This window comes from Aphelocoma coerulescens, chromosome 4 (genome assembly GCF_041296385.1).
Source record: "Aphelocoma coerulescens isolate FSJ_1873_10779 chromosome 4, UR_Acoe_1.0, whole genome shotgun sequence".
NCBI classification, from domain to species: Eukaryota; Metazoa; Chordata; class Aves; order Passeriformes; family Corvidae; genus Aphelocoma; species Aphelocoma coerulescens.
Window position 1 is genome coordinate 1,260,654 of NC_091017.1, and position 132,539 is coordinate 1,393,192.

The following is a 132,539-nucleotide window of genomic DNA, read 5'->3' on the forward strand; positions in this document are numbered from 1 at the left end:
ATATTTAACTTTGGTTACTGCAGGACGTGGCCTGCCCCCAATGGAGGCAACAGTATTAATATCCCACATACACTTTGGGGATGAAAATCTGGGTAGGAGGCCTGAGGGCTGAATCAGGGCACGATGACACATTTAAACGGTTTCATTAAAGAAATATGGTCGAATTGACATAGGCATCTTAATGTTTGTAATTTTTAGTGATATCGTAAGAAAATTTTTGTTTGGACGTTTAGAAAATTGGGGTTTGGAGGTTACCTTTGAATGCAGAGCTCCTGGTGAGAATGAACTATGTGGAAGAACACAGAACCCCAGAAACACTTGGGCTGGAAAAGACCTCCAAGACCACCGACTTCAACCTTTGACTGATCACCACCTTGTCAACTTGACCACAGCACTGACTACCACGTCCAGTCGTTCCTTGGACATCACTTTTAACTGGAATTCTGCGCCCTGCGGTTTCACTGACCACGACTTTTAGTGATACTCTAACAATTTTTTTTTTTTTACCCTTTCAGCGAAGCCCTACCAATTTCTATTATAAGAGAGGTTTGGAGGTTGCTTTTTAATGCATATTGTCCGCACTGTGAGAGGCCATCACTTCTAAGTGGAATTCTGCGGGTTGTGGGGTTTCAACACGGGCCGTTCCCTCACGGGGGTTTCCCGCCCTCGGCGTGCTCCCTCACGCTCTGAGGGCAGCGCTGCCCTCCCTCTCAGACCGCGGGGGCTCGCCGGGCCCTTACGGGGTAACTTGGCACCTCTGTGCCCACGGGAGGCTCTGGCGGAAGGTTCCTGAGGGAGGCTAGGCCGGGGTACCCGGTGCCCTTACCGAGGCGGAGCGGGCTGAAGGCTGAGGGTGATGACGCGCGCGGCGGTTCCGGCGCCGGGGCGGTGACCGAGGCGGCGGCGCGGGCGGAAGGAAGGGAAGGAAGCGGAGGGGAGGGGGTGTTTCACCGCCGCCGCCGCCGCCGCGGTCCCATTGCGGGGAACGGGGCAGGGACGCGAGGGGAGCGGGAGCGGGCGGCGTGAGGGGAGAGCGAGAGCGCGCGGCGCGAGGGGAGCGAGAGCGGCGCGAGCGGCGGCCACAGGAAGTATCGCGAGAGTTGGCGCGGCGGCGGCGCCGGCGCTAGAGGTGACCGAGGCAGCGGCGGCCGCGGGCGCCTCCTCCTCTTTTTCCTCCTCCTCCTTCTTCTTCTCCTCCTCCTCCTTTTCCTTCCTCTCCGGCCATGGAGAAGGCGGTCGGCGCGGCGGTAGCGGTGACGGCGGAGGAGGGAGGCGGTGAAGGCGGCGGCGGCGAGGCCGGCAGCGCCACAGCAGGGCCCGGTCCCCCGGAGGGGCCGAGCGGCCCCGCCGCGCCCCCATCGCCGTGTGGGCCCGGGGCCGCGGGGCTGGTGCGGGTGTGCGACCTCCTGCTGAAGAAGAAGGCGGTGCCAGGCAAGGCGAAGCGCGGCGGGCGGGCGGCCCGGCCGGCCAGCAGCAGCGAGAGCGGCGGCGGCGGCAGCGAGAGCAGCAACAACGGCAGCGACGACGAGGAGGAGGAGGAGGAGGAGGAAGACGAGGAGGAGGAGGAGGAGGAAGAGGAGGTCTCCGAGGTACGGCGCGGGGGAGGCCCCCGGGGTTTCCCTGCTGATCCGGTTTCATAATTCCAGCCCGCTCCCGGCTCCCCCCGCCCTCGGCCCTGCGGCAGAGCCGGGAAGGGGCAGCACCTCGTGGCGGGGGCACGGCCGATCCCGGCCTCCGGTCACCCCCCACCTCGGTGAGCAGCCGCGGGTCCCCCCTGCTCGCCGGGTTACAGGGCCAGTGTCCCCCGGTTTTCCCCACGTGTCGGAGGTTTCCTGGGAGCCGCAGCCAGCGGCCGCCTTCATTCCTGATGTGGTTTTATTCCGAAGGGAAAGGGCGAGGAGCTGCTGCAGGTGCTCTCTGCCGCCGTGCTGTGTGCCATGTGCTGTATCGCGATGGATATGGGAGCCGGGAGAGGGAGAGGCGAGCGGTGGGAATGCTGCTGGCAAGGCCGGGATGAGGCTCCGGAGATAGGCCGGAGTGCTGGCTGCGTGGCTGGAAAGGTGTTGGCGCGCCCAGTGGTGGGAATAGGTCGTCTTGGAGAGGGCGTGCAGCTAAAGCAGGTGAAGGTGCAGCTAAAGCAGGTGAAGGTGCACCCAGGCGAAGGCTGCCGGAGTGCCCAGGGTGTTGAACTGCTGTATGATGCTTTCTCCGAACCTGACAGCCGCCCTGATTCCGTGCAATGCAGAAACAAGCCCAGGGAAGCTTGTTTAACTCGATTTTGTCTAGTGTTAGGTTTTTCAGTTAGGTGTCATTGGAAAAGGCTGGTAAGGCTGGGAGCACCTTATTTGCATATGAAGTCGCACAGGGTTGCTTTGCTGAATGGTTTTAATTCTGTAACCTCCCCAGCTGAACATTCACTTCCGCTTTTTTTTTCTGAGTAGTGTCCACAAAAAAAGCCCACTTGAAGTTTTTTAGATTTTCTTTGAACTTGCTTTCCAAGTGGTTTGGCTTTCAAGTGATATATCTACAGTTCTGTTAGAAATTGGGCAGGAAGGAAGGGTCTGATAGGTTCAAGGAAGGGCTGGGCTAGGACGGTGATAGGTTTTACCCTCGGTTAAACAGCACCCTGCATTTTATTCCTGTTGAAGTTGATACAAGAAGCATTTTATCCAGCTGTTTGAGATAAATTGCACGCAGTGTGCATGTCTCAACAAGTAATTATGCTGGTTATTTTGTTTCTGGGGTGTTGATTTTTAGGAAAGTCAGTATCATTGTGTAGGTAGAAGTTTTTGTGGTGTAAGACTTGTAGGATAACTGGTTTGCTGCCGAACTGTGTTGTCCAGCAGTCCTGCAGATGCTTGGAGAACTCTGCTGAGCACAGGCCTTTGAGTTTTGCTGCAGCGATGTGTGGTGAAGGGATGGAGGCCCTTGAGTGACTTCGATGTATCAGTTGACAAGCCCTGAGATCAGTTGCGTGTGATGGAAACATTCAACAGAATTTGTGTCAAGCGAGACCTACTGGCGAAGTCACAGGCAGGTTTTATTTATTCATCCACAGCCATTCTTCCCGATGGCTTGTTGTACTGGGAGCTTTCAGGTGGAATCGTGTGTGCAGCAGGACAAGAAGGGCAGAGACAGCTGAGGAGTTACAGGTGGCTGTTGAGGAAATCCCTGGTTGAGGTGAGGCTTTTCCCACATGCTGTGCCTTACAGAGCCATAGGCACCTGTTTCACGTGCTTTGAGACCTGCAGAGAGGAAAAAATGCCAATGATCATTAAAAACCATGAGGCAGCAGAATACTTCACTTTTTTTTCTTTTTTGTTTTTTTTGACAGAGTGACATGTGCTGTAGATACTGATACAGGCAGCTTGTGAAGGCATTTTGGGCATCTGGAAGCTTCCCTGATGGTTTCATCTTATACTAAGTGAAGGCTTTCCCAGGCTGGGTGGTTTGGGATTAAATATTAAGCAGGGCTAAGTAAGCAAGTGAATAATACTGAGATGATGAAGTTCAGGATTCACAACCAAGTATACGCCGCATGCTTCATTTATAGCTGTTCTTGATCATGCCGGTTGCTTGCAAAAATCTGTTCTAGTCTGTCTCCGAGTGACTTCAGGATAAAATGATGCAGCTTGTAGAATATGCACGGCTGAAATCACAGTTTTTAGGAACATGAACATGGGGATGGCCTGATTAATGGAGCAGGGCATCCAACTTGAAAGTCATTCCCAGCAACTTCTGGGGAGGAAATGTGTTTTGAGTGTTTTTAGTGAAAGGGAGGTTTCCTTGTCTGAAAGGAACCTGGTGGTTAGTTTTGGCTTTTAGAAGCTTTAAAAAAATGCCACTGTAGAAACAAAAGCTTTTTTAGTTGTGTGGGGGTTACATTTTTTTTTTATTTCAGATTTTCTTGAGTTGTGCCCAGCTCTGCAGTTGGATTGTGGTCTTCTGACCACGGGCAGTCTGGAAAGCACATAAAATGAAAAACACAAAGAAATGTAAGTTGCTGCTTTTGCTGTAAATTGAAACTACTGTGGGAACGCTGCAGAAGCTGGTGTTCCCTCCTAACCATTCCCTTCATTATCTCTGTAAACTTAAGACAGTTTGTCTTAGGCTATTTTTTGCCCTTCCTATGCTTAATACATTAAGACTTCTCTAATCTCTGAAGCAAAGTGCTTCTACATTTGACTGCTAATGAGACAGCTTTTAAAAATCAGGAGTACAGTAGCAACAAGTCAAAGGAGTTCTAAAGGGAAACCTGGTGCATCCTGAGTCACAGAAACCCCAGGAGTAGAAAGACGTTGTTTGGCTTAGTTGTTGCTGGCCTGATGGAATGGAATAGAGAGTTGTAATCAGCTGTTTTCATGTCCATGTCTAAACTCCATCAGATCTCAGTGTGGAAATACAGGCACTGTGGAGAGCTTTGGGAGACGTTTAATGGAAATTTCATACCAACAACTTAATGAGCTCCTAGGACGCTGTTCATGGCAACCTCCAAGGTTGATGTTTTAAATTGCAGCAAATTACTGCAAAACCCCAAGATTTTAGGTAGTTGGGTCCAGTGTTGTCTGTAAATGGTAAATTGCCTTTTCCCTAAGAAACAGTTGTTAAAAAATGGCAACTTTTCTCGGTATAGGGGAAGGGGAATCTTAAGGTATGAGAAATATGACCGTGGGAGTTAGATAGCAGGGGAGGTCAGCTTTCAAGTTCCTTGAAAGTGTTCTTGTACATACAAATTTTGTTTAACACTTCAGTTCACAGTGAAATAGTGTAAAAAATGAGCAGGTCCTCATAGCAAGTTGCTGCTTAGAAACTTGATGTCCACAGTGCATTAGGGCTTCTCTTATTTAACACTGAAGGGTTCAGCTGTGTAATAAAAATTTTTTACAAGCTTATTTCAAGTCTTTGAACTTGGAGGATGTTTGCTGCTGGCAGTGAAATTTATAATTGTCCTTTATATTTATCTTAAGAGTTTGTAAGTTACATTTTGTCCATGAATCTTGGGATGATCTGAGGTGTAGATCCATGCTGGATTTGTGTGTATTTATTACCTTTTCTGTGACTGGATTCTTATGTGCTGTGCAAATTAGCCTTCCAGAATACAATCCTCGGTTAACTATGCCTGAAAGTGCTGCCCTATGCAAAGGATGCTTTTTGGATGTTTTGGCTGTTTTTTAACCATCCTTGCTTTCACTTGGGCCTCCTGTAAGTAAAAGTTCATTTTTGTTTTTTCAGCTGCAGTTGAATTAGTAATTGAACTGAGCTAGTAAGATGAAGTAAGTAGAACAACAAAATACCACCACCAGTCCTCTAAAATTTCCTCATGCAGAAGAAGCTACTCTGAATCCCTTGGATTCAGATTAAGGTGTTAATCAGAAAACTTGGGCGTCCTGGTGGGGTTTCAAGAGCATCGCAGGCACACAGCTGTAACATTTAAATTGGAAAAGACTTAAAGAGCTTAAGTGTTCAAATGAGCTGATTTGAAACACAGGATTTGTTTTATAAATATTTTTCTTTTTTTTTAGCCCTAACAGTCTTCATTAGAATCCCGGAATAAGGCCTTTGGATTCTGCAGGGCCAGTATCTCTGGCTTTACCACTGTGTGATGTGTTCACTGCCATTACTTTCATGTCCTTGGGCCCTGTCCTCCTGAGTGTGTGACATCCCAGGGTGCAGTTCAGTCTCAGATTCTGCTGCATTGTTTATCTTCCAATTATTTTTTTTTCTATTTCAGCTGTGTTTTGCCTGTACCACTTTGTTTCTTCGATTCAAAAGAAGAAATAAGAGATAAATACCTTAGGATGGTTCTCAAAAATCCCTGAAATCTCAGGGCTGATCCCAGGGCTGTTGGTCGGGGAATCCCACAGCAAGGTTTCACATTAGTGAAATCTAATGTAGTTGACCCCAGGAAGCATTAGTCAAAACTATTCCTTCCTTACTGTCCCTAGACTAGGTTCCAGCAAAATCAGTTTGATTAGACCTAATGCATTTTTAAAAACATTCTTAATTATTACTATATTTTGTGTGGGCTTTATTTAATTCAAGTAATAAGTGAATATCTGGGTTGAAAAAGAAACCCCTCAGCATAAAGTGACCACTACAGAAGGTGGAATTCAATATTGGCGGTACCATGTGAATTTGTTTACTTCCTTAGATATTTCTTCAGGAAATGTCCTTATAAACATAATTCCCATGTGCAGGCTGGAGCCAAACACCCCATGTTTTAAGCCAGTAATTCAGTTCTGTAAAGAGAATAGTTTCTCTGGAAGAGATTTAGCTCATCTGTCAAGGTTGAAGGCAAATGGGATTATGTGTGTTTGTTTTTTTCCCTCTATCAGTGTTTTAAAACCAAAACTGTTGGTGCTTATTTAGGATATAGCTGATTTGCAATTGGATTTAGGAATTGAAGAATCAATGCTGCAGATCCAAGATAAGTAAGAAGCCTTTGTTTGGGGGGTTAAGGGAACAAGCCCTTTTAACTTGGTGTTAAATTAAAATTGCCCAAATTTGCTATTAGTGTCTTCAGGCCATCAGAGCGAATCCATGGCTGCCTTGGTAGACATGGTGTGTTTTTTTAGGAAATGCTGTGCTTCTGGTTTCTTGATGGTGTGGCTTTGTAGGTGACTCAACTGAAATGACATCCTGAAGATGTGTTGTGTCTGTAGAGCTTCTGCATCTGCATGAGACTTCTTTTGTCATGTCCATAACTTTTGATCTGTTGAGAAAGAGAAAACCATTGGTGAGGAAGGACTAATGCTGGCAAATGGTTTGGGTAAGGTCATTTAGCTAATGTGTACTTAGGGAAAAAGTCTTCCTTAACGTGAAGTTACCTTTACCAGTGAGTATCAGTTTGTCTTGGTGTTAGTGTGGGAATTCTGGTGACCTCCATCCAGTCATTGTGCAGTGTCCACAGGAATTCTGGAAAAAAAAAAATCCATTGTTGACCAATGAAGGGCAGCATTTCCTCTCTGTTTCCACTAAGCAGTGATTTGTGTTAATCGGTACTGGGAGAGGTTATCTCGGTATTCCAGATGTTTTTCAGCCAGGTTATCCCCCATACACCATCCTAAACTCTTGACTCTGCGAAGAGCTAAAGCCACGTGGAGGTGTTACTTAACTCCTGTGTCACCTTTTTTCACATGAGGCAATAGTCATACACCAGGCTAAAAATCAGCCCCAAAGCCAAGCATGTCTTCAATACCTCCTTGTTTGTGCTTGCAGTATTTTCTTTTCAGCTGGATGTTGTCAGTAGGATGGTTTTGTTGGCGTTACTCAAAGCAGTTTTTGACAAATTCAAATTGCTGGTGTTTGATGTACACGAGTTATTCCTCTTCTGTATTTTACCTGCATCCTCAAATTCCAGGAGTATAATGGTATGTTTTAGGAAATGAGCTGAAGTAAACCTTGATTTTATGTTTTTCCCTGCCCCACCCCAGTAGTTTATGTGGTATTTAATCATCAAGAGTGGATAACGTGTCCAAATAGGCAGCTGCTCAGAGCTAGAAAGATGTTGGAACATTAAGAAATATAATGAAATATTGCTATTTAGAATATCAGTTTGGGGTTTTGGTTTCCATTCTCCTCAAGTTCAACTTGAAACAACCAAAAAATGTCTAGATTATTTATTTTTCAGGTTAAAATTGAAAGCATCTTGAACACAGTAATACAAGTTCAAACTGCTGCTGAGGGGGCTGCCTTGTATTTGGTCTCAGGTTTGCTTCCCCTTGCCCTAATGAACAAGGAATGGTTATTTCTAAGTCTGTGTACATCTGTCCAGCTGTGCAGGAACAGTTTCGGGGATTACAACCCCAGCAGAAGGGGAGTGTCTGAAAGCCCCCTCTCGGGCACAGAGTGATTCAGAGATAAGAGGAGGAAGGTCGCTCTTAGCCTCCCGGCTGTACCTCCCAGTTCTTCCCACACACAAGAAAAAAACTAAACACTTGAAGGAGAAGCTGGGGCACCCTTGTGCATCTGTGTCTGGCAGGTGATTCACGTGTTTTCCTGTCCTGGAGCTTTCCCATTTCCACACTTCAGGTATTCTTGCCTTTTGTTCAGTCTTGTCCTGAAATGCTTTGCCAGTGGAATTTTCCTCTTGATGCTGTTCTGCAGGTGTGAACTGTTCTCCTCCACAGAATGGGGAACAATGCTTTAATGAAGTTGAAATTTTCAAGTCATGATGTGACTTAGTTTTTTTCTTTAAGTTCTTAGTGCTGTTCAGCCCCTGCGTCAGCGTGGGTACTAAACCCACTGAAGCTGGGGGAGTTGGGCTTGGAGGAAGGGAAAAAAAAAAAAGACATTCAGTGCTCCTCCCAGCCACTTGGGAAATGATCTCGTTGAAAAAAAAAGCTCAGCAAGAGAAAAAACACGTTTCCAGTTGATCAGTTCCTGGATCCAGTTTGTCAGGCACAAGAGCTTGTGCTGACACAGCGAAGAGCAGGAACTCAGGCAGGGAGGAGGATGAGCACTGCCTCTTTTGGTGAGATAATTCGTTTAAATGCCTGCCATAGAAAACACTTGCATTGCTTCTGAGGACTCCAATTGGTAGGAATGGTACAGATCAGCGAGAATTTTTGTCTTTAAGGACAGACTAGTCCTCTTGACACTTCCTCTGGATCTTCTGTTTGGAAGTGGCTGGAACAGATAAATCACACAGAATTCTTTTTTTCTTTTTTTTTTTTGCGTGTAGCTTAAAAACTTACAGCTTCTTCAGATAAAATCAGGACTGACTTTTGTCTCTGGTATTTGTTCAAGTTCTTGAAAGCAGTGTATTAAGGATAGGGAGAAAGAGAGGAATTAAGCAGGATTTTATTGAAGTACTGCAGTGTTTTGGTTTATCACCATCACTTTTGTGTCATTTAGTGCAGTGCAGCAAAGCAGTCACTTTGGAGACTGACAAAAAAAGTCACAAAGCACAATTGTGATTGTAATCATAACACAAAAAACCAAGCTGGCTTAAAGAAAAAACGCACTTTGAACGTAGCAGTCTGCTCCGTGGATGAACATATGCCTTCTGTCCATCTCCATCACTAACAGAAGTGAAAGTTGGCATAACAGCATGCTGGTATTTTTGTGGAGAATCAGCTTGATCAAGGAACTCCTCAGGGATAAATATAGTGGCCAACTTTCTGTACTAAACATCAGAAAAGGGCTTTTCTGGCACTTGTATCATGGGGAAATGTCTACAGTTCTGTGTAAAATCACTCTCTAAATGCACTTGTGTCTTCAAGTTGAGAAAATTTACTAGTGTCTTTAAGTTGAGGTGGGTTTTAGAAACATGCTAGTACCTGCACCACAGCTGGGTTCTGCAAAAATATTTAGGATAGAGAATGGCACAGTGTGATGGGCTGACTTAACAGCTTACTTCTGCCCAGAGGGGGGAATCTCTCCCTCTGTGCCCTCTGTAGCTGAGCACTGGTGGAACAGCCGTGCCAAGGGCCGTGTTTGTTATGAAAGTTGATACGGATGCTAATTCCTCCTGTGCTTTGGAACAGCTGTGGACTGTTGTGTCCCAGCACCGTTCAGTTACGTCAGAGTATGGCCAAAACGTTGGTTAGGCCTTGAAAAATCTTACAATAGTGATAATTTACTGGTTTTGAAGAAATGTGTGAAGTAGTGACACCCAGTAAGCACTTCCTTGAGTGAATTAGACTTGAAGTAAGTTTATTACTAGTAGAACTCTCAATGAAATTTATTTTAAAAAAAACCTTTACATTAAAACAATTGCCAAAATGTTTTCAAGAAAGGCAGATGTCTTTGATGGTGGCTTTCGTTGTAATCCAGAATTGGCTGTTACAGAGTACACAGCCATTCCAAAAACCACTGGAATACTTGCTAATAGAAGTAACTCAAGCAATTGATTTCGTAACAAAAGTATTGTGCACCCAGTCAAGAAGATACTTAATTTTTTAAAAAAACTTTTTGTCAACTTGCAAAGCATTTATTAAACATAGTAAATAATTAACATAGTAAAATAATTCCTTTGGGCTCTGTGTGTATGATGTAATTTAAATATGGTGGAGGGGAAGAAGTTCTGCTGCTGGAGGGGTGTGCCTGTGTTAGGTTGACAGGGGACCTCAGCTTGCCTGCTAGGGCAGTGAGGGGTTTAGCCATGCTGTTGAGGAGGGTTTAAGATTTTTTTGGTTTGGACTCTTGAATGCCTTTAGGGTTAGTTTTGGGCTAAACCTAAGTTTACTCTTAAAGAGTAAGCTCTTACTGCAAGCACATCTTGAATTGAGGGCAAACGTTTGCGAGTTAAATGTTGTATCTTCTGGTAATCTGAGATAAACTCAATCTGTGATTTTATTTCTGAAGGCCCAACAAAGAAGAGATGGGGAACAGGAGGTACTGAACTCCAGTGTTCAGCTGGAAGTGTTTCCATCTGGCAGCTGGTCCAACTACACTGGTAGTAAATGCTGGGAGTTGTGCTGTGTGGTCCCTAGTCTGTCTTGCTCTTCCAGGTAACCTCAGATGAAAAAGGAAATGAACAACCATATAAAATGAAAACAGAGATCACATTAGTATTTCATTTTTTATTCCATTTATGTATTTTTCCTTCTTCAGCCTTATCCAACAGCTTGCTCTGTTAAATTCCAGGCTTGATAGTGCTGTCAATGAATGAGTAGGTTTTCCAGCCATTTTAGTCTGTAAATTTGAAGATGCCAGCTGGGTAACTCTGATTATTGAGAGTTTTGTAAAAGAAAGAAACATCAAGTACATTATTACAGCTCCTGCTTTTGGAATAGGTTTCAAAATCTGGTATTAACCAAGTCCAAATTCATTACGAACAGCCTGAATATAGAGCTGTTGAAACAACCATCTGGTTCACAGCCAGGAAAAGGAAGACAGGGACATCCCGATCCAGCAGGTCCTGGATTAGAATTTGACGTGAAAATACTTAATATAATATTCACTCAATTAGAATTTACGCATGCAAGTAAGTGCTGGATGAGGCCAATTGAAAAGGAGGAGGAGATTTTGTCCTAAAAAATGGCTTTTCCTGCTCTAAGGTTTCCTAATTCTTGGCAGGGAACATGTCTGCACTTAAAAACTTTTTAAGAACTTGCACTCAAATTTTCATCTTCTAGTATGGAGATATCTTGGATTAGTACCTGCTTTAGGATTTGAGAGGTGTTAGTATGAATGATGTTGGGCTGTACATGCTGCTTCATTACACACAGCTTTTCTGTCACCAGTATTTCACATGTGGAATGAGAAAGGAATATAAGTTCATTCATTGGAAGAAGGATCTTCCATGTCCCAAGTTGTGTTTTCTGAACATGTCCCTCATTTCACTTGTGTTTGTCCCAAAACCAGGGATCTTTCGTGTGTTCCAAGTCCTTGGCCTAAGGACTTGAAGCATTGTATTACCCAGTGAAAACTTACTGGGTTTACTGTATGGATTACTTAAAGGAAGACCTCTTGTAGAAAGCTCCTCTTAGACAAGAATGTGTGCCAGTAATTTTACACTTCTGCAGAAAAACCCTTTTAAAATATTAATGTAATTTTGTCTCCCTTTTTCACCTTTTGTCAGGTGCATTTGGATTTGCATTGGGCAGTTCCTCCATAGCAAAATCATAGGGGCTATCTTCACATGGTTGCTTTTTAGTGATGTTCTAGTTCAGTTCATCTTATGGGCAGTGCTGTGGATGAGTAAAGGTAGTTTCTTTCCTCCTTTTTCCATGCTTAGGTTTGCCTTAGGGAGTTGAAATCCAAAAGAATAGTGATGTAAGCACTGACCAGGGCGGAAGGCTCCTGGCTGATGGGCAGGGTTTGTCTCTCTCTGTGCCAGGATGCTGCTTGCTTGCTGGGCTATAAAACTCTGCTCAGGTGTCAGATGCATTTAGGCAGAGATAAAGACTTAATTCAGAAATGTTGTTTATATTGTGCATCTAGCTTCTGTCTCGAGATGGATGGTGTGAGAATAAGAGGCTCCTGATAAAGTGAAGATCGTTAGCTCACGACTCTTGACCAGAGTGTTGCAGTCTCCTTCCAGAATGAGCTTGCTTTTGATGTTCTCTGTCTTCAGGTTCCAGGGAAAAGTGCTACAAAGTGAGTGCTTTTGGGCTGAGCTTGTATGATCTGTTGGTGAATCCTTGTATTTCTCTTAACTTCCTGGCATGATGGTGCTAACTTGTAATTCATTTGTGGAATTAATTGCCTTTTTGTATTGACCCTTGAATGAGAAATTGCCTATGAAATGGTAATGCAGCTGGAATGCTGAAATTCTTAATTCCCCAGCTATTACTGGGAGGAGGTCTCCACCTCTTTAAGAAGGCTTCCTCGGGCATGGAGTCCTTATATTCCCCAATCCCACCACATCCTGACACTTCATGCAAGCTGCCAAGTCAGCTTCTGTAGCATAGTGCTTTTGTTTAGGGAGAACAGACCAGAGGAGGGCTTTATAAAGGGAAGTGGGGAAGTTACTCCATCAGATAGGTCATAACTATCTGAGTCTGTCAACACTTAGCCTTGAAACCTTTTTAGTGTTATGCAGTCTTTTAAATTGACATAAAAAACCTCTGTATGTGTTAATTGTGGTGCTTTCAAAGGTACTTAAGTCAGACACCTTTTCAAGATTCTAGTTTCCCTGGAGCTGTGGAAAACCTAGATCTCAAGGATACCGGAAGGAATAGTATTTCATCCTTTCCAGCTTTGTCTCTTTACCAAAATGAGTAACACTAACTGAACAGAAAACACTGAATATGTCAGAAAGGTCTAGAATGTCTTGCTGCTGCCCTAGACCAAGGGAAGAATAGGCTGGAGAGAAATGAAAGATCCATCTTGGCAGAAAAATTAGTTTTTGAGTGGGAAATCATCTTGAATGGTCAAAAAAAGTTGTTACATGGTTGTTAGAGAAGAAAAATATGTGGCTTTGTTATCGAAGTTTCCTTGTCTGTGGGAGGTAACGGAGCTGAATCAAGGGGGGTGTGATAATGAGAATGGGCAGCAAGGATCATCTTGTGACTGTAAAACTCAAGTGAAAGCTCCACTTCAGCTTTTGGCAGGAAAGTCTGAAATGCTCAGAGAGAGACACTGAATTATATGGCTAAGGGAATAAAAAAATCAGAATAAAGGTATGTCTTCAGTATTTATCAGGTTAAAGCCCATCATCCCTGCACATCCCACCCCAATAGTGAAAATGAAAGGAAGGAAGTAGGTCTCTTTTATTTGAAATTCACTAAAGCATCTGCCTGAAGGATGTTGGAAATTTAGTCAGGCTGATAACTGCAGAGCTGTGATTGCTGCAAGAAGTGAAGGAAAAGAAACCAATACACAATGTGAAATTAGAAAAAATGGATGGAGGTCGTGACTTCAGGTGATGCCTGAGGTTTGGGTTTGGACTGACTTGTTTTTATGTAACCACCAAGAATCTAGAAGAAGGAGTTGGATGAATCTCTCTGGAGGGAGAACCTGAAGCAGTAGGTTTAAAGCTCTTTTTTTTTTGTATTGACACAGCACTAAGGGACCTTAAAAATTGCACCAAGTGGTGACTGATGCATTCTGCCACAAAGAGATTATGCTTTTGGGGTATAACAAGACTTTAGTATTTTGAAAAGAGGCTGCAAGAAATAGCAGAGAAGAAAGTTTTTAGTGTCTTGGTGGTTATACAGGTATGATGGAGAGCTGCAAGTTATAGGCACAGCTGGGACTGCAGTTCCTAATGAAGGTTGGTGAATCCTAGTGCATTTATCTGGAGCAGTGAGTACCCTCAGGGGTGTCTGTTTGGGGAAACGTTCAGTTCTGCCTTATTTGGGGTCTACAAAACTGTTTTTATTCTAAGAGCAGATATGAGGAACTGCGCTCAGTTCAAATGAACATAGGTGGGAGTATCATCACTCTAAAAAAGGAAGAATTGGGCCCAACACAAGTATGAAGCAGCCTTTGAAAAATCTGTGTGGATATTTCTTCCACCGAATATTTTTCTTGGATATCATCATGGGGTTTTTTTCACGTTAGAAGAGCAAATGTGGTCATTTGAATGTTTTAATGATGGAATTTTTCCCTTGGTGAATTAACTGAGTTTTCTGATTTTAAGGGTATTTCTAATTAATGTGAAATGCTCATCTTGTGTTTGTAAGTGTATCTTGTTTGGATTTTTCATTGTGATGGGTGAAACCTCAGTTGTCCATGTGACAGTGGTGGGGCTTTTGCCTCTTGACACTCTAGCAGATAATCAGAATGTCACAAAATTTGGGCTGGAAAACCACTCTATTTTTTGGTCTTAACTGTCTCAGGAACTTTTGGATTCTGTCTGACTGTTTACCTGCTTCTGGAAAGGGAAATACTTGGGAAAGCATGCTAAAGGGGATAACTGAGTGATAATTTGTTCTTTATTGAGCACCTGTTTTCAACTCTCCTTTTTTTCTTCTCAGAATAATTTGGGCTTTTTAGTAATTAATGCACCTTATGATTTTGCTGAATAAAGTGTTAGTAGCTGCATGGGACAGGGTTTAAACAACCCAACCTTGACACTCTGCTCTGTGGCTCTGAAAACACACAAAAAAGTGTGTTTATATGCTTTGGGACAGTTGGTGACCAGTACTGCTTGATCAGCTGTAAATAGATAACAATGTGCTTTTGTGATATAAGAGTGGGAATTGTCTGATCAATTGTTCAATGCTCACATTTCTGGGTGCCAGAATCTGTCTCGGATCAATGGTTGAAATGCTTGTGCTTCACGGTGACGTGATGCCAGTTCAAAATTTGTGGTGGCTTGCGTGGTACTGGAAGGTGGGAATGAAAGATCCTCCTAAAAGCTGTCTGCGAGCTCTTGAGTGTGTACAGCTCTGCTCTGCATGAACAACTGTGCTCTTTTGGAGGTTTTTATTCTCCCTTTGGTCATTTCCACATAGTTACCAGTGCTGTGTGGGGAACACAGTGCAGAGTAAACCAGCCTTGATTTGTACCCATTCCTAGCTTTGCTTTTCCCACAGCACTCTCAGAATTCCCCTTGGTTTAGCACGCTTCGTGTGGCTTGAAACAGGATGTTGTTCCCCATTTTTAAGGCTGTCTCATCAAGCTGCACTTCAGATGTTCTCTCTCCCACCTTCTGCGTGGAGAACAGAAGGGTTTTGTGTGTTTCAGGCTCACAGAGTGTAAGGGACATGATGGACGCAGCTCAGACAGCTGCGTGGTTTCAGGGTACCTCTTGATCAGGAGGAAAGGCTGATGGTAATAAATGAGGGCACTGAGTGGATCGTGCCCTTCAGCATAACGCTGAATAAAGACTGTTAGCTTTCAAGTAGCTAACTTGAGAGCTGAGATATTTTGAAGAGATAATGTGTCTTATCTTTTCTAATCAAACAGTTCAAGTAATTCCTGGAGCTGGACTTGAAAGCGAGGAAGAAACGGGTTTGTGTTTACCTGTGCAGAATTAAAGATGTATTTCCTGACCTGTGTGTAAAAACCAAAATCACGCAGTAGAAATACAAGAGAAATTAATCACAAGGGTCTAAATCTTGTTTTGGTTTTCCCCTAGAAAGTTCTTTTTTATTTCTCTCTTTATTTGTGAGGAACAGAATGGAAGCATGCATTAAAGCCTTTACTTTACACCACTATGAGATCTTCAGTAAAACATAAGGAGTTAGGGATGGGCTTTTTGGAATTTGGTATTCCATACTGTAAATATTTTTGAAGTACAAAAAAAGTGTGAGATCTCATTTGGCAAAGAAATGCTTCTTTCTAAGCCAGCACCAGAGAACTGCAGATTAAGGTGGGCCAGGGGAGAGGAGGAGGGGTTGGGTATTGAGGTTCTGAGTGTGAAATTCGGAATGTTTTGTTTGTTGCCCTCAAACAAATGTTGAGGGTGACTTGCTTTCTGTGCTAGGACGGTTCTCCACTTGCCCTCATGGCTCACATGTAGAACCCGAGTCCTCGCCTCGCTCATGGTGTAAGGGAAGCTCTGAATTACTCTTTGGCTTAGGGTTTTGTACATGAAGTGACGCTGTTGCAGGCAGGACTCCGTAGTTTCCCAAGCGGAACAGGAAATGGTTCAGCTCTGAAGGTAATTGTGTTCCTTCTTCTCCTGAAAATCTTGGGCTTGTTTTGTAGAGCTGGAGGAGGTGATGCTGTTCAGTTTGCCCTGTGTGGAGCAGACAGCTGCTTTTGTTCCTGTGTAATGCTGTCTTTCCATTTGAAAATGTTTCCAGTGGTGTCATGTGAAGTATCTCTAGCTCAGTGCTAAGTTGTGTGTTTTAAGCTTTTTTTTTTCGTTTTTTTGGTGTGATATAAGGTATCTTAATTCTTTCTGAGGCTCAGAAGACTGAATAACTTGTCTTTTGAGACATGAGTGTTATGTGGGAGGTGGTGGCTGGTTTTTCTTTTTTCTTTTTATATATATACACAAAGAAATCCTTCAAGCTGTCAGGGACAGCTTTGTACTCGGCTACTGTTTGTGCATTATTGCTGGATTTCATGTACATGGGAACAGTTGCAAGGGGCTGCTGGGGATGTTAGAAATGCCATCCTAAAAGCATGACTCTAGAGGAACCATGGAATATTGTTCTGTGGTTCTTCCTTGAATTAATTCTTGTAAAACAGTTGTAAAATCTGGGGTGTTCCCTAAAGTGGAAAAATAGTATGGGCAGCCTGGGCAGGTGTTGAGTTTGTGTAAAATGTAATAGGTGAGTAGGACATAATTCCCATTTGTGGTGGTTAAATAACATTTTTAAATGGAAGAATGTAGCTATGCCGAAAATTTATACTGATCGACTGGAATTTCTTTTTGTGATGTTACTTGCCAGTCTGGCCAATTTTCTAAATCCAGGTAAGACTATTCTTGCGCTCTTAAGTGCGTGTTTTTAACCATTAGAGTATTTTTTGGGAAAAGATAGGATTGATTAAAGTAAGTGATTACTCTGAGTGTTTCTTCAAGTAAAAATGTGGATTTAATTCCTTTGGCCATTGGACTCCTTTGTGCTCTGCTAAAATGACATCATGAGAGAGGAGATTTTTGTGGGGTTGACAAGGTTTATTATGCTGCATATTTTGAACTAGAAAATGAGTTATTTTGAGAGCTGCAGATATGATTGCTCGGTGATTTTGACCTGCTGCGTGCAGAATTGGTATCCTTGTTACCTAGGGTTATGGAATATGTAAGATATCATCTTTTGGTCCATTTGATGTTTTGGGTTAAGCAGAGAAGTGTGTTGGTAAGAAGTGAATTCTCACCTAGGTGGGTAGATAATGATGTTTCTCAAAGCTACGTTGTGGAGACCTTACTGCATGAGGTCAGTACCTTTTTCTATTGGTGTCATATAGCCTGTTTCTGGAATTCCTGCCACCCTGGAGCTGGGTGGAGGAGGAAGGGATGAGGGCAGTTGGAAACACGACAGTTGATGGAGCAACACTTGAAAGAGGTTCAGGAGGTTTTGGTGTAATGGGAAGACAGGTCATAGCACAGAAACAAATGTGGCATGGCACGGATCTGCCTAATCTGAGGGCTGGGGTTTCTGCGAGTTCACGGCAGGGAAGGAGGTGAAATGATCTATGGGACACATAAAAATGAGCTGGTTCTGCTCTGGTTTTTTACGTTTTTTCTTCTGTTTTTCCAGCCGTGAGATACTGGCGGAGGGGCGCAGGATGGGCGTTGGGGAGCGGCGCGGCGCGGTGCGCCGCCCCCCCCCGCACGCGGGTGGTAGGCGCCGGGCGCGCACGGGGTGGAACGGTCCATTTCCTGTTCCCGTGCCGGCGGCGGGGGGGGCCCGGCCGTGAGGGAGGGGGCGGCGGGGCATGGCGGCGGCGCGGTGAGGCGGGGCGCGGGCGGCTGCGATGGAGGCGTACGTGCTGGAGGACATCCTGGAGGTACGGCCGGGGCACAAACAAAGGGGGCCGGGGGATCGCGGGGGGCCTTGGGGCCGCCCCCCGGCCCCGGCCGTTGGGGCTGCGGCGCTCAGTGGGGCCCGGGCGAACGGGGCCGGGCACCGGCGTTCCCCCCCCGCCGGGAGGGGTCCGGAACACGCACCCCCGGCGGTGACATTGCGGTCACATTATCGGAGATTTCAGCCACTGCCTGCCATAACTCTCTCTTAATCTTTATTTGTGCCAGTGTTTCCGTTTCATAGAATCGTGGAATCACAGAATGGCTTGGGTTGGAAGGGACCCTGAAGATGATCTTATTCCAGCCCTGTGTCATGGGCAGGGACACCTTCCACTGTCCCAGGTTGCTGTAAGCCCCATCCAACCTGGCCTTGGACACTTCCAGGGATCCAGGGGCAGCCACAGCTTCTCTGGGCAACCTGTGCCAGGGCCTCCCCACCCTCACAGGGAAGGATTTCTTCCTAATATCTAAACGTACTCTCAATCAATTTGAATCCATTCCCACTCATCCTGTCACTACACACTCTTGTAAGTAGTCTCTCCTTGTTTTTCCTGCAAGTTCCCTTCACTTGCTGGAAGGCTGCAAATGGGTCACCCTGAAGCCTTTTTTTTCCCAAGCTGAACAATCCCAATTCTCTCAGCCTTTCTTCATAGCAAAGAGACTCTATCCCTCTGATCACCTCCTCTGGACTTGCTCCAACAGCTCCATGTCTTTCATGTACTGGGGACTCCAGAGCTGGAGGCAAGACTCGAGGCGGGGTCTCAGCAGAGCAGAGAGGCACTTTTTTTTTCAGTATGTAATTTCTCTTACTGCATTTCCAGTTGTCTAAATGTAGCCTGTTCTTGCTTCCTCTACAGTAGATCTACCTCTGCAGCAGTAATTTCTTAGGAAATAAATTATATCCCTTCCTGTGAGGGTAAGCTGGAAGTGCCCTTTCAGCCAAATGGAGATGCCAGCCTAGAAATCATAGAGTGAAACAGGTCTCTATTACAGCTTATATTTGCTATAGTAGTTCAAGGAAATGTTCCCTGGCACAGGTTGCCCAGAGAAGCTGTGGGCGTCCCTGGATCCCTGAAACTGTCCAAGGCCAGGCTGGATGGGGTTTGCAGCAACCTGGGACAGTGGAAGGTGTCCCTGCCCATCGCAGGGGAGTGGAACAAGATGAGCTTCCAAACCATTCTATGATTCTATGAAATACCTTTTTCTTGTTCCTGTGGTTTTTCAGGTTTTGCAAGCAAAAACATGATTTCACTGCCAGATGACTTGTCAAAATATTTGCATGCATTCTTTATTGTAACAAGAAGCTGCATCCTTATTAGCTGCTGTCAGAATTCCGACAAAATAGTACTTCCACTGATGCTTGTTCTGTAGGCTTTCCCACAGCAGCCACATGTAGGTTGCCCTAAAATTTTTGATCGATAGGAATCCCTGGTATTAACTTCTTTGTGGACTTCAGAACTGTTTAACATAATTACATCCAGAATATTAACTCAGCTGTTCACTTTGTGCTGAATAAACTGGCACAAATGTATGAGCAAGACATTCTCACCAGTATCTGTGTGTGTGGCTGAGTTTGTGTGGGGAGGTAGGAAGAGCAATAGTGAACTGGGCTTTGTGCCATCAAACAAATATTTCAGTACTTCACTTGCCTCATTGCATACTGAAAGCTTTTTCTTTTTTTTTGCTCTTTATTTTAACCACAGTTGCCATATGCAGCTGCATAATATGTCAAATTAATAACGTATGTGGTGCTTATCAATAGTCCAGTTTGGAAGGGCAGTTGGGAAGTTAATTTTATCAGTATAACAGAATTTTGGAGTTGTTGCATGAACTGAGCAATTACATCTTGCTTCTCGGTGGGATGTGGTGGTTTTTCTTTTGATAATTTTGTCACACATTCACTTCCTGTTCTCAACACCAGCTGGATCCAGGTAAAAGACATCCTCAGGAATCAGGCATGGCTTGTCTGGCTTTAGATATGTGTGAACTATGGCTGAGTCTGTTCATGAATGCCTCAGGTACTCTGGTAGCAGCGCAATCTGTTCATCCTTTCTTAGCACATCACCAGAAGCCACGTAATTCTCTTGCGTTCCAGGACGTGTCCAGAAGTACAGTTTATAGTTCCCTCCAAACTTGTTTCTGTTGTAACTTTGGGCAGTCTGTTTACTGTGTGTGTGTTATTTTCCCATTTCAGGGCTCTTTTTCTCCCATGGAGCAGTTTCTGATACTCATTCAAAGACAGCAGTGTGAAGATGGAGAGAACTGTTCTTGCTTGGGCAAGGATCTGTCATCTCTGTTGTTTTGAACTTACTTGGTACTGCTTAGTATTTAACCTTGCCTCTTCATAAAATCTTCAAGAATTTTTCCCTCTAAGTTGGTTATAATTTAAAGCAAGAAAAATAGGTGTTTTCTGTAGTGTGCTAGTTATGTTGAGTTACCGAAGAGACCGAGGTTCAGATGGTGTTAAGAGGTCCTCACTGCAAGGGGTGCTTCTGGGGCCAAAATCACTTCTGAATGATAAAACAAAAATAAGTCTTCAGCAAATTTAATGCAGCTGGAGGCAGACATGGCTGTCAGCCCAGAGGATTTCACACAGCATCTTGGCTGCCCTGTGCTTAGGCCACCTTCAAAGAAGGTGCACTTGATGGAGAACTGTAGCTGGCTTTGCTACTTTCAGCTGAAGATGAGCATTGTCTTGGCTCTGTCACTTGAATCTGGGATTGAAAGCTTTGGGTGGGAATACAGGTGAATAAAATTTCAGCACTGTGGGATTAACCTGCAGTTAACTTCTGTTCATTTGATTCTTTTGCTCCTGTATCTTGACCATACTTATTTGTTGATGTGTGACTTCACTGACGCGAGGCTTTTTTTGTTGGTTTAAGCTTTCAGGTTTTGGCTTGTGTGTACCGGTGAAGGAGTTATTATGTTACAGGAGACCTTAGTATGGTGTTCAAAGTAGGTGTAAACCTGTAGTTGTGTTTTTGATGCTTGAGTTAGCCAAGATAATCACTCTGTTGGGTCAGAGAATAGGAGGTAAGTTCTGTCCTGACAGATGAGGATGTGGTCTGTGTTGTGCGCTGAACTCATAGCTCAGAAATCCACTTAGGAAGCTTATCACAGTGGAGGGGTAAATTTATATTCCCTGTGTTGATTTGAGGTTTTTCAAGAGCAGCAGCCGCGTGCTCTGACCTTCAGGTTCTTTGAAAGCTCGTTTGTGCTTGGCTTTAGGGAGACAGACTGGAGTCTAGCGCCAGGCCCACGTGTGGCGCTTGCTTTATGTCCTTACCAAGTGCTTTTACGTCCTTCGGCTTTGTAGCTTAAAGTGGATATCTTCCACCTACCTTGAAATGAAACTCAAAATCACTGTGAGAAAAACTTGGTTTGTTACTGTGATAGTGGGAGTATTTCCTGACTGCAGAAGGGATTTTTTAATTTGATTTTGTACTGGAGCAATGGGGATAATTTGATAATGTCCAAGATCCTACCTTGGTTGCTTTGTAGCTGCTAGTGGTGTAGGTAAGAGGTGAGGTAATATGAAAGGATCGGGTGTTATGCCTTAAATTGTCTAGCTGAGCCACAGTGAGGGCAGGAGAGCATAGTTGAGGTGGTGACCACAAGACTTCCAGAGAGCAGACACTGCCCTGCTTGAGCACACAGGTGCTCCATGAAACACTGGTGGAAGGGAGAGCAAACATTGAATAGTGGCGTTGTATCTACAGTGCACGTTCAGAGATCAGGGAGGCCTCTGCAATGCAATTTTTCTTTTCTTTAACAGGCCAAGTGCTTTTAATATTTATAAACATTGTAGTCTCTCGGTCTGAAGATTAAAATCAGCATTATATTGCAGTGTTTGGGCATTAGTAGCTTTCCCACATTCCAGCTCTCAAACAGACTAATCCTTTCCCTGTTTTCCTTCTTACAGTTTCTCTTAGTAATCTTGTCTGGTTTACTTTTTACCTGTTCTCCTGGTTTTAAAGAGTTTGCCCGTGTGAAGTTGGTGTTGGCTACTAATGTGCTCCAGTATTTCCTAGTGATTTCAGTCATAGAATATCCTGAGTTGGAAGGGACCCACAGGGTCCCGTTGAAGTCTCACTCCCCACTGAAGTCCAGCTCAAAACCCATCTGAGTTGTTGCAGTTGTTCGTAGGTTTCAGGACAGCCTCTCTCTGCATTATTTTCAGGTAAGTTGGAGCCCTGCTGTAGTATCCCTTTTGTTGAGGCCCCATTACTAAGTCTAGGCCACATCTAGTCCCAGCCCCAGGAGATGAGTATTGGAAGCTGATGTTCCTGCGTCCAGGGCTGTAGTATGAGGAGGAGAAGCAGCAATGCCTCCGCAAACAACACAGCACCGAGACACCCACACGGGACCAGGAGAAAACTTCCTTGCAGTCAAGTTTTGGTGGTTCCCAAGGGCCCCTTCCTTGTGTAGTGCTTTCAAACCAACCATGGGAAGGTGATTCCACTTCCCTTGGAACTGCTCTCTGCCTCCTACTGCCTCCGCTGTCTATTTTTCCTGTGACATGAGGCAAAGAGCTTGGAACAAGCGTGTGTTGAATCTTCCTAGGAAAGCAAATCCTATCTTGGATTTCTGTTACTTTCCTCCTTCCAGGTGATTCGGTAAAACTGTTGCGTGGAGTAGGGAGCTGGTTCTGGGTTCCTTTGTGTGGCAAACGGGACGGAAAATCTGGTAGATGGAATTTCTCTGAGTCTTAAGCTGTTTCTTCTTGACTTGCAGGAAGAGGTTACAGACTTAATGGTATAATTTGAAACCATTCGTGTTATTTATGCTTTATTGCTTTATCTTTTTCAGTAACAGTAATATGAAAATGCAATTATTGTGTGAGAAACCTCTTAAGTAACTAACTGCATACTGGGTAACTGTGTTTAAAAGGTCAGTATCATTCAGCAGTTGTGTCTGCCAGTGAGGGTCTTACTAACTGGGAAGTCTAAGCCAAGGACTTGACTAGCAGGTGGGATCATTTCATCAACAAAGGTCTCTTTGGACCCAGGCTCTTCATCTTTTAAACTCTTGGCTCAAATTGAGTACTTAATCAAAACCAGTGAGGGAATTGAGAGAGACATTTCAGACAGGTGGATTTATTTAGATTTTTTTTTCTACCCCTTCATACATCCTGTCTTTAAATGTTCATAGAAATGTATAAAGAGGTTGTTTCCATGGCCAAGGTGCTTGTTAGTTTTTTTCTGCGTGTGCTTGAAATCTCTTCACATCTTTGCCTTGCTGGAATTTGGTGGCTGTGTTGACTGATAGGAAGTCACATGCTCTCAGGCTGAAACCCACACTCCACACAACCTGTTGCACTGCCTTGGCATCAGAATCCTGCAAGAAGGAAATCTGGGGAACTGGCTGTTATAAATAGTGGTTCTCTGTCACTTTATGACCATGTAAATATGGAATAAATAAGATTGAATATCTTCATGGAACAGATGTGATCAGAAGCATTTAAGGGGAGAGTAGAAATGTAAATTGTGGTGGTGATTGGAAGGAAATTGGCACATGATGTTTATATCTAACATGGGAAGCAAACACTGAAAAGGAAGGACTACACTTAAACTTGCTGTCTTTGCCCTTAAACACTGATTTACTTTTTTAAAATAGAACCTCTTTTTGATAAGATGGGGAAAAATAGATATATTTGGATTTAGTCATACTTGTGCCTTGCTTTAACTACCTTTACAAGTCTGTTCACTTACCATATGTTAAAATCTGTTCAAATCCTTTCAATATGCTGCAGCTTTCAGTTGGGTGTGCCAAATAGAGCAAAAAAAATTGTAACTCATTTATTAGGTATGCCTAACAGTAGTTTGTATTGAAAGAGGAATTCAGGGACTGTCAAGCTTGTCAGAATTTTAACCAAATGAGTTGAAATTATTAGAAATAATTCCTTCTGTGCTCGGTTCCCTAGGCAGTAACAATAGGAATTCTAATCAGATACTGAATCCAACTGTCTCCTGCTTTAACTTTATCCTTTCACTTCTCATCGTAAGAGAAGATTGGTGAACTAGGCCATACTGGTTCCTTCACTGAAAAAATACTTCCCTTGTAAATGCCAAAAAAGGAGAGGAAATCTGTGTTACGATTTGGCTGGTTCATTTCACTCCTTTGTTGGGCTCCGTTTTTGTGTGCGTAAGTGTGGTTGGTGGTTTGGGACAGTGGCACAACTGTTTCTTCATTTAACTTTATATGACAGGAATAAATACCAATGAATTAAATAATGGAATAACTCGAAGTTATTTCAAAGCTCTGGACCTAACTAGTCGTATCCTCCCAAACTATTTTTGGTTAACATTATTAAATGTCTCTACATAATACTTGGACTTGGTTATGCTTCATGATGACAGATATCAGCAATTTTTAATATCAATAATTATTTCAGCAAGATAATTACATGAAGAAATGTAGATGTCCTCTAAGAAGCTCTGGTTTCTACTATCCCCTCCCTGATCCTGATAGGTTAAATTGGTTGGGCTGCAGAACTTCTGGAGGCAGGATAAAAGCAAGTTCTGATGAAAGTCATCTGCACAGGAAGAAAAAAGGGATTTCTGTAGTTTGCCGTAAATTGACTCTTACATAGGGTTTGATTTTTTGGGATGAAACCTTTTCCCTGATACTCACTTAAAACACTTTGCTTAAGGAGCCATTCTTGAGTGTCCAGGTTCTGCTGTGATGGTGAATTTCAGGCAGTAGCAGCTTTGCTTGTGTCTTTGCTGTTTCCTGGCTTGGGAAGTAAAGGTGAGGGAAATGGTACCTAAACCTTAATATACTAAAAGGTTTGACAATTTCACCTAGACTTTGGGGAGGCTGGAGTCAAAATACATGGCTGCAACGTCTTTTTTGCTTATTAGAGAAATGTTTGAAAACTCTGTCCTTCCAGTAACAATAATTTCTGCCATGTTGTATTGTATTTCTTGTTTCTAATGTGCATTAGCGTCGACATCTTCTGTCCATCAGTCACTCAGTGTAGCATGGCTTGAATAAAGGAGCTACCTCGTGATGTCAAGAAAGATGAGTTGTGGGGCAAAGAAAGCCCACTTCTTTGGCTTTTTCAGGCCTTGGAATTGTGTTTTGCCTGAAGACCGTGCAGAGAGGGATGGAATCCTCTCTTAGAGTGTCCTTTCAGTGAACTCGTGCTCTTAATTGCTTTGATGATGGGAAGGGAAAGCTCTGACTAAGCCAAGCTACACGTGGCATTGCTTGATGAAAAAATTTGTTCTCGCATTCCTGCTTTTTTTTTTTTTTTTTTTTAAATGTATCTGCTCACCAGTAGATGCTGTATTGCTGTGAAGAAGCCCATGCACACGTCAGTGTTTCATTCATGCCAAAGGGAATTCTGAGCTGGACTGGAACAGAGTAGCTGTTTGTGTGTTCATCCTGTCCCTCCTCCACATGTCCTCCTTCCCTTCTGCTGCCTCATCCTTCAGTGCAGAGCACTTACTTGCTGTTGTGAAGAGCAGCCGACCAAAACCACTCACAGAAGGGAAAGATTGCCTGCCAAATTTGTGTAAGAAAACATGTGGGCAGCTTAAAACTATTTCTGTTTGAAACCCAACTAGTGCTGTGCAGTTTAGGCCACTTGCTCACTGCATTTTATGCTCAGTGGCCACAGTGAATGATTGAATAAATTTGTGTGTCCTACAGGTGACTGTGGACCTGCTGCCTGAAATGCACATGGCAGAGTGTGTGCAAGAGTGATCAGAAGTCAGAATCTAAGAGGATTTCCTTTTCACAGGAACAAGGAGGAAGAAATATGCTGCTTAGGTGTGCTTTCAGTATTTTTTTTTGAAGGCTTTTAATCCCCAGCATTGTCTTCTTGGAGAGGAACACAAGAGAGGTCTTGTGGGTTATACATAGTGGGCAAAACAGGCAGACTGGGATGGGAGGAGAAGAGCTTTTCTTCCTTGCAGTGCTGGAAGAGATGGATGTCTGCCATTGACATGTCTTTTCGTCCTAAGTCAATCTTCATTTTTCTGAGCACAGGCCAGGAGACAGTCTGCTGCTGTGGAGGGGACAGACAGGGCTCAGGAGTGTGTTGTGTGACAGCATTTTTTGCCACAGTTCGTTTCCCGCGCTTCATCAACCCACTGTGCTCCTACTACAGAATGCCATTCTGTTGCCCTGGGGTTGGTATATCATCCTTTCAGTGGCTAAAAAAAAGTGTGTGTCTTTGCTTCGTGCTTGATGTTAACCTGATGTTGTACAGGGGTTGTTAAAGCTTTGAGGCACCACAGTGTTGGGTGACAGCCTCAGCTGTTGTAAAGGAAGCTCTCCAGGTGGTTTTTGGGCATGAGAAAATGTTCAAAGTGCTACTACAGAAGTAAAATTTGCTTGTCCATGAAGCAGGGAAATTGTTTTTTCTTAGTTTTGCTGGTAACTTGACAGCTTTGTGGTTGGGAAGGGGAATTCTCCAAAGCATCAGGTCTGTGTGCACCCCAGATCCAATTTGAGTAGTAAATTGGTGTGATGCAGAGTCTTTTAAGTGTGTGTTGGATTCAGAAAGGTTGATCATGCTTTCACAGAACCGTGGTGGTGTGGGCTCTTTTTCCCCACAACAGGAGGGCCTGGTATTCTTCATTGTTGCAGGGCCAAGGACAGCTGGTCCTGTTGGGTGGGTGCTGGTGGTGGGTTTCTGCAAATGCTGTCAGGAGGGCCTCCTCCTAGGAGAAAACAGACCTATTACCTTGGAAGGTTTGGGGAGGGCAGGGAGTTTCTTTAGAGATGGGAAGACACAGTGTTTGAGTCCAGAAGAGAGGGCATTAGGAATCAGAATAACTTTGTCATACAAGATACTGAATCCTTTATTTCTGCTCCTGTTGTTTCTCTTGTCCTGTGATCTGACCAATTTGTATATCTAAGTATCTGCATGTGGGGGCAAAAATGTGTGGACAAACATGGATTACTTACTTGACTTCTGATATTGTTGAAGCGAAATACTGTTGACTTGATAGCTTATCTGCATGTCAAATTTCCATGGAATGGAGGTCTGTCTTCTGTTTGGAAGCTTTGTGGTGTAACAGCATGTGAGCTGCCCTCTGTTTTGAGGATGAGTTTGACTTTATGATCAGAATTGGGAAACAGACAGAAATAAGTCATCTGACAACAGTTAGGAACCAGGAGTAAGCTCCTTATGGGAATTGTACCACTGCTGTAGTCACTTGGGGAAGCAGGAGGAATGCAGCCAAGCTGACTAGGCTGGTTGCTGAACGTTTGTGCTGGCTGAGAAATGCTTTCTGGCACATTCACTGTAAAAATTTAGAGCATTTCTTGTTGAAAACTGGAAAAGTCTGTGGTTTGTCTCTCTTTAACCTTAAAAATGGAGCATGCTCTGTCAGGGAAAACGCACCATGCAGAGGTTTCATTTTGGGAAATTTATTTTGGATGGATATAGATGATTCTGATTGAGGGGTGGGAGGGTGGTCTTGCCTGTGAGTGACATGATGAGCTATAAATGCCTGTCCTCTTTTTCCTCTGGATCTGCATGGTTGCTAAGTTCAGCAGCTTGCTTGGCATGGACTCTAGACGAGCTGCTTTGATCCGAGGGCTGGCTGCACTGCAAGAAATAATCATGTGCTCAGATGGGAGAGAGCTGCTCCTGCATGGACACACTTCAGCTCTGCTGTTAGGAAATCTGGGTGAAGGCAAGGCTCCACAGCTCAGTCTGCCCAGAGCTTTATTGCTGCTGGCTTTGTCCACTTACAAGTTCAGATGTTGTGTTTCCATTGTTCAGCTGTGCTGAGCTACAATCCTTAGAAAAACAACTTGTTTCAGCTGGAAATGGATGGGTGTGTGCAGTTCTGAGCTGAAACTTGGACACAGTGCATGAGGCCGGGGAAATGGAATAGGGGAAAATATTCCGGAAAAAGTATTCATGAGAAGTTCGTCCACCTTTAGTTGTGCAAAGCTACTCTAAACTTCCTTCTCAAAGGATTAGTGAAGGGTCCTGCTCTGTTGCAGCAATGTCTGAGTGACAGAAATGACTGCTTATTGAGCTGTGAGAAGAAAGCTCAAGGTACTTCTCCTTGAAGACTCTGCAGGCAACAAACGTGTAGAAAAGCCCCCTGAAGTTAATAACTAATAAAGATAATTTATTATCTTTGGGATTTCAACCTTGGCTCTTGTAGAGATAGCACTGAAACTATGCATTTGTGTTTTTAACAGCTTAGGGGTTTGGGGTTTCTTTTAGGTCTTCACCTTTTCCTTAGGTGTCATTTTAAAGGAAGGTGCTTTGAGGATCTAAGTCAGTCACTGTGAATCTGTCAGTGTAGCAAGGTGTGCTTCACTGCATGCTTAGAAGTGTCTTGTGTTGAGAATTAGTCAGATCTATCCTTGGACAGTCAAGACAAAAGGTGAGTCTGGTGGAAAAGGAACGTGACCAACTGTTAGAGAAGGATTTTCTCTTTCTTGGGAGCTCACCTTCCTTAAACAAGGCTTAAGAGAATAATTAGTCCCTTGAAAGTAGGGCAGTGAGGAACAGGATGTAACAGTGCACAGCAGGACTCCTCAGTCATTTCTCAGCGGTGCACACACTGTCTGTAGATGCTGGTGTTGCTGCGAATGAAGTGTGTTTCAGGTAGATGGCTAAAATCTTCTGTTAAGATCACGGTCACGCTTAATGTACTTCCCAATTTTTACTTATTGAACTGACCAAGTTGAAACGACTTCGTATAGCAACTACCACAGAGCTGTTGTTCTGTACTACTTGTGTGCTTTGCACTCCTTCCTTCTCACTACTGAATCCATCGAAGCTGGCCATGTCATGTTTAAGGATCTGTCTGAGTCTGTGGTGATGGTCCTTGGGATATGCTTATCCAAGGAGGTTTAGAGTCCTTGAGCTGTCCTTCAGGAAAACTCTAAAATGCCATTTCTGTAGCTCTTGTTCCCAAGCCCGTGGCACAGTCTGGGAGGTCAGAGGGAACATAACCCCTTTAAGCTTTTCATGGCTGTGGTGAGGCGGCTCTGGTTTGAGTGGCCCTGTAAGTAATTTGTTAAGTAGCTTATGTGATGCTTACCTCAGGTACTTGAGGGAAAGTCTTACGGGGCTGCAGTTGTTCAGGTGTGACATTTGGGGATTTTGGTGACAAGGGAAGAGGGTGATTCTGGGAAGCCGAGTGGCACCATCTCCTTCTTCATGGTTATGTGCTCCCTTTACTTTGTCTCTGCTAAATAGACATAATAGTGGGGAAGACTTGACAGGTGACTTGCTGAGGATGGCAAAAACTGTTTGCATAGGCTCAAGCTGTCCCTTTAGTATCCCTCAGTTGTCAGGGGTATTTTGCAGGGGTTGGTTTCCATTTTGGTTCTGCAACAGCATGGGAGGAACTTTTATTACAGGTGTTGCTGTTTGTCTGTGGCTCTGATGTGGACCACCCCATCTCTGGTGATATATATGAGTTATTCATACACTGTCAAAGCTTTGCTTCTGTCTTCAGTTCTTTCCAAGCCTACTCCAGAAGAAGGGGTTTCTATCAAAAGTTCATGTTGAGGGAGGGTTGGGAGGAGAGTGAAGGTGCAAATTTGTGTTAAGGGATTGAAAATGTGGCAGTTTTATATCATTGATGTAACAGTGTTGTCTGAAGCTCAGCTTTCAAAGGCATGAGTATGTGTTTCAATGTATTTTTTATTGTGATGTTTACATCTTGTTATTCATGTTTGAGACTAAAAAATGTATTTTTCCCCCCACATAAATGTGAAATTGGGGCAAGGAACTTAAAATGATAGTGAGACGAGGTGTTGTTATTTTTACACTGGCATGAAATTTTTCTCGCATGAACAGTTGCAGCTGAAGACCAGTTAATGCATGAATTTGCTTCATGTGGAAGTATGCCAAGTGCTTGGAATAAGGGTTTGAAATGGAAAAAGAGTATTATTCCTTGTAGTTTCACAACCTTCTTATAGCTACAGCTTTCAGCACGCCTGCCTGTCTGTTTTTATTGCTGTGTATGCTGCTGGGAATGCAGCGTGCGGAGGAGAGGAGGGAATTTTCCTGTGAATACCTCAGCACCTGTCTCGTCATCAGAAGCACACTGCAGTCCTAATGCAGGTGTCCCTGCAGCAGAGACTTGGCGGGTGCCAGTCGTGGGGACCGTGCTATGCCATTTCACCAGCACATTACTCCTCTCGCCTCCGTCCTCCTCTCCCCCTTTTAATTTTTGTAGGAGCAGCAAGAGAAATGGAGTGTACAGTTAAAGGAATAAAATGAAAGAAGATACTGTTAAGATGTTCCAGCTGCCGGACTTCAGATTTGTGCTGAACGAGCCATTTTGATTTGGGGAGGGTCAGTGTATGTTGGGAAGACAAAGGATCTGATTGTGTATCCCAGATAAGTGGGAGCAATCCTCACTGTGCAGGGAAGAGGTGGTGCTGTCAGACGGTGTCTGTGGTGACAGTACTGCTGTAGTAGCAGTAGGGCAAGTGAGAATCACACAGCTTGTTCCTCTTAGAAAAAAGATTTGAGGAAAACACACAAAATCTGCAAGGCTGAAATGGAGTGGGCACTTGATCGTCTGCTGCACTTGGCTTCCATGTCTGCTTTCCCTTGCAGTGACCAGGGAGCTGATCTTTAAAGAAAATGGTGTCTTGTGTAAGGAGCCAGGAAACCATCACTTTCACTTCAGGCTATGTCATCCACATGGGGTGGTGGTGAGGGTTTGACCCACAGAAATGACAGGCACTGCTGGAGACTTGGCTTCAGTAAAGCCTTGGATGGAATTTTTTCTGTAATGCATTATTAATACTGTGAAGATCTGCATCTTAAAATGCCTTGAAACCTGTGTTACTAAGTGGTAGTTCCACCTGAAAACATGTAGGGGAAAAGGCAGAACCGTATACTTTGCCTCAATAGTTAGTTTGCGAAAGTCAAAATCCATTCCCACTGTTGTATTTGAAGACATCTGTAAGTTAATTTCTCTGTCTTGATGTTTCAAATCAGAGTATTTTTTCCAGTAAGCAGTCCTGAAACTGAGATGGGCTCATGTATTTTGAAAGCATCAGAAGTGATATTCTGAAGGCTAAAAGGTAGCAGGGCAAGGGAGAGCAGACATGAAGTTCTTGCTGTAGTATGGGGTATTACACCTTGTAATTTGCAGAGGTTTTGGGTTGCCTATTGAAATGTTGTGTTTTGGACCCCAAAGTGAAAAAATGGTGCTTGAAATACTTGGCCCAGTTTGCCACATTGCAAATCATCATTGCTTTGTTTTGATTCAGTCTTGCCTCACGAATCCCTTGATGTGCATCAAATGGTTAGACACAAGGCATGAAAAAGACCTAGCAGTGTCTTGCAAAGTGAATTTAGCTAGTTACTAGTCAGAGCTGGACTTTGTTCTTGCACTGGGAATGGGGGTTTATTTCCTCGTGAGTTCTGCTTGCAAGGTAATAATATAAACCTTGCTATTTCTGTGTGAAACAGACTTCAAGTGCATTCCTGAAGTGAACAGTGGAAAATATGCTGTCAAGAAATGCTCAGTAATGTATGAAGTGTAGATAGATAGATTAACTGTTTTTCGGTGCTGTGTCTTGGAGGTGTGAGAGCTAAAATTGTTCTGGAGAGAAAGCCGAGATTGGCTTGGATAGGAGTTGCTGGAGCACCAGGGAAAGCAGTGTGGCTGTAGGTCAGGCATTAGGAGTTCCTTATGGAAATCAGGATTAAAATTGCTCACTGTAAGGGAATCATTTTTAGCTGAGTAAGGAAAGAATCTGAAACTCCTTGCTCTTTAAGCAGGGAAGTGGGACTGAAGTTAGCATAGTAGGACTAAAGGTTATTAACTGACCTGGTCATAGTTGTGGTTTTGGTCTGAAGATGGCTTTGCAACACCTAACAGAGTTGATATTTCTTTCTAAATATAATGTTGTCTTTTGAAACGTTCTGCTGCTCTCCAAAAATTCTGGAGCTGGGAAAAATCAACTGTTACAGTGCTTGCTAATTGGCAGTAGGTGACTCACAAAGAACTGATCCAAAAGGAGTGTCTGGTAAGATTTATTTTAGGGGGTGCAGTTTGCTACCTTGGCAATAGCCACTGGCTGTTCCTTGTCCTTGGTTCTTGGTAAAGGCTTTGCTCTGGTCCTCATAGGAACCATTTGGCACCCTCTGGGTGTCAAACACCAAAGGCCCGAACACCCAGTTAAAAATGTAGCAGATTCTAAATTGTGTTCAGTGCCCACTATACGGTAAAAGTCATGGGACTCATCTACGAAAAGCTGAGACACAGTTGTGTTGGATTTTAAGACTGGAAATTAGGGGCCAGCCCCAAAAATAAGAAAAAAACCTGCAGAGAAAATATTTTTTAATGAAAGGTGTGATTTTTGTGTCTTTTAATCCTTGTCTGAGCTAGTGTGGTTCATCCAAATCCAGTTTCAGATGCTGCTGTTTTATATTATGGTGCTTAAAAACACTGAAGCTTAAAAAATAAATCCTGTTATGTTAATGAGCCCGACTTGCTATTTCACTGCCGTGGAGAGCTGTTGTGTGCAGCCTGGCTGCCAGACACTTCACTGCAGTGCACTGCTTCCTTGGTACTGCTTAAAGAACTCTTCACTAATGCTTTGAGCATGTCCTTGAGAGACAGAGATACCGTGCTGTCTGCTATCTTATTATAAAGGGCTAAAATGCAGCTCGGAACTTGCATTGCTTCCAGGGAGATGTCACTGGGTGTTTGGCCAAAGGTGCCATTCAGGTTCTTCTGAGCAAGTGTTTGGGCTGGGTAACGACACTGAGTGCCCAAATGTACCATTTAGGCAGCTTGTTGCTGCTCTGCCTGCACATGGCACATTACAGACATGATTTTAGTTTTTATAGTTCAGATGGTGTGCTTGCTCTGGCTAAATGCGGGAAACCAGGAGCACATCAACACTGGGTGCGTGCAGGATGGCCTGAAGGAGAAGGAGCAGGGAATGGGATCAGCAAAATGGGCTCTTGGAATCAGGCAGGGAACCTGAAGAAGGGAAGGAGAAAATTACTTTTTACTGCCTTTTCTTAATGCTTCTGGGTTCTCCTTATAGCAAAGATGTCATTTAGGAAAACTGTGAATCAGTGATAACCACATGCTAGAGATGCTCTGTAAACGAGCAAAGCCATGCACTGATTAGAAGGATAAATAATGGGCTCGTGGCATTTGCGGTGAGGATGGTGAGGGCTGGAAACCAAGTCTCTTCTGCCTTGTTCGTTGGGCAAGTTTTTAAGAGTTGTTTTTATTCTGATAGAGTTCAGCTGATTATAAAGCTCTCAGGTAATGGTACTGGTGACAGGTTCTTCTGCTGGGAGTAAGGTTAGAGTTGCTGCCATTTTAAGCTTGTGGTGTTAAAATGAGTATATAATGCCTAAATTGGTATTTAAGAGACTTGCCTAGCTTGATACCTTAGTTGATGGTGTGGTTCTGGAGGAGCTGCTTGGTGTTGGGTACTGTATTTCTTCCTCCTAAGTGGAGATGATATGAACAGACAGTTGTCTTTAGGTGGGATCTATCTTCCCTTCTCCCTCCCTGGCCTGGAGTAAAATCAGGAAGATGCTAATGCATGTTCAGCCTTAAAAGAAGTAAATTTGAAATCAGTAGATAACCCAAAGCTTTTCATCAAGTCCTTAATGCATGAGTGTTGTTTCTCTGGGTTTGTTTGTTTGTTTGGAGTTTTTTTAAGTGTGTGTAGTTACCTGGTTTTTTGTTGCGTCTTCTTACTGTGAGGGAAACTGTGAGGAAGTTGATTCTTTGACCTTAGTTTACATCTGTGCGAGCTGATGTGGAGGATTATGTATGTGTGGACTTGGGTCCACAGTGAGATCTGTGCTGATGGCAGCTTTATGTGCAGGTGGCTTGATGGAGAGAGATGGATGAAGTCAGAGTTAGCATCAAGAGCTGAATTCTGTCTCTGTTTGATTCAGCATTATGTGGTGGCAAGAGCCACACCAGTTGGGGCAACTCAGGTGTGCTTTGTCTTCCTGTCCTAACCTGGCATTTGTTCAAATGCATGTTCAGTATTTGGTGTTTGGCAGTCAAAATTACTGACATCTTACAGGGCTGTCTTCAGGGTGTACAGACAGGAGTCCTGTTTGAGAGCAGCCAGAACTTGGGAATTTTGTTCTCCTGGCATCTTTTTGACAGTAGAAGTGTCAAATATACAAAAAATTGTTTTGAGTGAAGCAAACTGAGGCAAGGACAGAACATGAGATTGTTACTGCAGGATGAGAGAGTAGGAGAAATCTTGTAAAAGGGCTTATGTTGGGGCCTGAACAATTGGTTTATGTCAGAGTATTGTTGGATTGAAGGAATACTGATAGAGAATGCAGATAAAATACTCTGATATGTAAGGTGGAGCATTTGTATGCTGTTCTATACTTTTTTTTAGTTAAGGGAAATAAAATATATCTGAAGCCCTTTAAAGGAAATGTCTGTTTACTTGCCCTGGTACATGGAAATGCTTTGTCTTTGTTTGTAGCTTCTGTGGAGAAGGCAGGATTTTCTGAGAAACAGAAATAGAGTTTTCCCTTCTACCAAAATACACTTTTATTCCCTGCTTTGATACACTGTGTCTTTATCACTATCCCTGTATGGTACTTGGTGTTGGCTAGAAAAACTGAAAAGATGAGACTGTACATCTAATGAAACTCTGAAGGTGAATAATAATAATTTTGAAACTGCAGAGGAGATGAGAAGTGCTGCAGGGTGAAGGTGGATCTCTTCTACCTTGCAATAGGAAAGATTTTTACTCAGTATTTAATATTAAAAAATAGTCTAAAGTGTTCTTCCAATAAGTTAATTTCTTGATATTGTTCTAAATGTTTTCAGAGATAGCACATAATATAAACATTCACAAAACTTTATTGTGAGGATGTTTTCTCCTGGTCCCTCGTGGGTGTCTCGGTGCTGTGTTGTTTGTGGGTGGATTTCTGCTTCTCCCTGTTCTCCTTGGATTGTTTATTTAATCACACCATGCACATATTCTTAGCTGGAAGGAAGATGGGAGGATTTTTCCATTTGAAACTTAAACTGTATGCAAGACCTAATTTTGGGGAGAGGATATGTGTGGGGGAGAGTAGTTTTCTTATTTTGACTTTTTTCTTAGCAAATATTTCATAGTGTTAGGAAGAACCATGACCAGCTGTTCATCATTTCACTTGGAGGAGTTAATCTGAGCAGTTGGGATTTTGCATGAGTTGGGTGAGCCAAGAATCCCTGCGACGGCTTTGGAGTTTGCCTTTCCAGTGGTGAAATCTGTCGCTTGGCTCCTGAACAGCGCAGCGGTTCCTCTATCTTGCCACAGCAGGCTGTCCTCTGGAAGAAGACAAATGGCAAGTCCTCAGATGAACCAAAACAGGCCTAAAATAGTGTTGTAGGTGCAGAGAGCGGTGATGGGCAAAGGGCCCTTGCAAGGCAGGAGTAAACTGTTCCTTAGGACTGGGAAGAAAACTAGGAGTTGTCTTCACCAGTTTGCCAAACTGGAGAGAGCAGCCTGTGTGCGTATCACTTGGAAAAAAATGCTGCTGAGGAGTGACAGGCAGTGCTGCTGGACTGTCCCGCTCTTGGCATCAGAGCCCCTTTGATCTGAAGTTGGAAGTCCTTCCTTTCAGCTTGATGTTCCCAGATTTGGAGGAGGAGGAGGACAGAGAGGCTGCAAAAGAGCGGAGGGAGGCTTTAGAGATGCCCTTGAGATGTAGGTTGGTGTATTGCCAGGAGCTGACCAGAGGTTTTGTTTCTCAGTGGTGGCGTTGAAGGGATAAAGTGAAGAAATTTGGGAAGTAGTTCTCAGCCTGCCTTCCTTAGCAAACAAGGCATTTAGGCTGAAACTGAATGTGTCCTAGAAGTGTTGAGTGGGAGACAGGCGGCAGAAGGCAAAAGTTGTGTGAGCTCTCCACTTGTGACAAGAGAATGGATGAGAGGCTGGATGGAGGGACCTTCCAGGAGTCCTTAGATGACCTGCTTGCTCTTCTGGTTTATCTGCCCACATAGATGGATTCTTGGGAAATTTATCTGCAGGAATCTGAACTTGTGATGCTCATGGGACTGCTTTGAAACTTTGGAGACACAAATGAAACTTAAGAATAAAAAAATTTTCTGTCTTAATGAGGTATGTTCCATGTGGAAGTAGATACAGACAGTGGCTGCTTTTATCCGGAGGTGGCTGCAGTTTTTAATTGTTGTAGGGGTGGCTGGCACATGAGGTTTCTCTGTTGGGCAGACTAGCATTTCAGTTGATTCTGATTTTGGATTGGGATTGGGGTTCGGGTTTTGAAACTGGGAATTTTGGAAGCTGTTGAGCTTTGTAGGGGGATGCTTGAGTTGGTCTTTATAATTTGATAATTGTTTTGTGACTAGTTCACAGGCTGTGGAGTGAGTTCATGGAACTCTCTGAGAAGTGTCTTCTCTGAACTACCTGCCCCAGTCGTCCTCTAGCAGGCAGGATAACCCAAATGGGTATTAGGGCTTTCCTCTCTAATATGCTCATCTCTTCCTTAATTTCTACATATTTCGCAGCAAAAGCAAATGGGCAGCATGGGAAAGTAGGGTCTACAGAAGGACTTGGACAACTCAGCATCTGTTTTCTAAAAAAGGCAGATACACAGCTGCATATTTTATAGATAAAGTTTAAAGTAAATGTTTTCTTGAGAAAGGTTCTGTGACATGAAGTCGTTTTGTAGTGGAATTGATACTATGTGGAAAGTGTTGCCTGTCCTTTTGGTTGTTTTCTTTGGATGCTGGATTAGGAGACATCAGACCCAAAGTGAGATGCCTGGGGCCAACAAAGTACTTTAAAATACAGTGTTTAAATACTAACTGCAGCTGTAGGGTTTTTGTGGTTTAAGTCTATTTTGGTCAGTTATATCATTCTTAAACCAGGTCTGTTACTTTTTCAGGTGGAATCATTTATCTTGGATCAGGATGATCTCGAAAACCCTATGTTGGAAACAGCTTCTAAATTGCTGCTGTCAAGTACTGCTGATGGTGCTGACTTGAGAACAGTAGATCCCGAAACCCAGGCCAGATTAGAAGCTTTACTTGAAGCTGCGGGTAAGTCCTCATGTCCCCTATGGGTTTAACCCCGAAGCCCTTACAAGAGTCCATACTGGAATCACTTGCATAAGGCTAATCCATAGGAGCATGGTACAACTGCAAAATGTACAGCGGGGTGGACTTGGCAAGGGCGTCACGGAAGAGAGAAAAGCTTATTTTAGAGTATTTCAGGGTTTGGAAAATCAGAATTTCATGTGAAGGTGCTTCAAATCAGATCTCTCCAATGTTGGTGTTCTAAAAGCCTGAGTCAGAATTGACTCCTGTCACTGGCTTGTGCCATTGTGTCAAACCCTAAATTGCTAAATACGCTTTGTTTTGTAACGGTTGCTGTATGAAAAGCTTTAATAGTTGCTTGTATTAAGTAGTTTCACTAACTGAAAACTGAATTCTTCTATGGGTTGGAGGGTTTCAGTCACGTGCAGCTTTTAAATTAGTGTTGTAAAACAGTTAAATCCATCGTTTTGGAAGCTGTAGTTGACTGTGCTTGGAATGTTTGTGCCGACAGATCTCACAGGCTCAATTTCACCTTGTCTGTTCTCTCCTTTCCTGGCACGTGTCCCCGTTGGTTGTGAATTGGAATGGCAGGAATAGGGAAGCTGTCGACAGCGGATGGGAAAGCCTTTGCAGATCCCGAGGTGCTCCGCAGGCTGACCTCCTCGGTCAGCTGCGCGTTGGATGAAGCTGCCGCTGCGCTGACCCGGATGAGGGCGGAGAGCACAGCGAATGCAGGGCAGACGGACAAGTAAGGCAGCTTTTATCCTGGACTTTTTCAGCCCTTTGCTACTTTTAGAAGCAGTTTTTCTTGTTCTGTCACTTGCGCTTACGGGATGATGAAACTCTTACTCAGGTGGAATTGGTGCCAAGTTATCACCTGTGCTTCTCCTGTTTAAATAATTGTGGAATGGCAGCTCTTGCAGTAGAGAGTGAAGCAATTGATGCTGCTTAGAATTCCAGAATGACACTGCAAGTGGTTTATCATGACCAACTATAGAAACATTTCTAAGCTCTTCAGTAGTATGGGCCTTAGAACTGTTGTGAATCCTGAAATGAGTCATTCAGTGATAGCATGAAACAAGATTTCAGATTTAAAAAAAATCTTTTAGGGAATTTCAGAGTGCCTTGTTAATTGAGGAAGGGAAACAACCTTGAGGGATTGGAGCTCCATGGTGGTCAGTGTCACACAGGACCCTGGAGAGAGCCTCGGCCTGGGGGTTGCTACCCTTGTACTGGACTTTGTGGCTTCATATGTGGGATTTTGTCTTACTGGGGTATTCAGGAAGGAAAGAAGAAGAAGGTTTCCTTCCAGGCTGTCATTAGGCTTCAGTGCAGCGGAAACAGTGTTAGTAGCACAATCAAGTGCTGCTGTGCTCGTTGGAAGTTTGTTCCTTCTATACAGAATAACTCCTGTTCCTTGCTGTGGGAACAGGACACATGGAGAGCAGAATGATTTTGGGTTATGTCTGCTTCTATTCTGTGTGCATCCCTTCTTTTCCCCAGCACCTCTTTCTTGGGACTGGTGGTGGTTGCCAAACTTGTTACAGGGACAGAGGATCTTGGAAATTTAAAAAAAAAGGTCAACGTGTAGTGAAGAGACATATTTGAGAACTGATTCTCCATGCGTTAAAATTGTGTCTGGTTACAAGATCCTGATATTTTCAGCACAGGAGAGAGGGGAAATGGTTAAGTTTCTTACAGAAGGAGAGTGACGTGGGTGATTGGTTTTAGTTTAATTAACAGTTACAGTGCTGAACAAATAAAGTTTTCTTAAGACTGGCAGGTGATTTCAGTGTCCTCTGGCCCTGGGATATCCTGCATATGTTTCTTATGTAAACTTCTGTTAAAAATTAAGAGCAGGAGTGGATATGGACACAATTTTCAGCCAAGTTAGCTGGGAAACCTCAAGTGTAAAACTGGCACTTCTTTAATTAGCAGTTGGCACGTTTTTGGCTCGTGTTTCCTTTTTTGCTGACTGCGTCCTCATGGCACACTGGAGTTCAGGCATAGTCCATTTCCACTTTCAATGCTTTCTCCCTTGTTAGCCGCAGCTTGGCCGAGGCTTGTTCCGAAGGAGATGTGAATGCTGTGCGGAAGTTGCTCATTGAAGGCCGGAGTGTAAATGAGCACACAGAAGAAGGGGAAAGCCTCCTTTGTTTGGCCTGCTCAGCAGGATATTATGAGCTCGCACAGGTTGGTTTCCTGGCTGTTTGTACTATGTGCATGTTGTACAAAAAGAAGTGTAAATCAATATATTACCATCTTGTGCACCTGGAAGGGGGTGTTAAAGTAGTGGGAAATGGCAGTTCACTGGCAAATGAGTCTCACACATACACTGAATGTTGCTAATGCATTCTTGGTGCTTATTTTCTGCAAGGGTTGCTCACACAACACTGAAGGTGGGGGTTTGTAGTGCAGAGGCAGAGTTTGTGTTCACTCCACTTTGTTGTTGATCACTGTCTCTTGGTAGGTTCTCCTGGCAATGCATGCCAATGTGGAGGACCGGGGAATCAAAGGAGACATCACACCTCTAATGGCTGCTGCCAATGGCGGGCACGTCAAAATTGTCAAGCTGCTGCTAGCTCACGGTGCTGATGTGAACGCACAGTCATCCACAGGTAAAGAGCGTGTTGGGAACAACTGGAGAGCTGGGATTTGTGGCGTGCAGGGAACTTGGCGTGGAAGTTCGGGAGCAGTGGTTCTCAGCCCAGCAAGGCAGAATGCTTCCTTGTGGTTTTGCTGTTTAAATTCTCTTTTCTAAGTGAAACTCTGAAATATTGTTGGATGCAGATAAAATAGTATGGACATACAAAGGTGCATAAGGTCATTTAGTAACTGGAAGGTGTTTGAGTACATAGGATTTTTTGTCACATTTTAAGTACAGTTTGGTAAATTTGTGTGTACATGGAAAAGTTACTTGGTGGCAGGTCTAGGAAACCAAGGGGAAAACAGGGAACATGAGAAGAGGGTCCCCTCCTCCCCCCGGCCTTTCCAAGGTAATTTGCTAGCTGTTTGTGTTGATGTGACCAGATTGGGAAATCTTCTAAGTTTTTGTAGCCTGGAAATGGAGGGTTGATGTGTAGTCTGAAGTAACTGATGAATGGAGAGCTGACCCTGAGTGAGGAGGAGAGGGGGATACCAGAAGACACCTTCTATATTTTTTTTAGTATTTTTTTCAGTGAAGTAGGTCTCTCAGTAGCAATACAGCCTTGACCTTTAACTTTTTTCATGGTGTCTTTCATAAAGGCAGATTCTTTGACTGTTGTGTGCAGATCCATGGTTTTTGTATTTTCTCATCTGAAGTTGTTTTCATCTCCTTGTAAAGACTATGAACATTTTGGAACCAGCCCCTGGAGGTGTTTAAGACTTGATTTAGAAGCAGCAGCTCATCCTGCTCCTGGTTTTGAGCTTTCATTCTTACCGCATCGTGCACTCCTGCTGATTAGCAGGGAAACGGATGGGGCTCTGTGACGGAAGCTGCGCTAGAAATGGGAAGAGAGGTGCATCAGTACAGGCACAAGGAGATCCTCGGTCTGTCAGCATTGAGCTGTTTGGTGCCATTACATATTTCCCCCTCCCTGTAGTTCTTCATCTGTAGCCTGAAAACCCTGTTCCATCAGGTATCCAGGTGAAAGGGATGGAATGGAGCATCAGGGGAAGTTCTGGGTGAAGAAGCACCATCACGTTCTGTTTCCAACCCTTGTTCTCTCTGGCTTTAGGCAACACAGCCCTGACCTACGCCTGTGCCGGGGGCTATGTGGATGTTGTGAAGGTGCTGCTGGAGTCGGGCGCGAGCATTGAGGACCACAATGAGAACGGTCACACGCCGCTGATGGAAGCTGGGAGCGCTGGCCATGTGGAAGTGGCCAGGGTGCTGCTGGAGAACGGAGCGGGCATCAATACGCATTCCAATGAATTCAAGGAGAGTGCGCTGACGCTGGCTTGCTACAAAGGTACAGTAACAAGTGTGCAAGTGTCAGGGCCGAAGAGTCGCTTCGAACGTGGGTTCGTTCAGCCTTGCTGCCCACGGCCAGGGGAATTTGAAGGCTGTGAATAGACAGCTGTGGTGCTCTTATCCTGGCTGTGTGTAAAATGATCTGTATGCAGAGTCTTGAGTATCAAGATCTAAACCTTTGGTCTGAGTTATGATGTGTTAGAAGATGCTCTGTTAAATCAAGAGACAAGGAACTAATGTGTTACATTACAGAATAAGTAAACTAAAATTTTTGTATTACAGCTGTATTGTACTGGGTACCTCTGCTTAAGTACAGAAATTATTTCATTTTCAAGGACTTGGTACTTGCAAGTCATGGAAAATTTAGGACCTTGCCTTGTAGGTCAGTGCTGAGGGCAACAGGCCTTTGTTGTCTCCCTTTAAAGCATTAGGCAGCAAACTTGCAGTGCCCAAGAAAGGGATGAAGATGTTCAATTAAGAGGCAAAATATGTTCCTACAGCCCAGCAGCTGCTGTTATTGTCACTTAGGACACGTTTTATTAGGCCCTTGCCATCTTGGAGTAGTTGATGTTGGTAGCAGAGGTACTTGTGTAGCACCTTTATAAAAAAAGTTGGTTGTACCCTTTGATTTTTATTTTTTATCAATGACACTGCTAAGTTGCTGTGCACATAGATGGCAGAGATACAAACATACCTTTCCAGAGTGGATTTTTTATGTTGTAACATGGGCATCCATGGCCTTCATAATGTACTTTAGATCCTTTCTATGAGTGTTGAAATGCACTTTGTCAAGCAGTTTCTCTCTGTTTTCTCCACACAGGCCATCTGGAAATGGTGAGGTTTCTGCTGGAAGCTGGTGCAGACCAGGAGCACAAGACAGATGAGATGCACACTGCTCTCATGGAGGCATGCATGGTAAGAGTTGTACGGCTAGAGCAGTGGCGTGTGTGGGCTCTCTTTTCTTCCTGAAGATGGAGAAAGCGATTCCTTTTAGTCTCCTTCTGGTACAGAATCTAACTGTGATGTTTCGGTTCTCTTCTCTAGTTGATGGGAAGTTAGTGATGGGAAAATACTTTATATAGGAATTCAGAAATTAGATAACTTCAAGTGGGAAGATTCTCAGTAGTTGTTGGAATGCTTTTAACATTTCTAATGTGCTAAACACGGGCAATGAATATGATCATAACCTGGCTTTTGGAGGCATTTAACAAACCTCGATTATGATAAAGGAGTTGGTAAGCAGGTGGTTACGTGTGTAACGTTTCGGTATAGTTCACACAACCACGTGCTCCTTGAAAACACAGGATCAGAAGCTGTTTGGGAAGCCACTAGGAAATGAAAGGGGCAATTGTTTATTCTTACTTGTGAGAGTACTTGGATGTTGCTGTTTTGTCCATCTGAGGTGGTTGTGTTCATCTGAATATGGAACTTAATTGTTGAATTGAAAATTAATTTCTTGGATTTCCTTTTTTTCCTTGTCTCCAAATAGATTCCTCATGCGTTGGGATTTTCGTGGCATTAGCCTTGTGTAATGTCACACTGTGAACCCGTGGCTATAGAGGAGGGCAGTAAATCCCTATTTAGTCTGCCCTTTGCTGAAACAACTGTAATGGTTCTAAAATCAGCCGGTTACGTCTGCTCAAGGAAGTTAATGGTTTCAGATAGGGGAATGATTAACAGAAACCATTATACTTCTTAAAAGTTGTTGGAAAGAAAGTCACGTAGATAAACAGAACTCAAGCTGTCCTTTATCTCACCCTGAAATCTTACTAGAGCAGCCACATAAATATCCTTGGCAATGGCCTTGCAGCCAGTTCCTGGGAGTTGATGGTGAAGTTACCGTGTTCGATATTGCAGTTGCCTTCTCATCAGGATATTTTTGTGGTGGAGCTGTGGATCAAGCCTTCCCTTCCTTGCCATTTTCTTCTGCCCTTTTAACTCCTCTGATAGACTAAGAAAATTCCATTGGACCCACAGAGATGTTAAGGCCTAATTTTTGTCCAGAATTACTGAACAATAGGAAAAAATTGTTCTCCCTTGTTTCTGCAGGAAGCTGTTCCTAGGGAGGCAGTTCCAGGCTGGTGCTCAGAGCTGGCAGATAGTTGAGAGTCTCATACCTTCAGCTCTGCTGACGAGAGAAGGAGCAGCTTTCTCTAGCAGTGTGCAATAGCTTGCAGTGTGCAATGAAGCAGAGCAAGGACTTGCATCTCAGCATGTTCTTTGTGCAGAAACAGTTACTGCTCTTCAGCGGCACAAGAAAACTTCCTTCTCTAGAACAGCATTGAACTTGACTGTGTGCTAACAGATGTGTCTGTCTGTGGCATAGCCAGCACAGGTTTAAATCTTGTCCTACAAGGCGTTCAGGACGACTTCTGCCCGAGAGTTTTTTATAGACGGCAGCTAATATTGATTTAATGCAAATGGAGTGTTGGGCAATGGCACTTGCCTTGTGGGAGCAAAGAGCAGCTTGGTCTAGTTGGCATTTCCTCTTGCTGAAGGACTGATGGCCACAAAGCTTCATCTTTAAAATGCAGTTGGTGCTCTTGTGCAGGTTGCTCAGGTGACTTTTTCTGATCTATTACCAGTTGGAAGGCTTTTCCTGGAGCATTCAACAGTCCCACCCCATTGCAAGGTTTATTAAAACATGGATCCGATTCCCTCGAGTGGTGAAGCACCAGCAGTTCTCCTGCAGGCTGCTTGGCCCACATAGGAAGCTTTGAAGCAAACCTTGGTGCTGTGTTGTGCCATCCCCGTCGTGGATCAGGGGTGAGCAGTGAGCTGTCTTGCCAGAGCCTGATGGATGAGGCACGGTCTCTGCATTTCCCTGAGGAGAGATTCTCTATGGAGTCTTGGAGTTTTTCCCTAAAATAGTACTGTCATTTCATGTAAAAGGTGAATATGTCCTAGTTAATGTCCTAGATATTTTTCTGAGAGGAGACCATGTTTTGCTCCCTGGATATCAGAAGAAGGTATGAAACACTTGAGAAAATGAAGCGGAAAAATGTCAGATGCAGTTGGGTATTTTGTCTGGAAAAGAGCTTTTTGGAGTCGTAGTTTCCAGCTTGGCAAGGACGGCTGCTGTGGCTGCGACTTGCTGGCTCTTAGGAATTAATCTGAGATCAAGGTGTACTTACCTCATTCAGCGACAACCTTGGGATAGCCTTGTATTCCTGGTGAGTGGCTGTTTATTTGCTGCAGGCCTCTGGTGTTTGGTGTGTCAGATTATGGTTACTCCGAGCTGGAATGGTGGCAATCTTCTCATGGAGAAAACCAGCTTGGAGAGTTTATGCTGTTGTTGGAGCGCAGCGACCAAGCCGGTCTCTGCTTCTGTCTGAACAAAGCAGAATGGAATGGCAGTTGGACGTGTCACTGTCAGGCCTCCAGTGTAAACACAGAGCTGAAAAGCCACTTCAAATAGTTCCTGAATTTGTGGCATACTGAAAATACGATGGAGATCCTATGCTCAAGTATTTTTAAAGGAAGAAAGCAAACTTAGGAGCTACCTTTTGGTAGAACGGGTTTGACAGCACGATCGTGGTATCTGGAAAACCCTGCCAGGATCCTGCCAAGGGAAAGCTGTTGCTCAGGCAGGTGGCTCCTGGGATGTGGAAGGAACCCCTGACAAACGGTCTCATTTTGGCTTTTCTGTTGGAAGGAGAAAGGAAGTCTTGACTCCGCTGTTAAATTGAGCAGTGCAGTAGTTTTGCGGGAGCCATGAGGCAAGCCAGGTCAGCGTGCACGGCTGCTTCCTAAGAAAGGGAGGAAGCAAAAGGATCTCACTATTTTTCTTGTGGAGGAGACAAGCTTCTAAAATAGTGGTGAGCTCCCTCTCGACTGTCTGGGCTTTATTTTGGAGTTCCCCCCCAAGTAACTCCAAGGAAGTTGATCCCAAACACCTGAACTTGAGTCTGATACAAAGTCATCCAGCTTGTTACTTACAGCATTGGCTAAGAGGTCTGATACGAGGTTCATCGCATTTTAGTTTTGAATGGCACATGTTCAGTAAAACATGCTCAGCGTTTCTTCAGGTGCTTGTTCAATAGATGATCTTATCCTTTATCCAAATACTTAGGGATAATATTCAGGAAAATTGCACAGCAAGTTTAATTATATTTTTTGGGCTCATTTTACTCACTCATTGCTTTTTGTGTCTTTTGAGGGAATTTTGAGTCTGTGCAAAGCTGTGGAGAAAAGCAGTTTTTCCATTTGGTCAGTCTTTCGATCTTATTTTTTTCATTTCCAGGATGGTCATGTGGAGGTGGCAAGATTACTTCTGGACAGCGGAGCTCAGGTGAACATGCCTGCGGACTCCTTTGAGTCTCCATTGACTCTGGCAGCCTGTGGCGGGCACGTCGAGCTGGCGGCTTTGTTAATTGAACGTGGGGCTAACTTGGAAGAGGTCAATGATGAAGGATACACACCACTGATGGAGGCAGCCCGAGAAGGCCACGAGGAGATGGTGGCACTGTTACTTGGGCAAGGTAACTGCTGCGGGTCCTTCTGCGGGCTGGAACTCAGCAGGCAGCTGCCTATGTTGGGGAAAAAAGCACTAAGTTACTGTGATTTTTGTTTTCTTTGGTAATAAGATGCCTTGTGCATGTGGAAGTGGTTTGTCTGCTGATCCTGCCTTCTCTAACTGGTGTTTTGTGTTTTTTGAAGGAGCAAACATCAATGCTCAGACAGAGGAGACGCAAGAAACTGCGTTAACTCTGGCTTGCTGTGGAGGGTTTTTGGAGGTGGCCGATTTTCTCATTAAAGCGGGAGCTGACATAGAACTCGGCTGTTCCACACCTTTGATGGAGGCTGCTCAAGAGGGGCATTTGGAGCTGGTTAAATATTTATTAGCTGCAGGTATGGAGTCATTTGGTTAACACTTTTGTAAAGGCTTTTAATCTAGGAGAAAAATACTTTCTTCGATAGTCATTACATTTTCTTGAGCAGCTTCTTGAAGTTGACTGTGAAGGTCTTTGGAGCCCTAAGTAATTTACTGGTTGGACTCTTTAATTTAGCTTTTGAAGATGGAGTTGATGTAAACTTGCTTGGAACTAACTTGTAGTTTATGTTTTTAGAGTATGATCAGGTTATCAGTTTAATAGATGCTGGATTGGAAGGGGGAAGTTTAATTTGCTGTTGGATCCTGTAAAGATTGTGGAGGCTTGCCTGTTTTCTGTAATGGCCATCATAAAGCTTACAAGGTTTTGTCACTACCATTTCAGGGGCTAATGTGCACGCAACAACAGCAACAGGTGATACGGCACTGACATACGCCTGCGAAAACGGCCACACCGATGTAGCAGATGTCTTACTTCAGGCAGGTGCAGATCTGGTAAGTCATTTACCTTCTTAAAAAAATCTAAGTAGGAAATAAAATTATCAACATCTCATATTCTTTTTGTTTGTTTCTGTGTTCATTGCTGAAAACTTACATGTTCTTTAATGTATTTTAGGCTGTTCAATTACCCTAAAGTGCTGAGGTCAGTTGCAGTCCTCTGGTGATTGATGTCTAAAGCATTTCCAAGCCACTCAAGGTTGCCTGGACAGGAAAATAGGGGATTTCATTCTTTTGTCATGGTATTCAGCTTCAAATTGTTGAGCTGATTCTGGGTTAGTCCTTGTACCTGCAAATCTGTTCTATGCCTTATGCATCAGGTAGTTGACAGTGTGTTTGGTGTACTGTAAGGAATTAAGGTGATGGAGGTAAACTGATTTTTACTTTTCAGTAGGCTTGTACCAGTGTGTTATCAAAAAGTCAAGCATGTCAGAAGATGTCCTGTTTAACTAAAATCCCCACCATGTGCCCGAGTGCTTCTTGTCCAGGAGTCACACCTGTGCAGAGACAGGTGGTGAATGGTTCATGTGCCTTCAAGATACCCTCAGTTCAAATGTTAGCTAAATATTTATGTCTAAGTTTGTGAAACACTAAAGAAGGATGTTCCATGTCTAGTACCTTTGCATTCAAAAACCCAGAAGGCTGGCTTACCTCCTTTCACATGCTACTTTGGATTTTGAAGCCTTTCTTTATCTGTTCCAGGAGCATGAATCAGAAGGTGGAAGAACCCCTCTCATGAAAGCTGCCAGGGCAGGTCATGTTTGCACTGTTCAGTTCTTGATTAGCAAAGGTAAGTGTGTGGGAAGGTTTGTGTTTTCCTGACATTAGAAACACTTCATGTTAAGAGCATGTCAGAGCTTTAGTGTAACTTCTTGGATTTGTTTTAAATATCCTAACTCAAGCAGGCAATTGATTCTCCAACTAGGCATGTAATGATTACCTGTAGTTTCTGCTGAGATTAGTGGAACTGCAACTAGTTGTGAAAACAGTGTATTTCAGTCTTTAATTCCTAGTAAAAGCAGCAGTAGTAGGGATCACTGGGGTTTCCATGCTCCTGGTGCAGCTTTGGGGCACTGTCTTTGGGAGCTGAAGTACAAGTGACTGTTGATTTCCAGGTTTTGGCTATAGCTTGCTTGATGTTTTGATACAAACCTGAAATTTCCATTTTGTCTATCCTGGGCTGATTCTCTTGAGTTTTCTTGTCCCTGCTTTGCACAGAGTAGGACAATCCAGCAGGATGGAATTTTCCTTGTGTAGATTGCAGAGTAGTTAATTCTGTTACTTTTGATAGAGGTGAACCCACTGAAGTCTGTTTTAGCTGATGTTTCCCCTTCTGGTTTTGCAGGAGCAAATGTGAACAGGACCACAGCGAACAACGATCACACAGTGTTGTCGCTGGCCTGTGCCGGAGGTCACTTGGCAGTGGTGGAGTTACTGCTCGCTCATGGTGCTGATCCCACACACAGACTCAAGGTTTGTCCTTCAGCTGCCTCATTTTCCTCTAAAACTGAGGATACCCAACTGAATTTTCTCGTTTTGTATTCTCTGCAACTCATCCAACCTGTCATGATTTAAATGGAAGTTTCCACAAGCAGATATTCTGCTCTTGTACATATTGTTGGAGTTAGTGCAGGTCTCCTGATAATCTTGAATGTAAAGGCTGAGGCTGCCCTACAGTTGTAAAGTCCTGAAGCAGTCATCATAGGTACTGTGTTGTGTCTACCAGAATGCTGCAGTGTTGTTTTGATGATGTCAGTGCTGCTTTGATGATGCTCTTCTCTAACACTGTGATCTTTCCCTCTTCAGGATGGATCAACTATGCTAATTGAGGCAGCCAAAGGCGGTCACACCAGCGTGGTTTGTTACCTTCTAGATTACCCAAACAACTTGCTTTCTGCTCCTCCACCCGATGCAACTCAGCTGACCCCACCATCCCATGATCTAAACAGGGTAAGATTTCAGGGCTGGTGATCTGCGGGGCTTTTTTGCACTTTTTTACTTGGGAGTTTAAAGGTGAGAGAAGAGTCAGTCATGTCATGTCATAAACTGTAGGTGAGCACACTGAAGATTACTTTGAGCTGTAATGGAAATGGGGAAGACTTTTGAACGTTATGATGTAGTGCTTTCATCATTCTTACTGTTCTCGAAATGTTATTGGAAAAAAACACTGAGGGTGGAAAAAAAGAGCAAGTGCAAAGGTCTGCTTAAATGAGACTCTTCAGAACTGAATTTATAGCCCATTGTGGCTTGTATTTGCTGTACTACAGTATAACACAGTACCGTGCCGAGTATAGTTTGGCAAGTAGTTTTTTGGCTTAAAAATGCAAAGTATGTGGAGATCACATGATGTCTAGGTGTTAATTACTGAAGTCAGCATATCAAAAACTTTATTAAATGTTCTTAGTCACCGTTGAAGTCTACTTTTCTAACCGATTTTGTTTGCCTTCTGTTGAACTATAACTCGCACAGAATATGAGAAAAGTAATCTGTTAGTATCCAACGTTTTAGGCTCCTCGAGTACCAGTGCAGGCGCTGCCCATGGTCGTCCCACCCCAGGAGCCTGACAAACCCCCTGCTAATGTCGCCACAACCCTTCCCATCAGAAATAAAGGTCAGTCGTAGTTCTGGAGCTTATTTTCTAAATATCCTTCCTAGGTAGAACATAGTGGCTTGCACTTGTAGCAGGGTAGTTCCTATGAAGAGTGTTTATGGATTCAGTCAAGGAAACTGCAAATTTTTTTTTTTTTTTAAGAGTTTGCTTATCCACCAAGTATCAGTCATCTAACCCTGTAATCATAAAACGTCAAGAAATCTGCCTAAGTAAATATGTTAAAATCTCTAGTCTGACACACTGAACTAATGCAAAATGTCACCCAGAAGTCTATAGAAATTGGATAATGGAAGTTGCAAAACCCATGTTAATCTCCATATCATAGTTGATTTGAGAAGTTGTGTTTCCTTAGGGTAGAAGTCTGGGAGTGGGTTTGACTAATTGGATTGAAGGCGGAATTTTTTGTGGAATAAAATCTTTAGTCTGATCTTTAGGCTCAGGTCCTCCTAGGACTAAATTTGCATCTGTTTTGCTCTCGCCATTTTGACAGTGCTTTCTGTACTTAAGAATTCTCTTCAAAAACCAATTTTTATCGAGCATCAGCAGTAGGAAATACAGGCGTGCATGTCCTAAAATTAATCCTGTGTGTACACTTGTATTGTTCTGGAGATACAGCGAGGATGGCTGGAAGAAACTGGGCACCTCCACTGCCTCAGATCCTGAGTTTTGATTTGCCTATCGCCCTTCAAAATTAACCGATTGTTGCTTCTCCACCTGGTATGGCAGAGCATGTCAGCTGTGTTACTGGGGACTTCTGCATAAAAGACCAATTGGATTAGTCCATCGCTTGTTCTTGCAGGAAGGCTGAAATATTTGCCTTGCCTGGGCAGAGAGCTGAGTTTTGAAACAGGCAAAATGATGTCTACTATGGATAAAACGTAGTGGCTAAAGACACCCTGTTAGATCCTGCTAAATCTAAATGACTATCCTGGGTTCTGGCACTGTTTGTCACCTGAGCAAAGCTGGATACCTGGAACGAAAGGATGCCTAGTTCTAGAAAGTGTAGCACTTCTTAAAATGTACCAGGTCGGTTGCAAAACCGGCGGCCTAGTCCCAGTCCTTGAGATGTTTTTGTATCCCTTGGGCTGCGCTTTCAGGGCTGTCATCATATGTTTATGTCCCAACACCATACCAGATGCAAAACACCAAGTAAAGAGACAGCATATCCTTGCTTTTTGTTCCCAGTTTTCTTGTAGCAGCACTCGGTAACAGCGGCTCGAGACAATCGCTTCCTTTGGCAAAAGCATAACGATTGCTGGAGTAGATCTGTCACCGTAGCACAGGGATATGTGGGATGCATGTGCAGTAGTGTGTCCTGTTAAATTGCAATCCGACTGCTGGGTACAAATTGGCAGGTGTTCTTGGAGGGCCTTCGGGACACGCTGACCTTCTGTGGGTGCTGTGCCCTGGTGCGTAGCCGGCCACGCAGCGGCCCAGCAGTAGCTCTGTAATGAGGATGCCATTCGTATGCACTTCCATTGGTTCTGAGGGGGTTTCTTTTTCACACAGCTGCTTCTAAACAAAAGTCCAGCAGTCATTTGCCAACAAACAACCAGGATGTACAGGGTTACATCACCAATCAGTCTCCAGAGAGCATTGTAGAAGAGGCTCAGGGCAAGTTGACAGAGCTGGAGCAGAGGATAAAAGAAGCCATAGAGAAGAACGCTCAGCTGCAGTCCCTGGAATTGGCACACGCTGACCAGCTCACCAAAGAGAAGATTGAGGAGCTGAACAAAACGAGAGAGGAACAAATTCAGAAGAAACAAAAGATTTTGGAGGAACTGCAGAAAGTGGAGCGAGAGTTACAGCTGAAAACTCAGCAGCAGCTAAAAAAGCAATATCTAGAGGTAAAAGCGCAAAGAATTCAGCTCCAGCAGCAGCAGCAACAACAGTCTTGCCAGCATCTGGGACTACTGACTCCCGTTGGGGTAGGAGAACAACTCTCAGAGGGAGACTATGCACGATTGCAGCAAGTGGACCCCATCTTGCTTAAAGATGACCCTCAGCAAGCTGCTGCGCAGACGGGTTTTGCACCAATTCAGCCTCTGGCCATGCCACAAGCTTTGCCTCTGGCAGCAGGTTCCTTACCTCCAGGGTCCATCGCAAATCTTACAGAACTGCAAGGTGTTATAGTTGGACAGCCAGTGCTGGGCCAAGCACAACTAGCAGGGCTGGGGCAAGGAATACTGACAGAAACACAGCAAGGGTTAATGGTAGCCAGCCCTGCTCAGACGCTCAATGACACGCTGGATGACATCATGGCAGGTGGGTTTATATTGTTATGAGCAGGTATAATATTTGCTTGACCAGTTGAGGGTATGTCCACTTCTTTTTATATGTGTGTGTGTGTGTTTGTGTATTCCCATGAGCTCTACAGCAAGTACCACTCGCCTTCTGATCCCTGTCTTGAGGAGCTGGGAAAATTAGCTTTAACTTTTCAATTCGCAGGGTGAGCTAACTGGTACCTGTTGGTCAGGTTGGTATGGTGGAGTGGCATTTTTAACTCTTCATAGTTTGGGGAGGCATGTAATGGAGTTGATGTGTTAGTTGTATTTTGGCCTGATTGTAGCTCAGGAATAGCACCATGATGATACTGGGTAGTACTTTGGACTAGCTGAGAGCTGACTGCAGTAGGCTGAGCACCTGCAGTACCACAACAAGCCTATAATGTGTGAGGGACCTGTGGATTTATCTTCAGAATAAGAGCTGCTCTGGTTGGCCTTCTGTAGTCTTACTTATTGGAAGCTTTTACTTCTGCTTGGAAAAAAAAAAAAGGTGCTAATCCTATGACTTTTTGAAACATCTACTCATAAAAATGACTGCCAACAGAAAACATGTTTAGCCTTACCAAATTCTTGTCATCGCTTCAGAGAATTCTTTAACCAGTGACATGAATGCTCTAAGGCCTTAAGCAGTGAAATAAAAGAATGAAGCAGGTTTTAAATGTGAGTTGTCACTGTTGTTTTAGTTTACACCTCACTCGGTTGTGCTTCATCCCCTTTCCATGCTAAAGCAGTCATTGAAATACTCCTTAGCTGAACACAGATGAATTGGTAGCACATGGTCTTAAAAAAGTCACTTGATGAAAAAGTACCAAGATGCTCTTGGTTAAGCTGATGCGCTGTCATTTTTACATGTGTTGTCTGTCTGAACAAGTCTGCTTTGCAAAGCAAGTTAGGATGAGGGATGTGTGCCAGAGGGAAAGCAGGTCTCCAAGAAGGTGTTAGCCCAGAGCTGGTCCTGCATATACTGCAAGATGTGGAGTACAGTAGTGGTACAGAGTCAATGGAAGGTATGGTAAATGATTAAAACTACCAGGTGGTGATTTTTTTCAAGTACTTGGAACACCACTTTTGAAATGAGACACCTGATGAGTGACCTGGTGTCCAGGCAAAGCTTCATTAAAGATGACAGAAACTTTTCTGGAAATCTCATGTAAGAGTTGAAGCATAGACCTAAAGATTGGAAGTGGATAAAAAACCAAATGTATGCATGAAAAAGTAGATAAAAGGACATATATCATGCAGTGACAGTAAAGATTTCTCTCATGTGGAACTGCTGGGATACAAGACAACATGAATTTAAAAGCTAGGATGATTGCAGCTCTTGGTAACTTAATAAAGAATCTGTGCAATGCACTTGAGTTGTGTTTAAACATGGAGTTAGGATGTTTGGGATGTGTTTAACTGCACGTCATATCTTGAGAAGGTGCGATTTCAGGTCACCTGCTGCGTAACCAAATGCCTGTGTGCGCCTTTTTGGGCAGTCAGGTATTTCCGGTGTGAATTTATGTGCATGTTTTGGTACTGCTCAGCCCCACTTGTTAGTACGTGCGTGCACACATGCAGTTGGGAAGGAAGTCTGAATGCGTTTTCTGTCAAGTAGCTGATTTTAGGGTGTTTTTTTAAGCAAGAACAAACACGGACCTGAGTATACAACTTCAGTGTCAGCCTGAGTCCACATCTCACAGTTTAATGTGGAGCAGAAATGGCCTCACTGTAACACAGAACATTTAAGTAGCAGCTAAGTATTTGATCAGTAACTCCATGTACTGCTTTGAGAGAAGCTTCTAGAGTATTCTTATGGATTTAAATTCTTGTTTCTGAGATGCCTTGAGTTTAGTTCCATTGCAGAGCTGCGTTTACAGCACCAGTTACAGAAACAAAGCTTCACCTTGACTGTGCAGACTCGATTTAATGTGCATCTCTGTGCTTAATTAGTTGAAAACAATTAGTAAGTAGTAAATAATCCTTCATTTTTTACCTTTGGGCTCCTTTATGATCCTGCTGGAATTGAGGACAAGTAAAAGGCTTGCTCTTGAGCTTCAGATGTTGGGCAAACTTTTTGCTTGCTGTGAGGCTCGTAAAAAGAAATTTTTTTTTAGGGTTAGTTATGTAAGTCTCGTATGAAAACATTGCGTCTGTTAAGTGGTGTGGTAAAGATCTAAAGAGAAAAAAGACACCTTGTTTTTAATAGCAACCTTTTTATAAAGTAGAAACTATTCCAAGGATTTTGTCCAGTCACAGAGCTTCACAAAGAACTTCAGGAATCTTGAAGCACTTGATAAAATGCGTTCCTGGAAGCTGCCTTGTGGGATGAATCGGTTCGAAGTGCAGCTGTCTAAATTAATGCATGAGAAAGAGTCTGCCTTGGCTGTAGACTCAATACTGAAAAAAATAACAGTAGAGTGCCAGCATCGCAGGCAAATCAGGTTGTGTCCCACCTGGGACTTGAGCAGGAGCTGGTTTTATGTGGGGCTGACCTGCCTTAGGCCACTTCACATACTTTTAACTAATAACCACGGAGACTACAGGTGGGGAATGGTTTTCAGGCTTCATCCGTGGAGCCCTTCTTGCACAGCAGCAACCCTGTGTTTGTGTTGGAATTCAGAACATAACTTGGACTGTTACAGTCTGAGGCATGTTCTCCATCTCAGCTGCTCCATACTGATTTTAATCTTGTGTGGCAGGAACACAGTTTGTAATAACTGAGGATACTACAGAAAAATTGGGGGCAGAGAAGGAACTGATGTAGAACAAGCCTGTGGAGTTGGCTTGAAACCAGTTGGAAAAAGCTGAGATGTCTCGTACATTTCTTGTATCTTTTTATTCCATCCCTCATCTTGGCTTATTGGTGTGTAATGTGGAACAGTTTTTAGCTGTCTGCTCTTGACATTACAAGAAACAAGGAATCAGTGCATAAGGACAATGCTGTGCTCACAGTCAGACAGCACTTGTGAGACATGTGATGTCCTCACGAAGTGGGGATGACAAGGGTGAAAGCCAAGGGCTTGTCACACTGGTGAGGCCAGTGAGCGTGGGGAGGAGGTAGCAGCTCTCAGGGTGTCCTCTCTTCATTTAGCTAAGAGAGGGCTGAGGTATGGCCAGAAGGAAAGCAAGATGAAGAGTGGCGCTGTTCCAAATATCAGTAAGCACAAAACTGATTGTCTGATAGCCCAGCAAATGTCCGAGACTGGCAGTCAGATGGTGCTTGGTGATGTCTTCCAACCAAGAAGCTTGATCTCATTTCCCAACGTGGTTGTGGTGTAGGCGGTCCTGTACCAAGTCATGTATGTACTAAAATATTCCAATAGTGAACTAACTTTGAAGACTGGGTTATCCCAGGCATGAAATAATGATGTTTCCGTGGTGAAGTACAGACTTCAGTTCACTTTGCCACTAGTCCATTAGAGTAGGACAAGGAGGAGCACAATGCAAAGATAAATATTTGACTGTCAGTGTGTTTAGTCTGGAGAATCATGCTAGTTGGTTACGCTTCTCAGTGCTCAAGACTGCTGTGAAAACTTTTGGGTTATTGAAAACTTTGAATATTTTAGTTTGGGCGCCATAAAAATTCTGTTCATCACCCTTGGCACATTCAGTAGAAATTTGAACTCCACACAGGTGATGTTGAAATAGATATAATCAAACTGATTACCCATAAAAATGAATATTATGTCCTAGTGAATCCTGCTGTAGGGATATGAACTAAATTTGTGAATTACTGCTGAAGCACATGTCTTTCTTTTTTGGGTTTGTTCATTTGTTCTGTATTTTTTGGAGGGGGGGGACGGGTGGTGATTGGGACGTTGGGGGTTTTTTTTGTTTGGTTTTTCCTCCCCTCACTGCAAATATAAAAAGTAGACTTTACGTGAATTGAGACCTTCTTAACTGACTTGATTTTTTTTTTGGTCTGAGAATTTACTAATGTCTCCTGTAATACAAAAGATGCTTCCCAGTCCCCTTTTTGGGACTTGAGCAGGAATTCTTAGAAACTGTTTAAAGCACATGCTATTTTTGACTTTATGACAAAATATTTGGGCATATCTTCAGTATGTTTATTTTAATCCATACCTTGTGTGATTTGTGAGATAAGTCTTCAAAAGGCACCCAAAGATACAGATCAAGGGAGTTTGAGTTCTGAATTCTGACTTACTCTTAAATACACGGTTAATGGTACTTTCTGTGTTAGAAGCTGGGGGTTCTTTGCTTCTGCTGGTGCCATTTCTTAGGTTCTTTGTTGGGATTTTGTGTAGGAAATCCAGAAATTAAATTAGTTATGGATGTAAAACACAGCTGCCTTGCAATGGTGGGAGCACAAAACTGGGCCTGTTAGGATTCAGGTTTTGTGGCGTTGGTTGGAAAACTGTTTCATTTTGCACTTTAAAGTGCCCCCAACTGGACAGAAGTGTGTGGGCCTTCACTTTCTCCTTTGCTGTCACACCTGAGAAACAGCTGGAGAAACACTGGAGAAGTGACAGGGAAAAAAACCATTGAGTTCTTCTGAGGCAAAGTAGGAAAATGGGTGTTTTCCCCAGAGGCTGCTTTAGACTCAAGTTTGGTCTGTATTTCTAAACATCCCATGTATAGAATGAATTTCAGGGAGCGTGGCAGTCAGTGCTATCTGTGTCGTGTCCATACACTGTCATCACTGTGAGCGGTGTTACCTTTGCTTACCTAACACCTTGACCAAGCTCTCTGCACACTGGCTGTTACAAAGCTTCCACTTCTCTGGTTTCAGCAAATTCTGCCATGTCAGCATCCTGCCCTGTTGCTTTTTTTTATGTTTATGGGGGGGTGGGGGTGAAGGCTGGACAGACTTCTACATTGAAACATTCAAACTGTTTTAAGAAAAATTGCCTAGATACCCGTTGGTTGGACTTGTTCTGCAGCTCTGCTTCCAAAGGTACGGAACTCCAGGTCCAAATAATGGCTGATTTGTTGTAGGAAAGATCTTCGGGTTAAAAAAAAAAAATCATCTTGTGGTGGGCTTGTAGAAAACATGTCAATCTAATACTTAAACTCTTTCTTTGATTGAATACAGTAAACCTTTTTCATAGCTCAAATTCTAAGAGTTAAAGGTTCAAAGATTTGGCTAAATGTGTGGAATATATATATATTTGTGGAAAACAACAGTTTTTAAGGAGTTCCATCTGTCGATGGGAGTTCATCCCACTGTCCCTTTATTGTCACGTTACACTTGGGAAGTGTTTTGCTTTGACTAAGTGTGGTTCTTCTGTCCAACAGCAGTGAGTGGAAGAGCATCTGCAATGTCAAACACTCCTACCCACAGCATTGCAACCTCAGTGTCCCAACCTCAGACGCCGACTCCGAGTCCCATCATTTCTCCTTCAGCCATGCTGCCCATCTACCCTGCTATAGACATCGATGCCCAGGTGAGCCTGCCACTCTCACAGATGCACAAAGCTATTTTTTCTCTGCATCCTGAATAGTTCAGTGGTGGCAAATAGCTCTGTTGTATAATGGATTGGGGTCTGGGGGCTGGATTTGCTGCTTTTAGGAAGCCAGAACAACACCCCAGAGAGTTGCAACCCACTTTCCTCTGCGCTCTCACCGAACAAAAAAACAGTCTCTGAATGACTAAACACTTGTATTTCTTATTCCTTTGTTGTCAGTGTGATTATGAGAAACAGCAGAGTTGTCTACTGACAGAAATTAAATGTTTTCTGGCCTGATAACCTAAGACAAAAATAAGCTGTAAAGCATTGCACACTGAGTTTTCAGTTGTGCTTCCAACTCGTTGGCCAGAGATCACAGAGGTATGAAAGTCTTGAAACTAATAATTGCTGTGATTTTTTTAGCAGGAGGAAATAATTCAAGCTCTCACTTCCACTAAGGGAAAGGCTTTTCTGTAGTGAAAATTATTGTTAAAAAGGCAACTTTATGTTGACTTGGAGCTAGCTGGCCATCAGCAAAAAGCATACACATACTAACTGGCATATATCTATGCGCAGCTCTGGGCTATACATGACATGACTAAGGTCTGGGCAACATGGAGTAGAGGAGAGGCAGGAGATCATTGTGGAGAAAAGGAGAGAAACCTCTGGAAAATCAGCCTTTGCTACTTAGCTGCTTGTGGTACTTGGCTTGGATTCTGCTGTGATGAAGCCTTTGGCTGAATCGGAGTGTTAAGAATTAAAGACAGAATTCTTACCTTCATTATATCATCTAAAGGTCACAGTCAAGCAGTGGTAAAGAAGTTAATCTGGTTAGCAGAGCATAGATGAGAGCTCAGTTCTTGAACAATCTTCAGTTCCTGTCAGGATTTCTTCTTAAATCTCCCAGCAGAGCTGCCTTGAGAGGTAGAATCCTGTCATGAACTTGGACACAGAAGGTAGCTGTGGGGGCATCAATAAACGTGCCCTTAGCTTATCGAAGCTTTTTGCTTTGGCATGGGTGTAATTATGTTTTGGCTAACGTGCACTATAACAGGGGCTGTACTTGAAGAAGCAAGTATTTATCATCTGTGTATGTCTGTTTGGTTTAGACTGAGAGTAACCATGACACAGCCTTGACACTGGCTTGTGCTGGTGGCCATGAAGAACTGGTACAAACCCTGCTGGAGAGAGGAGCAAACATTGAACACAGGGACAAGAAAGGTGGGTATCTCACCATGGCAGTACAAACCCTGTCTGCTTTGCCGGTGTGTCCCACTAAATAAATCTCCAGTAAACCTAGACCTCATCTGAAACCTTTAGGCTTGCTTTTCGGGTGGTTTTACTCATGTCACTTATGAATGTGGACTCTTCAAACAGTGTTTTCTGTTTCAGGGTTTACTCCGCTTATTTTGGCTGCTACAGCCGGCCACGTGGGTGTTGTGGAAATCTTACTGGATAATGGAGCTGATATTGAAGCCCAGTCAGAGAGAACCAAGGACACTCCCTTGTCTTTGGCTTGTTCAGGAGGGAGGCAAGAGGTGAAGTAAACCTTAAATCTTCAGAAGAAGTGTGTGAATGACATACTGTGTTAGTACAGTACAGGAATCTTCCAGAAAAGATACAGTCACACAGGATGTGTGCTTAAAAAAGATGCAAAGATCTTCACATTTTCCAATTTAGACATCACAACGTGTCTCATAGATTGCTTTTTCTATTTCGGTAACTGGACTGGTGCTGTGCAGGTGTCCTCATGAGTGTAGTCATTAGTGCCCCATCATGGGACTTTTACCAGCATAATTAGGTGTAGATATGAAAGTGAATGCCATGAGTGTTCTTGCTGAGAATCAGTAGCTGGACACAAATGGATGCCATATGTGAGCCATATTGTAGTTTTGGGGGAGAAAAAAAAGGGAAAACACTGGGCTTTGGGCAGCAGAGATGATGTCAGAATACCCTCCTGCCCAAATTTTTGGGGTTGACAGTATATTTGTTCTGTGATTTCATGGGAAAACATTCTGATGGAGAGCTGTGCATGTCTAATCGAAACTTTTTTAATGCTTAAAATCTGAAAAAGAAGCAAATTTAACATTGCACTGTCAGTGACACCAGGGGTTTTCACCTCAGGGTATACTGTGATTTTAAGTTGCTAGACAGCTCAGTTTCTTGTCACGTCCTCTGCAGGAGAGGACGAAAAGCAGAAGTACTCTGTGCACCATATTGAAACTGAATCTCTGGTTTGGCAGGCTTTAAAGACAGCTGAAATAATCATAAAGAGATCTGCTTTTTCTTACTCTGCTGTTCAGTTTAGTATGAATGGTTGAAGCACACTAATCAGCAGTCATGATTGATTTTTTTTTTTAAAGGAAGTTTTACACTGGCTGTGGGAACACAGTTGTGGCCTCATCCGGTCATGAAGGCAAGGGGTGTAGCGAAGCAACTGATGAAAGTGGCTTTCTTACCATTGACATCTTCCAACAGATTATTTAGGTTTGAAAAGCATTTGTCTTGGATAGATTTGCAAGTTTGGGAGAAAACCAGATGTTATTTGTTGAAACACTGCAGGTGGTGGAGTTGCTGCTAGCTCGAGGGGCAAACAAGGAGCACAGGAACGTGTCTGATTACACACCTTTGAGCCTCGCCGCCTCAGGTGGCTACGTGAACATTATCAAGATTCTGCTGAATGCTGGGGCAGAAATCAATTCCAGGCAAGTTCTCTTTTCACCCATTATCTCCTGGGATCGCTTGTGAGTTACGTGAAGAAAGTGTGTGTGTTCCCTTGGTTTTCCCTGTGTAGTTCACTCTGTGTGTGCATCTATGTCATGCTTTTGCATCCATTGGGAGGTAGAAAACAGCTCAGGTGTGAGCTGCACAGGTCAAAGGAAAGGGCCAAGCACAAGTTACGCTCCTCATAAGAGATGCCCTTCAATTTGAAGCAATCAAAAAGTAACATGGGTGGTGTTTCTAAGTAGAAGTACTTGTCCTAAACCCCTTGTAGGCTCACAGATGTTGCTGTGCAGCTGATTTTTCAGTCTTGCATAAGTCCTCTGCCTTCATTAGTTTATAATAATCACATTTCTGAAATGACCTTTAGAGCCGTTTTGGTTCTTTCTTCCTTCTCTTTCAGAACTGGTAGCAAATTGGGCATTTCTCCCTTGATGCTGGCAGCCATGAATGGGCACACTGCTGCTGTCAAGCTGTTACTGGACATGGGCTCTGATATAAATGCCCAGATTGAGACCAACAGGAATACAGCTCTGACTCTGGCCTGTTTCCAAGGAAGAACTGAGGTGGTCAGCCTGCTGCTTGATAGAAAAGCTAACGTTGAACACAGAGCCAAGGTAAAGAGCAAACAGCTGGAGGGGTCCCCAGAAAGAGGTGCTTGTAAGTCATCGTGTCTCTGTTGTTACCTGATTTTCTTGCTTTTATGCAAGTCACCTCTAGTTCAGTTCTCTAGTCCAGTTAACTGAACTGAACCAGATACTGTATAGAAAGAAATGGCTGCATTTAAGGGCTAAGATTTTGGTGATTGCAAGGCTCATCAAAAGATGTGCTTCTTCAAAAAGGTGCTGATCCATCTTCAGGTGCTTACAAGCATAAGGACAGTAATGCATTATGTTTGTAAGTTAAATAAATACCAGCTCTCAGGTAAGCCCCTTGCTCCCCACTAATGGCTTCTTTCTCCTGCTTGCTTGTTGCAGACCGGTCTCACACCGTTAATGGAAGCAGCTTCTGGGGGATATGCGGAAGTGGGCAGGGTCCTGCTGGACAAAGGTGCAGATGTCAATGCTCCCCCAGTACCGTCATCCAGAGATACAGCTTTAACCATTGCAGCAGACAAAGGGCACTACAAGTTCTGTGAGCTCCTCATTAGCAGGTACTGTGTTTGCAAGTGAGCAACTTAAAGAAAAATATGGCTGTGTTTAGACTTCGTTTTCCCAATATACAATAATATTTCCAAATATACATTAAAGGAAAGGTTCTGTGTCTGTTGACTTTTACTACATAATTTAATTTATCCCAGGTACTCAAACGAAGTTCTTTTTGGGGTAGAGTGCTTCCTTTTGCCCAAATGCAGGGTTTTGATGGAATGTGTTTGGTTTTGTAGGGGAGCTCACATCGACGTGCGGAACAAGAAGGGGAATACTCCACTGTGGCTGGCAGCAAATGGGGGCCATCTTGATGTTGTCCAACTGCTGGTCCAGGCTGGAGCTGATGTGGATGCAGCTGATAACAGGAAAATAACTCCACTCATGGCAGCCTTCCGAAAGGTAGAATATGAAGTTCAGCTTGGCTCTTAACTAGGATTGTCTTGATCATCCCTACACAGCTTTTAGAACATACTGACAGAAGCTACATATTTAATAATACGTCAGTTAATTTGAATACTTGGCATTGAATCTTCAGAAGCAGATATGTGTGTCACCTGTGTAATAGCTGTGTTCAGTTCTAATTGGAATTTGCTTTACTGGCAGTGTAGTGTGAGGCTGGTTCTGGTGAGTGTGAGGGGTGAAAATTGCAGAGTTTCTGTCTGATAGAACTGGGAGGAAATAGGATTGGTTCCTTATGCAAGAGAGGATGAGGACTTTGGTCTAAAAAAGTGCAGTTTAGCCTGATTTGAGCCTACAGATGATTTTTGTTAGCAAGGGAGGGTAGTTGAGGTGCTGCAGTACTGGAAAAATTGCAGATGACTGTAGAAGCCTGCAGCTGTTAAGCTGTTAGAGCTGGGCATCTGACGACTGCCCCAAAAAAGGCAAAAGTTTGTGAAAATACTTCTGGAGTAAGGGCAATCTGACAAGAGGTAATTATCTGCCTTCTCTGGTGTCAGAAATGTGCCTCACTAGTTCAGAAGGTGAGAAAGATCACAAAAAAAGTGTTGAGAGCTTCATGTGTTGAGCAGTTGAAAATAAATATTTTGCAAGGAGTGCTGGGACTGAAGTGTTTGTCAGCAAAGCAGAGGCAGCTGGTCTGATAGAAAATGTTGACCTTGAAATTTGTTTTGCAGGGTCATGTGAAAGTGGTGCGTTACCTGGTGAAAGAGGTAAACCAGTTCCCATCCGACTCGGAGTGCATGAGATACATAGCAACCATTACTGATAAGGTAAGATGGGAGGGAGGAAAACGCTTGAGAAGGAACAGTGTTGTGTCTCCACTTCAGAGACAATGTTATGAATTCTCTTTAGCTCACTGGCCACCGGCTTTCAGCCAAAGCATGAGTCCCACTGGAATTTTTGAGGAAAAACAGCAGGAAATGAGAACACGTGGCGCTTTGTACTCGATGTCCTTTGTCATTTCAGGAGATGCTGAAGAAGTGCCACCTGTGTATGGAGTCAATTGTTCAAGCCAAAGATAGACAGGCTGCGGAAGCCAACAAAAACGCAAGCATTCTGCTAGAGGAGCTGGACTTGGAGAAGGCAAGTGGAAAGAGTTGCAACTGGGAATATTTCTCTTAAAATTCCAGTTTCGAGTTCCTTCAAGATGAGGTCGGTAAAAGTAGTTATTGGGGTATAGGAGTGTGTGTATTCACCATAACTGGAGTGTCTGAGCATCTTGTTGTTCAAGTAATCTTTGAACTTTGTTATTATTCAGAGACATTGGATCAGGAAATGCCAATATAACTATTTACTCTGTACCAAAAGAAGGATTCTCCAGTATTGTACCAAAAGAAGGATTTCTGAATATGATTCTGTCAAAAAAAGAGTGTGGCATTTTCTAGTCATACTCATATGGATCTTAGGTCTAAACCCTGTTTTGTGACCAGAATTGTAAAAAAATAGATTTAATAATTTATACATAATTTACTAGAAACGATATACTGTAGTAGAAATAAAACAGGAAAGTCCATGGAAATAGAAAGCATTTGGATTTCTTGAAATGCATGGGACACCCTGTAATGCTGTTCCATGTGCTTGACTTGTAGCTAAGGGAAGAAAGCAGGAGACTGGCTCTGGCTGCCAAAAGAGAGAAAAGAAAGGAGAAAAGGAGGAAGAAAAAAGAAGAACAAAGGCGAAAACTAGAAGAAATAGAAGCAAAAAATAAAGAGAATTTTGAACTTCAGGCTGCTCAGGAGAAAGAAAAATTAAAAGCTGAAGGTGATTACTGCATTTATTCCAAGAAAAGAATGAAATTCTGTATGAGCTGATATGACAACTGTAATAGATTTATGGATGTCTGTGTAGTCAAGGGTTTTGTGTGTTTTGTGGAGCTTTGTAACAAAGTTAGTTCTAAGTTGTTTGATAGGACAGGTGTGATTTGGAAAGCAAAATACTCAAGTTTCCTCAAACCAGCTAAATTATTCCTTCTTTGTCTTTACTCTTCCATCAGATGATCCCGAGGTCCCAATGGAGCCTCCCAGTGCTACCACCACCACCACCATAGGTATATCTGCAACCTGGACAACGTTGGCAGGCTCTCATGGGAAGAGGAATAACACCATCACCACAACAAGCTCCAAGAGGAAAAACAGGAAAAACAAAGTAACCCCTGATAATGTTCAGATTATATTTGATGATCAGCTTCCGATTTCCTATAGCCAACCAGAGAAGGTGAATGGGGAATCCAAGAGCAGCAGCACTAGTGAGAGTGGTGACAGTGACAATATGAGGATCTCCAGCTGTAGCGATGAGAGCAGCAATAGCAACAGCAGCCACAAAAGTGACAATCATTCTTCCACAGCTGTCACTAACACACAGAGCAACAAAAAGCAACCGTCGGTGCTCGTCACTTGTCCAAAGGATGAGAGGAAAGCAGTCCCTGGCAAGTCATCCATCAAGTAAGTTCCTGTGACCGTGTATGCAAAGTGCAAGTCATCCTTTTCTTCCCCCCCACATAATGACAGCATTTAATTTCTTTTGCAGGTTGTCTGAAGTTATTAATGAAGTGACGAATAATTCCTTGTCTACTTGCACAAAATCCGCTCCTTCTCCCCTTTCTTCTCCAAATGGAAAGCTAACCATTGCTAGTCCTAAACGTGGTCAGAAAAGGGAAGAAGGTTGGAAGGAAGTTGTGAGAAGGTAAGCAAAATATTCCCCTAATTCCCTTTGATGCTGTCCTTTGTGTAGCCTTCCCTGGAGTTACTAAATGACCTTCTTAGTGGATTTGAGATCTCACAAAGGTGCTGTTGCATAGGTTGAATTGGAAAACACGAAATTGTTTTGACCAACCTGCCCACAGCTTCTTGCCATGGAAGTGTTTCCCACTTAATACTGTTTCCTTTTTACATAGATCCAAGAAGGTTTCTGTTCCATCAACTGTGATTTCCAGAGTTATTGGCAGAGGAGGATGTAACATCAACGCGATCCGGGAGTGCACGGGAGCGCACATAGACATTGACAAACAGAAGGATAAAACTGGAGACCGAATAATCACAATAAGGTGAGCAGGATCCTGCATTGGCTCCCTCCTGTGGGTATTTTCTCCTTGAAGACCATTTGTCTGTACAGGAAGATTAAAGGCTTGATCTGGTTGTTCCTTGGAAGATCACTTGAAAGCAGGGGAAATGAATGGGGTGGGGAAACAGAGTACAACCACCAACAGGTACAAAAGACAGCTTATGAGATAAGGTAAAGGATAAATGTTGGGATTCTGTGTTTGGGCTTGTTTAGACTTGGTGAAATATGAAGGAATATGTAGGGAAGCAAATATTTTATCCATTTGAGTTTTTTGGGATTTGGAATTTTCAGCTTGAACTTCTTGAGTAGTTATCTGCAGCAGGACCGTGCCAAGCTCAGTTTTTGGACAGAGTGTTATTTTCCTGTTTGTGTTAGTGTGATGGAAGATAGGCTGGATCATGTGTGGGAGGTCCTTGGCTATAATGCGTGTAAATGCGTTAGATGCACTTTTCCTTTTTGTAGGGGTGGCACAGAATCGACCAGACAGGCCACACAGTTGATCAATGCTCTGATTAAGGATCCAGATAAGGAAATCGATGAACTAATTCCAAAGAACCGTTTGAAAAGTTCGACTGTAAATTCCAAAATAGGGTCCTCGACACCTGCCACCACTACAGCTGCTAACAGTTCTCTCGTGGGCATCAAAGTGACCACCGTAGCTGCTTCGTCGACATCTCAGACCGCCTCCGCGCTCACCGTGCCTGCAATCTCCTCAGCATCCACTCACAAAAGCATTAAGAACCCCGTGAACAACGTGCGGCCTGGTTTCCAAGTTTCTCTTCCGTTGGCATATCCTCCTCCGCAGTTTGCACACGCGCTCCTCGCTGCTCAGACTTTCCAGCAGATACGTCCGCCTCGGCTGCCCATGACGCACTTCGGAGGTACCTTCCCACCAGCTCAGTCCACGTGGGGTCCGTTTCCCGTCAGGCCGCTGAGCCCTGCGAGAGCTACGAACTCGCCGAAACCTCACATGGTGCCTCGCCATAACAGCCAGAGCAGCAGCGGTTCTCAGGTGAATTCAGCAAGTTCTTTGACGACGAGTCCCACGGCGACGACAACTTCAGTGGCTTCTACTGTGCCTGGATCTTCCACAAGCGGCAGCCCGAGCTCCCCTTCGGTCAGGAGGCAGCTGTTTGTCACAGTGGTGAAGACATCCAACGCCACCACCACCACCGTGACGACCACAGCAAGCAACACGAGCACAGCGCCCACGAACGCCACGTATCCAACTCCTACTGCCAAAGAACACTACCCTGCATCTTCCCCTTCATCTCCCTCTCCTCCTGCGCAGCCGGCGGGCATCTCCAGGAGCAGTCCTTCCGACTGCGCGGCAGCATCTCCCAATAAAGGTGCGCCTCCGTCTGAGCCGGAAGCGGGGAGCCCGCCCGCAGTGGACGCGGGTGGCTCGACCAGCAGCAGGCAGCCCAATCCTGGGACCAGCAGCTCCTCTGTGCATCCCGCTCATCAGCAGCCCCCGGGAGCTCCTCTGCCAGAGGCCAGGCCCCCTCTCCAGCAACCTCAGGTTCCTGCACCAGATCCTCGCATGGTTGTGCCTCCAAATCTAGCAGCGACGAGCTCATCTGCTCCCGTGGTAGGTGCGAGCAATGCTCCAATGACCTACCCCGTGTCCCAGACGTCCATGGGGTCCGCTCAGCCCGCAGCCAAGATGGAAACCCCGGCCATCAGACCGCCTGTCCATGGAACCGGCAGCGTCCACAAGAATCCGGCTCCTGTGCAAAGCTCCTCTGTCGCAGTCCTCAGCGTTAATCACATCAAAAGGCCCCACAGCGTTCCTTCTTCAGTGCAGCTTCCTTCTACCTTAAGTACACAAAGTGCTTCTCAGAATTCGGCCCACCCGGCGAACAAGCCCATGGGGAACAACTTCAGTGCTACTCTGCCTTTTGGGCCCTTTAGTACGTTGTTTGAGAACAGCCCCACATCTGCTCATGCCTTCTGGGGTGGGTCTGTCGTTTCCTCTCAGACAACACCAGAATCCATGCTATCAGCAAAGTCCTCATTTTTGCCAAATTCGGATCCGTTACATCAGTCTGACACTTCCAAAGCCCCAGGTTTCAGGCCACCATTACAGAGGCCAGCTCCAAGTCCCTCAGGTAAGTTTCTGGCTTGTGTCCATACCATAATAATACAGTTTATTCTCATGCTTTTTAGGCCAAGTTGAGTTCATTTTAAGTGCCCTGTCAAATCTAGTAACAGTTTGGCAGCTGATGGGCTCGATAAAATAGGATTTTTGCCATTCCGGTCTGTTCTCCTGTAATAGCTGAGATAATTAAAAGACTCTTATTTCCGCCTCCCTTCCCTACCAGCTAGCGACTGTTCTAGTTTGTGATACCTTGTCCTGAGGCTGCAGAAAAATATGCAGCATCTTCCAAGGGTTAGGATGGTAAAAAGAGTGGTGTTTTGATGTGAACTTGTAAGTTACAAGAGGTGTGTTGTCTTAATTATTAAATTTGATCCATAAAATGTAATTTCCTTCACTGCCTGAAATTTTTAGTGAGGTCTTGAGCTTTCTGCCCAAAACAGAGGCCAAGGGGTTGTCACAGAACCTGTTCTGTAGCTTCCACAAAGTTCACACATGGTGTGGACCATCTCTGCCTGTTTTTGTAGGACCACTGAGGTGTTAATGGATTGAGAGATATGACAGAACTTTTTTTCCTGTTTTGTGAATATGATGGTGTTGAATTTTTTCATCTTGATATACTTACTAGTTAGCATTTTGACTACGGCCCTGTATGCCCCTAAGATACACAATAGAGTAAGTCTTAGATCCCTAAGATTTTATTTTTCCCTTTCTTCCTTGAAGAGGACACGAAGGGAGTGGTAATTCTTGTATTTTGAGTATCTTGGCTATTTGGTGACATTTGGTGTTAATGAAATAAGAATCATTCTTGATTTATGTATACAGAACAACTGCCACAAACTGAATAGACTTGCTGAGTGTGAAGGTTAATACTCCAGTTTCCTTTGGAAAATTGCAACATACATCCCCAAAGATGGATTGGATTAAAGTTTCCCTTTTTTCCTTTTTATTTCCATGATACGGGCCACCTCTTGATGGAGATGTTGGAGTTCTGGGAGTCACTTGTGCCCATTTTCTCTTGTAGGTATTGTCAGTATGGATTCTCCCTATGCTTCTGTAACACCTTCTTCTACACACCTGGGGACCTTTGCCTCGAACCTGTCGGGAGGGCAGATCTACGCGCCCGGCACACCTCTGGGCGGAGCGCCTGCAGCTGCTAATTTTAACAGACAGCATTTTTCCCCTCTTAGTTTATTGCCTCCATGTTCATCAGCATCAAATGGTGAGTTCTGGTCAGCGGGAAGCTGCTGTATAAATAAAGTTGTCTCGCAGAACTGCGTAAGGAATTTCGGGAGAAAATCCTTAAGGCAGGTTTTGGTACCTTCCTCCACCTCTGGTCCCTGCAGTTTGGAGTTCTTTGGACAGAAAACAAATAAGCTGTTAAGTGCTGGCTTATTTAGGGAACATGTTAGTCTGTTTCATTGGCAAAAATAATGACACAAAACCCTTGCAGGGAACAAAGCAAGACTTAAAAAAAAAATAAAGAAGAAAAAACAAACCCAACAGAAACATGGTTTTATGTGGGTTTATTTCAGCTCTGGTTTAGGATATAATCCTCAAATCCTCTGTTGCTGATAGACAGTGATGCTTAGTTAAGGTTTTGTGGTGTGTGTCCAGTGGCTGAGCTGCCAGGGCATGATAAGTATTTTATATAAGGAACTAAATCAATGGTGAGTATCTCTGTGATCTGGAAATAAAATTATCCTGAGGTGGATGAATCTGGCATTAACCAGCTGCCCATTGTCAGTTGCTGGACACTGAAGGATAGGTTTGTGGGATCTGGCTGCCATCACTAAGTGCTCCTGTTGCTCTTCTTGCAGAATCTCCTGCTCAGTCCGTGTCTTCTGGAGTACGAGCACCTTCTCCCACCCCTTCAGCAGTGTCCTTGGGATCAGAAAAACCCAGTAACGTTTCTCAGGACAGAAAAGTTCCTGTTCCTATTGGGACTGAACGGTCTGCACGTATTAGACAAACTGGAACGTCTACTCCTTCTGTAATTGGGAGCAACTTGGCTGCCCCAGTGGGACATAGTGGGATCTGGTCCTTCGAAGGTATAGGTGGCAGTCAAGGTATGTGTTGTTCATAGATGCACTTGAATTGATCACACCATTGTGTTTGCCAAACTTGTCTTCAGCACAGGAGGATGCAGAAGTGAGTGCCTGAATGTTCTTTCCCAAGGATTTGGAGCAGGGAGTTGTCTTTGCCTTCCGGTCCACTTACTTGTTTTAACAAGGTTTCTGAAACCCTCAGGGGTTTCTGAAAATGTCCTGGCTGTGAAGATTTGGTATTCCAAGTAAGAACAGGAAAAATAAAAACAGGGTTTATGGGGATGGACACAGTGAGGATCATTCGATTTAGGAGGAGGGAAATTAAGGTGTCACAAGATAACTGTCTGGGGTTTTTTGTTGATAAAGAGATTGATTGTACAGTAGGAGTTAGTATTTAATTTGTAGCTGAGGTAGAACCTTTTGTGCTGAGGATGGTGTTTTTATAAAGTGATAATATTCCACATTTGGGTTTCCTTTGTTCTTTCCAGCCATTTGTTTTCTACTAGCACGAGGCTCTTGGCTCTCCTGGAGTCACACACAATTTAGTACTTCAGAATTTTATTAAGAATTTCAGTCAGTGATGCTACGGCTTTTCTCACCAAACTTGTCAGGAGTCTTGGATGCAAGTTTTGGGAGACTGATGAACTTTTTTCATATTGATGGAGTTTTTTGTGCTGAGTTGATTTTTAATTTCTTTAGGTTTTTTGCTTGGGATGGGGGGTGTGAATATTGAGACTGTGTTGGATTGGACGTCTGGAAGTCCTGTCAGCCCCCTGCACAAAATGGGGTTTGCCATGAGTTCTGCTTGTGTTGCTCAGGGCTTTATCTAATCTATTCTGGAAAACCTGCAAGGATGGGAACTGCTCCGCCTCTCAGAGCAATCTGTTCTTGCCCCTTGACTGAGTCCAGGGAGCTTAAGGTTTTAATTGACTGACTGTGCTCGGGTTTTTCCCCAAATACAAACCCATTTTTTACTTGGCTAGTGGTCTTTTCCCAGATAAAGCTTTAAAAATTTAGCATTTATTTGCATTGTGTGTCTGGAAAAGTCCTTCGTGCCTGTCTTGGCTTTTGGAATGCTGCTTGCTTTCTGCTTTTATCAATTACTTCAACATTGTGATTTTCAGTTCACAATAGGATTGGCTCTTCTCTACTTGAGTGTTAGGGTGCCTCAGAAATGTTTCTGTACTCCTTCTCCAAATACAATTTTCTTATGATTTGTTTTGAAAATTTGATTTTTGGATGTCTGGGGTTTGAACTGTAGCACCAATACCAAGCTGCCTCTGATGAATTTGCAGAATTAGAACAAGAGCCAATGTCTGCAGCTGGTCATTTTCTGGTTATGCTTTGTACGGATACTTCCGTGTCCCTTAGAATAAGAAATAATTAATGGAAGAACGGTAGTGGAGGAGAGCAAATAGTTGTCTTAGTGTACATATGCTTTCCACAGCACCAAAAGGCACGAGGAATTGAGGTTTTTGGAGGATCTGAGGTTTTTGGAGGAGAGAGAGTTAGCCCAAATTCCAGCTTTGCTGTTGAAATGGGGGAAAGTTGCAGGGGCAGCGCTCTGGTTGCAGGTAACTGTTCCAAACTCCTGGCAGTGGCTCAGGATTCCTGGCTTGGGGGCTGCAGGTGCCATTTCTGGTATCTTCCATCCTCTGTGCTCCTGAGCTCTAGTGCAGGTGGAAGCCCGAGAGCTGCGGGGTGAGCCAGCTTGGAGGCTGGAAAGCGGCGGTGAGGGGTGTGGTGGATGACGCTGTGTCTCTGTGCTGGCAGATAAAGTGGACTGGTGTCACAGCGGAATGGGGAGCCACATGATCCACAGGCCCATGTCTGATCCAGGCGTGTTCTCGCACCAAGCCATGGAGAGAGACAGCACGGGAATCGTAACGCCTTCTGGTACATTCCATCAGCCCGTCCCTGCAGGATACATGGACTTCCCAAAAGTTGGGGTAATGACCTTCTTGGACCCGATATGCAGCATGAACCCCCCCCTTTTGTCCTTCTGTCCATGCAGTAGTAGTAGCATTCGTGAAAGCATCCTGATTGTTTCTTTTCCTTCCCCTCAGGGAATGCCTTTTTCTGTGTATGGGAACGCCATAATTCCTCCCGTAGCCCCCATCACAGATGGTACTGGAGGCCCCATCTTTAATGGGCCTCATGCTGCTGACCCATCTTGGAACTCGCTGATAAAGATGGTTTCAAATTCCACAGAAAACAACGGGCCTCAGACGGTAATTGTTCCATTTCTATGCACTGTGTACTTTACTCAAAATATGTCATGATTCCTGTCTGTGCAGTTGTGCATTTGGGAAAAGAAACCTTGGGGCAAAATTTCATAGGAAAAGCCAATTTATGTGCTCTTAGTTAAGCTTTCCTTTCCCAAGAAGGGCACACAGCAACAGGACTGCTGCTGGGCTCTGTAGCTTAGGATGTCCTGACTTTGTTAGGAGCGCATGGAGGAAGGGCATAAAGCAGCTCTTTAGGAAGGGAGCAAGTAGCTCTTTGCTGCTCTGATCTTGCCTGGCTTGTCCACTGAATATAATTTAGGCAGAGGGATTAATTCCCCCTAAACCTCTTGTTCGTACTCAGGAATTAATACTATAATGGAACATTAGTAAGTAGCTCTGGTTAGATTATGTCCTGTGATTGTGTTTAATTAGACAGTGAGCTCTGTTACACTGTTACTAAATAGAGATGTTTCTGGGCTTAATTTGCTTGGGAGTGATCCAAGCTGTGGGGAGCAGCTCCCAGCTCTGGCAGGCCATAGGTGTGTGGGAGAGGGGGTTCGGCCACAGTTCAGGTATTGCTCTGATGTGTCTTCTGATCTCTGCGAGGTGATTTCTGGTTTAATGAGGAAACTTTGTCCCCCGAAGAAGCTTTACTTGTCCCCAGAGCTGAAGGTGTTAGGGGAAAATAAGGTGGCAGAAATCAAGTTCTTGTTTGTCTGAACTCAGGGTCAAGAGCAGAGCAAGTCTCTTGCTCTGGGAGCTGAAGATTCGGGAACTGGGCTTGCAAATCATTTGCTGCACACACAGAGCCCTGATAATTATCCTGGACAGGGAAAACCGTGAGGCCTGCAGTGTCCCTGTGGGCTGTGCCCTGCTTGGAGCAGCCCAAAGCACGGTGTTAATGCAGGTTTCTGTTGCAGGTGTGGACTGGAACTTGGACACCTCACATGAACAGTGTGCATATGAACCAACTGGGCTGAGTGGGATCAACGTGCTGGCCTTGAGATTCCTTTCTTTGCAGAGGAAACCACAATTGGCAGAAACAGTTTATGTGCTCCCAGATCATTCTACTGATGTGCTTGACTGAAGTGTGTAGGCTTTTTGCAGAAGAACTTACTAACTGACCTTTTTCTGTGAACATTGTGACCACCCATTCCCCACCATCATATGTTTCAACTTAGTTAGACTTTCTTCTTTCCTTTCCTCCTCCTTTTTTTTTTTTTTTTTTTTGACATAACTTTCTGTTGAAGCTGTTCTTTGGCTGGTTGGTTTTAGTACTGTAAACTGCTTCTGAGCAAACACAGAAATTTAGCAAAATTATGTAAACTTGATCCTGAAGTTTTAGAATGGCAAATAAATGTACAATTGTTTACATAACAAATGGCTAAGCAGAAAGTAAATTTCAATATGTCAGTTATAGAGGCTCTACTTTATGTAGACTTAAATTAATGTGAGATATGTACCTTCATATTCAGAAATCTGGATGTTTCCTTCATACATTAAACTATTAATAAGCATAACTTTTCTACTTGTGTAATTTAAGTAAGTTATAAAAAGAAAAACACCCCAGGCATTATCAGAGGGCGTTTTCCAAATGCGTGTTGGATTTTTTTGGGAATGCATACGTTCTCTATTTGACAGCTGGGGAGAGCTTCCCCGCTAAAGGCTCCAAAATGCAGGTCTGTTCCAGAATAAGCCCTGTCAAGGTTTATTTGGAGAAGTCCAAGTGGGAATTCCCTTATACATTGTCAGGAGCTGTCACCTCTGTGGACAGCAGTAGCAGGAGATGGGGGGGTGAGTCCTGTGAGGCTGGGCTGGGTGAGCAGTGACACAGGTTCAGTCAGGATCCCTGTACAGTTCCCATACAGAGCATTTAAAGGAGATCTACAGCTCAGATTTAACAAGTATTATTTGGTTTTACTATGGTTCCTCCTTGGAAAACCAGGAAAACACCTCAGCTGCCCGCAGAAACTACTGCCTTTTAACTATTGTGATACTTGAGGTTGTCCACAAGCCTTTTGCATACCCAAGTCCATATACCTGCCCTTAGGTGATGCTCTGAATAAAAGCAAGCTCCTTTTTCCAGCTGCCTGATCACCTGAAATACATCCTGTAAAGATCTGGTGGTAGCAAAATTAATTCCAAAGTGAGGAACTGTTCAGAAAAAGGATTGAACCTCCATCTCACACCTTACTGTGGTGTGGGTTTAGTGCCCTTCCCCTCTGCTACAATCATTTGCTGCAGGCTTTAGTGCTTTTTGGGGTTATTAATTATGAATCCCACTGATAAGTAGTGCTCACTATTTATTACAGCCATGAAACCAGAGTATGTTGTTGACCTGACAGTTCAGTCCATGCCTGCGGTAGCACAGGCTCGATGCCACCACTGTGGCAGTGGGCTGGGCACAGGAGATCCTGGCTGGGGGGAACTGGACCATTTTTATTCTCAGATCCTTTTTTTTTCTTAATTTTTCCACAATGTAATGCTTTTTATTTGTCCAATAAACCAAGGAACGTACTCTTTTGGGAGCTGGCAGGTGCTCTTTATTTGGGAAAAGGGAACAGAACCAGGGTTAGGACAAACAGGGAGAGGAAGAGAACACGGTGCAGAGTGTGTATGGTCTAAGGGGGATTTTGACCTCTCCTTGCCACAGAAGGGGTAAGGAGACACAGTTGAGAACCTGGCTGGGCAGGAGCACACTGCTAATGTGGAATGAGAATGGCTCGTTAATGATTAATTGCTTGTGAATGTAATTATTAGGCCGTGAGAGTTGGGGCTGTTGAGCCTGGAGAAGAGAAGGTTGTGTAGATTCCTCATGGCAACCTTACAGTATCTGAAGTGGCCAACAAGCAAGCCCAAGACTTCTCCTTGTCAGAACTGTAAAGACAAGCAGTAATGGGTACAAATGGGAAAAGGGGAAGCAGGCTAGATATTGGGAAGAAGTATTTCTTGGAAGAGAGCTGAGACACTGCCCCAACCCTGGGGCTCAAAGGCGGTTTGGATAAGACCTTGAACCTTCACGCAGGGTTCGGACAACGCTCCCGGGCCCGTGGTGTAATCCTTGGGGATGTCCTGTATAGGGCCAGCTGTTGGACTCCCTGATCCTCCGTGGTGTGGTGGGAGGTGTCCCTGCCCATGGCAGGAGGGCGTTGGGACTGTTCTAAGCTCCATTCCAGCCCGTACCAGTCTGGTTACAGTATCATGCAGGGAATGGAGCGAGGTGCTCCCCTGCCCTCGCTGCCCTTCCCGTGCCCTCTGCCGCCATGGCGGCCGCGGCGGGGCGCGCTCCGGCGGCGCGCGGGCCGCGCATGCGCCCCACGCGAGGAAGCCGTCGGCATGTGGCGGCTCGCGCGGGCGGGCGCGCGGGCTCCGCCGGCCCTGGCGGTCGCGGCGGCGGCGGCAGCGGCGCCGGGCGGCCCCGAGGGCTGGTACGAGTGGGCGGCGCGGTCCGCGCCCGTGCACTGGGCCGAGGGCGGGCTGGCGGCGCTGCAGGAGGCCACCGGGCTGCCCTGCTGGGCCGCCATCGCCTGCGGGGCCGCCGTTCTGCGCACCGCCGTCACCCTCCCGCTGGCCGCGCACCAGGGGCGGCTGCTGGCCAAGGTGGGAGCGCGGGCGCTGAGGGGGCGCTGAGGGGCGGGAGGGGCGGGCGGCTCTGAGGCGGGGAGAGGCTGTGAGGGAAGGACTGATGGAGGGGCTGAGGAGGCCGCGGAATAAACATCACAGTTCTTCTATTGCAGCGGCTTTAGGGGCGTTTGGGGTTTTTTAAAAGAATTTCGTTATATTTTGTGCATGTTTTGGTTGCAAAAGTGAGCGTCTATTGCACTCTCGAGTAATGGGGTCTCTTATGCTGCGGGTAGTGACTTTGTTCACTGCCGAGTTGTGTCCTGATGGACTTCATTTTATTACTCTTTATTTCATTTCTCTCTATATATTATTATTTATAGTTTTCTGTCATGTGTAGCACAATATATTTATATATTACACGTAGTATATCGTAAATAATACATTCTATCATACAGATTTCCTTTTATATATAGTTGTATGTTATTATATATATTTGCCTGTTATTAATTTTTATTATTGTCATTTATTTATTTTTATCACTGAGGTGGCATTAAAGCTGGGTCTTCTTAAGTGAAGTAGCTGATCACAAGTCCTGAATGCAGGCAAAAAGACACTTGTTAAGAATTGCCCTGATTTCAGCTGTGATAGTACTCACTTTCTTCTTAAAAAAGTATAAAATCTAAAAAGATAAATCTGAAATTCTGTCTTCATTTCATGCAGCAGTAAGGGAGTATCTTTGATTGTCGCTGTAATTACTTGTCACTGTTACACTTGTCGCTGTTACCTTCACGTGGTTATTTTGTTTGAAGATAATAGGTGCTCATTGATATTGAACAAGACATTGACAAGATGTCTCGTCCCTCACAGGCATTTAATACCTGTACAGGTATTTAATTACAGTGATAATTAATATGTTTGATACCTGTGCTGGCATTAAACCATACAAAGGTAATTAATGTGTGTAATACCTGTAGAGATATTAAATTATCCAGTGGCAATGTGTATGCTTAATTCCTGTACAGATATTAAATTTTACAGTGATGATTAATAAGTGTAATACTTGTTCAGCAATTGAATTGCTAATAACAGAGGTGAGGAGAGGAGGCGATTGCTACCTGCCGCTGTGCCCAGACAGTTCTCCTTTTCTTTAGCTAGCTGGAAAACCTGCAGCCCGAGATTAAGGAACTCGCCAAGCGCCTTCGCTATGAAGTTTCAGTGCGTGGAAAGCAGCTGGGGTGGTCTGAAAAGGTGGCCAGGTACGAGGGGGACTGTACACACCTCCTGAATCCCTTCCGGAATGAGGCTTGGCAGGAAGGAAGATCCCACAAACAACACTTTTACAGGAAGATTCTGCCGTTGCCCAAAGCTTAGATTTTCTTTCCCCTCCTACAATTTATTTATCCTATTCCCTTTCAGGCATTACGCATTTCAAAGCTCTGAACTTTTGTTTTCCTCTCCGAAAGGTTCCACTTCGCGAAGAACATGCGGAGGATTGTTACGGAGCTGTACGTCCGGGACAACTGCCACCCCTTCAAAGCCACCCTGCTGCTGTGGGTGCAGGTCCCCATGTGGGTGTGCGTGTCCCTGGCTCTGCGCAACTGCAGCCTCGGTGCCCTGGGCTCAGCAGGTGCTGCATCTGGACACATCTGTCTTCTCTCATTGTCCTTTTTATTCACTCACTGCTTTCACAGACACCTTGCTGGTTAAAGACCACAATGTCCTGAGCTTGCTGTACAAGCTGACATAAAAACAGTCAGCTACTAAGGTTTTAAACTTAATATAGTTCGAACTTAATCTAATTAATTAATATAAATAATAGATAATAATATCATTTGAAATTAGTTTTAAACTTAATGTAGTCTGATAATCCTACTTAGCAAGTAATATTACACATGCCGCAGCACACTCACTGTTAGTCTGTGTTTTTTTCTTTCATGGGAAATACTGTAGGCAAGGTGAATGTGTGAGGGTTTTTTAAATTAAAAAAAATTATATACCGATTTTTTAGACAAGAGTTTACAGTTTGTTCTTTTAAGCAAGAATGTAGCTAGTTATAAAGTTATTAAGAAAAATACAGTATTTTCAAAATCAGGAAATAAACACTGTAAGTAACTGTAACTGTAAGTTACTGCATTCTTATTTTTCTCATTGACTTGTAAAATATTTGAGATCAAAGTAGTTTTTAATCACAGATTTACCTTTCAGTGGCTGTCATGAGCTAAGCTGGGTCTCAGCTTGTATCTTCCACTTTTCATACTCAGATTGGTAGCAGAGTGTTTAACCAAGGATTTCTGCTTTAATCATATTTCTCATGTGGATAAAACATACCTAGAAACTGGGGTGCATGATTTAACACATGGTACAGTTCTGGCTCACTTGAGACAGCAAATTATACTGAATTCTGTATTTTCTTGAAATGTTTCCTATAGTACAAGAGCAGTTTTCATCAGGAGGAGCACTGTGGTTTACAGACCTCACAGCACCCGATTCCACGTGGATTTTGCCCGTTTCCCTGGGGCTGGTGAATTTGCTGGTGGTAGAGGTACGTTGGTGGAATAAACCAACAGTGGTGACTGCAAAGGGCTAACACATAAAGGTGGCTGCAGATTATCACTGCTTTAAATGCGCTGGGCAGAAGTGAAAAATAATCTGTTTGCTCTGTGTATTTTAATGCGTAGGTGTCTTGTTCAGAGACCTCAAAAGTCTGATGTGACATGTCTCAGATCTACTTGAGCTTCAGTAATATTTACTCTCGATTAAAGTTTCTTTTAGAATGCTGCTCTAATGAGCTTTCTGGGTGTTAATCTTCAGTCTGGTCATTTCAAAAAGACATTGTTTATACCTATGAGTTTCTCCTCTTTCAGATCTTTGCTTCCCAAAAACACCCGCAAGTTTCCCGGTTCCAGAAGCTTGTTACGAACTTCTTCCGCGTGGTGTCTGTGGTGATGATCCCTATTGCTGCCACGGTGCCCTCCGTAAGTACCGAGGTGACCTCTGGGACGTCACCTGTGGCTGGTCTGGTCGGTGCTTAAAGGACAGCCCGAGTGCCTCGTGTGTTTCCTATTGCTGCTGCTGCTGCTGTGTGCTTGAAAACAAATCAGATGTTTTGTCTATATGTATGTTTAAATCTTGATGCCTTTGGAATATTTTTGTTCAAGAGGGAAGACTTTGCAGCCTTGAAAGGACTTAATGTCCTTCATGTAGTCTGAAAAAGGAGAGGAAAACTTATGTAAAGACACGTAGGCAAATGTTTGTTAAGTGGAAACCAGTGTAGTTCTTAAATTAGGAACTTTTCCACATCTTTCTTCAAACACTTCTCATTTTTACCAGGTTTTCTACTGCAGAGTATTCTTAGCAAAAACAAAGTGTCTGGTTGTTTGGCTCATTCAATTATAGTTTCAAATACAGAAGTTGAAGCAAGTTTAATATGAATTAATTTAAGACCTGTTAAGCCTCAGTGTAGATGACACTTTTCCCCCGAGGAGTTCAGAGACAGACAGTTACATTTCACGTGGAAGCCATTATTGCAAATGAGAGGAGGAGTGTTTTAGGTGAGTTATTTTTGTCAATACCTGGGAGTACCCCACAGCTGTGGTTCGGGGAGGAGTTGCCTAAACCTGGTGTTTTCCTTGCCTCCAGGAAGCTGACCTGTGCTTGTCTTGTTGCAGTCCATGGCGCTGTACTGGCTGTCCTCGAGCCTCGTGGGACTCTCCCACAACCTCCTGCTGCGCTCTCCCACCTTCCGCCGGCTGTGCTGCATTCCAAGGACCAAATCCGACTCGGATACTCCTTACAGGGACATCGTGGCTGCCTTGGCTGCTAAATACAGCTTCAAGAAATGACACTGAACTGCAGGAAGAGCTGTCTCAGGAATGAAGTAGTGCTGTTTCAGTGAGATGTACTTATTTGCTGTATATTTATTTTCCAAATAAAACACTGGCTGGCCATAAAGAGGGATTGGTCAGCAAAAATGTGTCTTTACTGGGTAGCTTTGTTTCAAGTGTGGTCATTTTGCAGTTGCAATAGTCCAGAAATCCAGGTTTATCTCCTGGATTATCGTAAGGAATTGGCCAGGTGAGCGTTAAATAAAACCGTGACTCGTGTACGGTGCCTCTTTTTTACTGTAAGTCCTGAAGGTAAAGAAGTTCAGGGGTTTTTTGTTAAAATGATCAGAAATTAATTATTTACTTTAACTTTTTATAAGATTCCGAGCTACTACTGTGATGTAAACTAACAAAAATCAGAAGCAGAATTTTTAATGCAGACTTGGAAGCATTTGTTTGAATTGTTGTGATAGCCTAGTGGAACTTTCCAGATAGGGCTGAGATACACTTTTCTGACTAAAATCAGCAGTTTAGAAGAAAAAGTGCAGATGTCATTGTACTAATAACACTTCACTTTACCTGTGGGGATGTTTCACTGATGTCTTTCACTGTTTTCACTGTTAGGAATCTCAGAACATCAGTGATAGCGTTATATCCGGATGCTGCCAGGATATTCTTATACCCAAAAAATCCTCCCCAAAACAGGTATGAAACTGAAGGTAACGCAGCCAAAAGCATCTCATCTAATGGTGTCTAACAATTCAAAATCCGCAGGTAAGGAGATCAGAATGTATGTGATAAAGCCCTGTCCAGGTCTGCATTGCAGGTAGGATAATGTTCTAGATTTTTAAAGGGCCTTACAGATTTCTCTGAATGTCGTATTGTCATTTTGCCTCAGCCAAAAAAAAAGACTGCAAAAGGGAGTGAATTTCTGTCTGGGAAGCTGGTGGTAGGGGGAGCTGGTGCTCCATGCAGTGCTGAGCAAAGTCACCTCTCCTTCCTCAGCAGTCTCGTCTGAGAGGCTCTCACGTTCCCAGCCTGTGAACAGGGCAGGCTGACACAGCTATGTCTTTTGTGTAGTGAAAATATAACATGAGATTTCGTAGGAAGCATAAAGGGGGCTGTGAAACTGCCTCACTGAAAAAAATGCCTCACAGCTCTGCCAGGACCCCAGATGTTCAGTGCAGGAGATTGTAATATTTGCAGTTCTCCATTTATTTATGTTTATTTTACACACTGTTTACCTTATAAAATTACACCCAAGACCTGCCAGCGGGAGTTAAAAGAGAATAAGGTTCCTCCAGTGAGTGTATTTGGTGGTGGATTTCTTACAGCATTATTTTAGGTCTGGAAGAGGGTTGTTGTAACACTGCGTGTACTTAGGAGGGAGACTAAACTTAAGGAACTGAAATCAGGCAAGTACACGTTCCCTGAATGGGTTCTGTTCTGGCAGAACTCAAAAGTGCTGAAGTATCCTGGCTGGAGAATACATGTTTCATTCTCTGTCTCGAAGATGCAGTGTAAACTTCAAGAATAGGGCTGTGATGTTTCTTATCTTTGGTGGTTGTGCCCTGGAGAAAAACGTTGTTTACCCAAAAGCTTACCTCTGTTCTCAGCCATAGTAGTGACTCTGTTCAAATACTTTGTCTGGCCTAAAATCCTTGTCTCAGTGTTTGATGCTGTTTCTAGGAAAGAGGATTGGAGCTTTGCTGTTTGCCTTCCCATGGTGATGTAATTATTTTGTTTTCAGTTTCCATGTTGATGAGACAAAGATGGAGCAAAGATACGTATAATGATGTGTGTCAGGTCGAATGAGTCCTTGTTGACTGTGGAAGGGCCAAGGGAGGTTTCTGGAGAAGAAATAAAAAAAAAAACCTGTTGAGGTGTTCTCTGAGAAACCCAACTGAAGTGTCCTAAAAAAGCCTGTACTATATTCTTTGTGCATGACACTTTAAGTGATGTGATCTATAGCCCTGTTTGGCATAACTGTGTCTCCACCTCTCCTGTTTGCCTCCTGTTCTGGCTTTGCTGAAAACAAAGAAATTCTAAGTAAATGACCAAAACCCAGTAGTAAGAAAAGAATTGTGGTTTTAGAAAGGAGGGCAGTTTCCTTCCTAACTTCCATCTGATTATTAGCCTGGAATACTGTAGGTGAGGTGAGTTGGCCCCTGTCCCATTCAGGAATGAGATGTCAGTATGATCCGACACCTTTTACAGGGTGCTGGAGGGGATGCTGCTGTCTGCCAGAGAATTTGACACCTTGCCAGTCCACCTGGTTGTTCTTTGGGGTTGTTTTAGTGGGGAATCCAAACTCTTCATCCAAAGCTCAGTTACTAGGGTGGATTCCTTGCAGTGCAAGAATTTTTTTCAAGGGCTAAGTGTAATTTTTGGCATGGTTCCATGATTTCTGGAAAGAAAAAAAGTGTTGAAGTACTGTTGAGTACGCCGCTGTACACACGGGGGTGCTCCAGCTCCTGTCAGCTGAAGGGCTGCCAGGTTCTAAAATCCAGGACAGGCAGGCAAGCATTGGACTAAAATATTTTTCTTCTCTGTCTTTTCGTCTTGATGCCGTTTCAGAACTTAATCAGGCTGTCCTTCACAGTGTACGCTTCTTTTCCACCTCGTTGCCGTGCCCCTTTGAAGTAACCCAGTGTTCAACACTGCTGAGCTTGCTGCTCCCTCTTTGTGGCTGAGGATGCCAAAGGGAAGCAGGCAGGTGTCGGAACAATCCCTGGTTGTCTTTGCAAAGCCCTCCATTTGTGCAGCCATGTGGCCAGCTGGCAGCAGGACTCCTTTTTTCACTTGATATTATTAACCTACCTGTATTTAATTAATCTGACTGATTTCTAATGGTAAATAGGATCTTCATTCCTTTGAAGCTCCACATAGTGCTAAAAGCAGCAGCAGCTGCTGCTTTCCTGATGTGAGATGTTTTGCTCTATTTTCTAAGTTTCAGGGATCACAGAAAAATTCAGAATAAGGGATTGGTGCTTTACATCACTGGCACCTTGATGATTTTGGTCCATTTTTGCTGCACACAACTGTGGTGTTATGGGCTTTGGGTTTGCGTAGGGATGTTTAAAGAAGCCTCTGTAAATTAGGTTCATCATTAAGGTGAGTGCACATATCCATCTGTTCCTTTATTTAAGGAGTTGAGCTTTGTGGACTCATTTGTTGATAATGTTCATAATCTGTTCATAATTTGATTGCTTTAATTCACTTTGCAATTGGAGTAATAGTAAATAACTTTTTTAACCTGTTTTACTTAATATAATCCCCTACTTTTGTTTGAAAGTGGGAGAGACCACTACTGCCTTATTTATAGGGACTGGGCTTCTGGACGAAGTCTTCCAGCTCCCAGAATCCCTGGGACTCAAATCCCTCATGAAAATAAGGGGTACTGTGCTGTATTCTCTGAGGCTTAATATTCTCTGCCCTTTTCAGGCCTGGAGAGGGGTAGGGAAAACATTGCCCTGTGCCAAGTACCCTGCCTTCCTGCAGGGAATCACACTCCTGTATCCACACTTAAGCAGTAAAAAGATGGGTTTGGTACTTGTTGCTGAGAACAGCTGAGAACTTGGGATGCTGTCACAAGCTTGATTTTGGCTTTATGAGTCCAAGGCTCAAATGGGGGAAATGGAGGGGACAGAGAGGTTGAAAAGCCACTTGGAGTGTCGATGGCTGCCACACATGCTGTAACGGGAGGAATGTTAATTGGAAACAAATGCCAGCCTTCAGCATTATCCATTCCTGAGGAAAGGTCCTTTCAGATTTAGGAGTTTGGGCCTGATTGTATTTTTCTTGACTTTCTGGGGAACTGTTGGTCAGTGGCGTGCAGTTGTTCCAGAGGGGGTAGAATGCAAACCCGTGGTAAATGATGGATCCTTGGAAGTGCAAGAGGGCAAGAAGGTCTTTGGATCGTAGTTAAAACGTGCTCTTGCAGCCAAGTAAAGCAAGCCAAGAAGTGCTTTTCCACTCTTGTGTTTTAAGATGACCTGAGATGGGCCAGGAATCTTCAGGCATGGTAAGTTTTGAAAGACTTAAACTTGAGCAGGGGAGATCATCTGCCTGGCTTTAGTCCTTCTTCCTGTTTGAGGGATGTGATGGATTCCCCTTTGTCCTTGTGCGTGTTTCTCACTTCGGGAGCGCGTTTAGGAAAACGGTGAACTGTGAACTTTTTCTGACAGGATAACATTTAAAATACGGATTTCCTGGAAGTTTTGAAAGGCTGGATTTGATTTGAGAAGTCTAGTGGAGGTACCAAAACACTCAAGTGCAATGATTTTCTTTCAGCACCTGAGTTTGAACAGAAAACTGACCTCTGTCGTGCTGACAGAGGTTTATCAAGCATACCTTAGTGGGAGCTGCTGCAGGCAGAGGACACGTTCTTCTGGACGAATTCCTGACCTTGAGCCCTTTCTGTCTAGAAATAAATGATAAATCTTTTACTGGGGGAAATCAGTTGCTTGGAAATATATCTAGTAAAATATAAATAGTGGCAATACTCTAGGCATGTTATTTCTGCTTTGAGGAAGAGTTGGAAATTAAAAGTTGGCAGAGAGGAAGTTTTTGGAATTTTCATATCAATGTAGCCTAAACCTTGTGGGTACAAATAAAGGGATTTTAATTTAGATTTAGTTTAGAACCCAGGTTCTTTGTGCATTTTGTTAAAGTCCAGCTGGCCACGTAATGAAACAAGATATTTTTTTTGAAGGGTCTGTAAAGAGGTACTTGATACTCACTCAGCTGTTTGGAAATATTTCTGTGTCTTATTTTCAGGAATTTCTTTAATGCATTGCCAGAGTTACAGTTGAGCATTAGGTCCTTATTAACTTTTGTAAGTGGAGAAGGTGCAGCTTTGTCAGAAGTGAAATGGAGAGGGACTGGAAGTGGGTCCATTGATTCCCAAGTGGGGCTGTTTGCCAAGAGTCCCTGATTTTCCCCTGTAATCGCTGTGCAGTTCATGGTTTTTATTTCATTACTGCCTAAGTGCTTGCTCCAGAGTGCAACTAATAATTCTGTTTTATTTACAAAGTAAACAAGCTCAGATTAATTTGCTAATAAAAGCTTTGCTAGTCTTGCATTTTTCCACTTTAAATGTTCTTGCTGGAAGGCCAAGAGATAAGCTTTGTTTGGAGATATTCAGAGTCATGATTTCAGCAATAAGTCCCCAGAGACTGACTATGCATGTGACAGCAATTTTAAAAAAAATATATGGTGACCTTTTCCCCTTCATATGCAGATGGTTTAGAGTGAACTAATTGTAGAAGTTGGGAGAAAATAGGAGCAGTGATGCTTTAAACTGCTTTAATGCAGCATACCTGTACATTGACAGCTGGTTCTGCAGGTAGCTCCAGTTCCCAGTGCTATGTTTTAGTTATTTCCCAGTGTTTCCCCTTGCTGCAGCATGGTGATGTTGACATGAGCATGTCAAACTGGAGCAGAGTGTAGCTGACAGACCGCAAGAGCTTGGAGCTTCGGCGTGTTTGCGTTTCCAGTGCTGCCAGCTCCCCAAGGATTGGATCCAAAATAAGAATAGTCTGGCTCGGGTGTGAGTCTAGATCATGTTATTTGCTGTCACAAGCTGTTTGCTCTTGTGGCAACGCAAAATTTGGATTGAAGATGTTGGTGGAAAATCAGACTGAAATCTGGCAGGTGCTGAACTGCAGAAGTGAGGCCTTGACTGCTAAACAGGTTCTAAAAATCCTAAAGATAGGGAAATACTGAATATAGGGAAAAGTAACTCCATTATTCTGGCCAAATGAAATCTGTTTGGTGCTTTAGTCTTTTATAATATTTCTCCCTCAGGTTCTGTGAGGTGAGAGGATGTTCTAACGCTGTTAAATAATGCGAAACACGAATTTGTGGTTCAGGGCTGAGCAAAGGAGCTGTCATGTTCCTGTGCTGTCAGCATCCCTGGATTTGGGTTGGTTTCTGTCTTTCCTCACTGCTCTTTGGATGAGCATCACTGGGACTTGTTATGGGCCAAAATTTTTCCAAATTTTGGCCAAGTGTGTTGATTTTTATGCTTCATTTGACCGAATCCATCTAAATTCATCCTTTCAGAGAGAGTCTTTGAAGTCTCAAACCTGCTGCTGCCAGCAGGAATTCTGTGACCGATTTCAGTGGAATAAAGATTTCATTCTTCTTTTCTCCCTTTTCTCCATTTTCTTCCTCCTGTGAGTAGAATGATACAAAGATTGTTTCTTTCTTAATCCCTTGGCTTATGCCGTGATTTGGAAGCATACGTGGAAAAGGAGCGTCTCCTGCTTTATCTGTAAAATGACTGCCAAAAATCCTGGAATGATTTAGCAACAAACACTTGTTTCTCTCCATAACGTATGGGTTATGGCTAAGCATTCCAGCATGCGTAGCAGGATCCTTTCTGGCTGTTTCCATCTAAATATTTCTGGTTTATGGAAGGAAGCTGAGCAAATAATCTGCTCCTCATCATAGGTCTCTTCAAGTTTAGAATAGCCTTCAAATTGCAAAAGAAAAGCTCTGATAGATCAACTGTGTGAGCTCTGTCTGAAGTTTATCACTGATTAAACTCCCACAGCTTATTTTATGAAGACTTCTTGCTTTGTTTTGCAAACAAGCTTAATTGCTATTCCAAGCTTGCAGCCTCTGTTGCCTTTTATTACTAAAATTGGATGTTGGAATGCTGAATATCTTTGTAAACCCAAGGATATACCACCCCAAAGGCTGGATTCTCATGCCATAAAAGCTTTGTGTAGGGAAATATAAACAAAACTGATTAAGGAATTTTGAAATGCAGGTTTTATTTATGGGTTTTGTGCTCCTTCACACCCCGAGGACAGCCATAAGGCAGGTTTTTCTATTGCATGTCGTAGGAGCTCACTGAACCCTGGAAACAACAGGACCTGACTCCTAAGAGCTGTTTTCTTGAATCCAGAAGACATTTTTGCTCTAAGGAATTTACTCAGGGAACCTCATTAATGTTATATGTGACATGAATTCACCTCCTGAGACATACAACGATCATCCTGGATCAGTGCACCTGGATGATAGCAAAATTCTTCTTTAATAACCAGGTACAGGTTGGTTTTCATTGAATTAGACTTTTCTTATTTAATAGAGTACATGTATATCTGTATCCAGATATAAAGAGGATATGTGACCTAAGGATGTACATTTATTTGCCAAAAACTGCTAAAAGCCCCTTGTTTTGCAGAGCTGAGTATTTAAATTGCAGGATTGAACGTGTCAGAGCAGTTTTCTTGGTGCCTGTGTATCTATGTCACAGTGCACTGTTAAATGGCCACAGACAGTTTCACTCCTGGCAGCTGTGCCTCAGTGCACAGGGTAATGGATGTTTAGAGGTTTACGGACTGCATGAGGCTCTTGGATATGCGGTAGGAGATGAAGTTGGAATGAGATCCTGACTGGGGTTCTAAGATGGCTTTCCTAATGCTCTCTGCCTTCCTTGAGGAGCAATAGGTTGTTCAGCAGCAATCTGGACTTCAGGCATTCCATTCTTGCCTTAAACTGCTCCCATCAGTTTAAGCTCCATCTTCCAGGAGGAATCAGTGTGGTGTAGTTTTACTGTCTAGATGCTGGCAGCTGCTCATCACAAGTTTATGGGGCTCATTTGGACCCAAACAGGAAACACTAACTTGCCATTTGGAGTTTTCTTTCTGCTGCTTGTAGAAAAATCCAATGCACTCTCGGCTAAATGTTTCATTTGCTGTGGGAATTTGCTTTGGCTAATGCAGTTTTTAAGACCTGTTGGTTCATTCAGAGGTCGAGGAACATTTATATAAGAGAGTCCTCAATAACATTCCTTTAACTTGGCAAGTTGAAAAAGCACAGCACCAATTTTTTCTCCTCTTTGGAGTATTAAATTTTTTGCATGGATCCTCTTGACTTCCCAAGAGTGAAATTGCTTTAAAAGTCTGGATACAGCATCACGTAAAGGTAGAGACAGGCATTATGGATTAGTTTCCATTGATGGCCCCATCCCCCTGTTAATGAGGGTTATCCCAAACCCCAGCACACTAGGTTTTCAGGTAGACAGAGGTGAGATTTGGCTAAGCTTCCATAATCCAGCTTTCTGCTGTTGGGATTTTTCATGCATGCAGACCTGGTGGAGATGCCAGATATGAGGGAAGGTCCTGTATTCTCTGTGTGTAGCTGCTTCTCTTCACTGAAAATTCCACAGTATTTTGGTGTTTGCTGTATTTGTCTCACACTTGCTAGGTGAATCAATTCCCAAAAGCATTTATCTTCTCTCAAATCCATAAAAAACCCCTCACTTTTTGGTAAATTTCACGTTAAAAGCATCAGGTTAGCTAACAGTTGTACTGATTTCTTTCCCTAGAAAGGCAGACAGACTCCTGCCAGATGCATCAAGGTGGTTTGGAGGCTGATTTTCCTGAGCTTCCTCATGTGAGTTCAAGCAATGGCAAAATCAAATGTCCCTCCAGAGAGTTTTTTTCATGCATTAAATGTTCTTTCTCACCCTTTCATACGTGATTATTTGACAGTGTGGGCATGGAATTCATGTTTGGATTATGTAAAGCTGAAGGAAGAGGAGAATCAGGGACACTGCTGAGAAGCAGGGAGAGATCCCTGGCCAACTCCAAAAGATTTCAGGTATCATACCAGCACTCAAAGGAAAGCTGCTCTTAATTTTATTTTCCTCCTCCTCGCCATTTCCTTTGGGACAGAATGATATTGATTGCTTTATCACCCCATTTTATTGACGGATCCTGTGCTCTGCAAATGTGAACCCTGGTTTAAAAACAAAAAGTGTGTTTTATTGTGTAATGATGGAGTTGTCAAAGCTGTCTTGTTAAGAGAGGTTTCCTGAATCATGCTGAGACATTAGTCCATGGAGGGATAGCTGACATGGCAGGAACCAGGATGAACAACCATGTGCCAGTGTGTGGACTCTCCTGGTGAGATCACCTGGGCAGTGAGGCAAATGACACAAAGAAGGGAATCTGAATAATGAAAATTTAAAAAAAAAAAGAAATTGGTGAGATGCCTGGATTTGAGAGTAGTTCTGGAGTAATGCTCCAAATGACTGGGTGGCCAGCTCTGTCACTCCACTGCTTCTTTCTCAGGACTAGTACTTTTTACTCACACAGGATTTTTCTGATTAAGAGAAATGAGGATCCACTTGTTGGGTACCTCAGTAACATTAGAACATTTCCACTGCTCCAAACTGAGAAGCAGTTGGACCATGTTTGATATGGCCAGAAAATAGTTCTGTCCCTTATCCCAGGAGAGTTAACTGCTAAAACTGCTGCATTTGGTGGGGGTTTTTTTGGGGGGGCAGGAACAAACAGACAAAAATAAAAAAAAAACCACAAACCCTCAAAACAAACAAAACCACAAACAAACAAAAAAAGAAAAAAAGAAAAAAACAAAGACAGCAGATGTGATATTTTCATGTGAGAGAAACCCTAGGTGATGGGGAAAAGTGGTTTTGTAAAGTTCTGAAAAAATCTGCTTTGACCTTGAAACACGTTCGGCCTTTTTTCTCTTATTGCAGTCCTTGCAGTTGTACCTGGGGTGAATTAAGCTCTTCGTTAGCCACGTCTGAGTGCTCAGGAAAATGGATCCCTCAGCTGGGTGAGCATTCCAGCATTGTTTGTATGCAAAGAGATGTCACTGTTTTTAATAGCACATCCTGGGAGGGAGGCTAAAGCTTCTTACTGCTGAGAGGGACATGGCTGGGCTTCAAATGAAGTTTGAAAACACTGGCCTAGTAAGTATATTCTAGTGCCTAAACACATACACATATGTACACACACACACTTCTGTCTGTGTCTTTCTGTACATGTGTGAGCCTTAAGAAAATCTGCAATTTTGCCGCTGATTTAATAGGTGATTTTCTGTCTGTAAGAGGAAAAAATTGTCATTTTTAACTGTATTGTAGTGGAAACTCATGTCTCTATCTAGAATTGCAAGGGAAAACTGCTATTGTAAAGAAAGGTAAACTGCAGCTTCAAAATACTTCATGTATATTTTCCTCTTTTTTCCATTCTAAAATGCAAATTTTGATAATTGCTCTCAATCCTTTTCAAAGTGCTTTCTTGTAATGAGTTTCTCAGATTTATTTTCAAGATGCTTGTCTTGTAAGCAACACTTGATCCAACTGTTTTACTGTCTTGAAAAAAACAAATTAAGATTTTCAGTAAGCATTCCTGAATTTTTTTTTTCAAATTTTCCATATTAGTAGTGTATTGGAAAAACTGCAGTTCTCATGGTTCTTTTTGATTTTAGGCCCTAATATAAAGCTCTGATAAAAAACATGGTTTCTAGCTTAGACTTTTATGTGCTTGACCTCCAAATTTCAGACACTTCTTTGCTGAAATTGAACTAAACCTAGGCAAAGTATTGTGGTAAGTGATGGGAGGGAGGAAAGTACTCACTGTTCTTAAAGGTTCTTCCTTGGGTGGTGATTAATTGGCCTGCTAAGGTTATTAATGGGGTAGAGAAATTATTCCTGAAGGAATCAGGGTGTCTGGTTTTCTCTCTGGTGAGAGAATTTGGGTTCTTGAAGAAAAAAAAACAACCTATGTCATTTTAGACTCAGTGAAACTTGCTCATGATCCTGGCTGATCACTTGCACATGATCCTGCTGCTTCATTTCTCCACTGTTTTTATTCACTGAAAGTGGGCTAAGCTGGCACAGGTATGTCAGCAGGTAGAGCTCACACTGCATTGCCACATGTGCACATCTGTTGGACTCTGTCACGCTTCCAGGAGTTTTCAAACTGAAACAAGCAACTTTCCAAATATTTTGTGGCACCTCAAACCCACTTTTTTTGCATCAGTGTTCTCTAACAGTTTTCTCTCAGAAACACTAATTTTTTTTCTCCTAAAGCTGATAGGATGAAGTGCCTTTTATTGTTTCATAGACTTCTCTGACCCAGCTGCAAGTAATTTGTCTTTTTTTCTTCCTGCAGTGCTTTTGGGGGGTTTTGGAGTATAGGAGAACTCTGGTTGGAAGCACAAAGTCAGTGCTCAGGAGAAGGCAGCCCTGCCCAAAGGAACCTGAAGGTGGGTTCCCAAGGAGTACATGGGAAATACGCTTTTTTGGTCATGGAATCCTAGAGTTTTAAGATTGGAAAAGCCCTCCAAGGTCTGAGTCCACCTGTTGCCCCAGCACTGACAAGGACACTGCTAACCCATCTTTTAAGTGCCTCATGCCACAAATAAGCCAGGAATAATCCACCTGGTAACACTAGAGTGGGATAAAAAGCAGTTATTTATCACAAGCCATTTAAAAGATGACATTTCCTTCTGGTGGGATCTGTGTTTGGGTTGGTTGGTTGGTTGTTTTTATAAAGAACTAATTCAGAATTAAAGATTATGATGCCCTAACCTGCTCGGTGGGTTTAGGGGAATGTAGTTTGATTTACTCTGGGCAGCGTATAGAGAAACAACCAAATTCTCGGGAGTTTCAGTAACAAACTTTTACTTGCAAACTTGCAAAGGTAGACAAAGTTACTTGGCAAATTTAAAAACAACATCCAGGCAAAGTAAGGTGCTTCACAAGCTTTAATTTAGCAAACTTAAACTCAGCCAACTTTAACTAATCCAGACACAACAAGGCACTTACTAAGGTGTTGACTGGATTTTTTTGGTCTGGCTTACAGTATTATTTTGAGAAGTAGAAGGTAGGAGAAGAAAGAGGGAAAGAAAGAGAGAAAAGAAAGAGAAAGTATATCATGATCATGCTAGGATTCAGTGTGGTCTCAGCTGCTATTAAATCCAGGGTAGTGGAGACTTTGGACCCATGTGTCATTTCCTTTTATCTGTTCTGGTCTCCTGGGGCTTCCTCCAGGCATGGCTGCATTTTAATGTTCACTGTGGGGCCCAAGCAGTCAGTCCCAGCCATTCCGGGGCTGTCAGTAGGCTGTGGGTCAGTCACTGCCATTTTGGGGCTCTCAGCAGTCTGTGGGTCAGTCACGGCCATTTTGGGGCAGGCTGTGGGTCAGTTACCACCTGTTTTGGTCTCTCAGCAGGCTGTGGGTCAGTTCCCGCCATGCTGGGGCACTCAGCAGGTTTTGGGTCACTTGCCACCATCTTGGGGTTCTCAGCAGTATGTGGGTCAGTTGCTGCCATTCTGGGGCTCTCAGCAGGCTATGGGTCAGTCACCACCTTTTTGGGTTTCTCAGCAGTCCCTGGATTAGTTGCTGCCGTTTTGGGACTCTCAGTAGTCTTGTCGGTCAGTCACAGCCATTTTGTGTAAGGACATAGGTCAGTCACAGCCATTTGGGGGCTTTCAGCAAGCCGTGGGTCAGTTGCTGCCATTTTGGGGCTCTCAGCAGTCTGTGGATCAGTTCCTGGCATTTTGGGACAGCCTGTGGGTGAGTTGACACCATTTTGACACTCTCCGCAGGCTGTGGGTGAGTTGCCGCCATTTTGACACTCTCAGCAGTCTGTGGGTCAGTCGTGGCCATTTTGGAGCTGTCTGTGGGTGAGTTTCCGCCATTTTGGGGCTCTCAGCAGTCTGTGGTCAGTTGCCGCCATTTTGGGGCTCTCAGCAGTCTGTGGGTGAGTCACTGCCATTTTGGGGCTCTTGGAAGACTGTGGGTCAGTTGCTGCCGTTTTGGGACTCTCAGTAGTCTTGTCGGTCAGTCACAGCCATTTTGTGTAAGGACATAGGTCAGTCACAGCCATTTGGGGGCTTTCAGCAGGCCGTGGGTCAGTTCCTGCCATTTTGGGGCTCTCAGCAGGCCATGAGTCAGTTCCTGCCATTTTGGGGCAGTCTGTGGGTCAGTCACGGCCATTTTGGGGCAGGCTGTGGGTCAGTTACCACCTGTTTTGGTCTCTCAGCAGGCTGTGGGTCAGTTCCCACCATTTTGACATTATCAGCAATCTGTGGGTGAGTTGCCACTATTTTGGGGCTCTCAGCAGGCTGTGGGTCAGTTCCCGCCATTTTGACACTCTCAGCAGGCTGTGGGTCAGTTGCCACCATGTTGGAGCTGTCTGTGGGTGAGTTCCCGCCATTTTGACACTCTCAGCAGGCTGTGGGTCATTTGCTGCCATTTTGACACTCTCAGCAGTATGTGGGTCAGTTGCCACCATTTTGGGGCAGTCTGTGGGTGAGTTGCAACCATTTTGGGGCTCTCAGCAGTCTGTGGGTTCATTCCCACCATTTTGGGGCAGGCTGTGGGTCAGTTGCTGCCATTTTGGGGCTCTCAGCAGTCTGTGGGTCAGTTGCTGCCATTTTGGGGCTCTTGGAAGACTGTGGGTCAGTTGCTGCCGTTTTGGGACTCTCAGTAGTCTTGTCGGTCAGTCACAGCCATTTTGTGTAAGGACATAGGTCAGTCACAGCCATTTGGGGGCTTTCAGCAAGCCGTGGGTCAGTTGCTGCCATTTTGGGGCTCTCAGCAGTCTGTGGATCAGTTCCTGGCATTTTGGGACAGCCTGTGGGTGAGTTGCCGCCATTTTGACACTCTCAGCAGTCTGTGGGTCAGTCGTGGCCATTTTGGAGCTGTCTGTGGGTGAGTTCCCGCCATTTTGGGGCTCTCAGCAGTCTGTGGTCAGTTGCCGCCATTTTGGGGCTCTCAGCAGTCTGTGGGTGAGTTGCTGCCATTTTGGGGCTCTTGGAAGACTGTGGGTCAGTTGCTGCCGTTTTGGGACTCTCAGTAGTCTTGTCGGTCAGTCACAGCCATTTTGTGTAAGGACATAGGTCAGTCACAGCCATTTGGGGGCTTTCAGCAGGCCGTGGGTCAGTTCCTGCCATTTTGGGGCTCTCAGCAGGCCATGAGTCAGTTCCTGCCATTTTGGGGCAGTCTGTGGGTCAGTCACGGCCATTTTGGGGCAGGCTGTGGGTCAGTTACCACCTGTTTTGGTCTCTCAGCAGGCTGTGGGTCAGTTCCCACCATTTTGACATTATCAGCAGTCTGTGGGTGAGTTGCCACTATTTTGGGGCTCTCAGCAGGCTGTGGGTCAGTTCCCGCCATTTTGACACTCTCAGCAGGCTGTGGGTCAGTTGCCACCATGTCGGAGCTGTCTGTGGGTGAGTTCCCGCCATTTTGACACTCTCAGCAGTCTGTGGGTCAGTCACTGCCATTTTGGGGCTCTCAGCAGTCTGTGGATCAGTTCCTGGCATTTTGGGACAGCCTGTGGGTGAGTTGCCACCATTTTGACACTCTCCGCAGGCTGTGGGTGAGTTGCCGCCATTTTGACACTCTCAGCAGTCTGTGGGTCAGTCGTGGCCATTTTGGAGCTGTCTGTGGGTGAGTTTCCGCCATTTTGGGGCTCTCAGCAGTCTGTGGTCAGTTGCCGCCATTTTGGGGCTCTCAGCAGTCTGTGGGTGAGTCACTGCCATTTTGGGGCTCTCAGCAGTCTGTGGGTCAGTTGCCGCCATTTTGGGGCTCTCAGCAGTCTGTGGGTGAGTTGCTGCCATTTTGGGGCTCTTGGAAGACTGTGGGTCAGTTGCTGCCGTTTTGGGACTCTCAGTAGTCTTGTCGGTCAGTCACAGCCATTTTGTGTAAGGACATAGGTCAGTCACAGCCATTTGGGGGCTTTCAGCAGGCCGTGGGTCAGTTCCTGCCATTTTGGGGCTCTCAGCAGGCCATGAGTCAGTTCCTGCCATTTTGGGGCAGTCTGTGGGTCAGTCACGGCCATTTTGGGGCAGGCTGTGGGTCAGTTACCACCTGTTTTGGTCTCTCAGCAGGCTGTGGGTCAGTTCCCACCATTTTGACATTATCAGCAATCTGTGGGTGAGTTGCCGCCATTTTGGGGCTCTCAGCAGGCTGTGGGTCAGTTCCCGCCATTTTGACACTCTCAGCAGGCTGTGGGTCAATTGCCACCATGTTGGAGCTGTCTGTGGGTGAGTTCCCGCCATTTTGGGGCTCTCAGCAGTCTGTGGGTCAGTCACTGCCATTTTGGGGCTCTCAGCAGTCTGTGGATCAGTTCCTGGCATTTTGGGACAGCCTGTGGGTGAGTTGACACCATTTTGACACTCTCCGCAGGCTGTGGGTGAGTTGCCGCCATTTTGACACTCTCAGCAGTCTGTGGGTCAGTCGTGGCCATTTTGGAGCTGTCTGTGGGTGAGTTCCCGCCATTTTGGGGCTCTCAGCAGTCTGTGGGTCAGTTGCTGCCATTTTGGGGCTCTTAGAAGACTGTGGGTCAGTTGCTGCCGTTTTGGGACTCTCAGTAGTCTTGTCGGTCAGTCACAGCCATTTTGTGTAAGGACATAGGTCAGTCACAGCCATTTGGGGGCTTTCAGCAAGCCGTGGGTCAGTTGCTGCCATTTTGGGGCTCTCAGCAGGCCATGAGTCAGTTCCTGCCATTTTGGGGCAGTCTGTGGGTCAGTCACGGCCATTTTGGGGCAGGCTGTGGGTCAGTTACCACCTGTTTTGGTCTCTCAGCAGGCTGTGGGTCAGTTCCCACCATTTTGACATTATCAGCAGTCTGTGGGTGAGTTGCCACTATTTTGGGGCTCTCAGCAGTCTGTGGTCAGTTCCCGCCATTTTGACACTCTCAGCAGGCTGTGGGTCAGTTGCCACCATGTTGGAGCTGTCTGTGGGTGAGTTCCCGCCATTTTGACACTCTCAGCAGTCTGTGGGTCAGTCACTGCCATTTTGGGGCTCTCAGCAGTCTGTGGTCAGTTGCTGCCATTTTGGGGCTCTCAGCAGTCTGTGGGTCAGTCACTGCCATTACGGGCTCTCAGTAGGCCGTGGGTCAGTCGTGGCCGTTTCTGGGCAGATCACAGACTAATCTGCCTTTCTGGGGCAGGCCACGCAGCCGGCCTCTGCCATTGCGTGTGGACGGGAGGCTGACAGTGGCTCAAAGGCGCAGGGGAGTGGCTGTGCTTGTCTCCTTTACCTAGGGAGAGCTCACCCTGTTCCCCTCCGCCTCACTTCCCACCTGGCTGTTTTGAGCCATTCCTCTGGTTGCCTACAGCACCCCTTGGCTCTAAACAATGACCAGGACACTTGATTGTTGCAATTCAGATGTTCACTGGTCAGTGTCATGGTCCTGGTCTTCTATCCCTCAGGGGTGGGGGAAGGCCCTGAAACATAATACTTGAGTAGTCTGTGTTTGCTGCCAAGCTTTGAAGAAAATCAAACTGCGGAATTGGTGCAGGTTCCTGGATAATCGCACAAATTTGACAATTGCTAGTCATGTACTAGTCCTTCGATGACCTGAGTCTCCTCTGCAGCAGCAGGTGTGTGTGATATTTATGAAAGAAAAGAGCCCCCAGAAAGTTCTACTTCATGCTAGAGTGGAATTTTCAGGAACGTACCCAGTTATCCAAACTATAACCCAGGTTTCTTAAGCCCTCATGCTGAGGTGAGAACAGGCTCATTCCACGAGGCCTCAGTGCTGTCTGCTCTGTATCTGAGAAAGCAGTGCCGTGATTTATAGCCTTTCTTTGGAGATATTTTGGTGCATCCAAGACCAATTTCCTGGCTGAGTTGCTCTAGACAAGTAGAGAAATTAGTAGATATTCTGACAGTTTGCAGAATGGAAATTACCTGTGTTTGTTCAGGTAGAAAAGGGATGGGCTAGAAGATGCAGCAGAAGGTGGAGAAAGCCACGCAGAGACTGTCTCAGGTGGGAGGAAGCAAGGAGATAGGCAGGGAGCCAGGCAAGAGGTGAGCAGGGACAGAAAACATCTGGAGAGGAAGTGCTGACACATGCTCTTCTTTTATGCGTGTCATCTGGCTGTGAATGTTGCAATAAAAAACAGTCTCTTACAGTCAGGTCAGTAAATAAATTTGAAATTGCAGGTTTTACTTCTCAAGTCATCCTCCATGTGTTTCCATGTATTAAGGATGTAAATATTTTTTTGATTATCATGAAGCTGTTTCTCTACTAACTGCCTCTAATTCAGAGCAGTTTCCAAGCCATTCCAAGCAATTTTCTAACCTCTGCTAGAACATTTAGCAAATGTATTCTACATCAGTACTTAGGTCAGCCAGACAAGATATTTACATCCTTCCCCAGCTCTGAGTTTTTACCACTATCCAGAAAGAACACAGCAACTAAATCTTGTCATGACGAGGCAGAACTATCCTAGCCAAGGTTTTAGCTCTTTGTCTGGCTGATGTCTCTTCAGTAACAATTATTTAAAGCATTGTGAAGTGCTGTAATTCACATGTCTCTGTAAATAAATGAGTATCTGGGGGGGAAGGCTACGGCAGCTAATGGGGAATGAGAAACTTGGAAAGGGCCTTTTAGTCAGTATATTTCTCTGACTTCAGTAGGACAAAGAACCTGCCTGAGAATTAGACTTGCAGATTTTAAGAAAAAGGAGGGGAGATAATAAAAGTTGGAAATGAAGAACAGTTTGATATACATTGAAAGGGGACAAAATAGATACAAGGTGCTCTGTATTTCTTTATATATATCTTATGATGTAAAGCTTAATCATTTACATGTCTTAAAATGGTTCAGAATACAGTTCAAAACTTAGAAGTAGTTCAGCAATGTTTGTCCGCTAGGCCAATAGCTGGCATAAGCCTGTAGTTGAGTGAGGATTTCAGGGAGAGATTTTGTTTATATATATATATTAATAGCAGTACAGTACATATCTGTAGAAAATAAACTATTTCTTAAGATCATAGGCTGGTTTTGTGTTGGAAGGGACCTTAGAGATGATTTAGGACCAATGTGTGTGCCCGTGGGTGACAAGTAAATGCCAGATGTCAGTGAAGAGTCAGGAATTTCTCCTTGCTGTGGAGAGTTATGATGTAGCAGAGAGAGAAGACTTGGCTTCAAAACTACAAGTGTCATCAAGTGCAGTTTTTTACTAGATCTGCCAGAACTCAGGATCTGGAATAACCTGGGATGTGGATAAGAGACAGAATTCTTTCTACCCTGGGGACCTGGCTCGATTGCTGGAGCTGCCTCCTCACACTCTGGCCAAAGATAGCAGATGATTTTTAATGGCCACACCTCTTTAGGATTGTTATTTTTTGTCTCCTCCAATAAAGGATAGAAGAAATGTTGTTCTATTTCCGAAAAATATGACGGGCGTCATAAGTGCTTCCAAAACTAACAATTCTTTAGAAAAATAACCGTGGTCTGGGGGGTAGCAGACTCAAGTTCTTGGTTAGTCTAACGTTTGCCTAACAGGAGACCATTATTAATTTAATTAGTATTTATTGTGCTGACCCAGTTATAAAACATATACCATCTTCTTTTGGTTTTTAGCAAGTTCCAAGGAAATGTAAGCAGTAAGTTCTATCATGGAATCACAGAATGGTTTGGGTTGGAAGGGACCTTGAAGGATTGTCTCATTCCACCTCCCTGCCATGGGCAGGGACACCTTCCACTAGACCAGCTTGCTCCAAGCCCTGTCCAAGCTGGCCTTGAACACTTCCAGGGAAAGTGTTTCTGCAGCTTATATTATTGCATAACTAAAGGTTTGAGTTTAGATGTGTTGAATTTACAGATTTACTGTATCAACTTGCAGCACAGAGTTTTCTGGGGTGGTTCCCAGCATTTGCTGTGGAACTGTACTGGCACTCCTAATCCTTGAGAGAGCCTGAATTCAGACTAGCACACAGGGTGTTAATGAAAGCATTCTTGATTTTTGAGATTTTTTTTGTGTAAAAGAGTTTCTGCTTTAGAATGTGGTTAGAGGCTCCTTGGTGTCCTTGTAAGAGCAGCCTCCAAGCCAGCCAACTGGCTGATTTAGAGCCTACGGAATTACTGCTGTCCCCAAACTCCAGCCAGCATCAGGAAACCACAAGAATCAAACAAACAATAGGATTTGTTTGGTAAAAAAGATTTTTTCCCAACCCTGCAAGATGTCATTTGTTGTACATCAGGGATTTAGGGGGAAGGAGGAGAATTCCACTGCTTTGAGCCCAGTCTCAAGGGAATGTATGAGCATGTCTTTGGTCCTGTGAAGACCTTCTGAACTACTTCAGGGAAGGCACACACAGCTTAGGGACTGGTTAGAACAGCTCCCTAAAGTGCTGAGGAAGTTCAGTGCAGCTCAAGTGTGACATGACTTCATCTCTTTAGCTTCTGAAATGAATTTTGCTTGTCCTGTGCTTATCCAGCACAGTGGTTAAAAGCTAACCTTTCCCAGTGCTGTATACATGATGCCTTTCCCTGTATACATTTCACAGCCTGCTGTAGGCTGTGTGACCCAGAACAGCTTGGAGCTTTCTAAAATTTCCAGGATATCCTGGTAAAGTTTTATTACATGACATTATTTGAATATTTCCCAAGCATTTTTCTGAAAACATTTTTTCAGATAAAATAGAAGTAAGCAGATATTTATTTTGTGCTAAGGAAAAGAAAATAGTTTTCCCAGAAACAATGTAGCTTGAAAACTCTTGTCTCGTTTCATACAGAATTAAAGGCAAACGTTACTGGGGAAAAATTAAACCAGAGTCTTGATGAACTGTAGTGTTATTACCACTTGAAACCCATGTATAGGAAATTGTCACTGCAACTAAACAGCCAAGAAAGATTTAAGCCAAGAAGGATTTATGTCTTTTAAAAACATAGACTCGCTCCTTTCAGTTGTCTAAAATGAACATGAAGGAAATAGGTGACAATTAGCAATAACATTAGTGAGATGGTTCTGGAAAGAATCAACCTTACTGGAGCTTCTCCCATCTTGAAAAGGTGGAATTTCTCCTTTAGGAAACAAGAACTGCAGTTGCTTTCTGTGCTATCGAGTGCAGGTGAGCAGTTGTGGGATTCTGAGGTAGGTGGTTTTCATTTCTACTTGGGTGACTCTTCCCTTACAGTCTTGGTGTTGATAATTAAGTTGATAACTGTTTCACTGCCGTATCAGGCATTTAGCAGAGACTTGCCACTGTTAAATGGTGCAAAATCTGAAGATCTTGCAACCTAAAATACTTGAAAATAATGGTAAAACACTGGAAACAAAACTTGCAGAGTTGTAGAGGAAAAGTCATTGGCAAGACATGCTCTTTGCCTAATAAAAAGCTTGAAAATTTAGAGGTACCAATAAAATATTTAGAAAATGAAAAGAAAGAAATAAAAGGTTGGCCCGGGAATTTGGTGTGGAATCAGCAGCTCTTGGCTGCGTACAAATTCTTTCAAAGAAACATTCGGAGAAGTTTTTTGTAGCATTTTTATTGTGTTTTTCTTCATCAGTTTTGTTGCCAAAATAATTTAATGTGTGCTGAATACTTGCTGTGTCTTATTCTCTCAAAGTTCTTTGACATGACCATCTCAAAAAAAGGCAACTTTTCTCTGTTAGACAACTCAGGCTCGCTCTTTGGAGCAGAATAGCAGCAGCTGTAGTGTACCCTAAAACAGACAGACTTCGGAAGGCCTGCATCCTGGAATTCAGGAATCTGTTTATGGCTTTGCCATAGCAATCGGAGACAGTTGTTCCCTGGTTTGCAGTTGTGATTAGTGAGGGTGGCAAGAGAGATCCTGACTTTGAGACATCGCAGGAGCCACAGATTGTAGTAAAACCACTGAAATGTCAGTGGTTCAAGTGGTTAGTGATTCATATGGCACAAAACCCAGGAATAATTGGGAATTTCTGTTGAGCAATGGTGTATTTTTCTAAGAGTAGAAGTTACATTAGTTGAGCAGATAAGTGTCCATCTGGCCTAATATCCCACTTCTGGATGCTTTAAAGCAAGGTGTTAATCTGCCTCTCCTCAATATCCTGTTAATTATCCAGCACTATCGCTGCATTGGGCTTGGAGCAGAGGGGATTTTTTCCTCATTCCAGTTGGTGATCAGCTTATGCCTTGATTATATGGATTGATAGGCCCAATAATTCTTATATAAGCCAGCAGCAGTTTGAAATTTTATCCTTTTCATAATAGAAATTGCATTTATGTTTTGCAGGCATCCATCCTCCAGGCGAGGTGGAATCTTAAATATTCCAGCAGCCCTTGGAAGTTTGCTGTCTAGTTTGTTTCAGCAGCCTTATTCAACCTCCTGTGAATTTGGTTAAAGCACGGCTGCACTTATCCTCTCTTATAATGGTAGGAGCCGAATCTTTTCATCCCTAATGAATAAAGTCCTATTATGTCTAACAAGATTGACCCCAATCCTCCCCCATATGACGGGCAGTGCTCCATCTGTACGAATTTCAGTCACTAATATTCCTCTTCACTCTAAAAAGCCTCCAATTTTGTGGATAGTTTGAGCAGCCACCATAAGCACGAGCTCATGGTTTTGTGATTTGCTGGCTCAGTTCAAGGACACACAGAAGTTGTGGTGTGCTTTTGTTGGTCTACAAAGACTCCAGGTATTCTTTTTAGATGCCTCCCATTGCTCTGGAAGAAATATTGGTAGTTGGTATTAAATATTTTGGATTTCAAAGCTGGGATTTCTTTACAGAAGAAGCTCTTGATCTCTCCTTCTAATTTACCAACGCTCTCACTTCCTTCTGGTTTTTGGATTTCTTCCAGTCTAGTCTGAACAGCAGCTGTGACTAAATGTGTATCTGCATTAAGCTCATTTTGTAAATCATTTGTGCTCTATCCCTGTTTGACTGCTGAAATGACATTTGGATCACAGTTGTCTGTTCTAGGTTAATAGTGTGTCTGGATAGGGAGTTTTTCTGTGATGGGATGTGAATGGACAAACAGAACTTGGTTCTGTCTCATTTTTGCTCTCTTGGCTGAAGCATCTGGGCAGTTCCATGTGTATATTTTAAAAGCCCAGTCAATGCCTTTCTTATCTCCCAGGGAATGTAGGGTTGGACAAGGCCCCATGCCATTGGAATCTAGCAGTGCCTTGACTTTGTAAGAGAAAAACAGGTTCAAAATGTGGCTTTGTAGCATTGGCAGCACCCACTTCAGTCTCGCCTTACATCACCAAGATCAAAAGAGAGAGCTGTCAGTGACAACCGTATCATTCATGTCACTGCACTTCACAGGCAGCTTCCAGCTTCCAGTCTGGCCCTATGCCGGCCATGAATCCTGTGCCTTTGGCGCCCAGTGTGGGGGCCCGAAGGAAAGGGAAAGAATCTTCCCTTTTTTTGTTTCCCCTCCCTTTCTCTCGGACCCAGCTTAAAGACACAGGCACAGGATTCATGTCTGGCATAGGGCAGACGATAGGGAATACAGTATCCTACAGTCACCCCAAGACAGGGATCAAAGGTGGAAGAGAGAAATCTGACTGTTTCCATCCTGGAAATTCAATGCACCTGAGCTGATGTGGCTGCGGTGTCCGTGAGCCAGCCACATGTCCTTCGGGATAAGTATTCAGGGTTGGGTTTCTTTGATTGATAGAATGAAATGGGAATGTCCATATTGACAGTTACCATGTCTGTCCTGTGGACAAGAGCTTCTTGGGATGTCCTCATGAAATTCCCTGTAACTGTGCAGTAATCCCTCCACACCTGTGTTTATGAACCTTATATATCTGATTCTGAATCTGGTGTTTGTTTCTTGCTTGTCAATGGGCCTGATTTTAATTCCTGGGAATGTTGACCAGCTCTAGTGACAGGCATTGGTTGGCTTTCTGACAGAAAACAGATACTGTTTCTCACACCTAGTTTTTGTTTTCTATACTTTGCTTTCCTGTATTGCAAACTCAATCCCAGGAAGTGTGATCCAGCCCATAGCAGGATTCCATCAGGGCCCAGGCCCATAGTGTGTTCTTCTCTTTTCCTGGTGGCAGCCAGTGTTCAACAGGAATGGTAAATCCATTGTGAATTTGTACCACAGCTATATGGGGATGTCTCTAACTCAAAATGGGGCCCATCATTGTTCATACGTAGTTCTTCAGTCCCCTGCCTTTCCGTCTATCTTTTCAAACAAGACCCACATGGGAGGCTTTTAACTTTCTGTGTCAGACCTGGAGGTGGGATCCAATGTCAGTTCAGCATGTGTTGCATTCACAGACCATGAGAAGTCTTCCACCAGGGCCATGAGAACCACTGCCAGGTTTGGACCTGATGGACCAATTTTCGCTGCTATTATCAGAGTGAAAAACAATCCTTTTAGATGCCAAATGTGGCCCTCACTCGGATTGCTACTAGGGTTGGCAAGCTTCCCATGAATCTCATGTTCTGACTTAATTCCAGCATTCCCCAGTGCTTCAGTTATTTCTTAGAAAAATATGTTCCATTTGAAATTAAACACTGGCCACAGTAGTGTGCATTTATGTAGCGGGTTTCTCCCCCCATCTCCCGGTAGATGTGTTCCTGACTGTGTATCCAGGATAGAGTCCTCATGGGATGATGTGACTGGTGGTACTCCCCCCTGTTCTGCACACCCTCAGCAGCTCCTTCTTTGGTGGAGTTGTTGGGGCTGGAGCCCAGCAGGAAAGTGAGACAGTGCAGTGCTTTGGAAGAGGAAGTAGAAATCTTATGGAAAAGCAGATGGGAGAGCCCAAGAGTGACCTCTCCTTCCTCTCTCTGTTTGATAAGTGCAAGATAGTTTTGGCAATTAAACTTGATGAGAACCAGTGTTACTTCACCCTGGGTCAGCCATCTCCCCCACTCTTCCATAGGGTGTACAGCTGGTTTAAGCACTGCTTAAAATCAAAATCCTTGAGTTTCATGAGCCTCTGCAAAGTCCAGTCAACTGGAAGTTCAGGTTTTGTTGGGAATGTGACCTTAGAGAGCAAGAAATAAAACATTCTGTGAATACTAAGTACTACTAGGCTGGTCTTTGTTTCTTCCTATTGATTTCTCTCAGGTATACAAGAAAAATGCCTCTTATTTTATAAATAGTAAATTCTTTGTCAGCTTTCAGCTATTAAAAATATGCTTCTTTCATGCACATTACTTTTATATTTAGGGAGATTGACGCATCTGTTTATCCTAAGACTGACACCAGCCTGAGGTAAAACATGAAAAGGTTTGTAGCAAATTATTCCTTTCTTCTCAGAAGGACTCTCATCACTTAAACACTCCTGCTCTCAGCTGTACCATTTGCAAGGACTGGCAGGATACAAAGAAAAAGTACTGTTTGCTTTATGTGGAAACTTTGCTACTCTGGGGATCAGCTCGAGTAAAGCTGGAAAATATGATAATTATATTTTCCTAGCCCAGTGCAAACTAGGCCAGCCCAGGTGGCACCACGAGCCGTGCACAGTGCCCAGTAGCACGCAGTGCCAAATTGTGTGGAGCCGCATCTGGCTGCTGGAAGTGCGAGGAGAATCAGGGCAGAGCTAATTCCTGCTCCACTGGTGTGCCCGTGGTCTGTCCACACACACCAGTGCCTTTGGTGTGGGATCAGTGATGGAGCTGGAACAGAGCTGCAAACCGGTGAGGACCTTTAACAATACTTAACAATCACACATTATAAGAGGGAAATGGATCTTGCGTGTACGTTTAATACAAATACCTTGTTTCTCTGCTACTTTAGAAATTGAGCACCAAACCAATTCATAATTTGCCATAAAGTCCCGGAGTGACATTTGGAGACTTGGTGTCTTCATGTTCCTTACACAGGGAAAGGTCCCAGCAAAGGTGGGACCAGCATCTCTTCTCCTCATACCCCAAGTCTTTGGGGCTTTTGCTGCGCTTGAGAGAGATTTTATTCAGACTGCAGGTTTGTTGTCAAAGTTATTGCAAACATGTGAGCTGTCTGCAGTCCTGCTTCTCTCAGGCATTCTTCCTGTTGGTCCTGGAGAAGCAGGAGCTGGGATGGCAGGTCAGATATGGACAAAGTATGGTCTACCCCTCACGAGTGTGTTCCCAGACCCAACACCTCTTGGCTTTAGGGTATTTGCAAAGGTGCTCTCTGGAACACCGCTGTCATGCGTCCTGTATGGTGAACTTGGTAAAGTTTACAAGCTCATCCTCCCTCAAAATGGCTTTCGCTCAGTTTGGATAATCTTTCCTCCTGGATTCGCATTTGAGAAGGCTTTTAGCATAAGGAGAAATTGGTAACCTTTTCTGCGTCATTGCTGGAGCAAATCTGGTAGGAAATGAGATCCTTAGGAAAAGGTTTTGTGGGATGGTGTTCAAACCTGCACAATCTAATTAATTGTTTGATTTGTCAAGGTTTCATAATTTCTTCAGAGCCTTATTAAATCCCATGAACAACATCTTGTTTTCATTCCTCTTAGACTACCTAGGTCTGTTGAAAAGGTCCTATTGTGCATAAGGATAAAATGAGTTGATCTCTCATAACTTCTGCTCTTAAGAGGCAATTTCCATTGATTTTGGCATTTAAAGGCAACAGACTATGACAGAATCAGACAAATTAAACCAGAATTTGACAAAAATCTTGATAATTGGCAGTTTAAGGAGTGCATTTTCAGATTTTTAGCCTATTTTTTTGCACATTTTATTTAGATCATTGCATTTTGCTATTGATAAGAAGTCTGTTTCAATAAAAAGTTGTTTAAAAATCTATCTAGCTGTACTAGATAAAGCAGGAGTATCTAATGTCAGGTGAGTGAGGGCAGAGTTTGTATCCCGTTATATTTACATGTTTTGGTGATGGGCACACTTAAAATCGTGGATTGAAGCTGGCTTTGGACCTGTTCCCTGCTATTTGGCTGCCTGAGCAGCATGATGTGGATTGAAATACTTGGGGTTCCACCTTAGAACAGAACAGAACTGTGCTGCCTGGAGATTGAAACATACCCAGGAGACACAAGGGTTTAGGTGGCTTCATGAAAAAGTAGACAGGTTAGGTCTTCGAGTTATTTTCTAAATACATTCATCCCTATGCACCCTCCCCAGCAATGACACTGGAACATTCCTTTAGCTATTACATGAGGCAGAATCTCCTTTCCAAAGTGTTGGAATGTGCAGCCGATCCAGATATCTGATGGCTGGAAAAAAAACAGGGATACTGTGCATTTTTTATTATTTTTATTTAAATCACAGTACTTTGGGTCTGTGGCCTCCAGACCATTTGTAGGCCCTGCAATGAGCAGATAACTTGTAACTAATGAGAGATATTAATGTAAATGCCAGTAAAATGAACACATATAAAATTTTTGTGAAACATTGAAGTAAAAAACCTTGCCCTTGTGCTCTTGGAGCATGTCAGCCATCAAGGGGTTGATATGATATAATGTAATATGTTGACACAGTGAAACCTAGTTATTAAAAGAGGATTAAAGATACTCTGCTTGAAGACTGAAGCATTCTGCTTTGGGTTTTTTGGTCAGCAGACAATTCCAAGATTTCAGGGTTAATTCCAAATGTCATGTTTTGCCACTATTCATTGATGTTTGCAAATAGCTAAGTTAAAAAAATAGAAAAAGAGAACAAAAGAGGTTTCAGATATCCCAGTATATTCCAGGAAAGCCTGCCAAATCTCCAGAAAACTGAACTTAGTAACTGAAATTATTAAAATCACAACTCTTTATAGAAATTTCATTTTATTGTGCTTTCATCCTAAGGTATTTAATAGAAAATGTTGCACACAGGATGTTGTACACTTTCCAGGCTTTATCTGCAAGGTCACTGCTTGTGTGAATACAGCAATTTCACAGCAGATCCCACCATCATGGAAAAGCAGTGCTTCCCACTGGAACATTCACCGGGCACTCAGGAACGGGTAGGCACTAGGTCTGGGTGAGCACGTGTTCTCCCCTCTCCATATCAGGAAAACTCTGGGCTCTCACACTGGTGTTCCTCACAGCACAGAATTTGGGGGAAGGTAATAAATTCAAGGGCTGCAGATGGAGTGTGCCACACGTTTTTTAATAGTGGTGAAACAAAGGGAATAAAACAGTTTTGGAAAATACTGCTCTTGCTCTGACTGTTGGTGCTTCAATTAATGCTTTCTTTTTGTGGGAGAGGGGTGTGGGACAGCAAAGGAAACAGCCTCTGTAGGTACAGTAAGTTTTGCCCATTAGCAGTTCTCTCTGCAAGTTAAAGGTAAAGCAATAGGAATTAGTCTGTAATAAATCCCAAAACAGCAGTGTAAGAATAAAATGATAACCAAGAGGGAGATGGTGAGTGATCAGAGCATTGGACAGACACTCCATATTCTTGGATTCTCTCCAAGCTCCTGGTACATCATTTAGTACAGGAGCTTTCCTTGCCTCCTGAGTGCCTCAGGTGAAGGCAACTTGCTTATGGCTCTGGGGAATCCTGGAAATGTGGAACTCATCCCCCCTGGAGTTACAAAATGTGGATGGGCTCCTCTTTTTTACAGTGGAAAAGTGTGCAATCGTAGCCACACTGGCTGGAGTTACTCTTCATTGAACAGTTACACTTCCATGATGTTCTACTGTTTGCTCCATGCCATTTTTATGGGCCTCAGCATTATGGGTTTTGCAGTTAACTGTTTGAAAGGAAGCAAAAGTGATTTCCCAGGAGTGGACCTTTCTCCCCACTAACACTGGGATAATACTTGTTTCATATTGCAGCGGGCATAGTTGGAAATGTAAATGTGTAAAGTTTTACTGTCTCATCATTCATAAGAGACACACCCCACTCCCCCTCCCTCCCCAAAAAAGCCTCTGCACATGTTGCGACGTATATTCTGTGTCTGTCTGTGGGCAGAACCAGGGCTGTAAGTGCTGTTACTTGGTAGCTTGGAAGACCAGTTGCTCAGAGTGATGTTGTGTCTTTCTGCTACTGCTCAAAAGTGCTCAAGACATGGGATTTTAAATAAGTAACTTTGCCATGTTAGTGTGAAAAACTAAAAAAGAAATATAAATAACAACATTCTGACACATGCCGTTCTTCTAAACAAAAAACCTCACGTCTTTTAACTTAATTCCCTCTGTCCTGTGTCCATTATCTTTGACTTATTCATCAGGAAGAGTTTTCCCTGATCAGCTTTGCTTTACCTTAACTGGAAAATTTGTTTCAATTTGCAGAGGTTCTGTGCTGCGTGGTGAAGTTCTTGTCTGAGCAACCCCTCTTCTGAAGGAAACTCAAAAAAACCAGGTGGGTGTGACACCATTGCTTTGGACAGGCTTGGAACAGCCTAGTCTGGTGAAAGGTGTCCCTCCCTGCCCATGGCATGGACGAGCTTTTAGGTCCCTTCCAACCCAGACCATTCCAGGACTCTGTGATTATTTTTAAATATTCCCTGTCCATTGCCCACCACCTTTCCTATATGCTTTGAAACACCATTGGTGTGTAACAAACTCCCCACTGGGTGACATCTCCAGTCTTCAGTTCAGGACAATGCCAAGGTGCAAAAAATCCAGAGGAGACCACAAGTGTTCTGGGGCACCACTAAATACCGTTATCTCAAGGGCAGCCAATCAGTCGGCCATTCGTCCGCTGGGAATGCAGGGAGGGAGCGGGAAGCTGAGGAGTTTTGATTTAAATGTCAGACTGTTTTGAAGTGCCGTGTGTGCGGTATGTAGGTCAGGGCTGAAGGGATAGACTGGCTCTGCAGAGGTGCTGAGAATGATTAATTTCCCTGGGCAGAATTCTCTGGGTTTTTTTTTTTCACTGTGTGCTCAAGTCAAGCTGCAATTTCTCATGGACAATGGGCTCCGGTTTTGGAGCATTTGCCTAAAGGGGAAATTTATCCTGGCAGCTGCTGAAAGGGAAACTCTTGTGGATTGGTATCAGTTTGTGCATTAAAAAAACTGCCATTTTTTTACTGTGTGTTGGGGAGCTTTTCAAGGATGGTTTGTTTATGTTGCTGCTGTGTTCTCTGCCCATTTGCATCAGTGAGAGGTGATATTTGGGTGCTTTCCAGCAGCTGCCAGGCACCGCGGAAGGTGTGGACCAGGCTCCTTTCACTGCTTGAGCAGCAGTACCTACTTTCCTATGGAAAACCGTGCCCTTTCAGTCCTTAGCCCTTTGTATTGCCAAACCAGAGATGCTAATGGAGTAGTATTGTTTTAAACACAATAAAATCCAGCCTCATGGAATACTTAGGGAAGATTTAAAATCTCACTAACTCTCCTTTATAAGAGCATGAGCCTTGTTGCCTTTCTTCCCCACATTCCCAATCAGCCTGAACTTTTGTCTCCAGCAAAACATATAAAAATTGGCTGATGAGTAGTTTTATCAGTCTGGAAAAATTGCTTGATCTTCTAAAATACTAACTTTAGATATTCTAAACTATTAAGTAGCAGTTTATTGTTTATTTTTTGCCGCTTTGGTGTTCACGAATGCAGGAATGGATTTTTCAAACGGCTTCTGTGATTGTTGCGTTGTTGCGCAGCCCATCTTGTTGTGCTTTACAGATCAATAGTTGTCCTGAAATTGTCCAAAGGAATATGTCTCCAGGGCTTGGGTTTTATTGGGATGGCAGGACGCCCTGCCTTCGCTCCTACTCACTCTTTATATTGTCACTCGCTCAGGAGTCCCTGAGAGATGAGAAGCAGGTGGAGGGATTATGCACAGGGAAGACACCGGATGTGTTCTGTGCTGCAAAGATGGTTTAAAGATGGGTTTGCTCAATAATTATCTCAGCCATATTTTCTAACACAGTTTGGCAAGTTCCTCCAACACTTCTGGTAGGTGCATGTGTAACTTGTACGTATCCTCAGAGAAGAGCTTCATCATTTGAAAGGAGGCTTGCAAACGGTGCTATTTACTGAATAAAATGTGTTTTCCTGGAATCCTGATGGATTGATTTCTTGCCTCTGCAGTTTTTTCTGGCAGCTGCCCCATTATGGAGTTGTGCCTTCTGGGTCAGAGATGAAAAGAGCTGGCTGTAACCCTGTGCAACTGAAACCCTTTTTCCGAAGGTACAGTAAAATTTTAGCTCTTGAAATGCAGCTTTCCCTGCTCAGTAAAGCCTGTGAATTCATATTTTTGCAGCAAAGAGAATACTTTGATTCTTTGTTGCTGGACACCTTTGGTTGCTGCTGGCTTTTTGAGGCATCTTAAGTCAAAAATACCCTGTTTTCATGTTGACCTCTTTTTCATGAATCACGGAAAAAACCCCATGATCTGGGATTCTGTTTGTGTATAAGTGTATAATTTCCAAATAATTTCTTCTGATGCAGTAGAATCCTGTTATATGGGAAAAAGATACTGTTAAGGATACTTACGGAGGTTTTATGTTGGGGACTGCCAATTTTTCTCAGCCCTACCTTTAAAAGATTGTCACTCTGCTGACAGCTCTTGGGGTCTGAAATATTTTCAATATTTATGGTGGGAAATGGCATCACAGTGTTAAGATACATTCTTCAATCCTGAAGCAGAGCTTGGAAGTGAAATGACAGGAAAAAATTCCGGGAAGTAGATGAGTTTTGTATGGTTTTTTGTCACCGCTCAGATCACACCCAAATCTGAGGGCTTTCTGATTTTCAAGCAGAATTTTCAATTCTGCAATACCCTTTTAAAGTTCCAGATTTCAGCTGAAACTATTAAACCAGTACGAAAGAATCTGTGCTGGAGAGATTTCCAGCCAGATTGAAATACAATCAGTACTGGAATTTTCATTTGAAAAATCTGATCTTGCAAAACTGCTCTGTGTGTTTCCAGGCCATTGCAGTCTGGACAATCTAAGATAAGCAACTAAACTTCACGAATTTCTTGAAGCTAAATCTGACTTGCAGGGACTCACTCACACCACAGGCAAACTTCCCATGTTAGAGGCTTGTAGAGACAAAAAAAACATGGCTCCCAAAGTTGTTTAAAAGCACTTCATCTGGTTTTAAATAATTTGATTTTTTCAGTTTTGAACATCAACATTATTTTTTCTATTTTTTGGATGGAGGAGTTTTGTTGTTTTTAGTAGTATCTGTACATGAATTTAACTGTTACAAATGATGATTTTTTTTTTTGTAGAAACCACAGACAATTCTATTAATTTTAGAGATCTCAGAATTTCTGGAACTATATTCAGAAATATAAAACTGGTTCATTTTTCCTGGATTTGAGTGTCCTCCTACCAAACTCAGAATTCTGACAATTCTCTCAGAAAGTACAGACCTGTCCGTTTTCCAGGGGCACTTAGGAGCTGTGGATGTGTAATCACTTTAATTGCATCAGGGTCTAAGTGCATGTTATCAGGGAGGAATTACTTTTTCTCAGAAGTGACTGACATTCCCAAAAAATGTCCATTTCCTCCCCATTTTTAGGAGAAGAGTTTGAAAAGCAGCGTTGTGGTAATCCTTTCTGATCTGCTGTTTCATTGAAGGAGGTAAAAGGGGATCTCACAATTTGAGAGAAGAAGGTCCTCCAGGAACAGGATATGATGTGCTGGCTGCTTCCTTATGGAATTCTCAGCAGAAGCAGAAGGAGGGCTCTTCTAGTGTGTTAGGTGGTTTGTTGGATGGGTTTTTTCATTTAGTTGGTTGGGTTTTTAATTCATCCAGGTTTTTCCTTCCTCTCCTTCCATTACAACACACTGGAGTTTCTGGGAAGGGGTAGCAGTGTGGAGGCATGGCTAGCAAACCTGAGGAAAATTGGTTGAATTGGTGAACTTTTCCCATCTCCTGTAGTCCGTCTGTACAGAAAGTGAAGCAGTTCATGATTATATTTACCAATCTTTTGGGTTTTGAAGGGAACATTCAGAATATCCTCAAATTGACCACCATGACTTGGAATGTCTCAGTTTTAGGGAGGTGAGTGCTTCTGCAGGTGTGCTAATGGTTTTTTTGTATGACAGCAGCCATAACAGCAAATCAAAGCAATTTACATCTGATTCTTCTCTTGCTTTGAGATCAGAAGACATTCCCTGAAATGTCCCTTGAAGAGCTGCATCCAAGGAAACCAAGGAGCTTTGGCACTAGGGGTTTGTGTAGTGTTGCTGCTTGGAGAATCCCTGCACCTGGCAGGTCCTGCTCTCAGCACCTTGTTTGCTTGAGTCTTTCTGAAGTTCATAGTCAGGGGAACAAGGAAAAATGGCACTCTGTTATGCCCACGTCAATTTAAGAAACAAAGGATTTAATAGTGTCTAATTTTTATGCTAATTTTGAAAAACTATATCAGAACTTTGAGAGTCCAGTTCTTGATTCTAAATTTGATTAACCATTTTTCTAACTCCTTGCCACAAAGGAATATAGAGAATCCTGATTATTTTGTCTGAACTGACATGTTGTAAATTAAATCCTCCTACAGGGAATCCATACCCTAAGTTCCTCCTCTGTGAAATACATTTTTCTTAGGAAATAAAGCATGTTTTTTTAATTCTTGTCCTCTTCAGTGAGGGACCAGCCAGCCATCAAAGCTGCAGTGAAGGTATGTGAGCACCCTGAGCTTCCTCAAAGGCAGGGTATGGCAGTTCTTCTGGGGCTAGTATGAAGTGATAGATTCAGAAATGTGCTGCTGAACATGGGAAATCTGCAAATAATGAGGTTATTGAGTCCAACAGATATTAAATATTTACTCTGCATTTTTTACTTTAAAAGAAGAAAAAAATGAGTTACGGATCTCATAGTCCTCAAAAGAGTAACCACTTCAGTTTAGCCAGAGAAAAATTAATATTTCCTGCTTAGGATTGTATTCTTGAGATACTCATCAGTCCATGCAAGAGTATTACATCACTGTCCTCTGGGAATATCCATTTCCATCTTTTTCTGTCCCATTCTGTAAAACACTCCGTGAGAATGAAATGATTCCCTGAATGAAATCTCATTTTCTTTGACCTCTTTCCTGCTGAGGAACCCTATAAACACAGTACAGAATTAAGTAGCACAGAGGAAGCAAAGCTATACTTTTATATTAAAAATATTATTAGATGCTTCTGCATCTGGGGATGTTTATTCCCAGTCTGGAGAGTGGCACTGGTGTTCAGGGGGACTGTGTCCCTGGTTTCCATAGGTGTGGTATAGGTGTGATTATCCCTATTGGTTGGAATCTTCATTTTGGAAAGAAAATCTATCCAGAGCCTGTTGAAAGGAAATGGGGCATGGTCAGAAATGATAGTTCCTCCATACAGCATGCAATGCACTGTTCCCTCTGATGGATTTGTACCTGGCTGAGGACATCAGCAGCAAAGCAGTGATATTTCAGCTGCTGTAGGTGGTCGCAAGGAACTGGTGCTGGGTTTGCTTAGAGCCAGACTGCTTGACATCATAGAATCCTAAAATCATTTGGGTTGGGAGGGATCTTAGAGCCCCCCTCATCCCAAACCCCTGCCATGGGCAGGGACACCTTCCACTAGACCAGGATGCTCCAAGTCAGAAATAAAGAGCTTAAAGCATCGGTTTGCTTGGAGAATTTGGGACTTTGGGAACTTCTCCATAATCAACATGAAATTAGTGACATTTCCATTGCATTTCACTCATGTTCTGTGCTGCTGGCACAAAAATGTCACTTTCTAAAGAGCAGATGTTATTGCTCTTAGGATGCCCCTTTTCACTGTGTTTAGCATTCAGGATGTTCCTGTGGCTGGAGTCAGGTAATGGCTTTGTTGTTGTTGTTGTTGTTTTAAAGTCTATAAACATTGGCCTTTAACCAAACCTTACAGCAAGAATGTTTCTGTACTGAATGAAGAGGGGAGTGAGTCAGGCTCTTTGTCTGCTTTTGGAAGAATTATTGGAATATGATAGTAAGTTGTTCCTGTTGACATCTGTACGTAGATACGAAGGGAATGTGGAAGGTCTGATGTTGAGTGGGACCACACCTGTGCCAGGACCATAGGAAAAACCTCTGTTTTCTCCTCTTCCATTTTTAAAGCTCCGTGTTTCCACATGGAAAGATAACTGTTATTTACAGGGATTCAAAGAGAAACTACTAAGGCCCATCCCTTTTGCAGTGCTCTGGATTTTGCTGCAGAGATACAGCAAATCCCAGAACCTGGTTGAAAGATGTGTGGCCAGTTTTAGCTAATCTTCAATCCAACTTACAGACACTCCACAAGAAAGTATATTCATGTTGGCCTGGACATTCCAACTGCTCCATGGAAAATGTAATTCTAAGGCTTATGGCAGATTTTAGGCTATTTTATATTTGTTACAGATATTTTATCAAGCTATAATTTAGGAATTGACTCTGAATTAAATTTATTCAGTGAGAAATCATGCTGGAAATTGCTGGTGAGCAAGATTTCTAACAACTCCTGATTTTGACAGCCTTGGAAGCATAACAGGAGTAGCCTTTCCCGTTTCCTACACTCCTTCAGTCTTCAAAGGGGCTTTTAGTCATTTCAGTTTGGCTTTTCAGGAGAATATGAACTCCAGTTCTTAATTCATTGAACTATGTGTGCATCCTCAGAGTCTGTTCTGTTGGAGAGAGCTTGGATGGCTTTGATTCATATGACATCTCTTTTATGCCTCTTTTTGATATAGGAACAATGCTGAATAATGCTAAATTCAGTGTTTATGTGGCAGGCTCCAAAGGTCCCTCTGAAGCTGCATTGTTTCTAGAACAAGATGTTCTCTCAGGGTCACGTGTATGGGGGTAGGTGTGAGCACAGGCCGGGGCACAGCACCAGTACAAAAAAGAAGGCAGTCTATCCCAAAAAACATGAGAGCAGCTGCCTATGGAAGCTGGCCTGGCCTGGGGCAAGTGGATAAGCATGTAAAGCCTAAGGAAACTAGGCATTGTTTCCTTAGGAAAGTTTGTTTAACTAATAGACCTAATTTCCCAATGGTTATCTTTAAATTAGAATTTACAATCCTTTGCCTGATTAATTCAAGATGTACTTTTTTTTTTTCCTTCAAGGACTCTTAAATCCCAGGAGAATCCCTTTAAACATCTGTTCTTCTCTAGAGATAGTGATGGGTGGCTGCTGTGATACTGTAATTAGATGTGGCTCCTTGATTAACCAGGATTCCTGTGTCCACCTGGTAACATCTTTTAATTGGAGCACATAGGTGCATCCCATAAGTGAAGTAAATGCATCCATCAAAATGCTGAAGTGGAATTCAGGGCTTGTTTTATTTATTTATTACTTATATTTTATACATGTAATTATCTAAGCTCTTTTGTGTATGATTTTGGGAAGTTATCACAGGTTGAGTTCATGGTTGGGTGCGAGTACAACAAGTACAATGATTTATGTGCATCCAGTGAATATTATTTTACCTCATGAAGGATAAAATTCCCAAAACTCAGTACTGATCTAATACTACTCTTACCAAAGTTGCCACAGGTTTGAGAGGCAGTTCTTGTTGTAAACTGGTGTGGCCTTGTGTATTACTTCTTCCTTATGTCCTTTGTGAAAAGGTTCTGGCCATTTTGTTAAGTGCATGGGCCTGCTGGTGTGTAAAACACCAGCCTGGCTTTACTTAGCAGACCGAGCTCTTGTTGGAATTTAAAGGAAAAATAATATTTTAAGTCCTGGACAATTACAAATAAGAGCTGGATGTAGCAGCTTGTCTCTGGGTGGACAGGCCGAGTCGCAGACCCCTCAGTTCCTGTGGCTCAGTCTATAGATTGATCTAAATGTGTCTGTTCTTGGATTTCAGGTCTGGACCTGAGTCAACTGAACTTCTCCGGTGTGTGGTGATCATTAAATTTGACTTAGAGCCATGAGAAAATGTGCTGGAAAACTTGGAGTTGTCTCTGGATTGCCACTCAAGCAATGTGTGTAAAAAAAGCCTACCAGGTATTCACACTTGACATATTATGACTTTTTTTGCTTTGCCAAAGGAATGGCTTCCAGAGAAGTACCAGATTATCTCTGCTAAGGCCAGTGGCCAATTTCTAGTATAAAGAAGGAAAAATAATACTCCAGCCTTACTTTATTGTGGTAGTGGTTGTGATGGGGCTGCTGACAAAAGAGTTAGTTGGTAACTTTCTTTTCTGTTGAAGATGCCACTTAGGATTGAGTTTGGGAAAGGACGACATTCTTAGCTACTGGCTGAATGCTCTGCACAGGGAAGCTGGGTTTGGAGATGAAACACTGAGTTTATCCTCCCTCTCACTCATCATTAAATACACGAGGAGCCGTGACAGATGGGCCACGTTCCACATTTTCAGAGCGTATTTCAGAATTAATTGTGCTGACAACATTTTAGAAAGAGCTCCAAACTCTTTTCTCTCTGGCAACAGTGGCTTCTGGCTGCTGTCAGGCAGATGAACATGTTTTTCTGGGTTTATTATTTTGGGTTTGGCTCACATGCTCACTGTACAGGTAATTGGAGGAATGGGGGGAGCATTACCTATGCTTCAAATACTTGCAACCATCAACAGCTTTTTACCTGAGTGTCTGTGGATTTGGGAGGGGGAATAGCTCTGGGACTAGATAAGGAGAGGTGGGAGGGAAGCATGGAACAGGATCCTCACTGTGTTGTTGTTTGTGGCCAATATAGATGGCTGTCAGGGATCCAGAGGGCTGAGGTCTGGTCTGCAGAGAATTCCAGCATGGTTTAGTCTAGACTAAACATTTTTGGATGCACTGAGTCTATCACTCTCGTTCAGGTTCCTCTGCCAGGGCCTAATTGGAGCTGATGATTGCCTGCTATGAGAATTGCAAATTCCATTTTGAAGGTGCTTTTTTTTGTTCTTTTCCTTTTTTAAAAAGCAGTTTACAGGTTTTGGCAAGAGCCTGTTTTTGGCTCTAAAACGACAGAAATGCTTCCAGCATAGATTTAGGCATAACTGTTAATATTCTCCAGATTCCTTCATTGAAAAACCATGCCAGTTACAAACAAACAAAAATCCACCCCTCTCTCCAATTTGGTTAGCCAAATTTACTTTCTATTCCTTTCTTTTCAGTCCATAAAAACTCTTTCCTTCAGGCCTTGAAATGCAGAATGCATTCTTTCATTCTGGTTTTGACAGATGTCCGTTATATGTTTCTTCCACAAAATTTGCCTGTTGTGGTGGGATTTCCAAAGCGTTCCCCCTCAGCCTCATATTTCTGCGGTTGGAGTCAGCGGGATCAGTGTTAGACTGATTCTGGATGCCCTGGAAATTTCCTTCTTGCTCAGACAGTTTGTTTTCTGTTCATTCGTTTCTTAAAAAACATTTTACCTGGATAGACCGTGAATACCTTTACTTCATTCTGAGTTTTCAACATGTATTACTTGTCAGTAAGAACAAAAGGAAGATGATACATAGTGTACTAAGATGGATGTTAGGAATTGTTGAAGGTTTTCTTTCACATTTTAACAGGAGTTTTGAAGCATCTTCTTACCCCATCTTCAGCTTTGTCCATTATAGGAAGAAACCTGAAGGGCAGATATTTTAATGGTGGCAAATCAATCAAAGGTTTTTATGAGAAGAGATATCAAAAGCCAGTCACTGTTAAGGTTTGAGGTTTCCTTACGAGGTTTTTTTATGTTTCCATAGTGCTAATTCAGAAACAAGGAGATATTGTAAAGGCTGTGAAGTTTTTAATAATGCAATTTAATTAACATACATTTCCAAATTATTTTAAAATCAAAGCCAGATCCAGAAGCAGCTGCAGGAAGGCTGCAGAACTGATGGAAAGGTGAAAACCAGAACCTTTGCAGAGGAAGACAGCTTATCACATAGAGATCTTCAGGCTGCTGCCTCAAGAAATGGTGTTTATAAGCATGAGGTAGAGATTGGGATTGGGATCAGAGTAAGGCTCTGACTGGCATGAGATAAAAAGTTTCTGCTTCTCAAAAATCCACTGGAAGCTAGTCAGGGTTTGAGGACTTGGATTTAAAAGATCTAATCATCACCCTTCCATACATTGCTGTACTAATCAGATAAATACTGTCTTCTCTTTGTGTGGTGAAGTTAATTTCAGTATTATTCTGAAAGTCCTAGCTCAGCTGTCTGGCTGGATGGGAAGAAATGCAGACTCCCAGAAAAATTCTCCTCACTTACTCATGGTTTTTCTATGGTAAAGCCTGTTTTGTGATGAGTCAGGCAGTTCTGACTCCCATTTTGTGGGATAAAACTCCTGACATACTGTATTCCTAACAGCCCCTAGAAATCTTGGGAACCTCCAAGTTTATTCCAGCTCTCCTGAGATTTCTGCAGCGTCTTCGGAGCAGCCAAAGCAGATATCTCTTTGCAGAGAAATCTTCTCCTGGAGGGTCTGCCTTCTGTGCCCTCTTATTCCTTGGAAAGGCTTCTGAGGAAGTGACAGCTGACCGATCCTAACAGGATCATAGGAATTTGATTCCTTGACGTTCCTCCTATAGATGAGAGAAATTGTTGAAGGTAAGTGTTGAATGGTAATTCCAGTTTGAGACTGTCACCTGTCAGTCCAGGTGAAAGTCAAGGTAAAAGGTTTTTGTAATTGTTTTTTTTAAGGAGTCCAAGGCTGATCTTTAAATAAAGCATTTGCACTCACTTGTAGGAGCTTAAGCCAGTTGTGTGCCCTCTAATTACATCAGCCCAGGAATGGAGATGTTGGGAACAGCACCAAATACTACAGGAGCTGCCAAGAGTGATTTATTCCAAGCATCCATGCGGAATCTTAGCCTGTGCTGAAGTCACAATGTATTTTAGCAGTAATTCTTTGACTCTCTGCTGTGGTGTTAGTTCAGTCATGGTCTTGTAACAGCCAAAGTGGAAAATGCTGGAGAAATGCCATGTTAAAACACATAATGCCAGAACTGGAAATATTGGGCTCTTACATCGCTGTAAAAATGAGGATATAACACACCTGAAACAAGAACCCAAATAATTTCTTCTCAAATCATAAAAACAATGAGATAAATAATACTAAACAGCATTGCGCCATTAAATCAATGAATTTGCCTTGGTTTACACCAGCTTAATGTCACAACACATTTCTTACACTAAGGCCAGCTGTATCTGGGAGATGTACAAAGGATTTTTCTCTTAAAGAAACCTGGGATCAAAAAAAAAGAAGTAATAAAATGTAGAAGAGGCCTTGTCACATGGTTTGAATTTACCTGACCCATAGCCAGCAGCCATAGGTTTGATTTGTATTCCAGCAGGTCACTGCAGAGCATAGCATTTCTGTTAAAATGTGCTCAAATTTGTCAAAAGGCAGTGGACACACGTCATGTGTGATCAGTTATCAATTTTAATAGCATTTCCCTACAAAAGTCATCAGGAAAACTGCTGTATGCATCCCTGTGGCCTGTTTTGCTCTTTCTTCTAATACTTGGTTTTTGTTTTTACTGTACTTAAACTCATTACCTATTCTAAATTCTTCCCAAATGGCAAATGAGGGCATTTTGCATGATCATAATAAAAGCTGAAATACATTGTAACAGAATTAATCCATTGATTAGAAAAATGGTTTAAAAATCAATCAGTGTAATTATTTTAACTAAGTCCGTAAAGAGAAAGGCTATTTCTTGGCTCAGGTGATGCCGCTGGTGAACAACCTTACAAACCTATAGCAAGTTTCATCTCTTACCTCAGAATAAGTCAGAGTGAGTAATCTCTGGTTTTTTTCTTTAAATTCTCAGCACATTATTTGTTTATTGTTATTTCTTATTTTATCTCTGTCTTCAGTGTGAGAAGTCCTTCAGAGTTTTGCTCTTCATGGAAGCAGGATTAAGCCTCCTAAAAGCCAGCAGTAGTATGAAAAAAGGGTACCAGGCAGGCTTTAGCCTCTTGGGAAAAGGAATTCCAGTAAGGAACACTACATCTCAGAGTATCCTAAAGCCTTCCCTGAAATTGGAAAGTTCTAATTTTAAACTGCTGCAACTGATGAAGATCTTGGCACTGTCTCAGGTGATCAGCTCCCCACAGGCTCTTCTTCAGCCTTCCTGCCTGTGCCTTGATTAAATTGCTGGATTCTGAAGGGAAGCCTCAGAAAACCACCATTTTAGGTATATTTTTTCAGAAACCAGTTGATGGTAGTTAACATAGAGCAGCAGCAGCACTGTGCTTCATTTTTACAGAGCAATAACTCCCTTCAGAAGCAGCCCAAATTTGAGGCTGATGACAGCATTATTGTGCAGAAAAATGGAGGTGTCAGTTCTCTCCCATCTCTCAGACTGAGAGGGAAATCATTTGGTGCTTACAGTAATCAGGACAGAGTCATTAACATATTAATAGAGAAATTATATTTCCCTGTCTCTGTCCCTGGCTGTGTTTTGATCCCCAGCCTACTCAGACTCTGGTGATTGCTGCAGCTGAAGTCCAGATTCAGCCCTAGAGCATGACCAAGGGGTCTAAGAGTGACAAAAGGAGTCAGAACATCAAAAAACCGGTGAAACCTGAAGAGGCTGCTGCTGTTCTGTGTTCCTGGGCTGCAGGATTCAAACACCAAGGGAGAGGAGTGAAGGAAAGGCTAAACCTTGAGTTTACCTGCGTAGTCTGGGAAGAATAAATAAATAGCATGCAAGTGATAAGGTATAAAGTGATCAAATGCTTCCTTTTTGGTTCTTTCATCCTTTCACAGGTGATGAGAGCAAAGACATACCTGAGAAAGTACCAGGGGCTTTGAACAGATGCTGACTAAACATCTGTGGGATGTTGAGGAGCTGACTTCAGCATCGTGCAATGAAAGGAAATGCTGAGGTTAGGGATTTTTGGGTAGTTACTGCCTGTGTCTGTACCACTGTGATGTGGGGGACAGTTCAGACTCCTCTTTAGGGAATGCCTCGGTGATTTGTGTGGTGTGTGGATGAATACTTTGTCTGGAGTATGTACTGCTCCATTTCACCAGCAGCCACCATGAGCAGAGGACTGGGAAAATCAGTTCTGTCGGCCAGCTTGGCAAATTTGGAGTTCATATTAATCAAGGATACAAACTTTAGAATATAAGTGACTTTGTGTTTTTAGTGGGATGGCAGTTATGGGTGGGATATGTGATGTTTGTAGGAGAGGCACAGAGATGAGTTACCTTGGGACAGAAAGCCCCTTTCCGTGTTATGTTGCAGAATGTTTATGTCACACGTGGGACAGTAAGAGCACTTTAGTCTTCATCCCTTTGCCTCCCCAGCCCTTGCAAAGGCAGACAGCTGTTGGCACCACTCCTGTCTCGTGTCCTTCCCCAGCGGAAAACATCCGTTTTCTGTTTGTGCCTTCCTTGGGAGAAGAACAAATTTTTGGGACTGTCACTGCTTCTTCCCTTTGTTCTGACCTGATGCTGGGGGGACAAGACAAGAATGGGGAAGGATGACTTCTCTTTTAAATGACTAACCTAAGAGAAAAAGTCATAGCTGGCACCAGAAAGGAGAGAAAAATCAATGGCTGTGTCTGATGTAAAGGAAGAAGCTGGAGGAGCGAAGCTGCCTCAGCAGCTCTGCCCCACCTCAGTCTCTAGTGCAGCGTGTGTTGATGCTGCTGTCTGCCTTTGGAACACTCATTTGCCAATGCATGTCTGGTAAAGCTGAGCTCAATGTATATGGAGAAGGTCAGTGGATTTGAAAAAAACCCAGAACTATCCAGAACTTACTGGAGTTTGCTGCACAGGGGCCATCAGGTTGATCTGTCTGTGTGTCTGTGTGAGGAATTTTGCATTAAATGGTCCATTTACACTGGATAAGTGGCAGCTAAACACAATTTAATTATATCTCTAAGAGCAAGCAAGCCTTTTCCAGTTTAATGAGAGTGAGGAAAGTCCACTATTGCCATTTATAGTCCAATCTTCCAGTAATCTGATATTGCCCCAAGTAGACCCTGAGAGAAGTATCCTGTATTTCAGAGTCTTTCTTCATCATGGTACAGGAGCACTTAAGTTGGTTCTGCCATCTCTATTTCCTTTTGGCGTGGAGTTGCTGAGATAATACCTTTGTTTAAGGGAAATGAAGTCAGAGTTAAGGAAATCCCAGCCCTAGGGGCTGTTCAGACATTTGAATATATTCCCTTTTATATAATTTCAGTGGGAGAACTTTGGGAAATACCAGCTGCCTCTCTCCTTATTTAATTTTCTATGGACTTTTTCTTTTCATTTTGTATTCAGTCTTAACTTCTAAGTACATATCTCTGCCTTTTTCATGTTTAAGTCTCTGCTTTGCTGTTTCTGTTTCCCTTGCCATTCTGTGCTTTTACACTCCCTTCCTAGGGAAGTAGAAAAGCTCAGGTGTTAATACTGGAGTGATTTTTAGTGCTGTAGTTTCAGCGTTGAAACTTGCAGCTTTCCCTTCCTTTCCTCAAGCTGATGAAATCTTCTGTGTGAGAGTAGTAGCACGGATTTTCTGTGTAGATCTCAGAGTGAGCAATTATTCTTAATCCATCCAGAGTAAAACTCACAGTTACATCATTTCAGCACATCTCTGTGTCATCCCAGTAGGAATATCCAGCTGAAATGGATGATACTTTGCCAGGATGTAAAAGGAACCTTCCTTAGGACAACATTTCTCTTTCATCTGAAGTTGTTCCCTTTTTCATTGTATTAGTACAGGTTTTTCAGCTGGTTGTTTTAACTCACTGTTTTTCCGAAGATCAGCACGATTTCTGTATGGGGTGTTTATTTTAAATATTTTACAATGTAAAATATACAGATCCAACTTGAGCCTCATTAAAAGAACGTTGCCAAAAATGGAAAGCCTTCAGAGGCCTATTAGAGTGAATTATCCTAATGAGAAGCATGAATTCTGTCTTAACAGTTCAAACTGCTTCAGTGGATCTGGAATTTTCCCAAAACCCACCAGAATTTAAGGACCTGTGTTTGTCTGGCTTCCCTTGCCTTGTAACCAGGACAGAGAGCAGCCAAGTGCTGTCTCTGCCAGCTGTATATTCAGAATTTCATTTAAACAAAATACTTAACTAATAGCAGAAACAATTTTGGCTTTGCTGAGCACGTATAAGATATTTTTAGATAAAAATTCTCATTATCATTGCTAACAGAAAAGACTTGCTTTTCTTCCTGTAATAATTTCATACAGGTGAGCAATGGGAATTAAAACTCATACCCTAGTCTCTGTTGTGAGCCATTCAGCAGGATGGAGAGCAAGGAAATGAAGGCCCAAAGCAATCAGAACTGTCATTTTGAATGTAGTCTCCCCACTGGTCCTGGCCCAAGGTTTTAGGTGAATGTTCCCAAGAAAAAATAGTTACTTTGTGTAAACTATCTCTGCATTGTCTGCTTTAATTGTAAAAGCATCAAGTGGCATTTCCTTCCCCTTGAAATTCCTTGGCCTTGTGTTGCCAGATGTGGCCATAAGTCATACAGCTGTAAATCAAACCAGTCCCTTTCTTCATCTTGCTGAAAGCTGCTATTCTCAGATGTTCTTTGCTACTGGTTCCCCCTCAAAATGAGAAGGTATTGTTACAGCATGATACATAAACATAATCTGCAGTTCTTCTTCCTTTTTTCTGACGCTGATAAGCAGTTTGAAATGGTGATGTGTTACTCGCAGTGCTCATATGGAGTTGGAATGGTGCCCTGGAACCAATTCCCGATGCACCGGAACCCTTGGCCCTGGCCATATGTGTCAGTCTTCTGGCACCTCCTTCCTTACAAAATTAAGTAGATTTTTGCCCCTCTGCTTTATGCTGTTTTATGTACTGCACATGCTGATGGCATCCAGCTGGTGAGTTACTGTGATCCTGAGAGCTATAAAGAGCTGGATATAAAGCTGGAAAGGTAACTAATCCTTTTGAAACCAGGCACCCACTTGCAAGTTCAAATGACTTTCCATGTAGAATTGCTGGATAGAGCAATTTTTCAATTCTAGATTTAACATGGAAACCTCATTTTTTATTTTCAAAATTAGGAAGCTGTGTTTTACTTCTTGATTTGCTCGTTCTGTGCAGAATATCCTTCTTTCTTGCTGCTGCTTTGTTTTTTTCTCCTGGGTAGCCACTTGCAAAGTGCTTATCTTAAAAGTAATTTTCACCTCTTAGTTGCTGCAGTCTTCAGGGAAGTCCAGCTCTTCCTAAGGCATAAGTCAATGCAGGTTTTTTCTTGAATTCTGCCCATGCCAGCTGAGGATATTTGGGTAGTCAGTCCTTACTGAAGAAAACAATACTGGTAGCTACATAAAGCTTTCTGTGCATTAGCCAGATGTTGTGTCTGAATCTGGGATCAGATAGGAGACCTTTTTTGTAGGACACTCCCTTATGTTTCTTAGTTATGTTTCTTAGTTACGTTTCTTTTGCTGTGCAATTTTTACTAGTAAACAAATTATTCATGCCCAGTAGCTATAATAATGACAGGAATCTTTTTTTTCCCTCTGGGTCTGACATTTCTAGAAAAACACGTTCATTGTGTTTTCTGTCAATGCTGTTTTATACAGAAGCTACTTATTTATAAACCATAAGGAGTTAATGGAGAGGTTTCTTCAATTCTGTGTCATGCTGGAAGTGCTGTCCTAAAAACGGGTGTCTCTGGAAGGGATTGAATGAAGTGATGTACAGGGAGGAGCGGAGGTGCAGATAAATGTAGTTATATCTTTACGTGACTGAATGCAGCAGCTGTCAAGTGAGTTAAATAGCAGTATTTCTCAATGCAAAAGCTGCTTGAAGCTGATAATTATTGTGCCTTTGAGAAAGCAAAGCCATCTCATTATAAATATGTCATGAACTATGAATCCCCGTCTCGCGCAAAACTATCTGAGATTAAATCTTTTTCCAATTTGCATTGTTCACATAATTATATCTAGCTGGGGTCAGAGTTTGGATGATGCATTCCCAGCCCTCGGGTTTATCCGCTGGCTCCAGGACCAGACCACAATGTCCAACGGCTCACAGAGGTTTCCTATTGACTCTGTTTTGGCTATTTTCAGCTGTGCTGCTCCTTCCTGCAGTCTAATCAATGCAGCCCTCTGAGAAGTGCTTCTCCATTCTGTACCTTGCCTTGTTTCCTGAAGCTTTGCTTTCCAAACAGAAACATCCACTTAAAATGCAGTCTTCGTTTAAGTTGCATTCCTCAGAGTGATCTCTTCCCAGTTCCAAATAGTAAACCACAGCTAAAACAGTAACAGAGAGCTGATGTGCACAGCGAGGCTCAACTCCGAGAGCAACATCTGGAATTGTTAGGATGAGCAGGCAAAGCGCTCTGGAGGGTTTGGGAGCAGTATTTTCTGTGTGTTGGGCTCTTTGGTCACCCTGTGTACGGCTTCATGCCGTTCACTGTGACACCGAGATGGCCAGGAGAGCAGGGTGGGATGATAACAGAGCTGAAACGCGGGAAGGGATTACAAAGGGCCCTTGCAAATGCAAATCCATGTCATTCCCAGCACCGCGAAGATGCCCCGAGGCAGTTGCCTCATTGTTAAGTCAAATGTGCTGCATGGAATGCCGGATGGTTTCAGTTTGTGTAAGTCCATGTTTTATTTGAAGGCCACTTCCTCAAACAAATTATTCTTCTGAAATATGTGCAAGATTTAAAAGATTTTCCTCCAGTTGTTTCAGCTGGGAAGAGGCTGTTTTCCTCTGCAGAGTTGTGCAGTGATGGCCCCTATGTCATTGTTCTTCTCATCCCTGCTGGCAGTCGGAACTCTGATGTCAGATAGAACAAGGATGCATCAGAAGTCCCCTAACTCTTGAATTTCCGTGGGCATTAAATCACTTTGGGAACCGTTGTGACCCCCTCGGGATCACTTATCTTTAGATGGTGTGATGCTCCATAAATGTGAGATGTCACCCAGTGCTGCTTGTGCTGGTGATGGCTCCATTCTTCCCAGACTTGCAGTGCCAATCCATTTTAGGTCTTTATGCAGAGAAATGAGCTGCCTGTGTGTTTCTGGAAGTGTAACTTGACCTGGATGTCATTTGCTTTGATTCAGCAGCCTGTGGTGAACTTCCAGTGACTGTTCTCTTAGAAAAGAAAAAAGAAAAACAACAAAAAAAAAGGAACAGGAACTAGAAAACCAAACAGATGTGGAGTGATACTTGTGCTGTTATGCAAACGGCCGAGCACTGGATGAAACTTAAATTCTGTGCATTTCCAATTACATTTTCTTTCTTTTTGTGTCTTTTCCCTGGAAATTTTGCAGGGTTGTCTCTTGTCTTTTCATACAGAACCTTGCACAGAGACATCAGCCGGGCTCGCAGGATGAAGAATCACCTATTACCTTCTTCCGGTGTGGTTAAATATCGGTTCAAGTATCTTTGAGATGTGAAAGTAGATTTCTGATGAACATGAGTTAATTTTCTCTCTTGTGCTGCATGTGCTAGAGCTTTTATATGTCTGGAAACATGCATGTTTCCTCTTCCTAGAACGCAGATTTCACGGCTTACTTCGCTGAGTGACTTTTTTTACAGCTGTTTTTGCTCTTTAACAATTTGTTCTTTCTTCTGTAGCTCAAGGAAATGATTGAAAATGAGCCAAAAGCATCGTGTGAGTCAAGAGGTGCAGAAGTGCTGCCAAGCACCGATTCCCACCATGGCAGGAACGTCTCCTGGGGTGGTGAATTCCAAAGAAATGGCTCTGTGGTGGCTGGCACCGGCTGCAGCAGGAAAGTCACGCAGAGAAAGGAACAAGGCAGCAGGTAAGGATCTCAGTGTCTCGCTCATGCGTCCAGACACTTTGTGGTTTCTCAGTCTGTGGTGTGGGAAGCACGTCAGCAGGTCATCCTTGGAACACTTGGGCTGCTGAGCCAAGTAGGAAGAAGGTGAGAGTGAGGAACAGGGAGAGAGGGAGTTACTGACTTGGGACTGCAGCAGTGAGGAGGGAGCCAGGCCTCTGACTGCAAGGTTTTTGCCTCCTTCACAGAAATAAGTAACCTGATGTGCAAGATTCTTAACACTTTTTAACAAGATACTTCTTTTTCCTCTGTTGGCTTCTTCCAATTTTAGACAACTATCCCTATCTAATTCCAAAGTAATTCCAGCCACCACCACTGTTGCATTGGCACCGTTCCAGCCTATCTATGGCTGTATGTGCCCTGATAATTGAGTGCCTCTGTGGCCCCAAAGGGCAGAAACAGCTGCATCACCTCCCCATTTGAAATCATGTACTTGAAATCATCTTTAGTTTGGTGAGAAGTAGAGGATATTGGATACTAAAGTTAGGCTCTGATTTTTGTGTACTTATTTTAAAGACAGTACCAGCCCAATATCTTTCTGTGTCCATTTAAATGGGAAACAGTAAAGTTTAACCTTCAAAAATCAGTCCTACCAAGACTCCTTCAGTCACAACCATTAGCTACTTCACAAAAACCAGTGTTTTCAACTCAGGATTTTCATGTCACCATCTTGGCACCAGGTTTCTCGTGGTAAGTCTTATTTCATAGCTTGGACTTCACCCAACACTGGGATTATACCCTGAGTATCCTATTGGAAAGGGCAGAGCATATTGTACTGTGTACAGGTGCAGAAAGAATAAGCCAGCTTTGCTCTTGCATGATGAAAACTAATTTTCTGGGAAGGTAGCTGTACATTTTCTCAGAACTTTAGGCAGTAGAATATTAAAATCTGTCACTTCTGGACACTCAGGCTTAGATTTTATTTTTCCTTCAGCTCCTTCTTGCTAGATTGTAACCCTAAATTTGAATTCAATTCTATGAAATAATTTTAACCAGTATTAAAACTCAAAAAAGAGGCTGAAAAAATGTCCAACACATTATTAACAATGAACATTATTTAAAATCAGTTTGGAGCCCCAGATTAATTAGTAAATCCCTAGGACAGGATATAAAATCAGTAAGACTTTGATGGGCATTTTTCCCGTATTTTTGCTCCTAGGATAATTCTTAGGAAAAAACAGACAGGGTTGTTAATAGTATTTGTTTTGCTCTCCTTCATCTAGAAAGCTGATGGAGGAGCCTTTTTCTTTGCAGTGCAGGTAGTTCAGTCCTGAAGCACCTGTATAACCTCGTGGATCCTGGGTTTATCAGTGCTATTTGCAGGTCTAGCTCTCTCCTTCCAGATCTGGCAAGTGTCAGCTGCTAGGCACAAACTTTGAATTCTGTTTATTTTGTTTGATCTCAGATCCTTTGTATCTTTAAGGCAGTGTCTTTAAAAATGGTTAACAGTTAAATCATTCATTTTTCTCATTTTCTGCTTTTACACTTTGAATTCAAATGATTTGCACACAAATCTCCCTGCAAAGCACCTGAGAAGCTAAAAAAATAAGAGCACTAATATGGGATTATAGATATTTCAGGTTCCTCGTGTCCATAAATGTTCTTCTGCAGCACAGGACTTAATTCACAAGGAAGAGTTCTGACAAGTATTTTAGGGATAATCTGGTCTATCTGCGTCACACTGAGGACTTTTGGCATTTAATTCAGAATTATTATTTAGCATGTACCTGTGCAGTCAAAACAGAAGCTTTGTATTTTTCACTTAGGAACCATTCCTGTGCATGGGATGACATTGCTTCAATATAATATAAGGACTTAAATTATATAATGGAAAAAGTAATTCGGTATTTCCTTGATGTATTCTGAAGGATTTATTTCCCAGTGAGGCTGATGTTACAGCTTTTCTTTTAGGCCACTTGGACAGTCTTCTCCTTAACCTACTACTTAGATTGCAAAATTTGCAGGAACAACGTCTTCTTAACAAGGAAACTGCATCTTGGAGATCTCTACCTATTTGCCAAATTTTGTTAGAATTGGACAGCAAAAATGCATGAAGGAAGCACATATGTACACACAAAAAAAGTAATTTTAAAAGTCTTCTCTCTATAGTAAATTAGCAAAAAAAAATACAATTATTTGCGATTTTCCATCATTTAGCGTCAATTTAATCCATTTTCAAGAGATTTTAGTAGCCTGTGTGTTGTTTTCTAATAAATGGTAGTAGTTGTGAAGAGAAAGATCCTCAGGATACAGCTTGTAGTGACAGATCTTCACTCCCTTGATTCTTAGATAAATCTGGGAAGTGAGAGAGTGACCTTTTTTCACTAACTTTAGACTTCAGTGTTGGCAACAGTATGGAAAGAGGTTAATTGGAATGTCTTAATGGGAAAAAAGGCCTCCCCCATGCAAAAAAATGAAGCTTGGGTTGTATCATAACTGGCATGAAAGTACTTACTTTAACTCGAGATTCTTTTAAATAAGAAGTGAAAGGTTGCTTAGCTTATCAGTCAGACCAAGAAGGCCAAGGGTCCTTTGATAAGGATTTTCACAGACCAGTGAAATGTTTTCCAGAGGCATTAGCTTGGGCCTTGTGGTTTTTAACTGTCTGAAGAGTCTTCTTTCCTATCATACTTTTCACTCGGTGCCTCTTACTTTTGTTTCTTCTTGCTGCAACAATATCCTTTATTAATCTGTATTTTAGGCTAAAAACCTCTTACCTCTTGGGTGTACCGACCGACCCCTTGTGCCTGGTAGTGATCCTATGTTTTCTAAGGGACTACACCAGTTTATACTAAGGATCTCTCCTTCTTCAATATCACTGTATAAAAATGTGAGTGCATTGGAATAGATAGAGTGGGATTAATCTAAATATGTTGATATTTGGAAAAGGAACCTGGAGTAGAGCAGTGGGTCAGTGTTGTGCTGCTGACTCAGGCAGAATGGGCGGTCCCAGCCCAGGGCAGCGCAGATGGGGCGCATCAGCAGAAGTTGGGATGAAAAAAAATGCAAAGCTGAAGGACTGAGAATGATACTATAGCATAAATAAAAACAGGAATAAAGCATCCCGTGCTGCCAGCACTTAGAACCATCAAGAGGAATAAGTCAAAGCCCAGGCTGTTCACAGCCTCTGTCGCCTGCAATGGTCCTTGGGCTGGGCCCACCAACGGGACTCACTTTTGCTTCCAATGACTTGTAAGTATAAAGGCACCTCTTATCCTCCAGCTGTTTTAGAGGCTATTTTGGGGCAAAAAGGGACAAATATTTTATTGTACAAATGTGATTGTCAACCCAGAATACTTCAGGATATTTTCAATGCTGGTTTCTCTTTTTTTCGAGTCCTCGGAGCTCTCTTTGAGCCTTTCAGATGTATTTGCCTACTGGAATTTTTGAGCAGAGAGAGGAAAAGCAGTTCTCTTCAGAAGTGGGGAGTGGGCTGCTTTTTCAGGAAGATTTAAAGTAGAGTTCAATTTTACATGGAGCCTCCCATACTTGAGGTACACTGTGGTGTTTTATACGGTGATGTGTTAAATATAGAAAGGTGACTTAGTAGGCAGAACAGAGCAACCACTCAATCACTTCACACATATAACACTGGACAGTAAATGAAGGGCTTCAGTAGCAGCAGGGCTGGGATTCCTGACCTCTGGCAGCTCCCACTGGGGTGATTTTAAGGAGTTACTGATTTCTTTCCACTCTGCCCTTTATCAGAGGGGACAGCTCACTGCTGGCACAGACAATGGAGAAAGGTAACTTTAAATCATCCCCACATGCCATTCCTGAACTCAGGAGTTAGAGCCAGATTGCAGTGTAGGAAAGCTTTCCTATAAACTTGGTCCAATACTTAAAAACCTTTTAAATGACCTGAGCTGATGAGTGGTTTTGCTGTTTAAATCACATGAAATACAGACCTTTACAGAGTAGTAAAGAAAAATAGATACAATTCTGCACTTCTTATTGTATTTGTCTTTAAGGTATTAGATTCAGTAAAATCTGCAAAGGACAAGGAGTTAATGTACTGCAAAAGATAAAAGTGGTGTTACCAGACCATTGCCAGCCCAAAGCAAGCTAAAAATTACTGAGAATGACCAAAAGGTACTGAGATTTCAGTCAAGTTTTAGTAGTCTATGTGATTGCTTTTTAGGCTTTCCATAGAAGGTTTTAAGAAGAAGGTTTAAGTAATCAAGTTGTAATGTGTGAGTGTAAAGTTCTGAAGGTATTTTGGTTTTTATTAAGGAAAATGGCAAGTGTTTGTATTTCTTGTAGGGCAGTTAGAAACACCATGTCCTATGGGGCTGAAGGATGGCTTCATCCTTCACAGGGAACTTCCTAGTTTCCTATGGGTCTTGAGGATGACTGAAAGGCACTTGATTTGCTATTTGGTACCCAGCAAGGAAGTTTTACATCACCTGGTCCTGCTCTGTTTCCAGGTAAGATCTCTGCTCTGCTGTGGAATGAAAGGACACACCAGGTAGCAGTGCCTAGCACTCAGAAATGGCAACTTCTGTTCCTTTTCCTGGCTGAGTGAGCACCTAGCCTCACCTCCTGCCAGGTGAAGTGACACACTTACCTGTCTTCTGCCCCCTCCTCCCCTTACCTGGCTAGCTGATACTCCTTATCTTCTTGCTCCTTTTTTCCATTGCCTCTGTTCTTTTTTTTTGCAGTGCCTTGGTTGGCTCACGTGCAGCTGCTCCAGCAGCTGAAGCTGGACAATTCCCTTCAGCGAAGTCCACTCTGACACTGTTCCATTGGAAAAATGAGACCAAAGGGCTCAGCTAACGACTGATGGATCCCGATCAGTGATTTGTGTAAGCGGGAAGTGAAAGGGATCAGCCCTTGGCCCAGAGCTGAATTACAGAGTGTTTCTGGTTTGGATGTGGAATCAGCAAGCTGTAAGCTGTCACTCACTTTGCCCGGGGTGTGAATTCCCCCTTTCTCCTGTGCTGAATTAAAGTCTTAGTTAAGTGTAGAATGAAGCCTGTGAAAAGACTCTGGTATCAAGTGTCTTTTCCACAAAGCAGCAGGCAGCAAATAGTAAATTAAGAGACTAGAAAAAGGCTCAGGTTTCGTGCTACATGGCACTCTAGGAGAATCATTAAATGAGAGCTTTTTTATTTTGTTTTACACGGAACAGTGATAGGCTAAGTCCTTTCTTCCTTTGAAATTAAAATAGATATTTTATCTTAAAAATGCAGTTCTTTGCTAATAAGAATCCAAGTTTACAAATTCTTATTATTTGGATATTTCACTGAAGGACATGGTACTCTTCCTCAGGCTCTGAAAAGGGATAACCAGGTGAAAGATGCTGGCAGGGAGTGAAGTAAACAAGTGATAGCAGTTACTGGTATTTTAAATTTGGCTTGAATTTCCTCAGATGATGAACTTCCCATTTGAGACTGAATGCTACACTTGAGTTTTGGACCTCCTCCTGTAACTTGTCCTGAAGTCAAAACTAGCTGCACAGAGTGGGAGGCTGAGGGGAAGGTGCAGAAAGACCGTGGGAAAGCTAAGATTCCAAGTTAAAGTTGGAACAGTTGAGAAATGCAGGTAAAGAACACGCTTTAATTACACTTAGGTCATGATTACTTCAAGTCACTAAAAGCAGCAGAATGCTTGGGCCCTGGGGCTCATGGTTGTTCCTCCATAACTTCTGAGTTCATTGGCTGAACTCTGCTGAATCTATTAAATTCACACAGGTATCAGAGCCCCTACAAATGTGTGATTTTGCACACAACTTGAGGCTCAAGGAAAAGCCTTTTCACAAGGAGAAGTCCCAGTGAGTGCTCTCAAGCATGTGATAGGAACCTGCAAGAATCAGGCTCCATGAACTACTTGGGCACTTGCCTTTCTTCCCATTCTTCTCTCCTGCTTTTCCCTGCAGGGTGGAGAAATAAGAACATGAGAAGAGAACAGACTGCTGAGACCAGACAACATAAAACTGCAGTCTCCTGCTTCTAGATGTTGTGGCAGCTCTCTGAATTTAAACTGAACTTAAATGAAGCTGCTGGAAGAAATGCAGGTCAAGCCTAGGAAGTCATAACCCTGATGTACGAGGCTTTGGCTTCAACAGAAAAAATGGTATTACTGATTAGACTTTGCAAAACATGCCATGATTTCATTTGGGAAATGAAATGGAAAGAGGAGAGATTGAAATGCCTTAATTATGCTGGTCTTGATAGTGTGTATCCTATTAGAAACTGTATTGGACAGAAGGAAACCTGAGTGTTTTCTTAGTCATCAGACGCTTTGCAGTTTTTAATTCTTTTCAAAGTGTAGTGTTGTGTTGCTGGGACACCTGTATGGCACCTCCTGGAGCCAGGGGCCATTACTACTGAATATTCCAGTCTGGATAAAGATATGCAAACCAAATAAATTCATAAATAACTATGTTTTTTAAGTATTTCTCTATATAGTTATCATACAAAAGCGAAAGTGCACTTTAAAACCCCCAAAAGAGAGGGGAGCTAGGACATAGATCACCCCCATTATAGCGAGGAGTTTCAATAGAAGCTGTCTTCACCTTTGAAATCCAGTGCCTAGCTTTTAAAATGGATTTTAACCATGCCTCTTTATAACAACATGGTGTGCATATAAGCTTGTCCGCTGTGTTTTAGGTCATAAACAGGGATGACCTTGACTAACCAACAGAAAAGAAGCAGGAAACAGCAAAGAAAAATGTTTATACATATTTCCCCACATATTTTCATGTGCATGCTTACGTATGTGTAACTACACCACTAACTTGAGGTGAATTTCAGGTATTATCCTGCAATTTGTTGCAAACAGGCTAGAATGTAAATGAAATCCTAAAATAATACCATATGTAGTGTTGTAATAGTTTTTTAAATGCAGATCAGAACAGTCAGCCATCCCGTGCTGTCCATGGGGTTTCTGGAGTTGCAGCCCCTGTGCCATAGCACGACTCTGGATAATGCCAAAGTGGTGCCACACACTGGAACTGGAGCTTGCAGAGCAGCCTCCTTTAGCTCCACTGGGATTTCTATATATATTTATACACTTGAAACCGAACACGTGCATGTTCCACCTGCACAAGGTCTCCCTTTTCCTTTGGTGCATAGGATTGGAAGTCCCTGCTGCTTCTGCTTTTCTTAAAAGTTGCCTAGAAGTTGAGCAAAAATATTGCTGTGGTAGTTTCCCCTCTTAAGCAGCATCCAAGGTATTGTTTTCTCCACTTTTCCTTTTCCCAGGCTAAGCGAGCAGCTCTGTTGAATGGATTTCTCCATGAGGTTATTTTGCAGGTCAGGAGGTTAGCTCACTTTTGTCTTTTTACTCAGCTGCTGCAGAAGAAACCCTCTGTGTGTTCTCCTGAATTGTAAAGGCTGGTAAGAAAGAGAAGCCAAAGTCATCCATTAATCCACGGGCAAAGTCCTATTGAAGCTGCTGCAGTGAAAGCTCTCACATGCTGCCCTGGAAATAACCCCGGCCGTGACGTGGTGAGATGACCCTAGGTAAGGTCAGAAGCTCAGTTCTCATTTTCATTTAAGCTTCTGTTTTTTAAACAGTATTTGGGGTTGTGCCTCGTGGTTCTGTTGAGCTGTTAAAGCAGCTGGAGCCCCCTCGAGAGGGAGCGGAGAAGATGACTCCAGAGAGGCAGGGGTTTGTCTGCTAAACTTGCCACTCTCTCCTCTCAACTTACTGTTGTTTTGGCTTAAATATTTAATGACCATGACCCCGTGTGAGAGCAGCAAGTGGTATCAGGACTTTAGCTTAAGCTGCTTTGCAGAGACAAAGCACCTGTTTTAATTCCTTCTGGGAATGGAAGTGATTTGGAAGCATCCCAGCAAACTGAAGGCAAAGTGGTCTTGACTGCCTGTACACTTTCTCAGGAAGTATGTGAATTGGAAGGATCTGTGTACACAGCTCCTGGCTGGGATTTTCAGGAGGGCTAAGAGAGCTGGGGGGTCTCTGTCCTGGCATCCTTTGCAGGGTTGCAGCTGTAATGCCGAGATGCATTTAGTGGAAAGATAGTGGCATCAGCTGTTTGTCTCTTCATAGACACTGATAAAATAAAATGCCAGGCTGACGTGTGGGGTTGTGGTTAGGTCAGATGCAGTCTGCACCTTCCACTGGTCCTGGTCAGCATGCCCTTGGAGCAGCTGGCAGCTTCCAGGAACAGCGTTATCTCTTGGGATCCAACTGCAGTGGTTATTACAATGCTGACCGAAGGCGCTGCTGGCAGCCGTCCTCCACTGCTACATTTGCTCTTGTGTCATGGAATGACCTTTTCTAATAGAATCCAGGAAAAAGAAGTGACAAAAACTACTGACGTGATGGATTTGGAGTATTCTGTGAGGTAATCAGGTAACATCATAACTCTTTGGAGTAAGGAGCTGTGAGTTGGAGCTGAATCAGTCATTCCCATCGACTTGCTTAGGGAACTGATTTTCAACAGGATAGTACTGATTTTTACTTTTCATTGTTCATTTCTGTGGTGCAGCTTTTGCCTTTTCTGGGTTCAGGGAATCATGCTAAGCAAGTTGATTTTCATTACATTTGAGAGGTAAGGGAGTGCTAAAGTGTGCAGCCTCCCTCCCTCCCTCTGTATGGGAACGTGTTTTGTGTGAATCGGTGACAGAAATGCAACCACTGAAAATACATCCCCTTTCTTTCTCTGCAGTCATCCTCCTCCCCAAAAACTTCTCTAAGAATGTGACTAAAACCAAAGCACTTTGTAAGTTACAAAGGAATAGTGTTGACCTGGTGAAGCCAGTGGGAAATGAACATAGAATCTCAGAATTGTTTAGGTTGGAAAAGACCTTTGAATCATCAAATCAAGCCATTAACTTAGACATGGAACAAGGTTATCATTTCTTTTGAAGATTCAGGGTGGGTATAATTGCATTTTATTTGGCACATATTGTTTTAAAACTCATCACCTCAGAGGAGGAACAATTTTATGGCATGTGCTAATTGTACTAATTTCACAAACACTGATTCTTTTAATTCCTTTTTATTTTTCACAGTCTTT

General features: G+C 43.3%; 2 protein-coding genes and 1 long non-coding RNA gene across 7 annotated transcripts; all 3 read left to right on the forward strand.

Moving 5' to 3' along the window:
* Positions 1–1,111: 1,111 nt before the first annotated feature.
* Positions 1,112–71,674, forward strand: ANKRD17 (ankyrin repeat domain 17). Of its 4 annotated transcripts, none has more exons than XM_069012371.1 (34): positions 1,112–1,589; positions 36,669–36,822; positions 37,411–37,567; positions 38,865–39,012; positions 39,290–39,437; positions 40,539–40,772; positions 41,595–41,689; positions 45,018–45,255; positions 45,434–45,625; positions 45,991–46,100; positions 46,806–46,893; positions 47,449–47,576; positions 47,910–48,053; positions 48,612–48,714; positions 50,224–50,979; positions 56,244–56,389; positions 57,502–57,613; positions 57,785–57,930; positions 58,955–59,097; positions 59,517–59,730; positions 60,091–60,266; positions 60,498–60,660; positions 61,395–61,490; positions 61,687–61,803; positions 62,310–62,481; positions 62,714–63,161; positions 63,247–63,402; positions 63,614–63,763; positions 64,243–65,891; positions 66,903–67,100; positions 67,699–67,947; positions 69,700–69,875; positions 69,993–70,157; positions 71,075–71,674. In XM_069012371.1, exons 1-34 carry the CDS (start codon positions 1,224–1,226, stop codon positions 71,132–71,134), a joined length of 7,797 nt encoding a protein of 2,598 aa, XP_068868472.1. In that variant the 5' UTR covers positions 1,112–1,223; the 3' UTR covers positions 71,135–71,674. The 4 variants fall into 4 exon arrangements, with proteins under 4 accessions (XP_068868472.1, XP_068868471.1, XP_068868473.1 ...); XM_069012370.1 differs by having other exon boundaries at positions 1,113–1,589; positions 56,241–56,389; XM_069012372.1 differs by lacking the exon at positions 50,224–50,979 and having other exon boundaries at positions 1,117–1,589; positions 56,241–56,389.
* A 1,816-nt stretch (positions 71,675–73,490) lies between these two features.
* COX18 (cytochrome c oxidase assembly factor COX18) lies at positions 73,491–77,704 on the forward strand. Of its 2 annotated transcripts, none has more exons than XM_069012374.1 (6): positions 73,491–73,754; positions 74,874–74,974; positions 75,182–75,345; positions 76,148–76,260; positions 76,583–76,693; positions 77,387–77,704. In XM_069012374.1, the coding sequence occupies exons 1-6, from the start codon at positions 73,491–73,493 to the stop codon at positions 77,558–77,560; spliced, it is 927 nt and encodes a 308-aa protein (XP_068868475.1). In that variant the 3' UTR covers positions 77,561–77,704. The 2 variants fall into 2 exon arrangements, with proteins under 2 accessions (XP_068868475.1, XP_068868476.1); XM_069012375.1 differs by having other exon boundaries at positions 73,668–73,754; positions 74,870–74,974.
* A 9,282-nt stretch (positions 77,705–86,986) lies between these two features.
* LOC138108903 (uncharacterized) lies at positions 86,987–105,293 on the forward strand. The gene is made up of 3 exons (XR_011150108.1): positions 86,987–87,142; positions 88,483–88,576; positions 105,242–105,293. It is a non-coding gene; the product is annotated as an uncharacterized lncRNA (long non-coding RNA).
* The last annotated feature ends 27,246 nt before the right edge of the window (positions 105,294–132,539 follow it).

What these genes read in the sequence shown, in the direction of transcription:
- ANKRD17 (XM_069012370.1), top strand. Translation starts at nt 1,224, where the DNA reads ATGGAGAAGGCGGTCGGCGCGGCGGTAGCGGTGACGGCGGAGGAGGGA. An exon ending in CCTTCCCATCAGAAATAAAG is followed by an intron (nt 48,715 to 50,223) that starts GTCAGTCGTAGT and finishes TTTTTCACACAG; the next exon opens with CTGCTTCTAAACAAAAGTCC. An exon ending in TGTGAGCTCCTCATTAGCAG is followed by an intron (nt 60,267 to 60,497) that starts GTACTGTGTTTG and finishes TTGGTTTTGTAG; the next exon opens with GGGAGCTCACATCGACGTGC.
- COX18 (XM_069012374.1), top strand. Translation starts at nt 73,491, where the DNA reads ATGTGGCGGCTCGCGCGGGCGGGCGCGCGGGCTCCGCCGGCCCTGGCG. An exon ending in TGAATTTGCTGGTGGTAGAG is followed by an intron (nt 76,261 to 76,582) that starts GTACGTTGGTGG and finishes CTCCTCTTTCAG; the next exon opens with ATCTTTGCTTCCCAAAAACA. An exon ending in TTGCTGCCACGGTGCCCTCC is followed by an intron (nt 76,694 to 77,386) that starts GTAAGTACCGAG and finishes GTCTTGTTGCAG; the next exon opens with TCCATGGCGCTGTACTGGCT.